General features: G+C 39.8%; 1 protein-coding gene across 3 annotated transcripts; it reads left to right on the top strand.

The window, feature by feature from the left end:
• Positions 1 to 19858: 19858 nt before the first annotated feature.
• On the top strand, positions 19859 to 95335 carry LOC124553608 (zinc finger protein 93-like). Of its 3 annotated transcripts, none has more exons than XR_006968078.1 (7): positions 19859 to 20096; positions 33316 to 33390; positions 44718 to 44789; positions 51814 to 51960; positions 64491 to 64528; positions 67341 to 67463; positions 92576 to 92704. XR_006968078.1 is itself a non-coding variant. In XM_047127465.1 (6 exons), the coding sequence occupies exons 2-6, from the start codon at positions 33361 to 33363 to the stop codon at positions 93447 to 93449; spliced, it is 1161 nt and encodes a 386-aa protein (XP_046983421.1). In that variant the 5' UTR covers positions 19859 to 20096; positions 33316 to 33360; the 3' UTR covers positions 93450 to 95335. The 3 variants fall into 3 exon arrangements, 1 of the variants encoding a protein (XP_046983421.1); XR_006968079.1 differs by having other exon boundaries at positions 67344 to 67463; XM_047127465.1 differs by lacking the exon at positions 67341 to 67463 and having other exon boundaries at positions 92576 to 95335.
• The last annotated feature ends 10443 nt before the right edge of the window (positions 95336 to 105778 follow it).

Raw genomic sequence — 105778 nt, forward strand, 5'->3', positions numbered from 1 at the left:
GAGTGTAGCCATGTATGGAAGTGAAACATGGACGATAAATAGTTTGTACAGGAAGAGAATAGAAGCTTTCAAAATGTGGTGCTACAGAAGAATGCTGAAGATTAGATGGGTAGATCACGTAACTAATGAGGAGGTATTGAACACAATACGGGAGAAGAGGAGTTTGTGGCATAAGTTGACAAGAAGAAGAGACCGATTGGTAGGGCATGTTCTGAGGCATCAAGCATTGGAGGGCAGCGTGGAGGGTAAAAATCGTAGAGGGAGACCAAGAGATGAATACACTAAGCAGATTCAAAAGGATGTAGGTTGCAGTAAGTACTGGGAGATGAAGAAGCTTGCACAGGATAGAGTAGCATGGAGAGCTGCATCAAACGAGTCTCAAAACTGAAGACCACAACAACAACCACTTTCATTAGTACATGTCCTGACACTGTAGATGGACATACGTCAACTCCGAGTAAACTATTACTACTGGCCGTAGTAGTTGGATTTAATATTTTTTCAGTAATGTTTTAAAGTTGTTTGATCATGTAAAGTTGCACTTATTTTATGTTTTTTATTATTTTGACAGCTGTAGAAATTCAAGTTTGAGTAAACAACTAACTGTCATACATAAATTTCTGTGACTGTCAAAATAATAAAAACTATTATAATATATGGGCAACATCAAATTATCGAACAACTTTAAAACGCTTCTGAAAAAATATTTCATCCATCAACCACAGACAGCAGCAACAGCTTACTCAAAGTTGACATACATTTTAGTACAATGACAGGACTACTAAGCAGCATACTGTCTACTAATACTCTCCCATTAGATTTCTTCCTGTGAGGAACACTGAGGGATAGCATCTACACAACAAAGCCATGCATGCAGCACGACTTGACTGCCCGTGAATCCATTTGCGTGGCAACCATAACATATGTGTGTGTATCTGTGCCATAGCATTGCAAGTGCTCTATTAGTACTGACGGAGGGCATTTTCAACGTCTTCAACAGTGAAACATCATCAGTAATGTCGTGACCATGTATGTGACTTAAAAACTCATTATTTTTGCTAGCATTATTAAACTTCTAACAGTTGAAACCCGTCTGTGGGACACACTGTACGGTATATCGAGCAACATTTGAGACTGGATTGAGGACTTCGTGGCAGGGAGGATGCAGCATGTTGTCTCTAGTGGACAGTCATTGGTAGAAGAAGAAATAACTTCAGGAATGCCCCAGGGAAATGTGTTCAGAACTTCATTGTTCATACACTCATTGTTATAAAAGGAGCTGCACCCAGAGGGATCCAAGTGATCAACTGCAAACTGGGTGGGTATGTTGCACACATCAGCTATGCCAACGATTACTTTTGCTCCGTCGGCCACGCACTCAGGGAGCGCAGATGGGGCCGTGATGGCATAAGCATCGGTCAATGTAAGAGGTCCCCAAACAGCTGTGCCAGCCAGTATGACATTGGGTAGCATCACTGAGAGTGTCACCTGAACACGCACTGTGATCAGGCGACACTTTTGACACTAGGTTGCCCAGCGGGACAAGTTCAAGACGGGCTGCAGGAGGCTGGTTGTCCTTATATTGTTCAGCACACATCAAAGCATTGTACATTACTACCACTGCCTAATGTCAGTGACAAGTTGTTGAAGGCACCGATAGGAAAGTCTAGTAACGCTTCTCTCTCGTTAAAAAGGCAAAAAGTGAACAGTTCTTCGTGTAGAGAATGGAGAATGTAAAAAGCGTGTGATGAAGGGTATTCTGTGTATCAAATGCAACTACTGGTTACATGAATAGTGTGCGAAAGTAAATCTAAAATTCGTCAGCGATGATTTTCCGTGGCCATGTAACGGTTGTTTACGTGACGAAACGGCCGATCTTGTAAGTGCAGTTGATACAAAAAACGAAATTATAAAGCTACTACAAAGTGACATTGAGGCATTAAGGACCGAACTTTCGACCATCAAGAAAGAAAATGATACAGTAATACAAGAAAAGAAGTCCTGTGTGTGTAAAAAACATCAAACAGAAAAGCGAGAAGATCACGAAAACACGAGTGAACTATAGGACTTTAAAAACAACAACAACATTTCAAGTGTTCCCGTTGATGCCTTGGTAAACTCAGTAAGCCAAAAACCGGATTTTAAATATAAATGGAAGGTAGTGACATACAGCAAAAGGAAAAACAAGGCGACAGATATGCAACAAAAGGAAAATGACTTTTTAATAATTGGCGATTCGCTGCTGAAGAATGTCGCTGTCCCCAATTGCAAGATCGACATACTACCTGGAATTAGAATGCAACAACTTGGTAAACATTTTAAAAATATGGTAAATGCAAGACAAACCACTACAGAATCAGGTTCTGAAACCAGACATAATTATAAAGGGATGTTTATACATGTTGGAACGAATTCGTTAAGGAGAAGCAGTGAGGAAGAAATGGCAAACGAAACAAGAAACATGATTCGTTCTGCAAGAAATATGTATGCAGGATTTCGGCTGGTACTTGGCGGAATCATAAACAGTAGGTCAGTGAGTGAAAAATACTTTGCCAAAATAGACTTGCTCTTAAAGAACAATGTGATCATCTTGGGGCAGTTTTTATAGACACAAACAAATTCCTAAGTGAAAACTTGCTAGCGAAGGATGGCTTGCATTTAAATAGACTGGGGTCTGTAACATTCAGCAGAATGTTTGCAGATGTCTGCAAAATCATTAGAAGCAAGGGAAACTAGTAATATGGCCTGCATGGGGTGAAAAATCATACACACTAGCTGGAAAAGAAAAATATAAGCACCATACAAACAAAGACGATGCTAAAGAATTTGCCTCAGAATACACGTCACAGCATGTAAACCAACAAAAGAAAAATTACATAAAAGTACTTCATTAAAATATTCAATACTTTGGTAACAAAAAATTAGAAGCAGAAGTACTCCTGAGTGAAGTAAGACCAGACATATTATGCATCAGTGAACTTGGACTAACTGAAAGTAAAATAGGTAATGTTGCAATAAAAGACTACAAACTAGCTAGTTACTTCTGCAGATCTAAATATAAGAGTGGTGGCATTTGTATGTATATTAAAACAGGTACTCTCGTAAAGAATGTAAACAGTGAAGCTGCTACATTGCCCATAGCTAGAGAAAAAGACTTTGAAATTACTGGTATAGTGACAGAGGATTTTAGAGTGTTTTGTGTGTACAGATCACCATGTGAAAATATCAGTATCTTTCTGAAAAAAATTACTAGCTTATTGAGAATGAATATGAAGAGAAACCTTATTATATGTGGAGACTTCAACATTGACATGGGAAAAGACAAAAATAAGACAGGATTTTGAAGAATTGTTAATACACCATAACATGAAAGTAGCAATAACTGCTCCAACAAGAGTGACTTCACAAAGTGAGACAGTTATTGACAACATAATTACTAGTATGTGTAACTATGACTCACATGTAGTTCACAGAAATATCTGATCATCATGGACAACTAATCAGCTTTTGCAGAAGTAATGACACAGTATCAGAACCAAAACGAACAACCAAATAAATTAGGATCATCATCAAGGAAACCTGGAATGAAACCCTACAGGCCCAGAGTGTAAATGAAAAATATGATGCATTTATTTCTTCAATTAAATACCATTTTAATGTAGCATTTCCCAAAGTAAAGAGACAAGAAAGGCTGCAGGATTAAACACAGTGGATTACCACTGAAATACTAGAACATTGACGAAAGCTGCAGGAACTGAAACAGATGGGCGAAGCTGAAAACTATAAAATGTTAAAAAATAAGTATAGAAAACTAATAAGAGAAGCAAGAGAAATTGACACCACCATAACGAACTCAAAAAAACAAGGCAAAGGCAGCTTGGAATGCAATTATTGCTGAAAGAAAGGAAAAAGATGGGTCAAACAAAGAAGAAGGTATTAGGCCAATTAAAATAGACAACACAGTGGTCACAGATGGTATGGAAATGGCAAACATACTGAATAATAACTATATCAGTGTAGAAGAAAACTTAAAATTGGAAAGAAATAGTCAAAAACAGAAGAGTATTAAGGTACCAAAAAGATCATGCAGTACTATGTTCTTAAGACCAGTCACGGAAGATGAACTACGGAAAAATATACAGAAAATGAAGTCCAAGAAATCAGCTGGTGATGATGAAATATCAAATCATGGAATAAAGCTGGTAACTGAGCAGATAATACCACTGCTGGACATAGCGAACTGTTCTTTCAGAGATGGAATTTTTCCAGAAAAACTGAAGATATCAAAGGTGGTGCCAGTGTACAGGAAAGGGGATAAGAACGACCCCAACAACTACAGACCAGTGTTACTTATGTCCAGTTTCTCGAAAATCCTAGGAATGCTTATGTATACCAGATTAGTTAATTATTAGGACAAACATAACATTCTCATACCCCCACAACATGGTTTCAGAAAGGGGAAATCTACAGAATCAGCAATTGCCAGTCTAACAGAATACATTTTACAGTCATTACATGAAAAAAAGGTTGTCTCTGCAATGTTTCTGGATCTTTCAAAAGCATTTGACACCATTGACCATGAAATGCTGATACAAAAATTAGGCAACTATGTCATTCGAGGGCAACCAGGTGAATGGATAAAATCATACTTGTGCAACCACAAGCAGTATGTCTCATTAGGAAACTCATACCAGTCAGAAACCAAACACATCAAATATGGAGTGCCGCAGGGTTCGGTAATGGGGCCATTGTTATTCAATGTGTTTGTTAATGACGTAGGTGTTGAGGAGGAAGAAAAGAAAATATTGTATGCTGATGACATGACAATACTAAATAGTGACCAAAATATGGAACAGCTTGAGAGAAGAGCATACGTATCTGCAAATGTCACAGCTCAGTGGCTTTTGGAAAATGAACTGGTTATAAATCTAAAATAGACTATGGATGCAGTGTTTAAAAACAAGGAGAAGGCTGTAGACATGGATTTAGAGGTTGATGGAACAAGGCTGGAAGAAGTAGAATCTGCTAGATTCTTAGGTATTCTTGTGAATAATGAACTGAAATGGAAAAAACATATTAATAATGTCTGTAAGAAACTGAGCTCTGTCATACTCTTAATGATGCAGCTATCACAGTATTCAGACAAGAACCTTGTGTACAGGAGTGACTGTGTGGGGAAACTCAAACAAACAAGAGACAAAACGAGTGTTCACATTACAAAAAAAAGCAATTAGGACCATTTTAAGAAGAAAGACCTCTGAAGCGTGCAGAAACTGTTTCAAGAAGTTAGGTATCCTAACTTTTTTGTCATTGTATATATACAAAACAATAATGTACATCACAAAAGGTAGTGAGGACTGGGTTACAAATGCTAGCATACATGCCCACAATACAAGAAGGGAGAATGAAGTACGGAGCATACCCCACCGACTGGCAATGCTAGAAAAAGGACCCCAATACTCTGGTATCAGACTACTAAGAAGTCTGCCTAAAAATCTGCTAGATAGTGTACTTGAAAATGACTTTCCAAAGAAACTTAAAGACTATCTCACTGAAAAAGAGTTTTACAGTGTTGCAGAATACTTATGCCATTAAATTTATATACATTATTATTCATTATCAATTCTGTAAAAATGTAAGCTAAAGGGGTAGAAAAATAAGTGATAATGAATGTTACTACTTTGACATGGCCTATATTATACGTGCACAATGTAATCTTACAGGATCAAATAAAATTCAATTCAATTCAAAGGCACACGCGCACATCATATAGGATCTGGATGGCGAACACGCATCACGAGGAGGGAGCACCAAAGGATTGTTCACTACATGTGAGCAGATCTGACAGCAACTATAGGGGCCATCTGGTGGGCTGTACTGCCTTCTATGTGACATCCTTCAAGTGCTAGTGCTATTGTCAAGTGGCTGCACACACAGAGCTCATTGCACGCCACCCATTTCGATGCCTGCCACTCACACCCCAAAGTGTCGTGCCCATCTTACCTCGTGACCCGGTATGTCATTGACAGCGAGTGCTTATCAAGGATGAGGGTATCGTCCCGAGTGCCCTAGAGATTTATTTATTTATTGTTCCGTGGGACCACATTAAGAAGAAGTCTCCATGGTCATGGAACGAGTCAATACATGAAATTATAACACGATTGTAGAAAATAGATAAAATGAAATATAAGGAACATTTTCAGTTGTAGATTGTAGAAACAGATAAAATGAAATATAAGAAACATATTCAGGTGACAAGTCGTTAGTTTAAATAAAGAAAATCAAGAATGCAACACTGGAATGTGCTTAATTTTTTAGCTCTTCCAGGAGCTCCTCGACAGAATAGGAGTGAGCCATGAGGAAACTCTTTAGTTTAGACTTAAAAGTGTTTGGGCTACTGCTAAGATTTTTGAGTTCTTGTGGTAGCTTATTGAAAATGGATGCAGCAGAATACTGCACTCCTTTCTGCACAAGAGTCAAGGAAGTGCATTCCACATGCAGATTTGATTTCTGCCTAGTATTAACTGAGTGAAAGCTGCTAACTCTTGGGAATAAGCTAATATTGCTAGCAACAAACGACATTAAAGAAAATATATACTGTGAGGGCAATTTCAGAATTCCCACACTATTGAATAAGGGTCGACAAGAGGTTTTCGAACTTACACCACACACAGCTCGAACAGCCCGTTTTTGAGCCAAAAATACCCTTTTTGAATCAGAAGAATTACCCCAAAAAATAATACCATATGACATAAGCGTATGAAAATATGAGAAGTAGACTACTTTTCGTGTTGAAATGTCACTTATTTCAGATACTCTTCTAATGGTAAATAAAGCGGCATTTACTTTCTGAACAAGATCCTGAACATGGGCTTTCCACAACAGCTTACTATCTATCCGAATGCCTAGGAACTTGAACTGTTCCGTCTCGCTTATAATATGCCCATTCTGTCTGATTAAATTATCAGTTCTTGTTGAATTGTGAGTTAGAAACTGTAAAAACTGAGTCTTACTGTGATTTAGCATCAAATTATTTTCCACAAGCCATGAACTTATTTCATGAACTACATTATTTGATAATGTTTCAATATTACACACAAGATCCTTCACTACCAAGGTGGTGTCATCAGCAAACAGAAATATTTTTGAATCACCTGTAATACTAGAAAGCATATCATTTATATAAATAAGAAACTGCAGTGGCCCCAGCAGCGACCCTTGGGGAACACCCCATTTAACAGTGCCCCATTGGGACTTAACATCACTACCACTCTCAATATTGCGGAGAATTACCTTCTGCTTGCTGTTCTTAAAGTAAGAGGCGAACCAATTGTAAGCTACTCCCCTTACTCCATAATGGTCCAACTTCTGCAGTAATATTTTGTGGTCAACACAGTCAAAAGCCCTCGTTAAATCAAAGGAAACACCTAACGTTCGCAACCTTTTATTTAATCCGTCCAAAACCTCACAGAGAAAAGAGACTATAGCATTTTCAGTTGTTAAGCCATTTCTAAAACCAAACTGTACATTTGACAGCAAATTATGTGAATTTAAATGCTCCAGTAACCTTGTTACATATAACCATCTTGATAACTTTAGCAAACACCGATGGCATAGAAATAGGTCTATAATTGTCAACATTATCCCTGTCTCCCTTTTTATAAAGTGGCTTCACTACCGAGTACTTTAATCGGTCAGGAAACCGACCACTCCTAAAGGAAAAGTTACAAATATGGCTAAGTACTGGGCTAACATACATGGAACAATACTTCAGTATTCTGCTAGATACCCCGTCATATCCATGAGAGTTCTTGGTCACTAGTGATTTAATTATTAACTCAATCTCCCTCTTGTCAGTATCATGGAGGAGAATTTCAGGTAACAGTCTCGGAACACTTTTTTCTACGAGCGCTATATGGTTCCCTGTTGGGACTAGGTTTCTATTTAGTTCACCTGCTGTATTCAGAAAGTGATTATTAAATACCGTACATATATGCGAATTATCAGTAACACGGACATTCCCACTACGCTTTGATTCTATATCCTCGACCTGTCTCTGCAGACCAGCCACTTCCTTTACAACTGACCATATGGTTTTAATTTTGTGATGATGTGTGATAGGACCACTGTTATTCTCTACACGTATAAATGATTTGGCAGACAGGGTGGGCAGCAGTCTGTGGTTGTTTGCTGATGATGCTGTGGTGTATGGTCAGGTGACAGACTTGAGAGACTGTAGGAGACCACAAGATGACTTAGACATAATTTCTAGTTAGTGTGATGAATGGCAGCTACCTCTAAATGTAGAAAAATGTGGGTTAATGTGGATGAGTTGAGTAGTAAAAACAAACCTGTAATGTTTGGATACAGCATTAGTACTGTCCTGCTTGACACAGGTGTGTCATTTAAATATTGAGCATAAAGTTTCAAAGTGATATGAAATGGAATGAGCATGTGAAAATTGTGGTGGGAAAGGTGAACGGCTGACTTCAGTTTATTATAAGAATTCTAGGAAAGTGAGGTTCAGGTGTAAAGGAGACTGCATATAGGATGCTAGTGTGAACTATTCTACATCTACATTTATACTCCGCAAGCCACCCAACGGTGTGTGGCGGAGGGCACTTTACGTGCCACGGTCATTACCTCCCTTTTCTGTTCCAGTCGCATATGGTTCGTGGGAAGAACGACCGTCGGAAAGCCTCCGTGCACGCTCGAATCTCCCTAATTTTACATTCGTGATCTCCTCGGGAGGTATAAGTAGGGGGAAGCAACATATTCAATACCTCACCCAGAAACACACCCTCTCGAAACCCGGCGAGCAAGCTACACCGCGATGCAGAGCGCCTCTCTTGCAGAGTCTGCCACTCGAGTTTGCTAAACATCTCCGTAACGCTATCACGGTTACCAAATAACCCTGTGATGTAACGCGCCGCTCTTCTTTGGATCTTCTCTATCTCCTCTGTCAACCCGATCTGGTACGGATCCCACACTGATGAGCAATAGTCAAGTATAGGTCGAACGAGTGTTTTGTAAGCCACCTCCTTTGTTGATGGACTACATTTTCTAAGGACTCCCCAATGAATCTCAACCTGGCACCCGCCTTAGCAACAATTAATTTTATATGATCATTCCACTTCAAATCGTTCCGCACGCATACTCCCAGATATTTTACAGAAGTAACTGCTACCAGTGTTTGTTCCACTATCATATAATCATACAATAAAGGATCCTTCTTTCTATGTATTCGCAATACATTACATTTGTCTATGTTAAGGGTCAGTTGCCACTCCCTGCACCAAGTGCCTATCCGCTGTAGATCTTCCTGCATTTCGCTACAATTTTCTAATGCTGCAACTTCTCTGTATACTACAGCATCATTCGCGAAAAGCCGCATGGGACTTCCGACACTATCTACTAGGTCATTTATATATATTGTGAAAAGCAATGTTCCCATAACACTCCCCTGTGGCACGCCAGAGGTTACTTTAACGTCTGTAGACGTCTCCCCATTGATAACAACATGCTGTGTTCTGTTTGCTAAAAACTCTTCAATCCAGCCACACAGCTGGTCTGATATTCCGCAGGCTCTTACTTTGTTTATCAGGCGACATTGCGGAACTGTATTGAGCGCCTCGAGTACTACTCGAGTGTTTGGGATCCTAACAAGATCAGATCAAAGGAACACATTGAAGCAGTTAACAGGCCGGCTCCTAGATTTGCTACCAGTAGGTTTGAACAACATGCAAGTGCTATAGATATGCTTTGAGAACTCAAATGGAAACCCCTGGAGGGAAGGCAACATTCTTTTCAAGGAACTCCACTGAAAAAGTTTAGAGAACCAACATTGGAAGCTGACTGTAGAACGATTTTGTTGTCTCCAACATACATAGAACATAAGGACCATGAAGAGAAGATGCGAGAAAGTAGGACTCATTTATTCCTCATTGTAGTTGCAAGTGGAACAGGAAAGGAAATGTTTAGTAGTGCCGTGAGGTACCACCACACAATATATGGTGGATTGTGGAGTATTGATGTAGATGCAAACATAGATGTGATGGCAATGATGAAGATGGAGCCCTGCAGACTGGCAGTAGGGCATCTGTAGTGATGAGCCCCACTTCTATCTTGGAGGCGGCAACCACTTGGTCCGTGTCTAGAAGTGAAGTGAAGAGCACCAGAGAGGGCAGTTTGTAGTCTCCTGTCACACATCTCACCGGCTCGGTGTTGGAAGAATTATCCTACGGTGTCCATTCACTGTTAATGTTCCTGACAGGATTCGTGATAGCCATACGATACACGGATGAGGATCTGCAAGAAGTAGTTCTGCTGTTCATAATTGCCCATCCCCTACTTGAGCAGGGCAGCCCTATCCCCATACCGCTGCCACCTCACGAGCATGCCTTCTACATATACATACGTACTGTGCCAACCACTGTTAGGTGCCTGGCAGAGGGTACCTAGTACCACTACAAGTCACTTCCTTTCCTGCTCCACTCACAAATAGAGTGAAAACAATGTCTGTCTGTATGCCTCTGTACAGGTCCTCATTTCTTTTATCTTATCTTTGTGGTTTGTACGCAAAATGTACCTTGGTGGCAGTAGAATTGTTCCACATTCAGTTTCAGATGCCTGTTGTCTAAGTTTTCTCAGTAGTTTTACTCAAAAAGGGAGTTGACTTCCCTCCAGGGATTCCCATTTGAGTTCCCAAAGCATCTCATTAACACCTACATGTTGTTCTGACCTACCAGTAACAAATCTAACAGCCTGCCTCCGTAATGCCTCAATGCCTTCCTTCAATCCACTCTGGTTTTGGTCCCAAACACTCAAACAGTACTCAAGAATAGGTCGCACTCGTGTCCTGTAAGCCATCTCCTATACAGATGAATCACAATTTCCTGGAATTCTCCCAATGAACCGAAGTCGACCATTCCGCTTCCCTAACAGAGTCCTCACATGCTCGTTTCATTTCATATTGCTCTGCAGTGTTATGCCCAGATATTTATATGTTGTGGCTATGTCAAGCAGGACATTCCTAATGCTTTATACAAACATTATTGGTCTGTTTTTTCTTCTTGTCTGTATTGATTTGCATTTTTCTACAATTAGAGCTGGCTGTCGTTCAGCATACTAACTAGAAATTTCATCCAAGTCATCTTGTATCATTTTACAGTCACTCATCTTTGATGCCTTCCTGTACACTACACCACCATCAGTAAACAACTGCAGATTGCTGCCCATCAGATCATTTATGTGTATATAAAATAACAGCAATCCTATCACACTTCTCTGGGACACTCCTAAGTATATCCTTGTCTCTGATAAACACTCACTGTCATTGACAACATTCTGGGTTCTATTACTTAAGAATTCTTCAAGACACATATCTGGGAACCTATTTCATATGCTTGTACCTTTATTAACAGTCTGCAGTGGGGTATCAGAAATCTAGAAATATGGAATCTGCCTGTGCTCTTCATTCACAGAATATTGTGAGAAATGGGTAAGCTGAGTTTCGCTCGAGTGATGCTTTCTACATCTGTGCTGATTCGTGGTGCGGAAGTTTTTCTATCTCGGGGAAATTTATCATATTTGAACTGAGATTATGTTCAAAATTATGCAGTGAACTGATGTTATGTTAAGGCCTTGCATTTGTGTTACTCTGCAATGGCTAGCCGCACTGCCCAGTCTCTCTCTGGTCAAGAATATGTGGGATGCCATGGAGCATGACATCAGAACTTCACCACCACTTACTGTTCTGTAGGATCTACACTCTCAGGTTCAAGTGACTTGGGATGGCACCTGAGACCTATACAACTCCATGCCACGCATCTTGATATTTGTATTTGCAACCATAGGTCCTGACGCCATACTAGCATGTATGTTTTGTGGCTCTGTAGTACAATACCTATTGGCTCTCCTAAGTTGAAAGTGTAGTGATTTTCTATATGATGTGTGGTACCATCTACCTATCTGTAAACAATGATCGCAATCTGCCTTGTCCTTCTGGGTTCAGCTCTTTTTATGACAATGAGTGTATTACATATACAATATTAGTATCAAAATTTTTACAGTGTAGCAAAATAAATGTCTATGCATGCTACCCACTGCTGTATAAACTTTATTGACATGTGTTCCAATTAAGTTTATGCAGCAGCTTAAGTTGTATATAAACATATCCTTTGTTAAACAATATTTATAATAATCTCAGACCTTTCTGCAGATCATGTAGTTATCTATACTGAAGTCCTCTGTAAAAGATCTCCACAAATATGGTATCCATTGAGATCTTGATAAGATTTCAAAGTGATGGAAAGATTGGCAACATGTTTCAAATGTTCATAAATATAAATCTGTGCACTTAAAATATGTGTGGTAAAGAAGTATACTATGACTACAGTGGCAATGGTTCACAATCTGAATCAATCGACTAGTATAAACACCTTGGCATAGCCATTTGTATATATAGGAAATTAAGCAACCTCATAGGTTTTGTCATAGGTAAGGCAGGTGAGAGACTTTGGTTCATTGGCAGGATACTGGCAAAATGGAATCAGTCTCTAAAGGAGACCGTTTACAAATCACCTGATGCGATCTATGCTACCAGGTTGTTCAAGTGCATCTGACCCGCTCCAAATAAGACCAGTGTATGCAAATTATGGTGGCATGAAGGGTCACAGGTTTGTTCAACTGACTGAAATGTGTCAAGAAAATGTTGAATAACATGACTTACTATTACTTCACTTTATTACTAGATCTGCGTCATTTGCCAGTCATGACTAAACAGACTGTCAAACTACAAACATACATAGCAGTATAAGGTATTACAGTTTTTCACATTATGGATTTGTGGTTCATTCATATCATGACATACATTTGAAATCCATTTAGTTGTTGTTGTTGTGGTCTTCAGTCCTGAGACTGGTTTGATGCAGCTCTCCATGCTACTATATCCTGTGCAAGCTTCTTCATCTCCCAGTACCTACTGCAACCTACATCCTTCTGAATCTGCTTAGTGTATTCATCTCTTGGTCTCCCTCTACGATTTTTACCCTCCACGCTGCCCTCCAATGCTAAATTTGTGATCCCTTGATGCCTCAAAACATGTCCTCCCAACCGGTCCCTTCTTCTAGTCAAGTTGTGCCACAAACTTCTCTTCTCCCCAATCCTATTCAATACCTCCTCATTAGTTACGTGATCTACCCACCTTATCTTCAGCATTCTTCTATAGCACCACATTTCGAATGCTTCTATTCTCTTCTTGTCCAAACTGGTTATCGTCCATGTTTCACTTCCATACATGGCTGCACTCCATACAAATACTTTCAGAAACGACTTCCTGACACTTAAATCTATACTCAATGTTAACAAATATCTCTTCTTCAGAAACGATTTCCTTGCCATTGCCAGTCTACATTTTATATCCTCTCTGCTTTGACCATCATCAGTTATTTTACTCCCTAAATAGCAAAACTCCTTTACTACTTTAAGTGTCTCATTTCCTAATCTAATCCCCTCAGCATCACCCGATTTAATTTGACTACATTCCATTATCCTCGTTTTGCTTTTGTTGATGTTCATCTTATATCCTCCTTTCAAGACACTGTCCATTCCGTTCAACTGCTCTTCCAAGTCCTTTCCTGTCTCTGACAGAATTACAATGTCATCGGCAAACCTCAAAGTTTTTACTTCTTCTCCATGAATTTTAATACCTACTCCGAATTTTTCTTTTGTTCCCTTTACTGCTTGCTCAATATACAGATTGAATAACATTGGGGAGAGGCTACAACCCTGTCTCACTCCTTTCCCAACCACTGCTTCCCTTTCATGCCCCTCGACTCTTATAACTGCCATCTGGTTTCTGTACAAATTGTAAATAGCCTTTCGCTCCCTGTATTTTACCCCTGCCACCTTCAGAATTTGAAAGAGAGTATTCCAGTTAACATTGTCAAAAGCTTTCTCTAAGTCTACAAATGCTAGAAATGTGGGTTTGCCTTTTCTTAATCTTTCTTCTAAGATACGTCGTAAGGTAAGTATTGCCTCACATGTTCCAACATTTCTACGGAATCCAAACTGATCTTCCCCGAGGTTCGCTTCTACCAGTTTTTCCATTCGTCTGTAAAGAATTCGCGTTAGTATTTTGCAGCTGTGACTTATTAAACTGATAGTTTGGTAATTTTCACATCTGTCAGCACCTGCTTTCTTTGGGATTGGAATTATTGTATTCTTCTTGAAGTCTGAGGGTATTTCACCTGTCTCATACATCTTGCTCACCAGATGGTAGAGTTTTGTCAGGACTGGCTCTTCCGAGGCCATCAGTAGCTCTAATGGAATGTTGTCTACTCCCGGGGCCTTGTTTCGACTCAGGTCTTTCAGTGCTCTGTCAAACTCTTCACGCAGTATTTTATCTCCCATTTCGTCTTCATCTACATCATCTTCCATTTCCATAATATTGTCCTCAAGTACATCGCCCTTGTATAAACCCTCTATATACACCTTCCACCTTTCTGCCGTCCCTTCTTTGCTTAGAACTGGGTTGCCATCTGAGCTCTTGATATTCATAGAAGTGGTTCTCTTCTCTCCAAAGGTCTCTTTAATTTTCCTGTACGCAGTATCTATCTTACCCCTAGTGAGACAAGACTCTACATCCTTACATTTGTCCTCTAGCCACCCCTGCTTAGCCATTTTACACTTCCTGTCGATCTCATTTTTGAGACGTTTGTATTCCTTTTTGCCTGCTTCATTTACTGCATTTTTATATTTTCCCCTTTCATCAATTAAATTCAATATTTCTTCTGTTACCCAAGGATTTCTATTAGCCCTCGTCTTTTTACCTACTTGATCGTCTGCTGTCTTCACTACTTCATCCCTCAGAGGTACCCATTCTTCTTCTACTGTATTTCTTTCCCCCATTCCTGTCAATTGTTCCCTTACGCTCTCCCTGAAACACTCTACAACCTCTGGTTCTTTCAGTTTATTCAGGTCCCATCTCCTTAAATTCCCACCTTTTTGCAGTTTCTTCAGTTTCAATCTGCAGTTCATAACCAATAGATTGTGGTCAGAATCCACATCTGCCCCTGGAAATGTCTTACAATTTAAAACCTGGTTCCTAAATCTCTGTCTTACCATTATATAATCTATCTGATACCTTTTAGTATCTCCAGGATTCTTCCAGGTATACAACCTTCTTTTATGATTCTTGAACCAAGTGTTAGCTATGATTAATTTATGCTCTGTGCAAAATTCTACAAGGCGGCTTCCTCTTTCATTTGTTCCCCCCAATCCATATTCACCTACTATGTTTCCTTCTCTCCCTTTTCCTACTGACGAATTCCAGTCACCCATGACTATTAAATTTTCGTCTTCCTTCACTACCTGAATAATTTCTTTTATCTTGTCATACATTTCATGAATTTCTTCATCATCTGCAGAGCTAGTTGGCATATAAACTCGTACTACTGTAGTAGGCATGGGCTTTGTGTCTATCTTGGCCACAATAATGCATTCACTATGCTGTTTGTAGTAGCTAACCCGCACTCCTATTTTTTTATTCATTATTAAACCTACTCCTGCATTACCCCTATTTGATTTTGTATTTATAACCCTGTAATCACCTGACCAAAAGTCTTTTTCCTCCTGCCACCGAACTTCACTAATTCCCACTATATCTAAATTTAACCTATCCATTTCCCTTTTTAAATTTTCTAACCTACCTGCCCGATTAAGGGATCTGACATTCCATGCTCCGATCTGTAGAACGCCAGTTTTCTTTCTTCTGATAACGACGTCCTCTTGAGTAGTCCCCGCCCGGAGATCCAAATGGGGGACTATTTTACCTCCGGAATATTTTACCCAAGAGGACGCCATCATCATTTAATCATACAGTAAAGCTGCATGTCCTCGGGAAAATTTATGGCTGTAGTTTCCCCTTGCTTTCAGCCGTTCGCAGTACCAGCACAGCAAGGCCGTTTTGGTTAATGTTACAAGGCCAGATCAGTCAATCATCCAGACTGTTGCCCCTGCAACTACTGAAAAGGCTGCTGCCCCTCTTCAGGAACCACATGTTTGTCTGGCCTCTCAACAGATACCCCTCCGTTGTGGTTGCACCTACGGTACGGCCATCTGTATCGCTGAGGCACGCAAGCCTCCCCACCAACGGCAAGGTCCATGGTTCATGGGGGGGTATCCATGTAGTATGCATACAGAATACATGTCAAAAATTTATAATGCATTTGCAATGATTTTTACAGTAGTAAATAATAGTACTAAAATAAATAAAAACATTAAAACGACATTTCTTTAGATATGTAAAATGTTGCATCTGGCTGAAATTCCTGGATTGTCGTATAAAGATAAAGAAAACGTTCACAGTAAGGACATATATATTGTCCAACCAGTTAGGTCATTGTAGAAAAATCCTTCGGTATGGTATAAAGGGTGCTGTTTCGAGTCCTGTGCAATTTTTCATTTGTATGGTCCTGGTGGCAGACATCGTACTTCTCAAGGCATTATGTTGAACAGGTTTAGGGCAACTGTTTCCAGACACTTGAAGAAAGATGCAAATTATCCCATGAAAGCCTATTTAAAAAGTTTCGTGAACCAATTAAGAGAAAAATCTAGAGATAGTCTTCACCTCCTACATATTTCTCTCACAAGGGCAGTGAACACAAGGTTAGATTAATCACAATACACACAAAGGCATTTAATTTGTTATTCTTCTGCACTCCATACATGACTGAAACAAGAAGAAATCCTCAGATGTGCTACCCTGTGTCCTCTTGCCATACACTTCACAGTGATTTGTAGAGTACTAGTATGTACTAAATTACTACAACTCCTTCGTATAACTCTTGTTGGGACTGCGATGAAAAAATTGGAGTAATTACTGAGCGCAGAGAGGCAACAAACCAGGAACTGAATATGTTTGGGTTGAGTAGAAACTTTACTATTTCACAGTATTGCTTCCTGTATGTTGCATTTGGACTACTGACTAATATAAATGCAACAGTCTGGGCAATTAAAGCTGCAAAACATTGGACAGGAAAATCTTGATTTTTCATTCTGCCAAATTATTGCTTGGTTCTCAATTCAATTACGGTAATGCTATATTTTAGAGTGAAGTGAGAACCTATACCTCATCCTGGACTGTGGCTAACTCTTGCCCAGTTATTATTGGACTAATAACAATATGTATATTGTAGGGCCGATGTTGTTAAACGATATGCTTGCTAATTAACTGCGGTACGTTGAATAATAAAGAGAAATGGATAATAAAGAAAAATAGATAAATTTAGTTTTAGTAAATTCACCTTCAATTACTACTTCGGAATACAACTAACGACCAGAGCGAAGTTGCCAATGGACACGGTGACTGTAAATGGGCACTGATGACAGTGACTGTAAATGGGCAATACATTTACGGTCGCTTCCACCAGCTGCCGCGCCGAATGTCTACTTAATTTGAGCGATTAGTACAATCCCTAAGAATCACTCACATAGGATTTGAAAGGGCAAGATTACATTAATTACAGAGGCATCTAATCGCTCATTATTCCAAACGCCCTGTACGCTAATGTTTGTGTTGTTGTGGTCTTCAGTCCTGAGACTGGTTTGATGCAGCTCTCCATGCTACTCTATCCTGTGCAAGCTTCTTCATCTCCCAGTACCTACTGCAACCTACATCCTTCTGAATCTGCTTAGTGTATTCATCTCTTGGTCTCCCTCTACGATTTTTACCCTCCAGGCTGCCCTCCAATGCTAAATTTGTGATCCCTTGATGCCTCAAAACATGTCCTCCCAACCGGTCCCTTCTTCTAGTCAAGTTGTGCCACAAACTTCTCTTCTCCCCAATCCTATTCAATACCTCCTCATTAGTTATGTGATCTACCCACCTTATATTCAGCATTCTTCTGTAGCACCACATTTCGAAAGCTTCTATTCTCTTCTTGTCCAAACTAGTTATTGTCCATGTTTCACTTCCATACATGGCTACACTCCATACAAATACTTTCAGAAACGACTTCCTGACACTTAAATCTATACTCGATGTTAACAAATTTCTCTTCTTGAGAAACGCTTTCCTTGCCATTGCCAATCTACATTTTATATCCTCTCTACTTCGACCATCATCGGTTATTTTACTCCCTAAATAGCAAAACTCCTTTACTACTTTAAGTGTCTCATTTCCTAATCTAATTCCCTCAGCATCACCCGACTTAATTTGACTACATCCCATTATCCTCGTTTTGCTTTTGTTGATGTTCATCTTATATCCTCCTTTCAAGACACTGTCCATTCCGTTCAACTGCTCTTCCAAGTCCTTTGCTGTCTCTGACAGAATTACAATGTCATCGGTGAACCTCAAAGTTTTTACTTCTTCTCCATGAATTTTAATACCTACTCCGAATTTTTCTTTTGTTTCCTTTACTGCTTGCTCAATATACAGATTGAATAACATCAGAGAGAGGCTACAACCCTGTCTCACTCCTTTCCCAACCACTGCTTCCCTTTCATGCCCCTCGACTCTTATAACTGCCATCTGGTTTCTGTACAAATTGTAAATTGCCTTTCGCTCCCTGTATTTTGTCCCTGCCACCTTCAGAATTTGAAAGAGAGTATTCCAGTTAACATTGTCAAAAGCTTTCTCTAAGTCTGCAAATGCTAGAAACGTAGGTTTGCCTTTTCTTAATCTTTCTTCTAAGATAAGTCGTAAGGTCAGTATTGCCTCACGTGTTCCAACATTTCTACGGAATCCAAACTGATCTTCCCCGAGGTCGGCTTCTACCAGTTTTTCCATTCGTCTGTAAAGAATTCGCGTTAGTATTTTGCAGCTGTGACTTATTAAACTGATAGTTCGGTAATTTTCACATCTGTCAACACCTGCTTTCTTTGGGATTGGAATTATTGTATTCTTCTTGAAGTCTGAGGGTATTTCACCTGTCTCATACATCTTGCTCACCAGATGGTAGAGTTTTGTCAGGACTGGTTCTCCCGAGGCCATCAGTAGTTCTAATGGAATGTTGTCTACTCCCGGGGCCTTGTTTCGACTCAGGTCTTTCAGTGCTCTGTCAAACTCTTCACGCAGTATTTTATCTCCCATTTCGTCTTCATCTACATCATCTTCCATTTCCATAATGTTGTCCTCAAGTACATCGCCCTTGTATAAACCCTCTATATACTCCTTCCACCTTTCTGCCGTCCCTTCTTTGCTTAGAACTGGGTTGCCATCTGAGCTCTTGATATTCATAGAAGTGGTTCTCTTCTCTCCAAAGGTCTCTTTAATTTTCCTGTAGGCAGTATCTATCTTACCCCTAGTGAGACAAGACTCTACATCCATACATTTGCCCTCTAGCCATCCCTGCTTAGCCATTTTGCACTTCCTGTCGATATCATTTTTGAGACGTTTGTATTCCTTTTTGCCTGCTTCATTTACTGCATTTTTATATTTTCCCCTTTCATCAATTAAATTCAATATTTCTTCTGTTACCCTCGTCTTTTTACCTACTTGATCGTCTGCTGTCTTCACTACTTCATCCCTCAGAGCTACCCATTCTTCTTCTACTGTATTTCTTTCCCCCATTCCTGTCAATTGTATGTTTATATATAAAAATTCGGGTACGGGGCGTGGGAAGAATGTTTAGATGCCTCTGTGCGCGGTGTAATTAATGTACTGGGATGGGAAGAAAGCCTAATAACTGGTACAATGGAAACTACCTTCTGCTATCCACTTTATAGTGGTTTGCAGAGTATGCATGTGCATGTAGTAGTATTAATTTCTGCTGGAGTCTGCTTGAGAATCACAAATTGTTACACTAGTCGATACTCGATATCGACATCGACTCATTATTGGTCCATTGTTTGCCCGGCCATGTTGACGGGATTTGGCGGTGTTGTGTTTGGAAATTCGAAATCAATGTTGATAAATTGTCCGATGAAGTTGTTGCGGATTTGATTCAATACACCCAAAGTGTAAAAATATATAGCTGCACAATTTTAAGCTGTGCACTCATTGGTGTAGGAAGAATCGGACATTTGCTGACGAAGACTTTTGTTTCAGTTTACCTTCGAAAACATCGCACAGCTATTGATTTTAGAATGAAGTGAGTCTTACAAGTTGCTAATATTATTATTTATAGACATTTTTATATGATTTGATATTGTTCACAATAAGAGAAACAGCTGTAACGCGATCTCTTCGAATTAAGCACGAATTATGAAACGCTTTTGTGTCGATTTGATCACAGCTGTTCATTTTCCATTTTTAATCAGAAATGCGTAATTCCTACTTGTGTAATTCCTACAAGTGCGAGTGTTCATGTTGTAATCGCCGTTGTGTTGTTTGTACTACATGTGAGAGTACTAAAACGCTGCGATTGGTATAAAAATTAAAATTTGGTTGTTATTTGCGTTATGCGTCTCTGGCTGTTTAGCGCCGCATTTCGTTCACGACTTTCCCGCATTACGATAGAAGAGGTAACTTAAGCTATCTTTGACTGCAATTTTCATGGAAAATCTCTCCAATGCCCGGCACACTATTTCATGAAGGAGCTATATTCTCTCGTACTATTTCAAATACGCGTATGTGTATGGAAATAGATTTTGTTCTCTGCTGTTTCAACACGTACACTTGGTTGTACTGAAGGCGTAATGTAGTGTCGTACAACCGTTTTATATTCAGATACTGCTAAGTCTACAAACTGAAATTATCTGTTGACAAAATGTCGAAGAGACATTACTTTCCCAATACCATTTATCTATAGTTCCATTTCAAGGTGTAAATTGTGTGTCATTATTTTGGGGAAATATTTTTAATTTTCCATCATAATTTGGAATAAGTGTACAACCTCCTAAGTGTTTAACCTTTTCTCCTTTCTGTTCGTCAGTAATGGTTTTGGGAGTCGTGGAAGTCATAAGAAAAGGTGTTGAAGGTACTGTCCGTCACATTGGCCAGTCTTCATGTCTCATTTAGTTCAACATGAAATGAGATGCAAGCACGTTTTGAGTTACTGAAAATTTGACTCTGTACCACCTAAGATTTAATGTGTTGAATGAGAAATCTGTTATTGCCAGTACATAAGAAAGTGGAAAAGTGTTAGCTAATGCTTTGTAGATACAGTGTACAAAACAGTTGTGTGTTTTGTTTATTTCTCTGCAAATAACTTATTATTACTTTCAATAATCATAGGAAAAGCAATAATAATCAAGAATTTTGCTGAAGATTAGATTAGATTAGATTCAGTTTTCGTTACATGGACCCAAAAATGAGACGATTCTAGTGGGTGTGGAACATGTCAGAAAGTTTAACATAAAAAACACAGAACATTTGAATATAATATTTTTAAAAAACATGGTTGTGGCAACTAACTGGTTAGAACATAGTTTGTATATTACCGAAGCCAGTGAAAGTATCACGACAACCGTTTTTATATACATAGTGTGGTCTAGTTATATTATATTCCCATTGGTAACTTTCTTTTACCCACTGTTATTTTCAAGTTTTTAAAATGTAGAATGTTGTTTATTCATCTTGTAATGTAAGTTACAAATCAAAGATTTTTGTACTGGAGACACGTCAAATTACTTCAGAAAAATAAAGATATAATAATCAACACATATAAGCAGACATTTCTGAATTTTTAGATATGAACAACTTAACAAGAACACATATAACACTTATGATCATTTTACAGCTTGCAATACAATTTCTACAATATATTTACAATTTATTATGCAATTCATAATCTGTATTGTTTCTTTTCTGTTCAAATTTCCAAACTGTCCTGCATGAATTCTTCAATTGAATAATAACATTTCTACACTAGTCTATTAAATAACAGTCTTTTTAATTGGTCAAACTCCATATTTGACAGATTTGTGTTATTTATTTAATTGTAAATTTTTAATTTTGTATGTAATGGTGTTTGAGCATAAAGTTTTAAATTATCAGAGGGAAATTCGAAACTGTGTCTCCAACGAGTACTGTAGTTGTGGTTGAAATGAAAATTGTCAAGTGAGTTTTGATTTTTACACATGAAAATAAAAATTTAATAACGGTACACAGAAGGAACTGTTAGTATTTTTAATTTTTTAAATAATGTTCGACACGATGTTCTTTTTTGGACTAAACTCATATGTTTCTTATGATTCTCTTTTGAAGTGTAAGTAATCTCAGGCTGTTTGTATAGAGTTTTCCCAGAAAATTATTCCGTATTGAATTATAGTTTCAAAGTAGTTGTGGTAGATTATCTGCCTGGTGTCCATAAGGGTGGAACCTAATAAGACATTAATCGCATAAGCCAGGCTGTTTAGTTTGTTTGCTATGAAGTCTACATGTGCCTTCCAATTTAAATTTGTGTCTCAAGATTTAGACCTAGAAATTTTGCATGACTTGCTTCAGTCATTTCCTGATAACCATGCACTATTTTTATGTGAAATGCTGATGATGTTTTAGCACTGAACTGCTCTAATTGTGTCTTTGTGGCATTGAGTTTTAATCCATTTTGCTGAAAACATAATTGTAGGTTTCCCATTATATTTTCCACAGTATCATGAATTTATTCTAAATTGTCATTTTCAATTAAAACAGAGTGAACATCAATGCTTAAAGGTAAATAATTTGTGTACAGCAGAAAAAGATAAGGCCCTAAAATTGAGCCATGCTGGATCCCTGTACAAATCTTTTTCCAGTGTGAGAATATTTTTTTCCATTTGAATTTAGAATAACTCTCTGTTTTCTTTCAGACAAATAAGATTTGAACCACTGGGGTGCCCTGTCCATGATTTCTTACCTCTCTAACTTGTGTAGAAATGGTAAGTGATTGACCGAGTCAAAAGCTTTGGTCAAATCACAAAAAATACCTGTGACCTTTTTACCCTTGTCTAAAGCAGAGCTTATCTTTTCAGTAAATTCCCTGATAGCATTTATTGTATTTTTCCCCATTTGAAATCAAAATTGATTTTTAACTAGGTCTATATGTCAATTTCTATACGAAAGTTTTCAAGATGTTTTGCAACAATCCTTTGTATCAACTTAGCTAAAACTGGCAGCTGGGAAATAGAGCGGTAATTTCCCATGTCATCTGGTGAGCCATTCTTGGACAATGGTATTATTTCAGCATATTTTCATCCAGGAAATATCCTTCCTCAAATGACTGATTTATAATTTTAGCCAATGGATAAGAGATGATGTTATAAACAGCCTTGACTACAGTGGTTGGAATTTCATTCCATCCAGCTGATTTCTTATTTTTAGAAGACTCTATAGCATCTTCTACACCTTTTGGGATAATTCTTTTGGATGTTTTAAGGCATGCATTTTGTTTTATAGGTAAAAAGTTGACATCTACCTTGTCCAGGTGGGCTGTGATATCTACTTCTGATTTTGCCATATTTATGAAAAAATCTTTGAAACAGTTGACATTTGAAAAGAATGTATAATTATATCATTTTAATTTGAACAATTTGTTCCCACTTGTTGTTTACTCTCAACTCAGACTTGACGACACACCAAATTACCTTTGATTTATTTTCATTTTTACCAATATACATGTTGTTAGCCAATTTTTATGCTGCTTGTACAACTATTTTGAATGTGTTCGTATATCTCTTTACATACCCCACAAAGTCAGCATTCTTGTTATGTTTTAACTCATTCTGAAGCTGTCTTTTCCTGGCACTAGATACTTTTATTCCCAGTGTAATCCAATTTATTTTATTGGCCACTTTTGGGTGCAGTTCTTAGTTCGTTGGAAACTATATTTACATTCTCTTTGCTAAAGTTCCATTTAAAACGTTTTCACATATTTTGGTTTCCCTATTTTTGGAAGCTCTATGAGCAGTGCTGAATGATCTGATATGCCTAAATCTAAATAGACGTTACTTTCGTCCTCAAACTGATGAAAGGTTTTAATAACGAGAACACCCCTACCCAAAACGTCTATATTCCCATATGGCTGCTGATATTTTGATAGTTGAAGTAGGCAAGATTTTATGACATTATGCTGAAGATTAGATGGGTAGATCACATAACTAATGAGGAGGTATTGAATAGAATTGGGGAGAAGAGGAGCTTGTGGCACAACTTGACTAGAAGAAGGGATCGGTTGGTAGGACATGTTTTGAGACATCGAGGGATCGCCAATTTAGTATTTGAGGGCAGCGTGGAGGGTAAAAATCATAGAGGGAGACATATTTAGAAGGATGTAGGCTGCAGTAGGTGCTGGGGGATGAAGAAGCTTGCACAGGATAGAGTAGCATGGAGAGCTGCGTCAAACCAGCCTCAGGACTGAAGACCACAACAACAACAACAATGCTAATTGGTAATTTCACTGGCTAAAGCAGTTTTTTGTATTGTATTCTTCAAAACTTCCGATACCAGTAATGATGTTGAAAGGACCAACATTTTGTGGTCGTTACAGCCAATAGTCACTCACTTTGTTGTTTTGATAAAAATTTCAAATCTGTAAATTTCAGGAGACATATAGCCAATACTTAAGAAAGTAGCAGAAATACAGTAAGTGCACCTACAGTATTTGTGGAGAGGGACTGAAGAGGAATTTTTCATATGTTTCTGCTGTCACACAGAATTAACATGCTGGCAAAATGGAAAACCCTGTTAATAAGTGAAGAAAGAAGTAATAACAATGTAAATTGTTCAATAATGTCAAACACAGTTTTGGTTAATGAATGTGTAAGTGCTGCATAATATAATAGTCATGAATGACACAACTTCGTTGCAGTTAGTGTATTACAAAAATAAATCAACAGTATCAAACCTGAAAGACAATATTCTATACATACCTTACCCAAAGGCCTACACACTCTCCCATATTTCTCTTTAAAATGTACAAGTGTGATGTTGCCTACGTAACACATTGAGAAGTTCCAACACATACAATCACAAAACATGAATAACAAATTCACTATTATTCCACTTTTGTTCTTTGAAAAAAATAACAAATAAGAATTCAATTTCCCAGTTTTCTACAGTCACGGCAAAGACAGTGTTGTTTAGTTTTTTAACCAGTTACTTTAATTTTAAAATGGAGTTAGTAGTGCATACTACATACTATCCTGCTTCATGTATTCAGTTATTTTTGTTTGCTTTTTGCATTTAAGGTGTATGTACACATTCTGCGCTTGATGGTGTGTTCATTCTAATGCCTCGTTATTGCCGTTTGTATTACATTGTTGTTTGAAAATAAGTTTTTTTGTGAAGTTTTCAGTGCACTGAATTTTCATCTTGTTGGCTTTAGATGTCAGCTACAGTTTCTTCTTTAGTTGCCGAGGCGTGCACAGTAAGATTGTTGTCTACCTGGAGGTGTCCTCTGTATCAAAAGTTGACAAAGGTGGACAAAATTCTTTCACTAATTCCACCACGGGAATGTCATCCTCACCTTCATCATCAGGTGTTCCTGAAAATGGGTCACCCTTGGTGTGGGATGGTGAAGAGAGTTCTCAGAATCCATGTTTAAAACATTGGCCATTGTCTTTTGAGTGACTTTTTCCTGCACTCTGCTACCTTAAAATTGCATCAAGCACTTTGAAAACTGTTTCTTTCGAAAACATGTTTTTATCATTTGAATTTTTTTTACTGCATTTTTAGAGATTTTATAACTCGCTGGGCCCTAGCCTGTGGAACTAAAATGACACATGGAGGTAAAAACACAAGCTTTATACATGGCAGCTTATTGACAGCTGCATGGAAAAGGCAGTTATTGACCAGGAGAATAGTTTTCATTTCTTTGATTTGAGCCGAGAGTCCAAGTTTGCAACACCTTTTGAAAACCGTCAGATGTCATCGAAGATTTTGCATTGTTTTCATGAAGTATGGGTGGGGGTGACTGTTTATGAAACACCTAGCTTTTCTTAATTGTCAGTCACGAAAGACTTTTCTTTACATGTTCCTGTCATATTGGCGGCATCCTTCACTGTGATTCTCACCTTGGACATTTTCCCATCCAAACACTGTTCACTTTTAAATTTCAGTGTCTTACCTGGGTTCATGTCGTAAGGCAAGCCAGTTTAATCTGCATTTAATATGTCATCTTGCTTGTAACCTTCCACAAAACACGCCACATCTTAGATAGCCACTCATTTGTTATACCATCAAGTAGTGTATCAGCTTCGCCACATATTTTAACAGTGAAACTATCTTGTTGGGCTCGGACACATTATATCCAGGATGATGAATAATTGAAGTTTGGATTCCCCAACCGATGCGCAGATTCATTGGCTTTCACTTGAAGAGTAGGTCCATTGATCGGCACATTATTTGATCTTTGCTGCTTAAATTATGTAAACTAACCTTCTTCAATATTTTTGTGCTCCTATGCTCTCGCTCTCTTGGTTTTTAAAGAATTGTGTTGGCGAAGGGGAGGGAGGGGTTCTGTATTTTCTCTCTGTCCTTCCAAATTGTAGAAAGACAGGCAGTTCCTTTGTGATGCTAATGTTTGTGTCCCCATTTCCTAATTACCAGATTATATGTGACTTTTTTGAAATATTAAATATTTTCCTCTCTTTGGTGACATGTTTCAAATGATGCATTGGCTGTTCAACGCAGATACTGATTTGAACCCAACAATCAATGGAAAACAAGAGTTTTGTAATAAGCATTACATGAACCATGGACCTTGTCGTTGGTGGGGAGGCTTGCGTGCCTCAGCGACACAGATAGCTGTACCGTAGGTGCAACCACAACGAAAGGGTATCTGTTGAGAGGCCAGACAAACATGTGGTTCCTGAAGAGAGGCAGCAGCCTTTCCAGTAGTTGCAGGGACAACAGTCTGGATGATTGACTGATCTGGCCTTGTAACACTAACCAAAACAGCCTTCCTGTGCTGGTACTGCGAACGGCTGAAAGCAAGGGGAAACTAGAGCTGTAATTTTTCCCGAGGGCGTGCAGCTTTACTGTATGATTAAATAATGATGGCGTCCTCTTGGGTAAAATATTCCGGAGGTAAAATAGTCCCCCATTCGGACCTCCTGGCGGGGACTACACAAGAGGACGTAATTATCAGGAGAAAGAAAAATGGCGTTCTATGGATCAGAGCGTGGAATGTCAGATCCCATAATAGGGCAGGTAGGCTAGAAAATTTAAAAAGGGAAATGGATAGGTTAACGTTAGATATAGTGGGAATTAGTGAAGTTCGGCGGCAGGAGGAACAAGACTTTTGGTGAGGTGAATACAGGGTTATAAATACAAAATCAAATAGGGGTAATGCAGGAGTCGGTTTAATAAGGAACAGCAAAAAGGTGGGAATTTAAGGAGATGGGACCTGGATAAACTGAAAGAACCAGAGGTTGTACAGAGTTTCAGGGAGAGCATAAGGGAACAATTGACAGGATTGGGGGAGAGAAATCCAGTAGATGAAGAATGGGTAGCTTTGAGAGATGAAGTAGTGAAAGCAGCAGAGGTTCAAGTAGGTAAAAAGACCAGGGTTAGTAGAAATCCTTGGGTAACAGAAGAAATACTGAATTTAATTGATGAAAGGAGAAAATATAAAAATGCAGTAAATGAAGCAGGCAAAAAGGAATACAAACGTAACAAAAACGAGATCAACAGGAAGTGCAAAATTGCTAAGCAGGGATGGCTAGAGGACAAATGTAAGGATGTAGAGGGTTATGTCACTAGGGGTAAGATAGATACTGCCTACAGGAAAATTAAACAGACCTTTGGAGAAAAGAGAACCACTTGTATGAATATCGAGAGCTCAGATGGAAACCAAGTTCTAAGCAAAGGAGGGAAAGCAGAAAGATGGAGGGAGTATATAGAGTGCCTATACAAGGGCAATGTACTTGAGGACAATGTTATGGAAATGGAGGAGGATGTAGATGAAGATGAAATGGGAGATACGATACTGCGGGAAGAGTTTGACAGAGCACTGAAAGACCTGAGTCGAAACAAGGCCATTTGAATATGTCTGCTTGTGTCTTTATATGTGTGGATGGATATGTGTGTGTGTGCGAGTGTATACCCATTCTTTTTTCCCCCTAAGGTAAGTCTTTCCACTCCCGGGATTGGAATGACTCCTTACCCTCTCCCTTAAAACCCACATCCTTTCGTCTTTCCCTCTCCTTCCCTCTTTCCTGACGAAGCAACCGTTGGTTGCGAAAGCTAGAATTTTGTGTGTATGTTTGTGTGTCTATCGACCTGCCAGATTAGATTAGATTAGATTAATACTAGTTCCATGGATCATGAATACGATATTTGGTAATGATGTGGAACGAGTCGAATTTTCCAATGCATGACATAATTAGGTTAATTTAACAACATACTTAAGTTAATATAACAACTTTATTTTTTGTGTTTTTTGTTTTTCTTTATTTTTTATTTTTATTTTTTTATTTTATTTTCTATTTTTTAATATTTTTGTTTTTTTTTCTTTTTTTTTTTCTTAATTTATATCTAAAAATTCCTCTATGGAGTAGAAGGAGTTGTCATTCAGAAATTCTTTTAATTTCTCCTTAAATACTTGTTGGTTATCTGTCAGACTTTTGATACTATTTGGTAAGTGACCAAAGACTTTAGTGCCAGTATAATTCACCCCTTTCTGTGCCAAAGTTAGATTTAATCTTGAATAGTGAAGGTCGTCCTTTCTCCTAGTATTGTAGTTATGCACACTGCTATTACTTTTGAATTGGGTTTGGTTGTTAATAACAAATTTCATAAGAGAGTATATATACTGAGAAGCTACTGTGAATATCCCTAGATCCTTAAATAAATGTCTACAGGAAGATCTTGGGTGGACTCCAGCTATTATTCTGATTACGCGCTTTTGTGCAATAAATACTTTATTCCTCAGTGATGAATTACCCCAAAATATTATGCCATATGAAAGCAATGAGTGAAAATAGGCGTAGTAAGCTAATTTACTAAGATGTTTATCACCAAAATTTGCAATGACCCTTATTGCATAAGTAGCTGAACTCAAACGTTTCAGCAGATCATCAATGTGTTTCTTCCAATTTAATCTCTCATCAATGGACATACCTAAAAATTTGGAATATTCTACCTTAGCTATATGCTTCTGATTAAGGTCTATATTTATTAATGGTGTCATACCATTCACTGTACGGAACTGTATGTACTGTGTCTTATCAAAATTCAGAGAGAGTCCGTTTACAAGGAACCACTTAGTAATTTTCTGAAAGACAGTATTGACAATTTCATCAGTTAATTCTTGTTTCTCAGGTGTGATTACTATACTTGTATCATCAGCGAAGAGAACTAACTTTGCCTCTTCATGAATATAGAATGGCAAGTCATTAATATATAATAAGAACAACAAAGGACCCAAGACTGACCCTTGTGGAACCCCATTCTTGATAGTCCCCCAGTTTGAGGAATGTGCTGATCTTTGCATGTTACGAGAACTACTTATTTCAACTTTCTGCACTCTTCCAGTTAGGTACGAATTAAACCATTTGTGCACTGTCCCACTCATGCCACAATACTTGAGCTTGTCTAGCAGAATTTCATGATTTACACAATCAAAAGCCTTTGAGAGATCACAAAAAATCCCAATGGGTGGTGTTCGGTTATTCAGATCATTCAAAATTTGACTGGTGAAAGCATATATGGCATTTTCTGTTGAAAAACCTTTCTGGAAACCAAACTGACATTTTGTTAGTACTTCATTTTTACAGATTTCGTTTGGTAAGTCACAAAGATGATGTGACTTACCAAACGAAAGCGCTGGCAGGTCAATAGACACACAAACAAACACACAAAATTCAAGCTTTCGCAGAGGGTAAGGACATTCTAATCCCAGAAGTGAAAAGACTTACTTTATTGGGAAAAAGGGACAGGTATATACTCACACACACACATCAATCTGCACATATAAAGACACAGGCATTGGAATGACTCCTTACCCTCTCCCTTAAAACCCACATCCTTTCGTCTTTCCCTCTCCTTCCCTCTTTACTGACGAAGCAACCGTTGGTTGCGAAAGCTTGAATTTTGTGTGTATGTTTGTGTTTGTTTGTGTGTCTATAAACATGCCAGCACTTTTGTTTGGTATATACATATATATCTCCCCCAGTTGGAGAAATGCGCAGTTTTATGTTTCCGAGTATTTAAAGCAAGTTGCCGAATGTTTGCACCACTGTGAAATTTTATCAAGACTTGACAGTATTTGTTCTGCCCACCCCACCCCTTTCCCCCTCCTTTCTTTCTCCCAGTACAGTGCTTCATTATAGATAGCTCCCTCATCTGTGAAAGCTCTGAGGGTACTATTGTGTGCCAGGTCTTTAGCAATAGTTCCAGCACTACTTCTACATCTGTCATGTTCACCGTATCAAGAAACCCTCAGTCCCTTCACAAATTTCACTCAATGCCCTGTACTTTCACACTGTCAATAATAGGTTTAAGTGTGGTATTGATTTTTCCAAAGTTAAGAAATACTTGCATCCACTTGGTTGCCTTGATCCACAGCTTTTAGGATGCTGTGCCTTAAAAGTGTAATTTTGTTTCTTAAAACATGTTTTTGGAATCCATAGTGGCCTGCTTTGGCCCTAAAGATACCAAAATATTTTCACATCACAGGAACTTCAAGTGTAGCATTAGTCCTTCAGTTTATAAAGCAGCAGCAGTATAGCAGGTGCTTGATGTCGTAAGCACCATGTGAAGACCATCTCTGAAAATAAAATTTGGATTGGTGTCATACCATCTGGAAAAATTAAAAAGCCATCAGTCAGCATTATGTGTGATTGGATTTTCTCTTCATGATGCGCAGTAACATCAAATGTTTCAATAAGTGCTGCATGTCCAATGTCCTGGATGGTGGAAGGGGACACTGAACATATTTAAGAAATCAAACAAGGATTAATTTTAAAAGAATTAAATGATTTTATAGTTGTTCAAAATATTCCACTTTAACACATTTTTGCATTCAGTGAAACCAGTCCTTAAAGCAACAATGCCACACTTCCTGAGACACTTCAGAAATGGGGTTTTTATAACAGTGTGTATACGCCCTGGAACAAACAGGAAATCTGGGAAAAACCCGGGAATTTCCTCATCCAGTAGAAATACAGGAAAAACCCAGAAATTTTTTGTTGTAGTTTTTGGTTAATTTTGATAATTTTGACAGGTAAGAAATGATAGTCTAGCAAAGAACTTTACTTGATTCTGGTACTTCAGAATAATACTGCAGCAATAAAACATAAATGAGAGAATAGCACCAGAAGAAAAATACAATTGCAAAGAAAATGCACCATTCACAGCATCAAAACACAGTGCACTCACAAGCACTTGCCGACAACAAAATGTGTCAAATACTATGCAGTACTTTGTAACAACAAACTGCTTTCGATGAGCACGATATCACAACAATTTACATTTCTAACATGTCACAGGTAAATTTTGCAAATGGTGGTTTGCAAAGCATTAGTTTCTAAGTAAATTTCATTTTACACACAATGAATTATGTTACAAGTAAGGATGTGCGATGAATTTCTTAAATCACAGAGCATTAGATTCACATTCAAAACACTTTGAGGACCAGACACTTCGAAAAATTTTGAGCCTAGAAGACGAGCCATTTATGTTATTATTTGAAAGTTTACTGGCACATTTGTGTTTGGCATATCTTATAGCATAACAAACACTAAAAAAAGACCAGGTTCCAAGGTTAGCTTTTCATATTTATTTTAATTCTTCATAGATTACAAATTATGCAATAACAGTGGCAAAAAGTATAATTATCATTCAAAAAACAGTACAAAGTGAATTCTTGAGCAGTTTCACCTGTTAATTGGCTTTTCTATGGAAAAGTCGAAGTGTTTGGTAGAATGTAAATTCAGCCATTTAACCCATGAAATTTTCGGTGCACAGTAGTGAAATTTATAATCGTGCTTGTCAGAAATATTCTGGTGCTGCAGTTTAAGCTGTGCTCCTAGTGTCATGCCTAACCACACTCTTGTGGAGGGGAACAGCAAAAAATTGCCATGCATTAAAGATGGTTCGTCTCTCTATCTATATTGTCCCTCCGTTCACAAAAAAGTACTTTCACCAGAGGTATACTGTACTTACACCTGGAAGAAAGTGTATTTATAACCGGGATATCCGGAACTTTCTTTTTCCCCCATGTACGCATATACAGCAAGTGATTCCATGCATTTTGTCTTTAATTTTTGGAAACAACAATAAATCGCAACGTGCTAACGGAGGCTGTATGGTGGAGGTTCCATGGTGTTGATCTATAGAGCATTCACATACTGTGTTATTAGTTTTTCTGTGTGTCGCGTTTTCATGATGTAAAATTATTTTTTCTTTTGGGTGTTTTTCGCTGACTTTTTCAAAAATTGGTGGTAAAGAGGCATATGTGTAACAACACCAGCAACAGTGTGTCTATCTTCTATAGGAGTAATATGGTCTCCTTTTGGAAAAGGTTTAGGTTCTGCTCAAAAGACCGATAGAAAAGATTGACTTTTGTTTTCGGAATCATGACATTACACCCAAGATTGATCACCAGTACCAATATTCCAAACCAAATTTCAGATGTTGCTTTGGAATTTTTCCTGAGTGTTTCCGCACCCATCAATGTATTGTTGATTTTGATTGAGAGTCAGTTTGTGTTGCACCCATAGACCCCAAATCTTTCTCATAATTGATGTAAAATGTTTTGGATTTGACTCGTATCAACTCACAATGTTACCTGAAAAAATACAGATGATGTCCATTATTGTTATTCAAGCATTGCTCAAACAGCAGCAATATTTTCACCAGTAACAGCATTCTTTGGATGTCCTTCAGAAAAATTCATCACTATGAAAAAGAAACCAGTCTTTTGAATGTGCTACAACGATTACAAATTGTTGCCTTAGATGGGACTGTTTTGCCAGATACATTTCTAAGCCGAGCTTTACATTGGGTAGGTGTTAATGACAATTTAAAATCATAAAGAAAATCATAACCTGTAAATTTTCTCTAATCTAATACATTCGTCGGTACACAAAAAAAAAAAAATAATCTTAAAATGATGATGATTAACAAAATGTTGGAGCTAATTGAACGAACTACGCAGCAATCAACTTGCAAAACATTAGAAAGTAGCTGTCAAAAATAAATGTGTTTCAATTGTTTATAGAAGTATGGCATTCTAAAAATTTTTCAGTCTGTCCCTCATAGCGAGGCCAGTGTACTTTGGGAGGAGAATGATGAAAATAAAATGAATGCTGGTAGTGAGTGAAGTTAACAGTGATGTCGTAAAGGCAGACATTTCTGTGTAATTGATCTGTATTATGACAACAAAAAAAAAAGTAGTTAAGGGTGACCATTGCAATTATAATCTGAGACATCATTTCCTGTTCTAGGGGGCAAGATGCTGAGAAGTAACGTGAGGGCAAACTGCATTCAACATGGACGCTGTCGATGTCGCGGGAGTCTTGGTAAGTCAGTAATCTGTCTCCTGGCTTCTCAAAAGATATGTTCTGTTTCACATCAGCATACAACTTTTCCTTTCTATCTCATCATATTGAATACTGGTGTATAAGAGCACCAGTACACCTCTGATCCCCGATTCTGCAAAGAATTGAACTCCAATGTGCAGAATAGCTTCAGATTTCTGATAACTTTACAGATGAGATAATGCGTTAAGTATTTGGCATTTAGAAAATATTTGACCTTATGTTTAAGGTTGTTGGAAGTTGCTAAGTGCTCTCCTCCGTGGTTAAGAGTATTAAAATCCTAATGGTAAACAGTTGAAAAGAAGATTTGCAACAGAGTGCCAGAGTTTTAAGCACTCCTAAAAAAATCAGTGAAGTTCAAATAATACTAGGTACAGAGAGCTGATTGAAACCTGAAATTGGTAGCAGTGAGATTTTGGGGGGAAATTTGAGTGTATATTGAAGGAATTGGCAAATGGAGCACGGAGGTGGCGTATTTGTCCCAGTAGACAACAAACTGAAAGCCACCGAGATAGAAGTTGAAGCTGTATGTGAGATTGTTTGGGCAAGACTCAGTATTGTGGGTGGGCATAAAATGATAATTGGGTCCTACTATCGCCCACCAGACTCGTCGTCTGACGTAACCGAAAACATATGAGAAAACCGCAGTTCACTCTTACATAAATTCCACAGTTATACAGAAATCATCGGTGGACACTTTATTCGTCCAACTGTTAATTGGGAAAATTACAGTTTTTTTAGTGGTGGGTGTGATAAGACATCCTGTGAAACATTACATAATGTCCTCTCTGAAAACCACATACAACAGATAAGTAGGATCGTCACTGATGATGGAAATATATTGGATCTAATGGCAGTAAATAGACATGACTTCTTTGAGGAAGTCCTCTTTGAAACTGGTATCAGTGACCATGACACAGTTGTGACAACAACGATTACAAAAGTACAAAGGACAACAAAGCAAGCAGCTATATATTTTCAGTAAACTAGATAAAAAATCAGTTGTGTCATATCTCAGTGGGGAACTTGAAACTTTCAGTACAGGGCAGAAGTATGTAGAGAAACTATGCCTCAAGTCGAAAGAATACTTGACCGTGCACTGGATAGTCAGTGCAAGGACAGGAGCATGAAAAGAAACTATGGCTCAAGTTGAAAGAACAGTTGACCATGTACTGGATAGATATGACCTGTAGAACAGTTCATAATGGGTGGGAAGTTCTATGTTACACAGTCACTGTAAAGAAACTTCTAAAGGAACAGAGATTTCTGCACAATAGATGTAAAACAAAGCATAGGGCTGTATATAGAGAGCTGCTGAGTGAAACTCATTTATCTGTGAAGAGAGCCTTCAACGACTACCGTAGCAGAATATTGTCAGATGATATTTCACAAAAATCAAGGAAATTCTGGTTGAAGCAAAAGCTGAAAAGCTTAACTCTGTTTTCAAATGTTTCTTTACATAGGAAAACCCAGAAGATTTGTTCCAATTTAATCTCTGCACAACTGAAATGATAAATGAAGTGTGTCAGTGGCATTGAGAAAAAGCTGAAATAGTTAGAACTGAACAAAGCTCCAGGGCCAGATGGAATCCCTGTTAGATTCTATACTGAATTTGTGCCTGAATTAGCCCTTTTTAACTATAATGTACCGTAAATCCCTAAAAAAATCTGTGCACAGTTCTTGGAAAAAAGCACAGGTCACACCTGAAGAATGGTAGTAGAAGTGATCCACAAAACTACCATCCGATATCCTTAACATCGATTTTTTGTAGAGTCTTGGAACTTATTCTGAGCTCAAGCGTAATGAGCTATCTTGAACAGAATGACCTCCTCAATGCCAGCCAGCACATATTCCAAAAGTGTTGATCGTGTGAAACCCAACTCGCTTTTCTCACATGACATACTGAATGCCTCGGATTGAGGCAGTCGGGCAGATCTAGCATTTCTTGATTTCCAAAAAGCATTTGATTCAGTACCACACCCATGCTTGGTGTCAAAAGTACCATCATATGGGGTATCAAGTGACATTTGTGACTGGTTTGAGGTCGTTTTGGTAGGGAGGACACAGCATGTTATCTTGGATGGAGAGTCCTCATCAGATGTGGAAGTAACTTCAGGTGTGTCCCAGGGAATTGTGTTGGGACCCTTGCTGTTCATGTTGTATATTAATGACCTTGCAGACAATATTAATAGTAACCTCAGACTCCTTTAAGATTAATCAGTTATCTGTACGGAAGTACTATCTGAAGGAAGCTGCATAAATATTCAATCAGACCTTGATAAGATTTCAGAGTGATGCAAAGATAGGCAATTTGCTTTAAATGTTCAGAAATGTGAAATTGTGCATTTCAGAAAACGAAAAAACAATGTATCCAACGACTATAATATCTATGAGTCGCTGTTATAATCGGCTAACTCTTACACATACCTAGGTGTAACACTTAGTAGGAGGCTGAGTTTTAGGTAAAGCAGGCAGTAGACTTTGTTTGATTGGTAGAATACTAGGGAAGTACAATCAATCTAAAAAGGAGATTGGTTAAAAATCACTCGTGTGACTGTTTCTAGTATATTGTTCAAGTGTGTGGGACTTGTACCAGATAGGACTAACAGGAGACATTGATGGGCAGCACGAATGGTCACAGGTTTGTTTGATATGTGGGAGAGTGTCACAGAGATACTGAAGGAAAACTACCCAGAGAAAGTCTACTAACAAAGTTTCAAGAACTGGCTTTAAATGTTGACTCTAGGAATATGCTATAATTCCCTGCATATCACTCACACGGGGTCGTGTGGATAAGATTAAAATAATTACGGCATGCACAGAGGCAGGCAGTCAGTCATTCTTCCTGTGCTCCATACACGAATGGAACGAGAAGAAACCCTAGTAACGTGTACCTAGGGACATACCCTCTGCCGTGCACCTCACTGTGGTTTGCAGTGTGTAGATGTAAATATAGCTGTAGATATCAAACCCTGTGTGACTACAGTCTGGATAATTTGCGATCTGGATGTCACATTAAACACCTTCCATCCAAAAGTTTCCAAACTTAGGTTATTTGGCTAGCAATTTCAGTGTTTTACAACGCCATCATCAGACCCTGAGTGCAGACACCAGTGGTACCAGTATGAAATAGATAACCGAGATAGGGGTGTGGTGCAAGTCGTAATATGTAATAACATAACAATACCAACCAGAGTAGGAAGTTACATATAGTTACAAGTAAATTAAGGAGTGAAGTAAGAGAATGTGCACACCACATTAACGTAAACTAGTGAGCAAAGTATATATGTCATATAATCGTAAAAAAGGAACCTGCTAAACGGAGGTAAATATTTCCTTTTGTTTGCGCATACGGTACTCTCCTAGTGATTTATAGGGAAGTATTTCAGGCCACAATTTTGGTTACGACAGTTTTGATAGATATCCCCTGGACTGATAGTGGCATGCACCTGTGATGCCTTCCTTTGACTAGGACCTCTGTCTTTGGAAATCACTGGTTTTCACCTTTTGCTTGTTCGGTTTGAATGCTGTCGGCAGGTGACGGTTGAAGTGATCGCTGTAGCAAGTACGTACAAACGTTATTTTCTATCTTGTATTGTTATTTCAATTATGGTTCCTTTCATTTGTTACTTCCTGTGTCTCATTTCTTTTGAACAGAAATCTACTAATACCAGTATTGCTGGCCCCCGTTTTGATCACAACCGAAGTAGGATCTTCCTACACCTTGGCCAGGGTAAGCTTTCATTCATATATTGTTTTTCACATGTGTTTGTCTCATGTTTTGGTGCGTAACAACCACATCAGATTTTGAGCACGTATCACCTGGTTTATTGACAATATATGCACCTTTATAGTAGCTAGATTATATATTTCCTTTACATTCTTCCTTCCTTCTTCATTAGAAGTAGAATTAGTACAGTTCTATTGACAATATGTACTTTCATAGTATTTTATTTTCGGTTCTACTTTTTTTTTTTTTCGGTGGAAGAGTGACGAGTACGATTACGAGTAAGGATGGTAGACCTCAGGTAACCACATTCGTGTTCCATCTCGTGTAATTAGGGTCGCAGCAATGATTACACGTGACACACTTGCAACAATTGTGGGTTCTGACTGTATATAATCATTTGAGGCTGTCTCTCACTGTGTGGTCTTTTTGTGGTTTTTATACTACATAGTATTTGCCTCTTGTCATATGTTGTCATTTAGATACTTACTTTTTTGGGTGTTCCCAGTCATACAGTATCACAGCACTAATTCGGTTGAAGTGTACCGAAAGTAGGTAATGTTAACGAATGTGCTCCATTCATTAACCTTTTGTATTTTAACACGTATCGATCGTGCCGCTGTCACGGGTTATCGCACAGTAATACCCCCGACCCTTTAAGCACTAACTTTGACGAGCAGTGACACGTCCTCGACCATTACTAAAAATACGATATTGCAGTGCCGGTGTTATTCTGACGACTGTGCGGTGAACACAGCCATTACTAAACGCGTCGGATGAATTCGCAGTTGCGAATAATAACTACTATCAGCTGTAGAGTTGAATGACGACAATGAAAGTTTGTGCCAAACTGGGACTCAAACCCCCCGGGTTTACCCACTTGTGATAAGTGGGAAATCAGGGTTTGAGTACCGGTCTGCCACAAACTTTCATTGTCATCATTCCATTCTACAGCTGATGGTAGTTATTATTCACAACTGCAAATTCATCTGATGTGGTTACTAAAGTGGTTTTGGTTTTATTGGCCTTGTAAATTGTAGATTTGTACGGCTTTACCGTCTGTAGTGCGTCTGTGGGTACAGTACTGCACATGTAACAGAGGGACCTGTGTTCCCACATAATATTCAAATCGTTAGGCATGCTACTCGTTAAGGACTTTCGACAAATTGTATCAGTTTCGTGACATTATTTGACGTGATGTAATGGAACCACTCTTACTGACTCCATTACCTCCACTAGTTGATTCTGTGATTTTTCTCCTACAATTCTGACCCCAAATATGTTGACTCTGATGTTGTGTGCTCCCCTTTTTTTATAGAAGTTAGACATCACCTGGGTTTCCACAGGTTTTATTCAATTGGCAGTTGTTGTTTAGACAATTTTATGATGCCTTATATGCTGATGGCACGGCTCTCTCATTTTTTGGTTTAACGTTTTCACAGTGGAACGGTTTATTATTAATGATTTCCAACACAGAAATTCTGGTAACACATGATGTTCTAATCTGATATGGATGTACTTCCTCTCTCTGTTTTTCCCCCTTTGTTTAGTCCGTGTGAGAGTGTTAAGCATTCTTTCACATAAGAGGTTTTATACAATAACCACGGTCGACGGCTTGCGCAAAACGTTCTTTCTTTTTCCTTTTAGGATTAAACTACTTGAAAAGAGGGGCTTGACTTCCCATGTATGGCTGTAGACTACCGTATTTACTCGAATCTAAGCCGCACTTTTTTTCCGGTTTTTGTAATCCAAAAAACCGCCTGCGGCTTAGAATCGAGTGCAAAGTAAGCGGAAGTTCTGGAAAATGTTGGTAGGTGCCGCCACAACTAACTTCTGCCGTCGAATATACGTAGCGCTACACAGGCATGCTTCACAGGCACAAAGATAAATACTGGCGCCAAAACCTCTGCCTCAGTAAATAAATTAAAAGAAAGGTGGAAGACGAGCTTTTTCCTCCGCCTCGAGTTTCGACCACTGCATTTTCATACATTATCGAATGAAGTAAATACAAATTCCGTATTGTTCATCTTCGAATGTAGCAGCATTTCAATGTACTACGAAAATCCGACTGGAAAGACTGTTTGGGATGTTTGTCAATATGGCCAACTCTACGTTCTGAATTTTTTCCTACCTGTGAGAAGAGATGGTTGCTAATAGGAACTTTTATGAACTGTGAATCACATGCAGTATTCTCTTCACCATAAGAATAATACGAATATAAACATTTTGCCATGTATTCTTTTGTGTTTGCTGCTATTTCATTTAGATCCTGTCTGCCTAATAAACTGCGAAACTAGTGTGAGACAACAGCAAACGCGGTAGAATATACATATCATGTCATGTTTATATTCGTATTATTCTTATGCCTAATAGTGATACAGTCAGAAATGAAGCACTGCAAATGAGTAAATTTTTAAATCTAAGATGACTCCTATTTCTGTACACAAAGATTTTCAAGCGGAGAAAAAATTTAGCTAAACTCTCGTTCAGAACATCTTCTATCATACGCAGTCTATTATTTGGCTCTTGTTGATTATTATCAAAGAAAGCAGCAGTGTAAGTAACAACAAATAGCAGTCTCTTGCCATTGGTTCACTAATAAGACAATTTCTCTCTTTTTTTTATTGTAAGCGGCGGTAGCGCGCACAAAAGCAAGCCATGCCGCGAGCGGCGACAGTTCGTAAACACACGGTATCATAATGCGACAAACAATGCATGACACAGTACAATAATGCATTTTCAGCTTAGAGTGACGTAAACACCTATAACAAAGAAAACAGCACTTGTCAGATCAAAGAAAAATAAGCACTCTATTCAAACCAGACGAAGCACATGAAAAAGGAAAGGTACCCGTATAAATACAGACCCGTATAAATACTGACGCATAGCAATGGCTACCTGGTAAAGCTTAACTGCTGAGCTTACGACTCGAACCAAACTACTGTAGCTGTATCGTCATTCATTCGACCTAAATTCTGTTTCATATTACAATGGACTAAATTTGTTTCGATTTGGAGGTGCGGCCTAAAACTTTTCTCTCCCCTTCAATTTTGAGTCTCAAATTTCAGGTGCGGCTTAGATTCGGGAAAATTTTTTTCCTTGATTTCGAGTCTCATTTTTCAGGTGCGGCTTAGATTCGAGTACGGCTTAGATTCGAGTAAATACGGTACCGTAATGTATGACAGACTGGAAGTATTGAATGTCTGATCATTTTGTTATTTTCAATTAAAATGGGGTTCCACTTTACATTTGTGTTTGCCTGCGTATTAAAATACATAACATAGTTTCCTGGTTATGACTCAGTGCTGAGTGCAACACTTCCATGTATATTGTACTTATGAGACACCACTCAGTGAGGAACACACAATTGTGTTTGTGACCTTTGTACTTCTCGCTAACAATTTTGTACAATAAACATGTAATGGCACACAGTATTGGTTTTTACTGATCTTCAACATGCACAGAAATTTTTCATAACACATATTCATTACTTATTTCGTAATGTCACTTTTCTAGGCTGCACTACAACTGTGCAGTTGCTGTTCTTCAAATGATACAGGTGTCGTTAGCTTTTTGTAGCTTCCTAGTTTTTTCACAAGTCCTGTGTGATGTAGGTTAACATTGCCTCAATGTACTTCCTTGCTTACTGTCATTCTTCGACATGTAACCACAATGGTTGCAACACTACATTGGTTGGCATGATGATGTTAGTGTTGTGAGTGAGTTCTTTCCTCCTTCAAGTTACATGACGAGTGTTAGTTTTCGAGCGAATAGTAATTTTATTAGTTGAAATTGGTGTTTATTCAGGTCGCTCACCTGAACCTCAGTTGCCTTGATAATACCCGAGACAGTGTTCCGGTATATTCCTCGATATCAATTAACTGTCTAATCGTAAAGGTTCTAACTGACATATTACACATTGTATAGTATACGCCAACAAAGTGCTTTGGTGGTTTTTCTGTCGTAGGTCATACTATCTGTTCTCTTCCTGTGCTTAAGGGCTACCTGGTAGAGAGGTAAGCGCCTTTGGTTGTTCTGATTGTAATGAGTGTCTTTCTAATACACTACATATGCATCACAGTAGCTTTCTTTTAGGCTTATTCCATAGCTTATGGTTTAGTATATCACCTAGCCACACACCTGCTTGCTGGCAGACGTACCACTTTCATGATAATGTTGATTTTGTCTTTGCCATATTTCAATACGTACGACTTATTAGGAATTTGTTACGTCTTTGCCATATTCCAATACGTACGACTTATTAGGAATTTGTTACGGTACATTACTTTAGAGTCACAATTTGATTCACTAGAAATGTTTTATAATTGCATCTTATGTGTCTGTGATTGATAAATTGCACTGATGTATTTTATATTCTCCTTTTATTAGTTATTAGTAGTATATGGAAAATGATGATACATATAGTTTTGGGGTTGACCTCCAGTGAGTGGTATAAGTCTTACTAGTATATGAGAGCATGTAATCAAATGTTTAATGTTCACACTTTACTTATCAATATATGACTACATTATTTTACTCCAGTTTTTTCAGGGGCATTGCGGTAGCATTGTACTATGTTATCTATGCATAATATGAAATATTGACCTTCGTTTATTAGGTTCCTTTTTTACAATTATATGATGTATATACTTTGCTCACTAGTTTAAGTTAATACAGTGTGCACTGTTCTGTTTCTTTAGTCCTTAATTTACCTGTAACTATGTGTAACTTCCTGTACTGGTTGGTATTGTTATGTTGTTATGAGGGCTGTTCAATAAAGAATGATCATAATTTTTTTGTGGTCATAATTTTTCGCACTAAAATTTAATCGTTTGATATTCTATTAGCTTAATGTGCAACAAACACGCCATAGTAGTTTCGTTGTTGGGACTGCTGGTTCCTGCCTGTGAGAAGCAGGCAATGTCAGATGTTCAGTATCGCCTCCACTGCAACGGAGGTAACACGTGAGGACCAATATGCGGCTTTGAAATTCTGCTTTCGTCTCAACAAATCTTCAGCTGAGGCCTATATAATGTTACAGGAGGCCTATGGAGGTCTGTTCTTCCCTACAGCACAGCTAAAAGGTGGTTTAAAATGTTTAAAGAGGGGAGACAATCAATTTCAAAGGAAGGTGGACACGGTGCTCCAGTTACTGCTCTTACAGAAGAAAACGACACAGCTGCTGTCATTGTGAGAGAGGATCGATGAATAAGATCACTTTCTGAAATACTGAACATTTCATTGGGTGCCATCCACATGTTGGTGACAGAAAAATTACACATGACACGTGTTTGTGTGTGATGGGTTCCAAGACTGTTGATTCCCGAACAAAAGGACATTTGCGTGCAGGTCTGCGTGCAGTTAAAGTTTGATGTACCCCCATAAAAGCAAAAGTGGTTGCTTCTGCTGGGAAAGTTGTGGTCATCTCATTCTTTGATGTTCATGGAATGGTTTATCAGCATGTTCTACCTGCAGACACATCAGTAAGTGGACAATACTACAGGGATGTCCTGAAAACATTGGAAGTGTATATCAGGCGCAAAAGATGACATTTCCATGAAGCAGGCTGGATGCTGCACCACAATAATGCGCGGCCGCATATTGCCAATGTTGTTGCTGAATATTTTGCAAAAATCAACGTGAAGTCCATCCCTCACACTCCCTGTAGTCCGGATTTAGCCCCATGTGACTTTTTTCTATTCTCTAACATGAAGAAATGCCCTCGTGGGGTGGCATTATCAATCATCAGAAACAGTGGTGAAGGTTGTGGTGGTGATTTTGAAGGACCTCTCAAAAAATGGTTTCCAGCATGTATTTGAAGACTGGCAGAAACACTGGGACACATGCATCGCTTTCGTGGAAGACCACTTCGCGAAAGACCATCAAAATTATGAGGACGAGTAAAGGTTGTTGTCAAAAAAAAAATTATGATCATTCTTTACTGAAAAGCCCTCGTACATATTACCACCGTATATAAGACTTGCACTATGCCCCTTTTTTATTTATTTCATATTGCTACCATTGTTGTCTGTACACAGGGCCTGAAGATGGCTTAGTAAAACGCTGAACTGATAGCCAAATAAAATAAGTTTGGAAACTAGACGGCTGAAAGGTGTTTAGTTTCACATCCTGTATCAAACATTTGAGCCACGCAACCAACTCTAAAAAATGGACATACAGAGAATCTGCGATCTGTCTTAAGCAAAAGCAGGTTTTCGACGTTATTTCTGCCAAACTGTTTGTCATTAAGTGATATAATTTTGCAGGTACATCTGGTGGTATACATGGGTACTGTCTGCAGTTTTGTTGCAAATAGAGTTAGTAGTAAAGAACCAATAAATTAAAACATCATTCCTGGTGCTGAGGTTTTACTGCATGAATAGCAAAAATGTAATAATCGATGAACTTTTTTTCCATTCATCATTTTGTGAAAGGTGTCAATGAGAATAAGTTTTATAAAGGTTTGGAATTGTGTGTTAAGTTTGTTGGAAGTTGCTGTGTCCACATTTTCAAATACTGCATGAATGTGGTTGGGTGATTTGCATTTATGTATACAATGGCTCTAACTGTAATACTTGTCTTACCTTATTAAACCTTCAACATAAGATTATATCTATTTATAAGTCGATTGACGGAATTTTAAATTTTGTAAATAGCTGTAGGAACCATTGAAAAAGCATATTTTGTTACCACTGGAAGCCATTAAGGTCCCCATACACAAGCAAATTCTTTATCAGATTTTACTATTTTTGCCAAATATTTGATATTGTACAGTGCTGTTTGATGTGTTTGTAAGAAATTTTGACTATCGGAAAATTGGACAAGATGGCGCACATTCCTTGTGTTGGTGTTTTGCTGCACGTGTTTAATGAAAAATAGTTGCATTACAACTTATCCCACTGTATCATGAGTTCTCACAACTACGGAAACTACGGTCGAGAATACAACCGAAACAGCACTGGCAGTTACCAAAATGACAGAGCTATTGCATTTCTTCCAGCCATAAATTACATGGAAAGAGATGAAAAAGAAAATCATTCTTCTATGCACAACACACAAGTGGTAGCGGAGTAAAATAAAATTGAATTTCTCTGGTTCTCCCACAGATGATGTAGGCCATATGTTACTGCATTTAAGTATTTTAATGAACTGTCATTATAGGACCACGTGGAAGAGAATAAATTTTTGCACACCTGGTGGGCTACAGTATTGGTGACCCATGGCCGATACACATATTGAAGATTCGTGCTACTTGTTAACGAACAGCCACATGAAAGTATCCTGCAAAGACCACATGCACATCCTTTCAACCCAAGGAAAACTATCCATACATTAACAATGTTGTAACATTGGCATGACTGCACTTGTGCATATTTTGTATTCTTTCTGGATTTATATTTGTTAGGATTATAGGCTTGTTTCATTGTACTCTATTTGTCCCTTTCATTGATATCTATAATAGACAAATACTTGTGTGTGTGTGTGTGTGTGTGTGTGTGTGTGTGTGTGTGTGTGAGAGAGAGAGAGAGAGAGAGAGAGTTTTTTCATTGTGCTGAGGGTATATATAATGATTCTGTTGCAGGAATTTGACTGCATAGTCTTAAGAGACGAGCTGTTGGATTCCAGAGAAGCCATTCAGCGAGTTATAGCAGAGGTGAGGCATCCACTATGTTTTTGTAAATTGATTTCCCAATACTGCTTCTGGTTGATGATGTACATAGTCCAATAATTATTCTAGATACATCCTTTAACTGCTAAGTTTCCTCTTCCACAATTGACAGTGCTCTCAGCCAAATGTTGTACCATCTTTGTGTCAGTTCTGTCAACACATTTCACATGTGAGGTCGGTGCCCCCTTAAAAGGAATGAGTATGCATAGACACAGGGTAGTGAATATGGAAGTGGTATAACACTTAAAAATAGCCAATATAATTGTCCACCTGGATAGCTATTTATATTTTATTTTTTTAAATTATACACTTTAACATGTTTCGGCCACAGTCATCCTCAGAATCACATTTAAAATCATTCTTGTTTACACTATACCTGCATCAGATTAACAAAATGATTGACAGTGAAATATGGAAGGGACAGCAAAGCACAGTTGAGCACGGAATACAGGTTTGTCGTATCGTTAACGATTGCACTTCTCGACATAAAATAATACCTTTCTTCCTATTATTTGCATCTCTTGTCACCAGCAAGAGGATGTAAGTGTCTGTTTGATAATCATTATGAGCTATGTATAATTAGCATATTGGATATGAAAAGGGTGCTCAAATGGATCACAATTCTTCACTAACAACATTAAAATAATAGGAACTGTAGTGTTCATGTAGTACATCATACTAGTGCAGAAGGGATTTCTTAGTAATGAGATGAGATTACTTATGGAAGTGAGGACCACACAATCTCTTCAGATGATTAACAATGTCACGTGAAAATGGAGAACGTGATGCAACGATATCACTTCTCACCATTGCAATTTTGCATCCACTAATTTTTTTGTATCTGAAATGGGAGGGCTCTGTCAACTGAGAACGAAGAAATCTTACTGCCACTGAATAATTCTACCTTGCAAAGAGTGGCATACTGTTTTTTTTTTTTTTTTGTTTTTTTTTTTATAGTTGGATGTTCTTTCCTCCATTCATGTGGCGATGGACAGCATTTTGTTGGAATGGGTCCCATCTGTTACTCATTGTTTTGCCCTCCTATTTTTACTGGCTGTTCGTAATTTAGATGAACCATCTACTCCCTGTTTTGCACAGTATTTTTCATTACATACTTTTGCAACAGTGTTTGTATGAGTCTTCAAAATATTTACTGTTCTTTCTACTGTCATATAAGCAGTAAATTTGCACCACAGTCTCCTCCATTATCAAAATATTCCCTCACTGTCCACACCCGCACCTCTGACCATGCAAAATGTGAGGCAAGCAGTTTGCTGGACAGACCATTTAGCAACCACACTTATCTGCACATTTCCGTTTCAAGCTTTAGACATTCTGTAGCACAAAATAAACTCACCACACAGGGAAAGAAAGCACACAATGTAATAGATCACAACTGTTAGGTCATTCGTTATTGGCCAGAAGTGTCATCTCCAACTTGCTAGAAACTGCAGTAGCAGAACAATTTTCCAACGGTGAATGGAACTGAAGGCGTGACTGAGCACATTCTCTGAGTGGTTATTTCTGTGGTAGCAGTCTTGTAAACAGCTTTGCTATTGTGATTTAGGTACAGGACCACAGACTAGTCAACAAGTGTATGTGAGAATGGGCAAGATGCAGTGTATTGAGATTTTAAATGTGACTCTGAGCATTCCTGCGGCTGAAATATGTTAAGGCATATACTTAAAAAAAAAAAAGTAGTTGAGACATGCAATTACTGACTAATCACAATGATTGCAGATTCTTACAGTAATTTTATGTTGGTGGGGAGGCTTGCGTGCCTCAGCGATACAGATAGCCGTACCGTAGGTACAACCACAACGGAGGGGTATCTGTTGAGAGGCCAGACAAACGTGTGGTTCCTGAAGAGGGGCAGCAGCCTTTTCAGTAGTTGCAAGGGCAACAGTCTGGATGATTGACTGATCTGGCCTTGTAACAATAACCAAAACGGCCTTGCTGTGCTGGTACTGCGAACGGCTGAAAGCAAGGGGAAACTACGGCCGTAATTTTTCCCGAGGGCATGCAGCTTTACTGTATGATTAAATGATGATGGCGTCCTCTTGGGTAAAATATTCCGGAGGTAAAATAGTCCCCCATTCGGATCTCCGGGCGGGGACTACTAAAGAGGATGTCGTTATCAGGAGAAAGAAAACTGGCGTTCTACGGATCGGAGCGTGGAATGTCCGGTCCCTTAATCGGGCAGGTAGGTTAGAAAATTTGAAAAGGAAAATGGATAGGTTAAAGTTAGATATAGTGGGAATTAGTGAAGTTCGGTGGCAGGAGGAACAAGACTTCTGGTCAGGTGACTACAGGGTTATAAACACAAAGTCAAATAGGGGTAATGCAGGAGTAGGTTTAATAATGAATAGGAAAATAGGAACGCGGGTAAGCTACAACAAACAGCTTAGTGAACGCATTATTGTGGCCAAGATAGATACGAAGCCCACACCTACTACAGTAGTACAAGTTTATATGCCAACTAGCTCTGCAGATGACGAAGAAATTGAAGAAATGTATGATGAAATAAAAGAAATTATTCAGATAGTGAAGGGAGACGAAAATTTAATAGTCATGGGTGACTGGAATTCGAGTGTAGGAAAAGGGAGAGAAGGAAACGTAGTAGGTGAATACGGACTGGGGCTAAGAAATGAAAGAGGAAGCCGCCTGGTAGAATTTTGCACAGAGCACAACTTAATCATAGCTAACACTTGGTTTAAGAATCATGATAGAAGGTTGTATACATGGAAGAACCCTGGAGATACTAAAAGGTATCAGATATATTATATAATGGTAAGACAGAGATTTAGGAACCAGGTTTTAAATTGTAAGACATTTCCAGGGGCAGATGTGGACTCTGACCACAATCTATTGGTTATGACCTGTAGATTAAAACTGAAGAAACTGCAAAAAGGTGGGAATTTAAGGAGATGGGACCTGGATAAACTGAAAGAACCAGAGGTTGTTCAGAGTTTCAGGGAGAGCATAAGGGAACAATTGACAGGAATGGGGGAAAGAAATGCAGTAGAAGAAGAATGGGTAGCTTTGAGGGATGAAGTAGTGAAGGCAGCAGAGGATCAAGTAGGTAAAAAGACGAGGGCTAGTAGAAATCCTTGGGTAACAGAAGAAATATTGAATTTAATTGATGAAAGGAGAAAATATAAAAATGCAGTAAATGAAGCAGGCAAAAAGAGATACAAACGTCTCAAAAATGAGACCGACAGGAAGTGCAAAATGGCTAAGCAGGGATGGATAGAGGACAAATGTAAGGATGTAGAGGCTTATCTCACTAGGGGTAAGATAGATACTGCCTACAGGAAAATTAAAGAGACCTTTGGAGATAAGAGAACCACTTGTATGAACATCAAGAGCTCAGATGGAAACCCAGTTCTAAGCAAAGAAGGGAAGGCAGAAAGGTGGAAGGAGTATATAGAGGGTCTATACAAGGGCGATGTACTTGAGGACAATATTATGGAAATGGAAGAGGATGTAGATGAAGATGAAATGGGAGATAAAATACTGCGTGAAGAGTTTGACAGAGCACTGAAAGACCTGAGTCGAAACAAGGCCCCCGGAGTAGACAACATTCCATTGGTACTACTGACGGCCTTGGGAGAGCCAGTCCTGACATAACTCAACCATCTGGTGAGCAAGATGTATGAAACAGGCGAAATACCCTCAGACTTCAAGAAGAATATAGTAATTCCAATCCCAAAGAAAGCAAGTGTTGACAGATGTGAGAATTACCGAACAATCAGTTTAATAAGCCACAGCTGCAAAATACTAACACGAATTCTTTACAGACGAATGGAAAAACTAGTAGAAGCCGACCTCGGGGAAGATCAGTTTGGATTCCGTAGAAACACTGGAACACGTGAGGCAATACTGACCTTACGACTTATCTTAGAAGAAAGATTAAGGAAAGGCAAACCTACGTTTCTAGCATTTGTAGACTTAGAGAAAGCTTTTGACAATGTTGACTGGAATACTCTCTTTCAAATTCTAAAGGTGGCAGGGGTAAAATACAGGGAGCGAAAGGCTATTTACAATTTGTACAGAAACCAGATGGCAGTTATAAGAGTCGAGGGACATGAAAGGGAAACAGTGGTTGGGAAGGGAGTGAGACAGGGTTGTAGCCTCTCCCCGATGTTATTCAATCTGTATATTGAGCAAGCAGTAAAGGAAACAAAAGAAAATTTCAGAGTAGGTATTAAAATCCATGGAGAAGAAATAAAAACTTTGAGGTTCGCCGATGATATTGTAATTCTGTCAGAGACAGCAAAGGACTTGGAAGAGCAGTTGAACGGAATGGATGGTGTCTTGAAGGGAGGATATAAGATGAACATCAACAAAAGCAAAACGAGGATAATGGAATGTAGTCGAATTAAGTCGGGTGATGTTGAGGGTATTAGATTAGGAATTGAGACACTTAAAGTAGTAAAGGAGTTTTGCTATTTGGGGAGCAAAATAACTGATGATGGTCAAAGTAGAGAGGATATAAAATGTAGACTGGCAATGGCAAGGAAAGCGTTTCTGAAGAAGAGAAATTTGTTAACATCGAGTATAGATTTAAGTGTCAGGATGTCATTTCTGAAAGTATTTGTATGGAGTGTAGCCATGTATGGAAGTGAAACATGGACGGTAAATACTTTGGACAAGAAGAGAATAGAAGCTTTCGAAATGTGGTGCTACAGAAGAATGCTGAAGATTAGATGGGTAGATCACATAACTAATGAGGTGGTACTGAATAGGATTGGGGAGAAGAGGAGTTTGTGGCACAACTTGACCAGAAGAAGGGATCGGTTGGTAGGACATGTTCTGAGGCATCAAGGGATCACCAATTTAGTATTGGAGGGCAGTGTGGAGGGTAAAAATCGTAGGGGGAGACCAAGAGATGAATACACTAAACAGATTCAGAAGGATGTAGGTTGCAGTAGGTACTGGGAGATGAAGAAGCTTGCACATGATAGAGTAGCATGGAGAGCTGCATCAAACCAGTCTCAGGACTGAAGACCACAACAACAACAACAACAACAACAACATGTCATTTATAGACTGTCTTAAGATAATTGGCCTTCACAAATTTTTGAGTACAGAGTTTTCCTCTAGAATGGAATTGGTCTTTGAGCAATTTCTATTATTACTGCTGTTGCATGGTAAATAAATACATTTAATAACAATCCAGGTGGAAAATATTGTCATTTCTAAAATTTGATATATTGTTACATTACGGTAGAGGTCATAATCTGCACAGTTCAGCACATCTCAATGGAAATGAGAGTCCCTTCACAGATTGCTGGTTCTGTTTGTGTACAAATTACATTTATAATATGTTAATTGAACTGTGTTGACATGAGAATAAAAGTGCTGTGAACATAATAAAACAAAATGAATCATAAATTATTAATCTTTTGACTGCTGTGGATGCATTAACTCATCATTCTCCGCCACTCTAGGGATGGCAAGCACATTATGCAGTAAGAAAAATATGTAAGCTGAGCAGAGACGAATGGGAAACAGTTCCAGCGACTCTGACAAAGGGCACATTGTTGTGGCCCAGTATCTGGGAACGAGCATCACGGAAATGGCAAAGTTGATTGGCTGTTCACCGACTGCTGTCACCAATATCTGTGGAAACCACGTGTAGATGGCAGGGTGGTGTCAGACATTGACACCTCGTTACTCAGTGTGGAAATTGGAGTCTTGCCCACTCTGTGAAGCAGAATAGTCTGTGATCTGTGGCAGCTCCAGTGACAAGAGTGCAGTGCTGGTGCAAGAAAGAGTTTTCGGTAGCACTCAGTTCGTATTGGACTCGGCAGCAGGTGACCTTTTTGTGCGAGGTGTGATCAAAAAGTAAAGGGAATCTTTTAATCTCAGGGACAATAGACATCCGAATTTCTAAATTTTCTTTTTGTCTTGTTGGTACATATGTTCCTGATGTATGTCTGCATCTTCAGCTGTTCAGAATATTTAGTTTACTATTCACAGTTGAAAAGGTTATGTGTGTTTCTGAATGTGACGAATTTTTACTTTTGAAGAAGATGGGTAGAAGAATTTGCATTAAATTTTGCCTGGAAAATGGAACAAAGTGCAGTATCACATTTGAAATGTTGACTGTGGCTTTTGGTGGATCTATTATGAGTAAAACAAGAGTTCACAAGTGATATAAACATTTCAAAGATGGCTGAGAAGGTGATCAAGATGACAGTGGCCTGGCATGTCAGTTACTGATGACAGTGTGGAAGAAGTTAAGAAAATGGTTCTGTAAAATCGCTGAATCATGATCAGAGAGGTTGCTGGTGATAAACGTGTTCCAGTAAAGTTTGTTCCAGAATTGTTGAATTTCGACCAAAAACAGAATTGCCTAGTCATCGCTCAGGAGTTGCTGAATGAAGCTGACAACACTCAACAACAGCTCTCTACTTGGAACAGACCCCCATGTTTCGTGCCGCCACCTTTCAGAACTTCATGAAACTGTAGGGCCTGAAGCAGGAATATTCGACGATGTCTCACAACAAATTCAGCATTTTTTCAGCCAAAACTGTCCGAGGAAACAAATGTGTTGCATTGGTTATTGAATGCCCCTTGTACATTTTCACTGTCGATGCTGTGTTATGTGGCAGAATGACTTCGTAGCACATACGACAGTCACCACTATAAATTTGCCTCCCCCAATGCAGCAAGTCAGGAACACACATGGCTGCATGAAAACAAATGTGTTTTAATTTTGTAGCCAAATGTTTATGTTAAATGTTACATGAAAATCAGCTTCTAAAACAAGAAACCAAGAGCTTTCAGTTACAAGCAGTTGAGCAAATGTCAGTCAATTGCCTGCTGTTGATGTTTGACTATTAAAGAGTGGTGAATTGAGCAGAATCATATTGCACAGGAATCATAAGGTTTTTGTTTGTGGTGCTGAAGGAGGTTATATGTATGAAATATTGCTCACATGTTTTATATGTGTGCATTATATTTAGTGCAGGTTTCAATTTGTGTTGTTTATCTGTTGCAGAAGTGGGCGTTCGCAAAAGAGGAAGTGGGGAAGTCTCGGTCTCGATGCAGTGAGGAGGCGTCTGATGTAGGTGTCCAAGTTGAAGGGGAAGTTGTGTATCTCAATGTGGAGGAAGAGGAGGATCAAGATGTTGATGTGGAGGGAGATGTAAGCTATATTCTTTTTATTTCTTTTATTATTTTTCCGTGCACTGATACTAAAGTGGACAGAAAGTGCAAAGTGGCAGGGGAAGAGGGCTGGAAAGTGTAGAAGCATTCGTGACTATAGGAAATACAGATGCTTTATATAGCAAAATTAAATAAAAAAAAAAGCGAAAAAAAAAGAACTTTTGTAAGGTTTATAATTGAAGAAGCGCCCAGTGACAAGTGTCAGACCTTATAAGCCTTAAAATTTAAGCAGTAACCAGCCATAAGTTTTGATTAAAAAAATTACTTAAATCACACCATGTAAGTTTTATAACGGTTTGATTTAAATAAACTTTTTTAAACCATACTTATGACTAGTTTCTGTATAAATTATCAACTATATAATTGTACTACAACCACAATTCCTAATAAATCGACTTTCAACAAGATAGGATTAAAGAAACAGACGGAGGAAAGAGAAAGAACTGTGCGTATGAAGAGTTCAGATAGCAAGCCAGTACTAAGCAAATATCAGGTTGAATCCTGGAAGGAATATACAAGATGTCCTAGGAGAAATGATCAATATTGCAGGATAATACAGGAACAATCATTCAGAACACGAAAGTGTAGGAAGCATGGGCTCCAAAATACATACCTTATAACCTTTTGAGTACAAATGCTTTCTGCCTGAAACCACCATTTACTTAACAGTTGGCGCAGATATTGTAATATGTGGTTGTAAGAGATGGTTATGTGATGTTTTTATAATGGCCATATTGAGGACACTGACAGTGCAATTTATTGTAACATAAATTTGAGTTTTTAGTATTTACATTACGAATGGTGTGGAAATGAAACCAATCGAGCAATATGAACTTTTGATATAAATTTATAAAATTTTAATCCCATTTTTCTTGTTATTTAGGACTAGAATTTGTTTTGGGCATTACGAGGTCACAGAAGTTTTGAGATGTCAGATTGTGTCTAGGGAAAATGGGAAATTGCTTTCAGATATAACATGTGAAATGATGTGTGGTTGAAAACTGTATGTACCAGCGGTTCAAAAGTGAAACCACAATTTTAAAACAGTTGACTGTTTTCTTTTTGCCAATTTCTTCTTTTATTCGTTGTTTACTATGACGATAAAGGTTAATCGTGTGAAAAGTTTTCAAATTATGTTCCAAAGTGAAACCATGTCCTTAAAATAATTGATTGTTTAGTTTTTGCCAATTTCTTCTTGTATTCATTGCTTACTTTGATGATAGAGGTCAGTTTTACGAAAAATTCTAAAATTAATTTTTTTTAAATCGTTGAGACTCAAAGGGTTAATATCTATGATAACTTCTTCATTTTTGATACTTTGAAATAAATATCTTCTACTGTAAGCTGTTTGCTGTTCATTTTTTGAGAGGTGATAGTGTGGACCAGAACAAGATAAAAGCGAACGAGCCAACCTTTGTGGCTGAGCGGTTCTAGGCGCTTCAGTCTGGAACTGCGCGACTGCTACGGTCGCAGGTTCGAATTTTGCCTCGGGCATGGATGTGTGTGATGTCCTTAGTTTGGTTAGGTTTAATTAGTTCTAAGTCCCATAGTGCTCATTTTGAACCCAAAAGCAAATGATCGTTAGTCATATCCCTCATAATTGACTATTTCTCCTGGGACACTCTGATAGGAGGGCTATGTAACAGAAGGAAGCTTGAAATTAATAATACGGGAAAGAGCAGTGAAAGTGAATGAAGAGGACATGTGGGGTGCAATACTGTGAGAAAAAATTGACACAGTACTGACAGACATTACTTTGAAACAAGCCACTATTAGTAGATGACATTCCATCAGGATTATTGAGATTCTTTAGAGAATAAACCTAGACAAAACTGTTCCATTTGGTATGAATGATTTAGACAGACAAAATAGCTCCAGAGTTTAAGAAGAACATGAAATCTCCATACCAAAGATGGCAGGTGTGGACTGCTGTGAGTATAGCCAAACTGTCAGTCATAAGGTATGACTGCAAAGTACTAAAATGAATTATCTACAGAAGAATGAAACTGCTGGTAAAAACTAAATTGGGGGAAGACCAGGTTTGGGTCCCAAAGAAATGTGGGGACACTTGAGGCAAAAGTGACTACAAATTATCTTAAAAGACAAGCCCACATTTATAGCAATTTTGATTTTGAAAAGGTGTTTGATGTTTTAAAGTTACCAGTGAGAAAGCAAAGCAAGCAAAATGTTAATCTATGACTTCTGCAGAAACCAGAATAAGAGGCGAAGGGCTCAGAAGGGAAGCAGGAGTTAAGAAGGTAGTGAGACAAGATCCGAGCCTATCCCATTTGATATTCAGTGTGTGCATTGAATGAGCAGCAAAAGAAATCAATGAGACATTCCAGAGAAAAAGTTCAGGGACAAGAAATAAAAACATTTTAAGGTTTTCCAATGACAGTGTAATTCTGTCAGACAGGGCAAAGGACTCGGGAGATCAGTTGAACAGACCGTTTTAAGATGGATATCAGCAAAAGTAAAACGAGATCAACGGAAAGTACTCAGATTACGTCTGGTGGTGGTGACAGATTAGGAAATAAGAGACTATAAGTAGTGGACGAGTTTTGTTATTTGGGTAGCAACGCAACTTATTATGATGGCAGAAGAAAAGAGGCTGTAAAATGTAGACTGGCAACAGCAACAAAAGCTTTTGTAGAAAACGGAAGTATCTTACTATTTATCATTTGGGAAGTCTTTTTTGAAAGTATTCAAAAACCATTAGATCTTGAGAAACGTGTGCACGATGGGTAGATTATGGGCTCTCAGACTCTTTACGAATGAGGTAGTTTGAGCTTCCAAATTTCTGGCAAAAGTACAGGAAGCTATGTAGAGAAAAACTGAAGGTTTCAGTTGTGTAAATGATTAACCAATAAATGCATTAAAAAATAATTACCATTTCTATTCGAACCACCCTCGTGAAAGCTTTTGAAATGATGTGTTATGCTAGAGAATACTGCTGACAGATAGATGCGAAGTTCGAATATCTAGTGAAGAGGTATTGAATTGGATTAGGGAGAAAATAATTTGTGTGATACCACTGTATTAAAAGAAGAGATCAGGTGATAGTACACATCCTGAGGCTTCAAGAAATTGCCAGTTTGTTAATTTAGGGAAGTGTGAGGGGGGGTAAAAATTGTAGAGGAAGACCCAAGGCTTGACTACAGTAAGGAAGGGTTGTTATGTAGAGGTAAAGAGGATAGACAAGCATAGATCATGAAGATGTCATCAATAAATCTGTACCAAACTTTGGGTTGGCAGGCCTGGGTAACCAAGAAGGCTTCCTCTAAGCGACCCATGAATAGGTTGGCGTACGAAGGGGCCATCCTGGTACCCATGGCTGTTCCCTTTAATTGTTGGTATGTCTGGTCTTCAAAAGTGAAGAAGTTGTGGGTCAGGTAATGAGGAAAGAGGTTTTAGGTAGGGTGGCAGGTGATCGGCGTGAAAGGAAGTGCTCCATCGCAGCGAGGCCCTGGACGTGCGGGATATTTGTGTATAAGGAAGTGGCATCAATGGTTACAAGGATGGTTTCTGGGGGTAACGGACTGGGTAAGGATTCCAGGCGTTCGAGAAAGTGGTTGGTGTCTTTGATGAAGGATGGGAGACTGCATGTAATGGATTGAAGGTGTTGATCTTCGTAGGCAGAGATACGTTCTGTGGGGGCTTGGTAACCAGCTACAATGGGGCGGCCGGGATGATTGGGTTTGTGAATTTTAGGAAGAAGGTAGAAGGTAGGGGTGCGGGGTGTCGGTGGGGTCAGGAGGTTGATGGAGTCAGGTGAAAGGTTTTGTAGGGGGCCTAAGGTTCTGAGGATTCCTTGAAGCTCTGCCTGGACATCAGGAATGGGATTACCTTGGCAAACTTTGTATGTGGTGTTGTCTGAAAGCTGACGCAGTCCCTCAGCCACATACTCCCGACGATCAAGTACCACAGTCGTGGAACCCTTGTCTGCCGGAAGAATGACGATGGACCGGTCAGCCTTCAGATCACGGATAGCCTGAGCTTCAGCAGTGGTGATGTTGGGAGTAGGATTAAGGTTTTTTAAGAAGGATTGAGAGGCAAGGCTGGAAGTCAGAAATTCCTGGAAGGTTTGGAGAGGGTGATTTTGAGGAAGAGGAGGTGGATCCCGCTGTGACGGAGGACGGAACTGTTCCAGGCAGGGTTCAATTTGGATAGTGTCTTGGGGAGTTGGATCATTAGGGGTAGGATTAGGATCATTTTTCTTCGTGGCAAAGTGATACTTCCAGCAGAGAGTACGAGTGTAGGACAATAAATCTTTGACGAGGGCTGTTTGGTTGAATCTGGGAGTGGGGCTGAAGGTGAGGCCTTTGGATAGGACAGAGGTTTCTGATTGGGAGAGAGGTTTGGAGGAAAGGTTAACTACTGAATTAGGGTGTTGTGGTACCAGATTGTGTTGATTGGGATTTTGAGGTTTTGGAGGGAGTGGAGCTGGAAGTGGGAGATTGAGTAGATGGAGAGACTGGGTTTGTGTGCAATGAGAGGTGGTTGAGGTTTGCTGGAAAGGTTGTGAAGGGTGAGTGAGTTGCCTTTCCGGAGGTGGGAAACCAGGAGATTGGATAGTTTTTTGAGGTTAAGGGTGGCATGCTGCTCTAATTTGCGGTTGGCCTGTAGGAGGATGCTCTGAACAGCCGGTGTGGATGTGAGAGAGGAAAGATTGAGGACTTTTATTAAGGATAGGAGTTGACGGGTGTGTTCATTGGCTGAGTTGATGTGTAGGTGAAGGATTAGGTGGGTGAGGGCAATGGATTGTTCAGTTTGGAACTGGTATAGGGACTGATGGAAGGAAGGGTTGCAGCCAGAGATGGGAACTTTAAGTGTGAGGCTTGTGTCTGTATATGTGTGGATGGATATGTGTGTGTGTGTGTGCGCGTGTGTATACCCGTCCTTTTTTCCCCCTAAGGTAAGTCTTTCCGCTCCCGGGATTGGAATGACTCCTTACCCTCTCCCTTAAAACCCACATCCTTTTGTCTTTCCCTCTCCTTCCCTCTTTCCTGATGAGGCAACAGTTTGTTGCGAAAGCTTGAATTTTGTGTGTATGTTTGTGTTCGTTTGTGTGTCTGTCGACCTGCCAGCACTTTCATTTGGTAAGTCACATAATCTTTGTTTTTAGATATATTTTTCCTACGTGGAATGTTTCCCGCTATTATAACCATATCATTAATTTGAACCCAACAATTACGTTTGTTATTGTCGCTGTTGCATTTCGAAATCTTTCCTGTCGTCTTATTTTCTCTTTATTTTCTCTTTCTGTTTTTTCCAGTAGTCTCACTTTGTATTCACCTTCCGCTTTTCACCGTAATCTACTATACAATTTTATCCCGCCTATATATACTCAATAATACGTAACCCACTTCCAAACCATAACCAAAAAAATTTTATTTTCTGCTTTCAACACTACCGCTGCTATAAAATCCACCGTTTCTAGTTCAATAACAGCTGCTTTCACGTATTAAACAACCATTTCGGCTAGTTCTAATAACTTTCACTTTATTTCCACTTCCTTTTTTCGCACATCACTGATCATTTTAGCCGCTCCCCACAGGTTTTAACGTCATTATTTCTTTGTCAGACAATTTTTAGCCCCATTTTCGTAATCTTTCACCACTCCTTTTAATACGTTTTTTCGAAATTTTCCCGAATTTCTCCGTCCTTTAACGTGTTTTAGCGGCAACACAACCACCTAACCTTTATGCACATCGCTGTCTACCAACCCAAGTTCACCACAGGATCAACTTAACAAACACTTTTTTGCCTTTTCTCATACCAGATCTCCAGTTGCTTTCTAGTTCACCTTTATCTCTCCCCATATATTTTTATCTTTCATTTTCATTTCAACCTCATGTTAAACTTTCCACCTTCAATACCATGTCACCCTCACAACATCCCCACAACGACCCCATTAAGTTTTATTTACATTCCCTCCGCAAACATGCCTTCACCCTAGCCAGATTACGCTCACATATTTTATTTTCCCAGGCTTGTCTGACATTTGGCATAACCCCCAAAGGCCTCACACTTAAAGTTCCCATCTCTGGCTGCAACCCTTCTTTCCATCAGTCCCTATACCAGTTCCAAACTGAACAATCCGTCGCCCTCACCCACCTAATCCTTCACCTACACATCAACTAGGCTTGTGTCTGTATATGTGTGGATGCATATGTGTGTGTGTTTGCAAGTGTATACCCGTCCTTTTTTCCCCCTAAGGTAAGTCTTTCCACTCCCGGGATTGGAATGACTCCTTACCCTCTCCCTTAAAACCCACATCCTTTCGTCTTTCCCTCTCCTTCCCTCTTTCCTGATGAGGCAACAGTTTGTTGCGAAAGCTTGAATTTTGTGTGTATGTTTATGTGTATCTATCGACCTGCCAGCGCTTTTGTTCGGTAAGTCACCTCATCTTTGTTTTTTTTTATATATATATATATATATAGAGAGAGAGAGAGAGAGGGGGGGGGGAGGGAAACATTCCACGTGGGAAAAATATATCTAAAAACAAAGATGATGTGACTTACCAAACGAAAGTGCTGGCAGGTCGATAGACACACAAACATACACACAAAATTCAAGCTTTCGCAACCAACGGTTGCTTCATCAGGAAAGAGGGAAGGAGAGGGAAAGACGAAAGGATGTGGGTTTTAAGGGAGAGGGTAAGGAGTCATTCCAATCCCGGGGGCGGAAAGACTTATCTTAGGGGGAAAAAAGGACAATTATACACCAGCGCGCACACACACACACACACATGCATCCACATTTGTGTGTGTGTGCTTTATATATATATATTTTATACTAGTACTGCAGGTTGTGCTCCACAGACATAAATTCAAAGTGTTGGACTTCAAAGAAAGAGCAAATTCAGTAAATTTCCACATTTATTTGTCTGGCATCATAAACTTACTTATTGTCAGTTACAAATTTGAAAGCGACCACAGGGATGAAGTTTTTTATTAAAAAAAAAAAATGATGATAATAAACTGGCATACGAGATGTGATCAAAAAGTAATGGGAATTTTTTAATTTCACTGGCTTCAGACATCCGATTTTCAAATTTCCTTTATCTTGTTGGTACACATGCTCCTGAGGTATGTTCGCATTTTCACCTGTTTTGAATATGACATTTGTTGTTGACAGTCGAATGCATGTTTCCTAGTGCTCGGTGAAAGTTTACTTTTGAAAAAGACGGAGCAAAGAATTTGCATTAAATTTTGCATGAAAAATGGAATGTAGTGCAGTACCACATTCAAAATATTGACTGTGGCTTTTGGCAGATCAACTATGAGCATGACAAGAGTTTACGAGTGGTATAAAGATTTCAGAGGGGGTCGAGAAGATGATGATGACAAACACCCGGGATGCCTTAGCACATCAGTTACTGACTGCACTGTGGAGGAAGTAAAGAAAATGCTTGTGGAAAATTGCAGAATCACCATCAGAGAGGTGAAGTCGGCATATATCCTGTGACTCCTGCCAAGCAGTTTTTTCAGATGTTTGCACATGAAACTTGTAGCAGCAAAGTTTGTTCTAAAACTGTTAAATTTCAACTACAAATGACATTCCATAGACATTACTCAGGAATTGTTGAATGAAGTCGACAATGATCCAGAACTTCTAAAGAAGGTTACAACAAGTGACGAAACACTGTTATATTGGTGTGATGTCAAAACTGAGGCCCAATTGTCCCAGTGAAAACTACCTGCGGAGCCAAGACTGGGGGGAAGTTAAATGTTATTCTCACTGTTGTCTTTGATTACATGGGATAGCACGTCATGAGTGCTTGCCTTATGGTCGTACGGTCAATAAGGAATATTACCTGAAGTTATTCACCGCTTGCACAAAGCAATGTGAAGAAAATGGCCAGAATTGTGGCAAAACCACTGCTGGAAATTGGGAAATTGCATCATGATAATGCACCTGCTCACACCTCAATGCTCGTTCATGATTTTTTACAAAAAAAAAAAAAAAAAATAATAATAATAATAAAAGAAAAGAAAAGAAAAAAAGAAAAAGTTTTATGTTGTCTCTTCAGCAACCATATTCACCGGACGTGGTTCCTTGTGACCACTTTGTAGTCCTGAGGCTGAAGAGAAGTATAAAAGGACAGTGTTTTGCCACCACTGATGAGATAAAAACAGAATTGTTGAAGGAGCTGGATGCCATAACAAAAAGTGAGTTCCCGAAGTGCTTCCAAGATTGGGAAAAGAACAGGCACAAGTGTGTTGTATTAGAGAGGGATTGCTTTGAAGAGAATGAAGTTGATATTGATGGATAAATAAAGATTCTTTAAGAAAAACAAAAATTCCCCTTACTTTTTAATCACATGCAGAGTTACAACAATCGTCTTCTTTTTCCATTCCATTGAAGGGCATAAATTTCTCTTGAGGGGATAATCTTTATCCTAGCAGACCACGGCTGCTTTTAGATGTGTGGCTGGGCACCTCTTTTCCACAATAAAACCACATACAAATATTATTTAACAACTTTATTATTGTTATTGTTATGAACATAGTGGCTTACCGTATTTACTCGAATCTAAGCCGCACTTTTTTTCCGGTTTTCGTAACAAAAAAAATCGCCTGCGGCTTAAAATCTAGTGCAAAGTAAGCGGAAGTTGTGGAAAATGTTGGTAGGTGCCGCCACTACTAACTTCTGCCGTCAAATATATGTAGCACTACACAGGCATGCTTTGCAGGCACAAAGATAAATACTGGCGCCAGAACCTCTGCGTCAGTAAATAAATTAAAAAAAAAAGGGGGGGGGGGGGGTGGAAGACGAGCTTTTTTCTCCGCCCAGTTTCGACCACTGCATTTTCGTACTTTAGCCAATGAAGTAAATACAAATTCCGTATTGTTCATCTTCGAATGTATCGGCATTTCAATGTACTACAAAAATCCGACTGGCAAGACTGTTAGGGATGTTTGTCAATATGGCCAATTCTACGTTCTGAATTTTTTCCTACCTGTGATAAAAGATGGTCGCTAATAGGAACTTTTGAATTGTGAACCACATGCAGTGCACCATAAGAATAATACGAGTATAAACATTTTGCCATGTATTGTTTCATGTTTGTTGCTATCTCATTTAAATTCTGTTTGCCTAATAAACTACAAAACTAGAGTGAGACAACAGCAAACGCGGAAGAATATACATATCTTGTCATGATTATATTCGTATTATTCTTATGCCTAATAGTGATACAGTCAGAAATGAAGCACGGCAATTGACTAGATTTTTAAACCTAAGATGACTCTAATTTCTGTGCAGAATGTAATGTACTAAAGAGGTGTCTAGGTGTCTGCAGAGATTTTCAAACGGAGAAAATTTTTCGCTAAACTCTCGTTCAGAACATCTTCTATCATACGCAGTCTATTATTTGTTTCTTGTTGATCATTATCAAAGAAAGCAGCAGTGTAGGTGACAACAAATAGCAGTCTCTTGCCATTGTTTCGCTAATGAGACGATATCTCTCTCTCTCTCTCTCTCTCTCTCTCTCTCTCTCTCTCTCTCTTTTTTAATTGTAAGCGGCGGTAGAGTGCACAATAGCAAGCCATGCTGCGAGCGGCGACAGGCCGTAAACACTCATTATCAGAGTGCGACAAACAATGCATGACACAGTACAGTAATGCATTTTCAGCTTAGAGTGACGTAAACACCTATAACAAAGAGAACGGCACTTATCAGATCAAAGAAAAATAAGCAATCAATTCAAACCAGGCGTAGCACGTGAAAAAGGAAGGGTACCCGTATAAATACAGACGGGCGCATAGCAGTGGTTATCTGGTAAACCTTAACTGCTAAGCTTACGACTCGAACCAAAGTACTGTAGCTGTATCGTCATTCATTCAACCTAAATTGTGTCTCATATTACAATGGACCAACTTTGTTTCGATTTGGAGGTGCGGCCTAAAACTTCTCTCCCCTTGAATTTTGAGTCTCAAATTTCAGGTGCGGCTTAGATTCGGGATCCCCCCCTCCTCCCCCCTCCGTCGATTTCGAGTCTCATTTTTCAGGTGTGGCTTAGATTTGAGTGCGGCTTAGATTCGAGTAAATACGGTACTCTCTTGCGCAACAAGTTGGGATGTTCCAATCACCTGCATGAGACGAGGTCTATAAAATGGTGCATGTGATGATTTACTTGAATGTACATTAAGTAACATTACAGCAGAGCACAAACGGGCCCCTTCCCCAGCCATGCAGCCTATTCCTTTTCGTCACTGCCCGCATCACCCCATTACTCTCCGTCGCCCTCCCTTCACAGCTCGTGTCTGTATAAATGGGTGATAGGATTACTTATTATTAGCAAGCTCCACAAGCTCTTTGCTGCTGACATCACAGACAGATAGTTCTGTCTCAGCATTTAATTTTCCAATTCATCACGTGTGAGATTTTCATATCTCCTCTGATCTTATCGAAGTAGTATAGCCTTGGTCTTCCAAGTGGTCCTCTTCCTTGAGGATATTCTGTACGCACTTCGTAGATTTTTCCCTTCGTCTGTAGCTCACAGCGCATGTCCAGTCCGTTGAAATTTCCTAGCTTATTTTTGGACAGAATGTTTGGTTCTCCATACAGTCCTTTGTTTGTTTACATTCTCCAATCCTCAGTGTTTACATTTTGCTTCTTCTGATTTTGTTAATGTTCGTGTCTCACCAGCTTATGCCGGGACAGGTATGAAAAGAGTTTTGTGTAAGGGAATCTTTGATTTTCTTGAAATAAGTTTGCTTTTTATTCTGTGATGCTTTTGTCTATAGTTAGCAAGGTTCCCAGATAAGTGAACTTATCTGCTTCAGTTTTAACGGTATGGTTAGTTTGCTGTGAGACAATGGAGTATTTGATTTTACTGCGCCAATAAGTTGTTATACAATTTTGCAGTAAGTGAATTAATCTCTTGTTGATTTTTTCCACTGTCATCTATGTATGCCAGTATGTTAAATTTATGATCTAATGACAGGATTAGCTTCTATTGATAGTGTCATGTAGCAGATCTTGGCCCTTGTTTTTTTTTTTATGGAATTCCTTGAATTTGTCAACCTTCATTTAATTTTTTTTTCTTTCCCCCAGACCTCTTTCTGATTAATCCCAACTTCCTCCATGTCCTTTCTTATTCTTAGTCCCATTTCGTGTGCTCATTCTAAAGAGGGGCACATAAAACTTCAGTCTTTTCTTGTGTAAAATGTTTATGAGCTTGTCCATCTGTTTATGTAGATAATCATATTTCCTCCTCTTCCACAATCATTATTTCGTTTTTGTTGTCTGAAGAGCTTCTGTAATATTTTTCTTCCCTTTTTCTCTAGTTCTTCTATTTCTCCTTTCTCATACAGTATAAAGTGTTTCTGGCGTAAGTCGTGGTGTAGTGCCTAATCTTTGCATTGTAGGAGATTTGTTCTTCTATTACCTGTCTTCTGTAATAACCTGCACACTAATCCTGTTTGTTTTCTTGTTTATCAAGCAGTTTTTTTCCCCCCTCCCCCAAACCTTGTATTCACATGAGTTCCTCCACCATGTTTGTGTTGCACATATTCTGTGTTTTTTGTAGAAGGTCACAAGTCCTGTGTTTTTACAATAGTGTATAGTTTTTTAAATTGTTAGAGCATCTTTTTTATGGTTAGCAATTTTTATTCATTTATTTATTAGTTTATTTAACGTGGTAGGATAAGGACAATCAGGTCCTTCTTACAGCTAACCAGGCATTTCACATATTTTTCTTTACATTTAATCTAGTAAGCATGTTATAAGCTATTTCTAATATAAACACTATGAAATGTTGAGTTATTACTACAGCACTAAAAGAGAAAAATAAACACAGTTCACATTTATTCATGAGAAGTGCAACAGTAAAGACAAGTTACAAGAAGGCAGATTTTAAGTATGAGCACTAGCAACAGTGGACACAACAGTAGAGGGGGAAGACACAATTGATGAAGAGAGGGGAAAAGAGCATGACGTGACTGAGAAATCAAAAGAGAAACACAAGTAAAGGGGAGAATATGGGAGCAAATGCTTCAATTTGACAGAGCACAACTGGTCCTACATCTTAATTTCTGAGGAAATGTAAGTCGGTGACTTATAGAAATGCTTCAGTTTCTTCGTAAAAGCAGCAGGGCATTGAATTGTGTGCAGAATGCAGGGTTTCTTGTTTCAGTGGCAGATGGTACATGGATGGACACAGTTAGGGTAGCGAGCAAGAGTTAGACATCGTGTTTTGAATATAATGACATGACAGGTATTTCACCTCTGATGCCTTCATATTATATAATTGTTCTAGTAATAGTTTTATTTTAATTATTTTGTGTATTGTTATAGACATCAACCACTTATTTACAAAAGGAAATTGGCAATTCTGACTGAAAATAACACGAAGCTCTAAGAAATTGTATTAATATTTGGTAATTTGTTATATTTAATCGCTTTGTTTTTACAAATAGACAACTACAATGATTTTTGATGTCACTTTTAAGTAACAGTATTGTCGCAGGAGGTGCCTAATGTCAGTTTCAACTGTTGCAGGAAACATCATCAGTTACTCAACCACCTGGGAATATCGAGTAAGTTTTTGACACCTTCTGGTTGGACATAAAATAAAAATTAAATTTACCAGTAAATAGTTTCGGAGCAAAGGAGACCGCTCACTGAATAGCAGAAGCAGAGAGTTGTCAACAGGCACACGGGAAAGAATGAAAAGTTGCTAGTTTTGAGATGAATCCTTGCCCTATATGCTGAAGACAACCATCTGCAAAGGAAGTCCCCCCCCCCCCCCCCCCCTCCCTCTCCCTCATTGCCCAGTACCACCCGGAGACGGGCGCAACTGAACGGTGTCTGTGTTTATCATTGTGCCTGGAAATTAGGGACATCCTACATGTAATCCTTCCCACTCCTCCTAAAGTGATATTCCACTGCCCAACCAATCTACACGACATCTCGATCTCTCTCTGTGCCACTTCCACTACTAACCACTTGCCACATGGGTCATTTCCCTGTGGACGGCCCACACGTAAGACCTGCCCGATTCACCCACCTGACACATTCTATTCTAGCTCTGTCCAAGGGTTATCCTATCCTACCAGAGACAGGCCGCTTGTGAAAGCAGCCACGTCATATACCGACTATAACTATGCTGCCGTTTCTACACAGCACTCTGCATGGGTACAATCGCTAGCTAATTGTCCTCCAAAATGAATGGTCACAGTCAAAAACTTATCAGCCTGTGGCAGAACATGCTACTGAGCACAGAGTGCTCGAGTTCGATGGCTGCTTTGCAGACTGTGTCATCTGGATCCTCTCTCCAGTACCACCTTTCCTGAATTACACAATGCGTCCTTTGCTCCCGTAATTCTCCTGGCCTCGATCACCGCTAACTCGTCGTCCGTCCGATCGCCTACCCTCCGTTCCCTTCACGTACTCACCATTGGGTGCTACGTGAACTCGGCGGCTCCGGTGCCTGTGTCTGGCATTCCTATTCTGCCCAGTGGTTGCCTCCAGCTGCTGGCTACTCCTCCCTGCCTCCTTCTCTCTCTTTTAGCCATCCCACCTAACACAACTCGTCTGAATCCCTCTGCTGAACTGCAGTGTCGGCAATACGTGTTCAGCTGGCTCGACGTACCTGCACAGGTATACAGTGTGGACAACTCGATGCTTGTACTATTCGGTGTGTAGCGTCCTTTACTCCTAAATTATTTACATTCTACCTGAACTTTCCTTACCAAATTTACCATCTATTTTGATATATATCCATTTTTCTGCATGGTTTTCATTTTAACAACATGATGGTAATATAAGTATTTTTTCCACAGATCATGTTCAGAAACAAGAGTAATTTTATTTTATTAGTGATTAATGCCATTTACTGAAACACGTCTTATATTAAACAATGGAAATTCCAGGTTGGAATAAAGACAATATTGTGAAAAGAATGACAGGCGCAGCAAAAAGACTGCTAAACATGTAAGCATTATGTTGAGAAGCATTCTTCTGAAATAGACAATACACACACACACACACACACACACACACACACACACACACACACACACACATTCATGTAAATACAGCTCACACACATGACCATTGTCTCTGGCTGCCGGAGCCAGACTGCGAGCAACTGTGCAAGCGACCTGGGTGGTGGGAGTAAGGAGAAGACTGGGGTGTGGTGGGGGAGGGAGAGCAGGGTAGGGGTGGGGAACAGTAAAGTCCTGCTTGTGGGAGCATGCAGGACGTGGAGGGGAGAGGGTAGGGCAGCTAGGTGCAGTCGGAGGGTGGGGAAGTGGAAAAGCAGAATTGTGGGTGTGTTGGTGGAGTAGAGTGGAGTGTAATGTGAGCAACAGTGTCAGTGATGTGAGCGACAAGTTCTTCATGTATATCCACCTTTGTAGCATGCATATACCCCTTTAACCATCCCCGGAAACAAAAGTCTAATAGGTTTATGTTGGGCGATATGGCAGGCCAGTTAATGAGTCCGTCACAGCCAATGCACCAATGAACAGATGTGTTGTTCAGATACTGGGATATGTGTCTGGTACATGGAATTGGTGATCTGTCATGTTGCAGGTACATTTACCATCGTTGCTCTAATGTCATCTCCCAAAAGTGCAGGTAGTTCTTGTCTCGGGAAATGTGCGTATGCTGCAGCTGTCGTGCGATTTGGCAGGAACACGGGTCCTGTCGCCAAGTCATCAGTCGCAACATACCAGATATTGGAATCTTGTTTCCCTAATGCCATCTGGGTTCTCCGTCACCCGTGTATGAAAATTGCTGGTGTTTGTGAAACCAATGAGTGTAAATGTAGCTTCATCTGTAAATAAAAGTGTGTTGCACGACATCTCTGTGTACAGCCAATCGTTCACAAAATTGTTGTCTGGTTAGTGAGCTACACGGATGCAGACGTTGCACGGGCTGCACACGGAATTGGCACAAGCTCTCGGGATATAATGTACGCCACACTTGCATTTGTGAAATAATGAGTTGATGGCTAATGTGCCATGTAGTGGTGGTGGGACTCCATTGTACCATTGCAATAGTAGTTTACTTTTCCTCAGGTGACTGGACGGCCTCACATTCTGATGTTACGTGTACATTGTGTAGTGTTCCGGTTTCATGTAATGTGTGAAAAATCCTGGGAAGTACCCCGGCACAGGTAGTTTGTCGATCAGGGAAACATTTCTGGTGTTCTGTCACGGTCGCAAGAGCACTGCCGTTCCGGTATATGTACACAAACAACACTGCTTATTTTGCACAGGTGAACGTATATGACACGTCAGTATTCACAGATACAGTGGACTTGTTCAATTAAACACGAAAACCACACAGCCTCGAGGCTGCTCACGGATATGACCCACAATTGTACACTGGGTACGCTTGCAGCAGTTGCCTCGTGTGACATCAGAGTGCTGCCATCTGTTGGAGAACCACGACACCTTTTCTGGGATGGATCAGTCGGCTGTCCTGCCATTATTTTGTCCACCACAGCACCTACACAGCATTTGGGTAAGTAATATTCACCTGAGTCTTCATTTCCTTTCACGGATGTGTGTGATCTTCAACCCACTCCAGTTCCGTAACAATTGAAAATTGGACACTTTTTCGTAATAATTTTTCGCTTTATTTTCACATGTAGATTCACTACACAAATTATGACATTCCTCCTGAATCACCCTGTATGTAACACATTAACTCATTTGTACACTAATCAGTCATTGAAGTTGTTTTATAGATGGGAGTTTGATTCTTCAAAGAATTGGGGGTTACTGATGAAATGAGTAACAGATAGAACGGGTACTTACTTCCCTCCGATGTGGGGGGGGGGGGGGGGGCAGTTCCAGTACTGCTGATTGAGAGATGTAAGCCACTAATCCTAGGTCCTAGGTTTTGAAGCTGATAGTTCTCTGTGCAATTAAGAGGAGGGATAGTAAAAAAAGGAAGGACAGGTCACTCAGGCTCCGGAATGATGTGAGGGGGATCCATCTGTTATGAGGTCAACAGTAGACATAAGAAAGATAGGAGTCGGCAGAAAAGGCCCCCGTAGACTATCAAATAATTTGTCAAACTTCACGTGTTTGTAAAATTATTTGTTAATGTGCTGCGGTGTTTGACGTGTTTAACAAGTGTACATTGTGTTTGAAAGGATTTTGATTGACGGCTGAAGTGAAAATAAGTTTCACTCAAACTTAAGTTTGTCAAGCAAAACCCAGTCTCTTGCCAGATTTCGAGATGACAAACCATACAAATGTTGGATGTTTTTCAGTGCATTTTGAGTGAAAACAAATTTTTGTTGACATTTATCTCTCTCTAGTTTTAGTTTGCAGAATTGTAGAAACTAAAATTAAAGCTTTACATGGTCAAAATGTAAAGCTGACAGGCCATTATCAAAATAATGGAGGTGTTGTGTCTTTTCCATCCAAATATTACACAGGAAGACGTTAAGGGGGAGGGGGGGGGGGGGAGAAGAAAGTAACTCTGTACCCAACATACAAGGGGGAACGCAACAAAATAATGCTTTATTTATTGCTTCTGATGTTTCAGTAACAATGTCACTCATTGTTCAAAATCTGCTCCGGTTGCCAATATTTGAAAGTTGTAGATATTTGTTGAGAAGTTGGAAGAAATTTTTGCATAACTTTTCAATGTCACAGTCCCTCAACAATCATTCTTTCCTTCTCATCCCATCCGGTAAGTCTCTCCTGACCCGAGGTTCTGGACGACTTTTCTGAAATCTGCCCCTTTTCCTAAACCTCACCAGTCATTTTCCTTCACTCCTCTTCCTCCCCTCTCAATCTTTCTGCCAGGAGCAGCCACTGGTTCTGAAAGCTTGCAAAATTAACTACTTTATAAATGTATTCTTGTGCTGCCACCTGGTGAGGAGATTTTTTTGTATCTATCCGATTACAATATGTTTTGATACATGAAGTAATTCTAAGACGTTATTACAAGTTTGATTGTTCATTCAGAGAAAGTTGATATAATTATCAGGTTCTGGGTGTAATGTATCCTTTAGCAAATTTTCAAGGATATATTAATCCCACATTTTCAGTGTTTCCTTGGACCAGCATCTATTCTTTTTCTTCCCTGTACACAGTGCTTAAGTCAGTGCAGTGAATGCTTTGTATACATCGGCAGCCATTCCCACTAGTGTCAGAATACTTTGTGGCACGATGTGCACAGTGTGGAGGCAGCTTCAATAGTGAGGTTAACTGTGACAAACTCTCTTGGTACTTCTGCACGCTTGTTCGACAAACCTTTGGAGAGCAAACAGTGAATCTGACAAATGCGCTTGGGCCTAGAGACTAACAAGGAGAGGTTCCCAGTGGAATCAACTTTTTGAAATTGTCTATACAGTGTTGTAGCTTAAGGTCCTGTACATCACACTCTGCTGCTATTCAAGTGGCGGGCCACCATTTGCCAGTACTCAGCGTTTTTTTCCCCATAATTCTCTGCAGCTAAAAAAAAAAAAAAAAATCCGAGTATGATAATTAAGGTGCTGGCTTCACATGCAAAAGGTAAAAGAAGGTACAAATCTCATCAGGTCCTTTGAAATTTTTAATTTTTAAATCTTATTGAAATGACTTTGGTAATTAGTTTTATTAAATTAATTGGATTAAATGCAGTTTTTTTAAAAATATCTATTCCTTTCTCGCATCATTTTAATCACCGTGTTTGGTTTTTCAATTGTTCTCATTTTATCTTCCAGTCATTCTTTTTCCACTTTGAATTTTTGTGCTTGTGAAGGTAATTCCTTTTTATTTATCTGTCATGCAGAATTCAACGAAACAAAATCTAGGATGGAATGTAACAATATTATGAAAAGGATAGTTGCTATTCGCCATATAGCGGAGTTGCTGAGTCACAGAAGGCACAACAAAAAGACTGTCAGTAAATCAGCTTTTGGCCAAAAAGGCCTTTGTCGGAGATACTAGGACACACACACACACACACACACACACACACACACACACACACACACACATGACCACAGTCTCTGGCTGCTGAGGCCACACTTTGGGCAGCTGCACATGATGGGAGACGCAATCGGGTGGTGGGGGTGAGGAAGAGGCTGGTGTGGGGAGGGGGAGCTATGAGAGGGTAGGGGTGGGAGATAGTAAAGTGTTGCTTGTGGGAACATACAGGGATGAGGTGGACAGAGGGTAGGGCAGCTTGGTGCAGTCAGGAGGTTAGACAGAAGGCGGGGGTGGGGGGTGTTAGTGGAAAATGAGAGAGGTAAAAAGACTGTGGGTGGATTGGTGTACTACAGGAATGTGTAGTGTTGGAATGGGAACAGGGAAGGGGCAAGAGGGCAAGAACAATGAAGAATAAAGGTTGAGGCCAGGAGAGTTACTGCAATGTAGAGTATCTTGCAGGGCTAGTTCCCACCTGCACTATTCAGAAAAGCTGGTGTCTGTGGGAAGCATCCAGACGGCACAGCTTGTGAAGCAGTCATTGAAATGAAGACTGCTGTGTCCGGCAGCTTCTCGGCCACAGGTTTTCAGTGACCATTCGTGTGAACAGAGAGCTCATTAGTTGTCACGACCACATGAAATGTAGCACAGTGGTCGCAGTTTAGCTTGTAGATCACGTGACTGGTTTCACAGGTAGCACTGCTTTTGATGGGATAGGTGATGCTTGTGACCGAACTGGACTGAAGTAGGTGGTGGTGGAAGGATGTACGGGATGGGACAGGTTTTGCATCTAGGTCTATTACTGGGATGTGAGCCACGAGGCGAGGGGCTGCAGCAGGAGTTGTGTCGAGATGGGTGAGGATATTCTGTAGGTTCGGTGGGTGGCGGAATCCCACTGTCGGAGGATGGGAAGGATAGTGGGTAGGACATTCCTCGTATCGTGTCACAACGAGAGGTAGTCGAAACCCTGGCGGAGAATGTGATTCGGTTGCTCCGATCCCGTCTAGTACTGAGTCACGGGGGGAACACTCGTCTGTGACCGGACGGTGGGACTTTGGGAGGTGGTGGGTGACCGGAGGGATAAGGCGCGGGAGATCCATTTACGTACGTGGTCGGGAGGGTAATTACAGTCTAGGCCTCGGTGAAACCCTCGTTGTATTTCGAGAGGAACTGCGTGTCACAACGGGTGTGACAGCCACGAGTGGCTAGACTGTACGGAAGGGACTTCCCGGTATGGAACGGGTGGCAGATGTCAAAGTGGACGTATTGCTGGTGGTTGGTAGGTTTTACGTGGATGGAGGTACTGATCTGGCCGTCTGTGAAGCGGAGGTCAACATAGAGGAAGGTGGCTCATTGGATTGAGTAGGACCAAGTGAAGCAAATGGGGAAGAAGGTGTTGAGTTTCTAGAGGAATATGGATAGGGTGTCCTCACCCTCGATTCAGATCGTGAAGATGTCACGAATGATGACAGTTTCTGTCCCTTTACCAAATGGTGCCCTGCTCATCACTACTATGCCACCTCCCTTTACACTAACATCCATAACACCTGTGGCCTTACCGCTATCGAACATTACCTTTCCCTATGCCTGACGAATTCCAAACCCACAACCTCCTTCTTAATCGCCACGATCAACTATATTCTCACCCACAATTGCTTTTACTTTGAAGGCTTTTGCTCTCCAGAAACTCGACACCTCATTCACTTCACCTGGTCCTACTCAACCTGACAAGCCACCTTTTCGATGTTGACATCCGTCTCAAAGACGGCTACATCGGTACCTCTGTCCGTATCGAACCTACCGACCACCGGCAATACCTCCATTTCGACATCTCCACAATTCTGTACCGAGGAGTCCCCTCCGTGCAGTCTAGCCATTCGCAGGCCATTGCATCCTTTGTGACAAGTGGTCCCTCTCGAGATACACTGAGAGTCTCACTGGGGCCGAGGCCTTCACAGACTCAAATTATCCTCCCGACCTTTTACGAAAACAGATCTCCCGTGCCTTAACTCTCTAGTCACCCACCACCTCCCCAAGTCCACTGTCTGGCCACAGAGGAACATCCCACTTGTGGCTAAATACCAGCCAGGAATCACATTCTCCGCCAGGGTTTGGACTACTACTTGTCGTGCCCTGAAATGAGGAATGTCGTACCCACTATCCTTCCCACCCCTCCCACAGTGGCAACCTCTCCCCTTCCCGCCCTTCGTCTAACCTCCTGACTGCACCTAGCCGTGTTACCCTCTCCCCACCTCGTCCCCGTATGTTCCCACAAGCAGCACGTGACTGCATTGTGTCTGTTTTTTACTTAAAAAGCAGACTATGCACTAATAACAATGTTGCCTGTGATTTTAGGCTTTTCCAGCTGAAGATGATCATGAAATGTTCTCAGGTAATCAGACTGGTGCCGTCTGTAAATGGTACGATATTTCAACGAGCTGAGTTACTATATTCAGTCGGTCCCAATGAGTGATCTGTCTTCTGCCGGATGCCGACCTGTTTGCTGCTTCCTTCGCACTGTAGAGTTTTTGCCTGCTGTACCTGTGGTCAGTTCCACTGGTGAAGCAGAGGGGAAGTGCGCTGTTGGGACACGAGTTGTGGTCCTCAGTTTCTTTGCCACCACCACGGAGGTCAGGACACTGCCGAAGGGGAGACACGTCACTGTGGTGTGAACTAATGTGTCCAGGTGGCATAGTACGAACGGATCTTCCCACAGGCTGTCATTGTGCTTTGAGCACACCGAGGCTTGTCCGGAGCCTTACTTAGCCTTAGTTTCTGCTGTCTTTATTTATCATCTCATCGTGTAGCTCGGCCTCTACAGATACTTTTATACGATTCTAGACTTCTAGTTTCAACAAGTCGGTGCTATAATAATTAGTGGTATGTCTGCTGGAGTGATAGTGCTCCACCTTAGTGACATAGACAACTGTTGCTTATCTGTGTGACACTTGTACTCCACACACCTATCCCATATTATCTGGCTAGTCTGACCTGTGCACACATTTTTCTACACTGGTACAGGATTCCCAGTTTTTGGAGTTCTAGGCTATTCTTAAAAGACATGAAAAGGCTTTTGTCTCTGGCTGTGAGCAAAAAACTCATTCGATGTTACATTCTTGCGAACCATGGATGAAGGGTATCAGACGGATGCCATATTCCTCGACTTCCGGAAGGCGTTTGACTCGGCCCTCCACTGCAGACTGGAGTGCTAGTTCTGCAAGGTTCGCAGGAGAGCTTCTGTAAAGTTTGGAAGGTAGGAGACGAGGTACTGGCAGAAGTAAAGCTGTGAGGACGGGGCGTGAGTCGTGCTCGGGTAGCTCAGTCGGTAGAGCACTTGCCTGCGAAAGGCAAAGGTCCCGAGTTCGAGTCTCGGTTCGGCACACAGTTTTAATCTGCCAGGAAGTTTCATATCAGCGCACACTCCGCTGCACAGTGAAAATCTCATTCTCATTTATGTCATTATTAAAAATTTTACTGGCACATTTGTCTGATGTATCTTAAAGTGTAACACGCTCAAAAAAGATCATCAGTATATGCAAAAGCTTAGCTTCTCTTGCAGCTTATTGACCTTAGCGACCAATATGATATGTTAAAGCTTTTCTTTTATTGCAGCAACACTATGTATATTAATTTAAACTATTAACTTTCCCTGTTTATGTGTTCGTGCTACTTAATAGTGATGTTGCTGTTGGCTGGCTACATCACGTGTCCTATGCTCTGACTATCCGCTGTCATCGGCTGGTGAGATCACGTGACACGAGCTATGAACGGCTTACAAAAGCGCATCGAAATCTCGATTTCAATGATTCGGAAAGTAACACGTGGAGTCTGATGGAATTCCAATGTATACTTTCGTAATATGAAAATACGCAGCGTACATGTTGCTGCACATCAAAAATATTTACAAAATGTGTCTTTTTCCCTGAGTTTCATTTTCTGTGCTGGGAAATTGTACGCCCGTGTATAAATCCATAACCATTCAAACGATTGATAAGGGAAAATATACTGTCACCCGGGAGAAAGTGTATTTTTAACCGGGAATTCCAGGAGAAATCCGGGAATTTTTTTTTCCTTGTCCACGTATACACCCTGACAGTGAACCATGCTCTTTACATTGAAGTCTTGAAACTTTTGTGACAAGCAATTCAATGTCGCCACCCTGAGTTGTGGCATGCTCGGGACTGGTTCTTACTGCATGACGGTACAAGACCCCAGACTTTATCTGTTACCAGACATTCTCTTATTGCCAACCCATGTCCACCATATTCCCCCGACCTCTCATCTTGCGGTTTTTTTCTTGTTTCTGTGAGTGAAAAGGTGACTGAAAGAAGAGCTTCATCAAGATATCACAGACATCCGGCGGACTGTGACAGATGAGCATAGGCTGCGTTCACAGTGGCAGTAACAACGGTAGTCAGACAATGTTGCCAGAGAGGTCATCCGAAAACATCGGCCAACAGCATGGTTTAGTGTGTTCAGTCTCCTATGTCAGTTTTTGGCAGGGTTGAGGAGGTTAGGTTAGAACAGAACCTAACCCATTTATGAAGTAACTTAGATTTTAACCTCTTAGGGTGGGTTTGTAGCGCGATGCCCCTGTGCTTGGATATGAGTGGTTCATAGCAGCTTCTGCTGTTAAAAATACGCCAGATGCATGTGAATAAGCTTTCCTGTCTTGTAAACTATGTGGTGAGTACCATACACCCTCTACTCAGTTATTGGAATGAGCAGACAAGTTTTATGAATGTAGGAGATGATGGAAGAAACATTCTGTTACATACTCAAGATAATTCATGGTGACCTTGAAAAGCAAGTTATAATCACTCTATTTCTCTGTATTTATTTAAAGTTGTACAGACGTATGTCAGTTAAGCTTCAGACTGTCATTTAGCACACGAGTGAAAGACGAGCATAAATTGTAGCATAAGATACTCTGAAAATGTAAAGCACTTAAAAGTGGTAATACACACTACATTTGCAAACCACTTCACATTAACAGAATCATTACCCTACTGGCATAAAATGGCAAGTAAGTGGTAATAATAATTTGTAGACAACCCATAACAAAAAAGATCCTCTACAGTAGCTATAAGCATATAAGATATGCCACCATTGTCACTTGAACTAATTATTTTTTGAAGTTGCAATCTGTGGCTAATATTTCCAATAAAGATTTTTACCCATTTGAGGTTTCCAACAAACCTGTGATTTCAGTCCATAGATTCTGAACTATGTTCCAGTTATGATATTTTCATCCTCAGGATGCCACAAACTCACTCTTTCTTGGACTAAACTTGTCAGTTTTTCACACTCCATATTTCATGTATGAGAATGTTAGTCGATTTGACCAAAGAAAACAGACTGATTTGAAATTCGCCAATTGTTGTCTGAAGTCTGTGCAGTAGGGAGATAAGATTGGCTATAGTGCAACCGCACACATTGTGGCATGTTGATGAGGAAAGATCAGCTGTTTTGGCCAATGTCCGTTGTTGGCGGAATCCACCGATATCGATGTCACAGTGACTGCAGCGTTATGAGCATCACTGTTGACAATTTCCCTGCTTGTGTCCAAGTCCTCCAGAAACATTGGCAACTGTGTATATATCGCCAAGGAGACCACTTGAGTAACAAAGGGAATATACTTATTTTCCTTTCACATACTGTACTTATGCGATGAGGCTTTTTCCCAAATTTGTCATTCGAAAAATACAGGGTCATCATATATTCACAGATTAGCTGTTGCTGCCGAGGTTAACATTTTTACATCCTGTAACAGAGTGTATAGGGGTCGTCTTAAATTTTCGAACAGGTTCGTAATTTCCCGATACACTGTAGCACTCAATACAGTATCAACATTGCTTGAACAATAACGTGACATTTGACTCGTACAGTGCTAGTGTGAGGGATAGTCGAGAATCTATGAACTAGCGACTACAACAGTCTATTACTCCGCTTAAAATTTGGCGGTTTAGTGAAACACAGGAGGAACTTGTGCTAAATTGTATCATCTTACAAACTGTACAAGAACAAGTTTCCAATGAAAGTTATCATATACGTGTGGATACTGTTACTGTGTACAAACATTAATGCTGCTTCTTTAACTAAGGTAACATTCAAGAGTGGAAATGTTACCCTCCAAAAATCATTACTTGATTTTTCTAATTTTGATTAGTCAGAATATTTTAAAAATAGATTGAAAAAAGACCTCTAGAAAAAAAAGGGGCGGGGGAGTCTTGTAATCAAGGTCATCCTATACTCTGACCAAATACAGTGCATCAGAATTGTAGTAACACTGTTCACGTTACGTCGCACTTCACTTAGCGTAGACCGGGACTGTGTCCTAGGCATGCCCGATGATAACTGGCTGGGCCCGGCCCGTGCTGCCGGAGTTGTTGTTGTTGTTCTTGTTGTTACGCCGGCAGAGGTCGCGTCCGAATTCTCGCGTGCCCTCTGGTGGACGGGACTCTACTTGCGGCAACTACCGCCCGTGACGCGCCGTGCCAATGTGCGCCTCCCGCGATCTTTCTGGTGGCTACTACAAGAATCATTGTTTTGAAAATCCTGTTTCATTTGCCAAAAGAACTCCAGGCTGTTTTTATTCCTCTGTTTATTTCTTTTTGCTGTTGCCTCAAGTGTCTTCAGCTGCCTTGTTTGTGAAACATTATTTTAGTCTTAACCACCTCCTAATTCTTTAAAGTATCAGACTCCTTTTTAAGAAAATCTAACTTTTCACACATCTCAGTTTTTATGATGTCATGTGTTGAGAAGTATTTTTCATACGAGGTCTGCTCGAAAACTTCTGGAACATTCATAATTTCGGGCCAACGGTGTGTTGGAGTGAAATGTGGTTGGCATCCCTGTACTCGCCTGTGTTTAGTGTGTAACTGCCAGAAGTTTCATTGTTGTATGTCCTTTGGTAATTGTTCAGTGCTGTGTCGAGTAGAACATTGTGTCGCACAGTTTGCGAATTTCGAGATGGTAGAACTAGAGGAGCGATGCGTCTGCATTAAATTTTGTGTGGAACTCAAGAAAACCTTTACAGAGACACACCAAATGATGCAGGAGACCTGTGGTGATGAGTGCTTAAGCCATGCTCGGTGTTACAAATGGTTCACGCGGTTTAAAAATAACTTGACAGAAGTTAAAGTTGACACTCGTTCAGGACACCCGTCGACATCTACTGATGACACTCGTGTCAGAAACGTCAACGAAATTGTGCGTTCCAATCAAAGACTGACTCTCTGAAAGACTGCAGAAGAATGTAACATTCCAGGTGGATCATGCAATGAAATCCTAGCACAGCATCTCAGAATGCATCATGTTGTCGCCAAGTCTGTCCCACGAGTCACGAGTCGAGACCAAAAAGATCTTCGCCTTCCAATCTGTGAAGAACTTTTGGATTGCACAAATGAGGACAAGATGTGCCTTAAGAGAATCATAACTGGTGATGACACTTGGGTGATGTTGGGACCAAGGTTCAATTGTCACCATGGGTCAGGAAAGGTTCTCCAAGATCATAAAAAACTCATCAGGTCAGGTCAAACATCAAAGCCACACTGATAGTTTTCCTCGACTTTGAAGGATCAGTTCATCACAAAATCGTACCTTACGGACAAACTGGTAATCGATGATACTATTGGGACGTGTTGTGACGCCTGCATGAAAACGTGAGGAGGAAATAGCCTGAAATGTCGCGAGACAATTCGTGGCTCTTGCATCACGGTAACGCACCTGCACATTCATCCCTGTTGGTGCATATCTGTTGGACAAAAAACAAAATTGCTGTGCTGTCTCGTCCTCTGTGCTCTCCAGAATGACCGCTGTGAACTTTGGAAGGACAAAGGTTTGCAATGATAGATGAAATAAAAGAAAATTCAAAGGCAGTGCCTCACACGATCCATCGTGAGGCGTAACGAAACTACTTCTGGAAGTGCAAATGGCATTGGGAGCAGTGTATCAATTGTGGAGAAGAGTATTTCGAATGAGATTAAGCATAATAAGTAAAAGGTAAGTGTAGAAATTTTTTGAACAGACCGTGTACAATGTTACAATTTTGCAGACACTTTCATTGGTATATGTGGATACTGTCAGCAAAGTTTGTTCAAATTGAATTAATAGTAAAGAAGTAACTAGTTAAATTATCATACCTGATGCTGAAATTGTACTGCATGAACAACAAAAATTGTTTTTCCTTCCATTATTTTGTATGGGGTGTCAGTGAGAAAGCGATTTGAAATTATGTGGAATATTTGTTGGAGGTCGTCAGGTGCTCTCATTCTCGTATACTGGATGAAATAGTGTGGGTAATATGAATGCTGTGAGTTCCACTGCATCCAAATACAGACATTGCCTAACTTCAAACTTATTGTGGTAAACCTTTAACACAAGGTTATACCTAGTAATGACTAGTTCTTAACAATTAAATTTTTTCAGTAATTATATGAAACACTGAAGGTAAAATTTTTTTGGCCATTGGAAGCTGTTAGATAGTCAACCAGCAAGTGGGACCATATGTGGTTTTAGCCATTTTGTAATAACAACTGTGATCATGGAATGCCCTGGGTGGAATACAAATAATGGAAGGGTTAGTGGATACCATTCAGCATATCACTGAGGCCTCGAGCAGTTGACAGGCACTTCAACAAGATTGTGCGTAAATGTTGCCAAGTTTTCAGACAGTAATAATCAACTGTCATCAGAAGCAAGTCATGCGAAATTCTTTTGCCTAAACCTTGATAAAAGTTTGAACTGGAAGACACATATGGACTTTTTGACAGATAAATTAAATAACTTAGCCTTTTCAATGCATATTTCATGGATACAAGAAAAACTATATATCATAGTTATTTTGAGTTGGATGTTTGGTATTTCTGTGGAAATTCTACAAACAACACAAGGATATTAATTCTTCAGGAGGTAATCATTAGAAACAATGCTTCCCGTAACAACAAAAAGAATACCACAACTTTAGGAATTTAAAACTCTGCAACGACAAAAAAAGGCAGAGCTAAGCACTATCTGTCGGCCAATTAAGGGAGCTATAAAGTTTCATTTAGTTGTACATTTGTTCGCTTGAGGCGCTGTTGACTAGGCGTCAGCGTCAGTTGATGCTAAGATGGCGACCGCTCAACAGAAAGCTTTTTGTGTTATTGAGTACGGCAGAAGCGAATCGACGACAGTTGTTCAGCGTGCATTTCGAACGAAGTATGGTGTTAAACCTCCTGATAGGTGGTGTATTAAGCGTTGGTATAAACAGTTTACAGAGAATGGGTGTTTGTGCAAGGGGAAAAGTTCTGGACGGCCAAGAACGAGTGATGAAAATGTAGCACGCATCCAGCAAGCATTTGTTCGCAGCCCAGGAAAATCGACTCGTAGAGCTAGCAGAGAGCTGCAAATTCCACAATCAACTGTATGGAGAGTCCTACGAAAAAGGTTAGTTATGAAACCTTATCGTCTGAAATTGGTTCAAGCACTGTCTGCAGCTGATAAGATTAAAAGAATCGATTTCTGTGATTTTATCCTTGCTCAAATGGAAACAGATGAATCTTTCGTTTCAAAGATTGTGTTTAGTGATGAAGCAACTTTCCACACTAACGGGAAAGTCAACCGTCACAATATCTGTATATGGGGCACTGAGAATCTGCGGGAAACAACTCAGTATGAACGTGACTCGCCTAAGGTGAATGTTTTATGTGCCATTTCAGCCAATAAAGTTTTTGGTCCCTTTTTCTTCGAAGGTGCTACTGTAACTGGACTGCAGTATCCGGAGATGTTAGAGAATTGGCTGTTCCCTCAGCTCGAACAAGAAGCACAACAATTCGTATTTCAGCAGGATGGAGCGCCACCACATTGGCACTTATCTGTCCGTAACTACCTGAACGTCAACTACCCGAGGCGATGGATCGGCCGCCAGGCAGCCCGTGACGGAGCACTTCATCACTGGCCTCCAAGAAGCCCTGATCTTACCCCCAGCGATTTTTTCTTATGGGGGTATGTTAAGGATATGGTGTTTCGGCCACCTCTCCCAGCCACCATTGATGATTTGAAACGAGAAATAACAGCAGCTATCCAAACTGTTACGTCTGATATGCTACATAGAGTGTGGAACGAGTTGGAGTATCGGGTTGATATTGCTCGTGTGTCTGGAGGGGGCCATATTGAACATCTCTGAACTTGTTTTTGAGTGAAAAAAAAACCTTTTTAAATACTCTGTGTAATGATGTATAACAGAAGGTTATATTATGTTTCTTTCATTAAATACACATTTTTAAAGTTGTGGTATTCTTTTTTAATCACCCTGTATTGTTGTTGACCTTACTTCATTGTTTTACAGTGTTATGTTGAAAACAAAAATATTCCTATCAAATACATTATACAAGAGAAGTTCAATAAGTAATGCAACAATTTTTTTTTTCGTGAAGTCAGTTGGTTCTATTCAGGATTCCGGTATTCCACGTTTTGTACCCAACTGTTTTGGGTACAAAACCCTATTTTTCAACATAATATCTGTTCAATGTGACAGTATTATGCCACCTTACTGGGAGAGCCTGCATGGCGTTGCAGCCAACAGCTTGCTGCATCAGTAACCTGCCCACCTTCCACGTACTGTTGCCCACAGTGAGCTTCCCACATTGGACCAAACTGATGGAAGTTGGAAGGTGTGAGATCCTGGCTGGAGGATGATGAGAAAGAACAGTCGAGTGAAGTTTTGAGAGCTCCTCTGGGATGCGGAATCTTATGTCAGGCCTTGTGTTGTTGAGATGTCCAGTTGTGTAGCGAGGTGTTTGATTGTGATCCGTCAGTCACTTTGAATGGAAGTGTCCGCATGTGGAGGAGTCACAGCTGTTTACGGCCGGCCAGCATGTGGGAGATTGGACGGGATAGTGCAGTGTTGTTGTGATGAAGACGGACACCTCGCCCAATGACTGATTGTGCTTTTGCTTACTGCCAGGTCTCTGTAGACGTGTTACAAGTGCCTAAGAATATCTGCGATTCTCTGGTTTTTCCGCCAAAAGAAACTTGATTACATCTATTTTCTTGGAACCCACCTCTATTGCAGGTGCCATTTTGAAGGCTACGCATATTGCCACAACCTGTCAGGGCTGAAGTGGGAATGTTCCACAATGTCCCACAACAAATTTCAAATTTTTTTTTCATCTGAAATTGAGTGAGGAAAAAAAGTGTTGCTTTACTTATAATGCCTCTCATATTAATTGACATCACAGATCACATTAATTCACATTAATAAAACAGAAATAATTTATATTAAATCCATTAAGTCTAAGCAGTTAAAGAAAAAATAGCTTTGCAACAACATACCATTGAAAAAGTTTCTCAGAAGAAAGCGTCGTTAAAGCTTCAAAGTTCTCTTCTGAGACTGAATGCCATTGATCCCTCTACCTTTTGCCTATAATGTGAAAACAGTTTCCCAGTCTAAAATTGAACACGGACAACCGACTGCCTTTGCAGCACCAGATACTTTGCAATGTCCACATTCTCTGCTAGCATGAAAAGCTGTTTTTCCAACAAATTATGAAGGTATACGTATACTTTCAGACTATCTTACATTGCTGAGACCTGCCATTCTATGTACACAAAATAGACTCACTGGCATTCCAACATGAGTAGAGTTCAGTTCTATTCTGTCACTGAAACAATAACCTAAACAAAATACATGGATCTGTGGTCATGGGAGTTGTTTGCTAATTTGAAGGTGCAGCCCAGTGCATTTCAGTGTTTTCTTCAACTCCACCTGAAGTATTTGTCCCGTAATATGTCTCAAAAGCTTACTGGCTTAATCGCCGTTTTCCCACAACAGCGAGGCATTCTCCAATTTTAACTTGAAATACAAGTAATATTTTATCTGGCGACATCAAATTTCCTGACCTTTTTCCGCAACAAATCGTACCTAAAATGATTTGGTTTGGAGAAATTTTTAATGTGTTGCATCAGTTAACTGCATATTTATGTAGAACCCAATTACGAATATGAAAATCACAAAATACGGTACTTTAGCTCCATAAACACATAAATCAGCATTGTGCATGTTCTGTTTGCTATTTTCAGCCACTCACAGCACAGTACACGTGACACGATGCTATTATGTTTTAGGCGATAAGTAGAAAACTGAAAATATGTATTCCATAACATTTCTACTATTCTGTGAATGAAGTTTGTGGTGACAGCATGATCTGTTGTGAAGGCCGCGGCCTTGTTTGTTGAAAGGTATCAGATGTCATGATTTACATGTTTTCAAAACTAAAGTGCTGTATTTAGTGTTTTTCATCTTTATGCTTGCATGCTATGAAAATATCTAGTTTAATTGATGTATCACATTAAAGACCTCTTATATCTCGCTTATTTTATGGGATAGGTTGTGCAAAAGTGTCGCAAAATGTAACTTTGGTGACATTACATATACAAATATAGTTCTTTACATAGGAAATCAGCTGTTACTTCAAGACCATACACAATTCTCATTTTGTGACATGTCATGAAAACTAGTGATCTCGTATTGTGTCGCAAAAAATTGCAGAATGCACATTATTTTTCACTTTATCTTTAAAGCGAAATTTTCCAATCTCCAATTATAACAAACTAAAAGTTAGAAACATATTAATATGGACTTTGGCAATCTGAAAAGATTATTGCATTATATTTTAGTAGAGAAATGTTACTAACCCATTGAAGAATTCTCGGAAGACAGTCTGACACTTTGAACAAAAGAAATCTGTAAACTATTAGCCTAGTATTGAAATCTTGTATGTACTAAACAAAAGAAATTTTAAATTGTTAATGTATAATAAATATTGAAGTGTTGTATATACTGGCATTTTAATTAAATGCATGTGAATAACAAACTATTTAAAACCTATAACGTATAACTTTCTAAAATAGTGTTGAAAGATCTTTGGGAAATCATGTTATTTTTAAAATTTGACATGTTTCCTAAACAGCAGATGTAATGATTTGTGCATTGTATGTAATGAGATTAATAACTCACATTTTATGTTTCTTCCCTCGGAGCTAACTGAAACAAAACACATACATGGCTACATTGTCCAAGCTGACAGTGACTCAGTCTTATAATCTATTTTCAGGCCTGCTTTCAAACCAGCTGTATCATGTTTGTCCACTAGGTGTAAGAATTTACCTGCATTAGAGACAACCAAAATGATTTCGTGAGAAAAACAAAGGCAATTCAGACTCCTTCCTTTAACATTCATTCATCCATCTATTTTCCCAGTATATGGATACGAAAACTTCCTTTAGTACAATTGCTTAAAAGTGTTGTAGTATGTTCACTGATATGTCAGTGCATATTGCATGAAAGAAGTGATACTAGTAATAAGACAAAAATGTCAAGCTTCTGTACTGAGCATAATTAATCATGATGGGATAAAATGACATCTTTTGAGGGGAAAATCATATTTTAGCTGGCATCCTGTCATTTTCCAGCCAATCATTTGCATCTATCTATAATACGTCCGCATATCTTCCCCTATAACCATTCATTAGCTTTCCATTAAGCCCTTAACATACTGACTTTATACAAATTAAGTTCCAAAAACTAGTATTGATTTTATTAATCAAAAACATCCTTTAATGAAATGACGTTACATATGTATACATAAATATAGCTCTTAAAGCTTTTTAATGAAATGACATTACACATATATATGTAAAGATAGCTCTTAAAGCTCAAAATAATGAGTTACAAATTTTGAAGATCACCACAAATAACATTATGAGTAAACTTGTGCACTGGACTTTGACTGAAGTATTCTGTAACTTAGTCATTTCTTACTTTCTGTGTAGATATGAATTCGAATTATGAATTTCAAAATGGCTTTAAATGTTGGTAACTGTGTGATTTATCTCTTAACATCAGTGACCACTCATCAGTCAATTATCTCATGTTCTGTGTTGCTTTTTGTCATCAGTGAAGTAACCCAACATTCTTCTTCACTTTCTGAGCTGCTAAATCCAATTTCAAACTTAGGGTTACTATAGCCATTTATTTTCGGAAGCACTGCATAACAAGAATACAGAATAGAGGCTGTGACAATGTGTTTTGTTGTTGAGTATCTAAAGCGGTGCACAGTAAAGGTGATATCTAGTAGCAATCTCGTAAGTCAAAACATTACAGACAGACTACAAATGCAAGACTGGATGCCCTCAAAACACCGAACAGTTAACTATCAGTGCAGAAATGGATATAAGTTGTTTGCTTTTCAAAGTTTTGTTCTTAATTTATCAGAGTATATTCAGGATTTTAAGTTTGTACCAGGAAACTTAAAATGGTTACGCATTTTGCGTGCACCAATTTTGTTTCCGTTACAGTCGTAATGGTACCTTCCACTGCAGTCTGTTCCCTGATTCATTTCTTTCCGTCCCTCCAAATAATGCCCAGCACACATCTACTGTTTGCTAACAGAAGACAACCCTCAGTTATGGAATGATTTATGCATTTCAAATCTGTAACACTCTGCTGTATAGTAAAACTGGTAATGTGTGCTGATTGTAAGCATTCACTTTCATACGCATCGATTGCTTCATTTTGAAAAACTCTGTTTAATTTGCCAAAAGTACTCGAGACCATTTTCACTCATTGACTTATTTCTTTTACTGGCCATCCAGTCGCATAAGTTTTGTAAATTTGGGATATCAATAAGTAAATACTTCAGTCACAAATATTGAAATTTGAGTCAAAGTAGTGTGCAAGGTCTCTGGTCCAGATTGTATGCCGGTCAGTTCCTTTCAGAGTATGCCGATACAATAGCTCATACGCTCATACTTAGCAATCATATACAACTGCTCACTCATCGAAAGATCCGTACTTAAAGACTGGAAAGTTGTGGAAGTCACACCTATAATGAAGAAAGAAAATAGGAATAATCTGCTCTGAATTACAGATCCATATCGCTAATGTTGATTTGTAGTGGGATTTTTTAACATATGCCTGTGTTTGAACATTATGAGTTACCTCAAAGAGAACGATTTATTGACAAACGGCTAACAGATTCAGAAAATATCATTCTTGCGAAATTCAACTAGCTCTCTGTTCTCACAAAGCAATGAGTGCTATCAACAGGGGTGTCGGATTGATTCCATATTTCTAGATTTCCAGAAGGCTTTTAACACCCTTCCTCACAAGCAACTTCTGCTTAAAAATATCATGCCTTTGGAGCATATTCTCAGTTGTGCTACTGGATTCACAATTTCCTGTCAGAAAGTTGGCAGTTCATAGTAATCGATAGAAAGTCATCGAGTAAAACAGTAGTACTATCTGGCCTTCCCCAAGGAAGTGTTACGTGCCCTCTGCTGTTCCTGATCCACATAAACAATTTAGGAGGCAATTTGAGTAGTCCTCCTAGATTGTTTGCAGATGATGCTGTCATTTACCATCTTATAAAGTCATCAGATGATTTAAACAAATTGTAAAATGATTTAGACAAGATATCTGTATAGCGCAAAAGTTTGTAGACAGCTTTAAATAATGAAAATGAAAATCGTAAAGTCATCAATTGGAGTACCAAAAGGAATCCATTAAATTTCTGTTACACAATAAGTCACACAAATCTAAATGCTGTAAATTCAACCAAATATTTAGGGATTACAGGTACAAATAGCTCAAATTGGAACGATCACATTGATAATTTTGTGGGTATAGCGAACCAAAGACTATATAATGGAAGGAAACATTCCACGTGGGAAAAATTATATATAAAAACAAAGATGAGGTGACTTACCGAACAAAAGTGCTGGCAGGTCGATAGATACACAAACAAACACAAACATACACACAAAATTCAAGCTTTCGCAACAAACTGTTGCCTCATCAGGAAAGAGGGAAGGAGAGGGGAAGACGAAAGGAAGTGGGTTTTAAGGGAGAGGGTAAGGAGTCATTCCAATCCCAGGAGCGGAAAGACTTACCTTAGGGGGGAAAAAGGACAGGTATACACTAGCACACACGCACATATCCATCCACACGTACAGACACAAGCAGACATATTTAAAGACAAAGAGTTTGGGCAGAGATGTCAGTCGAGGCAGAAGTGTAGAGGCAAAGAAGTTGTTGAAAGACAGGTGAGGTATGAGTGGCGGCAACTTGAAATTAGCGGAGATTGAGGCCTGGCGGATGACGAGAAGAGAGGATATACTGAAGGGCAAGTTCCCATCTCCGGAGTTCGGATAGGTTGGTGTTGGTGGGAAGTATCCAGATAACCCGGACGGTGTAACACTGTGCCAAGATGTGCTGGCTGTGCACCAAGGCATGTTTAGCCACAGGGTGATCCTCATTACCAACAAACACTGTCTGCCTGTGTCCATTCATGCGAATGGACAGTTTGTTGCTGGTCATTCCCACATAGAATGCATCACAGTGTACACGATCAGAGGCAGAGCCACGTGTGAAAGCACCCACGTGATTTACCAACTGACCTGCCTACACTGTGATGCATTCTATGTGGGAATGACCAGCAACAAACTGTCCATTCGCATGAATGGACACAGGCAGACAGTGTTTGTTGGTAATGAGGATCACCCTGTGGCTAAACATGCCTTGGTGCACAGCCAGCACATCTTGGCACAGTGTTACACCGTCCGGGTTATCTGGATACTTCTCACCAACACCAACCTATCCGAACTCCGGAGATGGGAACTTGCCCTTCAGTATATCCTCTCTTCTCGTCATCCGCCAGGCCTCAATCTCCGCTAATTTCAAGTTGCCGCCACTCATACCTCACCTGTCTTTCAACAACTTCTTTGCCTCTACACTTCTGCCTCGACTGACATCTCTGCCCAAACTCTTTGTCTTTAAATATGTCTGCTTGTGTCTGTATGTGTGGATGGATATGTGCGTGTGTGCGAGTGTATACCTGTCCTTTTTCCCCCTAAGGTAAGTCTTTCCGCTCCCGGGATTGGAATGACTCCTTACCCTCTCCCTTAAAACCCACTTCCTTTCGTCTTCCCCTCTCCTTCCCTCTTTCCTGATGAGGCAACAGTTTGTTGCGAAAGCTTGAATTTTGTGTGTATGTTTGTGTTTGTTTGTGTATCTATTGATCTGCCAGCGCTTTTGTTCGGTAAGTCACCTCATCTTTGTTTTTATATAGAACCAAAGACTATGATTTATTGGCAGGACACTAAGAAAACGTAACGGGTCTACAAAAGAGATCGCGTACAGCCCTCTTCTGGAATACTGCTGTGTAGTGTATGACTCGCATCATATAGGATTGTCGGAGGACATCGAAAAAGTTCAAAGAATGGCAGCTCATTGAGTATTATCGCGAAATAGGGGAGATAATGCCACAGGTATGATACGCGAGTTAGGGTGGCATTCAATCACCAACATTGTCCCCAGAGTGTGAAAATATTTTGTTGCCTCTGACCTGCATAGGGAGGAATGATCATGATGATAAAAAAAGATCAGAGCTCGCACAGAAAAATTTAAGTGTCAGTTTTTCCCATGTGCTGTTCAAGAGTAGAATGACAGAGAAATAACTTGAAGGTGGTTTGATGAACCCTCTGCCAGGCACTTAATTGTTAATTGCAGAGTAACCTTGTAGAAATAGATGCAAACAACACACTATAAAAGTGGCAAGGAAAGTTCTGGCAGAATATAAGTAATTTGGGAGTAAACGAGACCACTCACCGAGTAGCAGAAGCATTGAGTTGAGTTGTCGAAAGGAACACAAGGAAATGGCCAAGTGTGAATTGCACTTGTGCATTTAGGGTTCTGTTCAAACTTAATTATGTGTATATATATTTCATCCATCTTACTAATCAAGAATCTCACCAATTTTTGCCTGTTATCAATTTTGATACTGGCAAGATAAAGGTCGCAGGAATTCCGTGACTGTATCAAAATCTCTACAATAGTTTCTCAAACTACCCCGGACATACAGAAAGAAGCAAGCAGGGGACTTCAGTTTTTATATGTAGAGAAAGAAGATTAAATAAAATATGTTGTATTTACTTACTAAAACATTACTACAACTTACATTTTATGTCTACATGCAGTAACGTTCCTCTAGTGTGCTTTTGACAGATGATGAATGCATTGTATGTTAAAATGAGAAAAGATTTTTTCTGATATAAATTACAATTTAAGAAGTTTCAGATTTTTACATTGTTTGTACCGTGAAACCTTGCGTCTTACCAAATTTCATGATTCTAGGTCAGGTGGAAGTACCCTTTAGGGTTTCACGAGTGAGTTTTCAAGTGTCAAAATATGTGATGATGTAATGGCCTATCTTTTATTGCAGTGATTTAGAAGCTTACAATTTTCACACAGCCAAGGGACCATAGACCTTGGTATGTGATATAAATTTGAGCTTGATATGCCAAACTGTTCCAGAGAAAAACTGATCTTAATATACGAATGGACAGACAGATAGATAAAAAAAATTACAAAAAAATATTTTTTATGTAATTACAGATTAACAATTTTTGGATTTTTCCCTTTATTTGAACTATGAAACCTTGCTTCTTGCCATATTTCAGATTCTAGGTCAACACACTAGGTTTTCTTTCTTTTTTTTTTTTTCCTGAGTAAGTTTTCAAGTGTGAAAGATTGACATAAATGGCTGTATGTTTTATAGACCTTAATATGTGACATAAATTTAAACTTGATAAGTCTGTCTATTCCTGAAAGAAAGGTATCCTAACAGTCGGACGGACAGACGGCAAAGCAATCATGACTGTTGGTAGAGGGTGAATGTGCAGGGGGTTTGCAGATAGTGAATTCAGAAGGATGAAAGGTACAAAGGAAGTGATGCAAGGATACCCTCCCATCTGGTGCTTAGGGAGAAATATCCGGATGGCACGGGTTATGAAGCAACCGTTGAACTTTGGCACGTACGTCCACTAGGCGGTCGACCCTGTGCTCCGCCACGATTAGGTGTCGAACCATTTTTTCTGGTGGACAGCTGGTCAGTGGTCGTGCTGTGCAGTGATACAGCAGAGCTGGTATATAATGTGGCAGCTTTTGCAGGTGACTCTGCCTCTGATGGGATAAGAAAGTACTCTGACAGGACTGGAGTAGGATGTGCTGGGTGTGTGAATCGGGCCGGTCTTCCACAAGATGGCGAACCCTGTGGCGAGGGGTCGGTAGTGGGAGAGACGTAGGAATGCATCAGGATGTTACGTAGGTTGGGTGGGCCACGGAATGCCACACACACCTAGCCCCTTGCCACAGCGGTCATATCTCTGTCAGAGACTCGAATGCAAGACTGGCCCGATTCAGCCATCCAGCATATCCTACTCCAGGGCTTTCCAACCTTTTCAGCTGGCGGACCCCTTCATCATTCGAAAATCCATGGCAGGCCCCTAGTCAGTCAAGAGCACAGTAACTCTAAATTTCAGAGCGAAACCCGTGGGAACTGAAAGTTTTTAATGCAAGTGCCATGTTCCCAATGTTCATATCAGCGCACACTCTGCTGCAGAGTGAAAATTCTCATTTCGGAAACATCCCTCAGGCTGTGGCTAAGCCATGTCTCCGTAATATCCTTTCTTTCAGGAGTGCTACTTCTGCAAGGTTTGCAGGAGAGCTTCTGTAAAGTTTGGAAGGTAGGAGATGAGGTACTGGCAGAAGTAAGGCTGTGAGGACGGGACATGAGTTGTGCTTTGGTAGCTCAGATGGTAGAGCACTTGCCCACGAAAGGCAAAGGTCCCGAGTTCGAGTCTCGGTCCGGCACACAGTTTTAATCTGCCAGAAAGTTTCAAGAAACAATATCATTAACACATGGCTTTATGAGATTTTCTGCAATGGTATGAGCTTTGCCTGTTTTTGCCACTCAATAATTAACCAAGAAAGAAGCTTTTAATGAATTTTCATTAATTGTTTTTGAATGAGTTTTCATGCAATGCTGAGAAGCAGCTAGTTCAGCACTCTTCCTTTTGAAAAAATCTGGGTGAGTACCTTTAAAATGACGGCGCAATTTAACTGGAACCATTGAACAGTTCAGAAGGACTCGCGCACAAATTACACACTGAGCTTTACCCTCCTTTGTCTCCATAAAGCCCATTTAAAAATAGCTTTCGTTGTACTTACTCTTCTTGGTTGTTCCACTTCCACAGGATATTGCAACCAATGAAGTACTTGCAGCATTTGCACATAATAAATCCGGCTGTGAAGCTTCTTGTGATTGTTCTTCCTTTGGTCGTTCTCTTGCCTCATTCATTTCAACTGGAAACTTCCCTTGTTGTGAAGACGATGGAGAAACCGCACCCATCTTCAATGATCCTGACTTCAGCCATGGATCCATGTTAGAAGTAATAAACTGGTCAAAAATCGACTTATGAAATAGGTAGTGCACTGACAAAGCAAATTTAACATTTAATGATGCCTGGGGACGCATACGTGCCAGTGAGCACTGTGATTGGTCGACAAAGCTCTCTCCGGCATGCGTAAAAGGTATCAGCACATCTAGCGCCGTGAGTCGGCGCACAAATGACCCCCGTATTGTTGCGAAACAGTCGATCAGAGAAGCCGCATTCTCCGGCACTAAACTGTGTGTTCTCACTTAGGAACCGCAAAGGCTGCTTGGGAATACGACCTGAAGTAAAACTACACGTTTTTCACACAAAAAAATCGTGATGAAGTTCATTTTCACATTTTTATGCAATAATTTTACTCATTATTTTACACGATTTGGTGAAAGGTGGCCGCGGACCCCCTAGAAAGAGCCGGCGGACCCCTAAGGGGTCCGCAGACCACACGTTGGGAAGCCCTGTCCTACTCTATTCCTGTCACAGGCTCATCCTGTCCAGTCAGATACACAGCCACCTGTGAAAGTAGCCGTGTCAGTACTGGTTCTACTGCAAAACATGTGTGAGTTCAGTGGCTGCTACATAAGCTGTGTCATCAGGATCCTTCCCTCCAGCACCAGCTTTTCTGAATCGTGCAGATGCGAGTTATCCTCACAACACATTCTTTGCTGGCATAATCCTCCTGGCCTCAATCTCTGTTAACTCATTGCATCCATTACCAACAGTCTTCCCTGCCTTTAATATAACACCACCTCCACCTCCCCCCTCCTCCACTCCACCCCCAATACATCACCAAGTTGCCAAGATTGTTTTGGCTATGAAGCAGAAGTTTCATTGGGAAGTGCACCCTCTATACAGCTCCAAACCCCCGACCCAACTGATTTCCATATTTTTGGGCTCCTGAAGAGAGACATTCGTGGCTGTCAATTTGTTTCGCATTTTTCCGTGAAGACATTGACTGCCTTGTGTTTCAGTGGGTAAATGTATTAACAGTCGTGGGGATTACTTTTGAAATAATAAGCAGTTTACTTAACAATATAATGAAGAGAATAGAAATAATGATGAAAAATCCGCCTCGATTTTCAAGGCTGATAATATGATTATAGACAGGCATGCGGTGGCGGCGTTGACGTTACACACGTCGACGAGGTATAGTGCTTCAATGCTGTTGCAGGTAGAGCTCACAGCGGAATGGTTCCACTCACGTGCACTACCCGCTTATATAGGAAAAGGTTGACTGCTAGAACGACTACAGCACGCGTACGGGATAAGCCATTCCTGCTGGTGCCTGCAGAGTCTAAGTCCGTTATCACTGCATTACATAATCAAGGTCAACCTTTTCCTTTATAAGTGGGCAGTGCACGCCAGTGGAACCATTCTGCTGTGAGCTCTATCTGCAGCAGCATTGAAGCACTATGCCTCGTCGACGTGTGTATCATCAATGCCGCCACCGCATGCCTGTCTACAAACATATTATCAGCCTTGAAAATAAACTGGGAGGAAATGGAACGGCCCAAGCTGTCATATTGAATGGACCTATATTCTTCCGTGGCTGCAGAGTTAATTTTACTCTGGATGTCGTTACTGGAAATTCTGGTAGTGGATGGTTTACCCTAGCGATTGTTCGTTGTGAAAACGCGTTGCTTCCTGGACTCGAATCTTTCGCCGACCGAGATGTCATCACCTAAAAGACCTGGCATTGTGGTATCGATCTGAAGACCCAAAGTAGACCTAGCTATGTTTATAGTAACATGACATTTACATTGTGTACACGCTCCTGGAGAAAAGTTAGTAATGATGAAAAAATACATGTATGGATGAAAGGACTTGGTGTATTGCTGAAAATGTAACTGTTGAGGCGGATTTTTCATAATTATTTCGATACTTACGATTGCTGACACACTGCAATGCTGAAAGTTCTGAAAAGAATAGATTGCTACTTACCCTAAAGATTACATGTTGAGTTGCAGGCAGGCACAATGAAGAGACTGTTAGACAATTAACTATTGGCCAAACACCTCCTCCAAAAAAGGAAAAAATACACACACCCACACACATTCACACAAGCACCACACCTCACAAAGACGACTACTATCTCAGTCACTTTGGGCACAGCTAGTGGTCGTGTGTGCTCGAGGTCTTCTTGCTTGTGTGAATGTGTGTGTGTTTTCCTTTTCTGAAGAAGGTTTTGGCTGAAAGCTGAGTGGGTAAAAAGTCTTTTTGTTGTGCATCTGTCCAACTCGATGTATCATCTTTACAGGAAGTATCGGTCTAGTCTTTTCACAATATTGTTGATATTCCAACCGGGACTTTCCAGTCTAAACAGTTTACTTTCCATCTGTCTCATTTTTATTTGACTGTCCCTTATATATTTGTTTGTACATTACCGAAATATGTTTTCATCAAATATTCTTTTAAACATAAGAGTATTTTTTTTAGATCTCGAGGCGTCAGCAGTGCAGACCGCGACATCACATTGGCCGGAGCTCGAGGTGTGACAGAGTCCAAAGAGACAAAGAAGTTCTACAGTACTGTACGGTCGGAGGGAGCGGCCGAGTGCGGCAGAAGTTTGCTGCCGGCCACTTCTCCTCCTTCCACCTGCAGTTCGTGCACGCGCCATTTCTCGTCGGAGGCAGATTGCACGAATCACGTCTGTGTGGTCACGAGTGAAATGCGGAGATCGCCCCGGAGAGGATTTTCCGGCTCTATGTCCACGGTCGACTCTGACGTCCGGCAGGTACCTAAGGTCGCGAAGGAGAAGCGTGCCGAGTCTCCGGAGGGTGAAATTCTCTCCGACGAGTGTGACGGGGTGCCGTGTCCGGAGGACTCTGCAGCCACTCTCGCTACACGGGGGAGCGAAGTCAGCTCGGCACACGGAGATTCTCGTAGCGGCCGCATCCCGGCACCTTCCGAAACTGCGGCATCGATTCTCTCGGAGGCTGCTGCCGGCACTCACGCGTACTTGTGGAAATCTGCCTTGGGCGTGTGTGGAATCTGTGGAAAAATTTTCAATAACAACTCTAACCTAAAGAGACACGCTCTGGTACACGGCAGTGGGATTTTCCTCACGTGCGACGTCTGCGGCCAGTTTTTTCCCGACCGGTGCTCTCTCTGGAGGCACAAAGAACAGCACGGTGGAAAGAGCCAGTCCAAGATGTACAAGTGTAACGTATGTGGTAAATGTGTAAATAGTAACACTTCACTGAGGAAGCACAGGTCTCAGCACGTACAGCCTTACGTGTGCGACATATGTGGCGAATCGTTCCATCGAGCCAGCGGCCTGCAGATACACAAATACTTGCATGTCAGATAGTATCGATTTACGTCTCTGTAAGTGTACGCCGTGCTCGAGCTCGCTTGTGGTGTTTGTTGCTCTTCTCTTATGAGCTTACTGAGCCATAAATGTGGCCCAAAATAGTGATCCGTTTCCACAAAATATGTCGAATATATGAACTGTCTGAGGAGGGCTCACACTGGACACTCAATATTGGCAAAGTTTATTGTGTTTTCTGTGCATTTCAGAGTGCAGTGGCTGTCATTCCTGTAGCACACAAAGCAGTTTGCACTTGGTAAGGTGACCTTTGAAGCCCACCAACACTGAATTTCTATCCGTATGTTAGGATTGAGCTTTTATTTTTAAAGCAAATAATGCACATCCTGGTTATGTACAGACGTTTTTGTCATTTTTGAGTACAGTCTCCATTGTTTGTGCAAGTTTTCACCAATGTCTAAATCTTCTCGTGGCAGAAGTCTGTTCTGACTGCCAGATGAGTGTGTTCCGTTGCTTTGTGACTTCGCATCTGTTACTCCGGACCTAAAAAGAGAGTAGACGCAGGACAGTGTCAGAAGGTGTGCACAGCATTTGTGGTCTGTCTATGTTTGAGAACATTAACCGGAATGCAACCCTCTGTGTCATAGAAAATGCTTCCAACAGCTTTTTCAGCAAATTTTACTGTCCGTACTTTCTTTTCTGACAGCAAATCCCAGTGGAGCCCTTCCGTACTCTGACATTTAGTTCAGGCACGTAATGACAAAACCAGCTTTCATTTCCTGTCGTAATACTCCTCAAAAACTGCCTCTTACATTTTGAAATTGTTTGAGGTTTTGGGTGGCAGTTGTTTTCTAAACTACAGTCTTTGATCAAATGCAGGACTCAGAGGGTACAAATTTCTCAGTAATTCGAGCTCTGAATTGTATCCTGCACTGCACTTTGTCCTATTGTAAGAATTGTTGCGATCTCATTCACAGTGACACATCTGTCATTCTGTAACTTTTCTTTTCGGGTACTACGGAGGGCACGTACTGTGGGCTGATGTGGGATGTTTGTGTTCCCACTTTTTAATGTTTTCCTAACTCCACTGGTGCCCGTGCATATATATCCACATGCATGCTGAAGTCTGAGAGAAGAATTTAGCAGCAATTATTTCCTTCTTAACAAGAAACTAAGTAAGAGTAAGCTGTTGAAATGCATCGATACTGGACATTTCGTAAATATAGCACCTGCTCACGTGGTAGATGTTTATTGATCTCACAAATATGTAAACGTAAAGTTTGTAGTTTAGGATGCTGCAGTTGTAAGAAAGGATTGCTCAAAAGTTCAGTATGGCTCCTGTTCATTATGAGCATTGTTGTTGTGATAGTATACTAACCCGTCTGTGTGAAACGTGGCTTTGTATGAGCAGAGCAGGTTTTCATTATGCATTGTCTCTAAAACTACATTACTTTATAGGATGCAAAATCTTCCACCTGCAGACTTTACATGGATGGCACATGGCTTCTTCCTCCACTTCTTCTTCTCTTTCAGCATTATCACAAATGTAATTGTGGTAGTGTATGATTTTATGGGATGAGGAAATTTTAAGATTCCACTTGCTTGATGTTGCTGTTAATACCACGCTTCACCATTTCTTCCAATAATATTTCTCTTCATAACAGTTACAAAAATCATTAATGGAAGTGGACGTTTATTTGGAAGAAAGTGATACATGAGGAAAACTGACCTGTGAGGTATTAGCACTGAAGTGTTTACTGGTATACTTTCAGTTGCATTATTGTTTAAATTATTCTACTGTCAATTCTGTAGCTATGGGTGTTTTTCCTATAGAAACATATATTTTTAAATGATTTATGTAGTGTATATTTTTAAATGAATTATGTATGTGCCTCATCACTCTTTAAATAAATGCATAATTGGCAGTAGATATATGTTATTTTAAATTATTAAGTTGGTGTATATGTTTCTGGCATTTTTGTTTTGCTCGTCGGTATTCCTGTTCCTACGAGTTTATTTATCGACAGCCATCTTTTATTTGTAGTTCACTGTTTCTATTGTGAGTTTACATATTGTCATTTGGAGATAGCGAATAGAGCTGTGGACACTAGAAAATGGAGTGCCAAATGTAGAAATTGTAGTGTTTCTGACATATTCTTCTGTTTGAGTTTAACAGAGGACTGACAGCAGTGGATGCAGCCAGAACCATTTGTGCTGGGTACGGTAATAATGCCAGTGGGGCGTGGACATAGCATGGCAAGTAAATGTTTTTCTAGTTTTAAAAAGGATCATTTTGACTTTAGAGGCTCTCCACGTTCAGGAAGACCTTCGGGATTTGATGGAGATCATTTAAATGCATTAATACACATTGGTCCACATCAGGTTACTCGAGAACTGCCAGAAGTGATGAACTGTCATTATTTCACCATTGAACTGTGATTATTTCACCATTGTGCAACATTTGCACGCAGTGTGGAAGGTTCAAAAATCTGGTGTACGAGTACTGCTTGCTGTAAGCCCAAATCACAAAAATCGGTGGGTGGCCAATGTGCATCTCTGTTTGCTCATAATCGGTCAGCTTGTGGACACCACCACCATTCCTGTCGTGTTTCGTTACTGGTGACGAGAAATGGTGTCTGTATCCTAATGTAAGGAGAAGAAAGGAATGGTTGAGCCCAAACAAAGCAGCAACTCCATGTACAAAGACCTATGCACATCCACCAAAGATAATGTTATGCATCTAGTGGAACATTGACTGTGTGGTGTACTATGAATTACTTCCCTAAGGTAAAACCATCACTGCTGAAACTTATTGGCAACACCTGTGATGTCTTGCAGATGCAGTCCGAGAACAACGACCAGGAAGACAGCATGAAGTGATGCTACTCCAAGATAACGCTCACCTGTATTCTGCTAGATTGACAGAAAACAGTGTACAGGAGGTGGCTTGTGAAACCATTCTGCAGCCACTTTATTCATCTGGTTATGTACCCTCATTTTCCACTCTCTATCGAACAACCTTCCTTTCTGGATGAAAATGCCTTCCAAACATGGCTCAATGAGTTTTTCACCTCGAAACCACGTAATTTCTACAGTTGCGGGATTGAAAAGTTACCCGAGCATTAGCAGATTTTTGCAAATAGTGAAAAAGATTATATTATTGATGACTAAAGTCTCTGTTGTGTTTATTAAACTTATGGAAAAACACTACAAACTTATGCACCAACATAATACAGTTCCTATCAGAAGAGATTAATGCTGCAAGTTTTTTCATTACGGTTACGATCATCATGGATTCTGCTAATGACGGTCATGTACGACACAGGTTGTTCTGTCTCTCCACGAGATTCAGTGAGCAGTATATTCCAGTGCTCAGGTTGATGCTGTGTTCCTTGACTTTCATAGTGTGTTTGATACTTTTCCACCTTGTCACCCAATGAACAAAATGTAAGCGTATGGAATATCAGAACAGCTTTGAAATTGGTTTCTAACGGACAGAACACACTAGGTCCTTGTTAACAAAGCGAAGTCTTCAGATGTAAAACTAGCTTCGGGTGTACCACAAAGGATTGTTATAGGACCATTACTTTTTACAGTGTATATAAATGGCCTTACAGATAACTTCCGAGATTCCAATGGGCTTTTCACAGATGATACTGTCGTGTATAGAGAAGTCACAAGGCTAAAAAAGTGTAGCAAAATATCGGAAGACCTGCAAAGGATTGACACTCGGTCCAAGGATTGACAGTTGACCCTCAACATAAACAAATGTAACACATTGCACATAACGTAGCACTCAAGCACTCCGTCTTCAGGTCGCAAGCGGCCCATCGGGACCATCCGACCGCCGTATCATCCTCAGGTGAGGATGCGGACAGGAGGAGCGTGTGGTCAGCACACCGCTCTCCCGGTCGTTACGATGGTTTTTTTTTTGACCACACATAACGTAGGAAGAACCATTATTGTAGGATTACATGATCGCAGAAGAATTTCTAGAAGCATTCATATCCGTTAAATAGCCAGGAATATACAGGTATGTATGGAGTAATTTGAAGCATAACGACATGAAACTAATCTCAGGTAAGGCAGATATCAGACAGAGACTAATTGGAAGAATCTTTGGAAAGTGTAGTCCACCCACAAAGGCCATAGCCTACAAAACCATTGTTCCACCAATAGACAAATGTTGCTGGTGCTACAGAAGAATGCTGAAGATTAGATGGGTAGATCACATAACTAATGAGGAAGTATTGAATAGGATTGGGGAGAAGAGAAGTTTGTGGCACAACTTGACCAGAAGAAGGGATCGGTTGGTAGGACATGTTCTGAGGCATCAAGGGATCAGCAATTTAGTATTGGAGGGCAGCGTGGAGGGTAAAAATCGTAGAGGGAGACCAAGAGATGAATACACTAAGCAGATTCAGAAGGATGTAGGTTGCAGTAGGTACTGGGAGATGAAAAAGCTTGCACAGGATAGAGTAGCATGGAGAGCTGCATCAAACCAGTCTCACGACTGAAGACCACAACAACAACAACATTTCGTATTTCGAACTAAAAGATAAGAGTATATTAATCTAAGATGAGATCTTGCTCCTGATGCATTGTAATACAAGCTTGCAACATTCTACGTGATTTATTTCTAGTTTCATATAATAAACAGCAGATGTTAAAAAATATAAATACATTTACAGGTGTTTCTATGTCTAAGTTTGACTAAGGCGCAAAAAGTTCATTTTTTTGTATTATTGTTTTTGCAGTTCACGTAAGTGTAGTACCGCAAGCTGTAAATAATTACATTCTTTAGATCGACCCTATCTCCACCTAGAAAGATCTGTGGATAGCTCTTACAAGTAGTCTATTTTAGGAAGTGAATGCAATGAAACCAAGGCTGAGTGGGACAGCGTTTCAATCAACACTTTGCTGGATCATTTGACGATGAAACGATTAAGTTATCGTTTTCTGTAAGGTGGCGCCATTTCGATTTTTCTACTGTAACTGAAAGAAAACACGCGGATTCAGCATAGCCTCAAGCACAGCAGGACAGGTAAATGAATTATTGTTGATTGATCTGTTGGATTCTCGTCTAGTTCAAGCAGTGTAAAGGATGAGATGTGTGTGTCACTGTTTGCTTCTGTGTATTTTTTCCCCTTGGTGGTCTTGTCCCCAGCGGCAAAGGGATCTTAATTCATTAGCAGCTGAAGGTCGAAGATAACACAGGTGCAGCCAGAAGTTTTTCGCCATTATCCAATTAGAACCGTCTTATGTAAAAATGATTTCATTGTTATCTCAGTTATGTTTTCACATTATGGTGACTCGTCGAATTTTGAGCACTTTGTAATAGGGTGGACATTGACCCTCCCTAACAATATCGACTGGCATTTAGTAAAGGTTTTTACTTACAATAATAAAGAACGTTCCTGAAAAGCTTTTTTTTTATATTGCAGATTGAGTAATAACATGTATCACTATCAAAGAACATTTCAGGCAACAATGACAAAACGGAATACAGTTTCACATTAATATAATACAAGAAGTAAAGTTGTCTGTAATGAAGAAGTAAGTTGAATTAGCGCAGTCATTGATTTTAAGAACCTGGCACTGCACTCACTGCCTCCAATTCATTATAAAAAAGCTCTTGTATTTTAAGTTTCACAAACATTTGCCGCTGAACTGGAAGGGAGTTCATTGCACTCCTGAGACTCATCAGGAAGTGGTATGTATCATCGTTTTGGGTCATGTCTTGATGTGCCTTCATCACAGCTAATTTGCCCTTTTCGAGCTTTAAAAATTCTTCTTCAATATTTGGCCCACTACTTCTTTTTTTTTTCCTTTGTGATATTGTGCTTGCCAGTGGACGTTTCATCAACTGCCACTAATGATGATATATCAGACTGATCTCGTTCATCTTGTGGACTAGAGTGGTCGTTAGACGAAAATTCTGGAGATAGTTGAGATTGACTTGCTGGTTCCGTTTGTGATGACAACGAACTCTGCATTGCTCTTGGAATTAAAATATCCCTTAGGAAATGCATGTGTTCGAACCAAGGCCAAGTGGAATTGCGTTTCTGTGGGCTTTTTCCTGGGTCACCTGATCTAACGTTACCAAGTTTTTTGAGTTCTTCTCTGGAATAGTCTCAAACATTTCCATTTAAATTTCGCCGTTTTAACTGAAAGAACAATAAAATTATAAAGGAAAATAATTTATATTTGTGTGTACTATCTGAAATACACTCCTTGGTTTCTTCGTTCCATAATCTGGAAACTGCATCATTACTGTCACACTAACCGAATTTCTACTACAAAATTGAGGGACACAAGTTAATGTCGTGTATATGTTATTCTGCATTCATTAAAGTAAGAACATCGCAAAAAGATGTCACAGACAACAGCTTATAGTAACGTGCCACAGCATGACTTTACAACGCATTGTCATCTGGTAGGGACACATTTCCGTCCCTCAGTGACACTCGTATCTGTCTCCGTTTACAAGTAAATGCGAACTATTCAGTGGCGGCAATGCCGCGATCGCTGGCAAGCTATTGTTGTAAATGCATGTAAATACGGTAGATTAAATAAATGAAATAAAAGTAATTTCGCATGTATCATTATAATAAACGTAATTTTTCCTCACTGATTCCGAAATGTGAGGTAACATCTTAAAATGAAAGACGTGTGCAGTCACACTAGTGATGAAAGTAGAAGGGAGACGTGTGATGCGTGTCCTGCAGAAGCTGTTGTGCTGCTCCACAGGCTCGCGCCGGGAATATCAAACACTCGGGATGTCGCCGCCAGTGTGAACACCGCAATTCAAAACCATGTGTTTGATATCAAAGCGGGCGGCGGCCCGGCCAGTGTGAACGCAGCCTTTTTAAGGTGACTTGCAAAATCAGGGTGTATACGACCCGGGAGATCCGGGAATTTTTTCAACCGGGACAAAACTGTGCTTCCAGTATCCGAGTAACTTCTTACGGTTCTGAAAATCGAGGGAGGAGTGGTTCTCAACACTTCTCCAACATAATGCGTACTGTGACCGTCTTCCAGCAAAGAAGCAGCTTATGCAGCACCTTCAGGTAACATCGTGTTTTCTACAGAAAGCTGACTACGATCTTCACAGAAACAAAACATAAACATGTGTGACTGGAAAGAGAACAATACTAAGTATAACAATAAATGCCACAAGATTCACATCCAGTGCTATACTTTTCAGGTTTTGTGGAAATTAACAATTAAGGCTAGTGTAATAAACGCCTGACATTTCATTTTTTGTTCACAGAGCAAAGTCAATAACACTACACTTTTATTAAAGTGATAATTACAAGTCATTTATTATGTTTTGTGTTTTTCATGCCAGATGCGTAACTCACTTTCTCTTCAGACTGTTTGATAGTGATGAAATTTGCCTTGGATAGAGAGAGTTTTCTTGTTGTAGATATTCCAAATGATTGTGTAAGCTTTACACAACTTTTTTGTATGGGTAATAGGTCACTATTTCATTGATAGTGTTCCCGATAATTCCACCTAAGGTCTTGAAATATTTAATTTGTGTGATGATCTTTTTATTAATTTATTTATAATTAAAACGAAACTGAGGCAAATGCCACTTAATGTGCCTGTTGTCCTAAGCTGTTTTCTTGTTATCATTCATACCTTTTATATATACTGTACAGCAAACTTGCGGTTATCCATGTTAATGTGCATAAGAGACTGCATAGATAACCGAAAAACAGGGATATTCCAAAACACATTTTTAGTACAGTTTACTGTACTTAAAAACATGGTACATGTTACAATTGAAAGCTCATTGCATTACACTCTGGAATCTGACAGCTGAATTACAAAATTACCCTATGTCATTTACTTTCAGTTCACTTTCAGGAAATGGTCTTTTTCCCATTCACTTTCTACCTGACAGTGGTCGCCATCCCCTGCAGAGTCAAAAACATTAGAATAGTCAAAGAAGTTTTGTCGTGCATACTCTATCATAGGTCTGTTCACCGATCTGCTCATGCGAGCTGGCTCTCAGTCACCACTAGCCGTGTGCAAGCAGCTGGTGTGCAGCAACAAATGGTAGGGGAAAGGGTGGGAGGATTTGGAATCAGGTAGATCTGCACGGGAAATTGTTGTTGACAAGTCTGTTCTATGGCTGCTAATACCAGTTTTGCAGAGATGTGCTCCATGGAAGTTATGCACTGCCTTTCATAGCAAATTTATTTTCTAAGACTGTTGCATAATTGGTTCAAATGGCTCTGAGCACTATGGGACTTAACATCTATGGTCAGCAGTCCCCTAGAACTTAGAACTACTTAAACCTAACTAACCTAAGGACAGCACACAACACCCAGTTATCACGAGGCAGAGAAAATTCCTGACCCCGTAAGACTGTTGCATTGATTAGCTAACACGGGAAAGCTAAATATGAAACATGATTTTCTTACAATTGATGCAGCATTACAATGGTGTCATTTTCGGACAAGGTTTAAATTGACGTCAATTTGTATTAGTGACAAATATTCACACATTAAGCATTAAAATGCTGAATGTCAGTAAATGCTACTTACTTTACTTTTCACTAAACCACAAGCATCTTTCTGAGCACTGATAATTTGAAGTTAGTTAGCCTTTTCTGTCCAACATGGAAAAAAGTTGTTTGCACAAGTATTTAGTGTAGTCATAGAAATTTATAGTGAGGAAAAATTTTATATACGTCTACGAGATTTGTTTATCACGAAATTTATCGCACAACTGCTCGCACTGACATGTTGTACATACGTGTTGGTGTGTCTGACTTGAACCTCGAAGTTTCTGACCTGCTTTTCATTGGACAGGTCTGCTGCTTTTCATTGACTTAGAGTGAGCTTCTCTTTACTTCAAGCAATGTGCCGTTATTACAGAGTTACATCTAAGGCTGTGGCGAACCTTTTATGTGGTTATTCCTCAGAATATAATGCACAGTTTGTAAGTCACATCTCCTGCACTACACACTGTCCTTTTTATGTGAGTGCTCACTTCCCGGGTGCTGAGCACGAGCATCTGTGCACGCTTTGCCCCCTCTTGGACAGATCTGCTGTAAAAGATGAGTGCATTCCAGTACCTCCGTGTGCACGGTAACAGTTTTATAGATCATCTCGTCTTCGTTCTCTTATTGTATCGAACGTACTTTACTCACTATAGCCACGTTGCTTGTGGTGGAACGCATCACTTTTGGTAAAGCAACATGTTACACAATGTCTACCTAGTCGATAAATGACGATTGTCACAGTGAAAGAATTAATTATTATCTAATTACAGGGTGTATACGACACGGGACTAGTGATGGGGAGCTCGCGAATGAGTCGTTCAAATGAACGCTTCACTCCAGTGAAGTGTGAACTAACCACTCAATTTCATTGAACTGGTACTTCAAACTCTTCACAGATAACACACTCCACACTTTTTTCTAGTTCACTCACTCTCTTCCCCTCTCCCTCATCCTATTACATCGCCGCTACGTCACTCATTCTCCCCTCTACTGCCTGTCGACGAATCGCGCGGCGTTTGTGGGAAACGATTGGTTTTGCGGGGGGTTGTGGGGGTGAGGGACGAGGGGAAGGCAGCGTCAGCTGCTTCCTGCAGTGCTGACATCATTACCCGTGACTATTTGTGCAGTCCAGTTATACTTCGCGTCTACCGGTAGCCTACCGTTGGCAGCGCTTGCGGACAAATGAATATTAAAGATACAAACGAAGAGGCTGGCTGTGTGAGCACGCACAGCCAACATGAAAATAAAAGGTTTGTTAATAACACTGAAAGACGGATTTTACCTGAAATCGTACCAATGACTACAGGTGACAGTTAACGTTTTTAATCTGGAGGGTTATTATTCTCAACAAAAATAAAATCTACAGGAAAACTTCTGAATAATTACTTAACGTAGATATAGACTTTGTGACAGTGGTAAACATACACATTCTATTTTGGATTAAATTTTAAAAGGAACGTAAAATTGGACTGCATTTTGTTGGCAGCCCTAGTTTTTCAGTCCACGAATACAACAAATAAGGTTTCACTTGGCAGAATAGACTTTTTTGGGCGCTTTATGAGAAAATGTCGAGCAAGATTAAATGTAATAGACCTACCTTCTTTATATGTGATAGGCTTCTCTGTTTCTCTTTCCTCTGTCCCCTTCGACCATGCTCTATTTAAGTTGGCTCAGATGCTGTAAGAGCGTAAAACGTTGCGTGCACGCTACTGCATAGTTCGGCCATCTGTTGGTAAAATTATGAAGTATTACGAAGCTTTATTGTACGAGCGAGGCGAAGCGAGCGTTGCCGCGGCGAACTGGGCAACTTCGCCAGCCTCCCGTACTTCATCAATGAACTACTTCATTTGAACGCTTCGCGGCAAAGAGTGAAACGAATGAAGTAGTTCACGGGAATGAACGAGTTCGACCCATCTCTACCCGGGACAACCGGGAGATCCGGGAAAAACCCGGGAATTTTTTCATCCGGGAGAAAACCGGGAAAAACCCGGGAATTTTTGATTGTTTTTGATTTCAGTTAAATTTTTGCGATTTTGACTGGTAAGAACCGATACTCTAACAAGTGATATTACTGTATCCAGCTACTGTAGAATAATACTGCAGCAGTAAAACACGAACGAGAGAAAAAACGAAAATAAAACTTAAATTGCAAAGGAAATGCGCCATACACAGCAACAAAACAGAGTGCTCATACAAGCGTCTGCCAACAGCAAAATGTGTTAAAGGCTGTAGGAAGACTGTGCAATGCTTCGTAACAACAAATTGCCTCCGATGAGCGTGACGTCACGACCGTTTACATTAGATTCGTTTTAACAGTTACGAGCGGGATCATGGGCTTGCGCAGTTGATTGGTACCTTCTCCCGCTTCTGGCTACAGAAGTGTGGCTGTTGGCTGTGTAAGCAGTCGCACCAAGCAGCTAGATACAACCAGGAAAAATTTTTCTGGAGCGCCCAAGCTGCCAGATTCATGCATGCGCAGCAAACCCAGATCTAGGAAGGGGGTGGGGGGAGGAGGACAAATTCATGTTGTTGAGGGAAAATTCTTGTTTCACAAAGCGACTAGCTCCAGCGCACGTTATTATCGCTTATTCTTATGACTTTGAAACTCTTTTTTTTTTTTTTTTTTGCCAAAATATCAGGAACAGGCATTGAGGTCTGAGCAGGAGTTGTTCTCATGTTATTTCCACGAGTGATTTTGCCACAATTTTTTTTTTCTTTCATGCGAACGGTGGATAACGTCCAGGTAGTATTCCTTATTGATTGTATGATCATAAGGCGGAAATTTGCGATGCGAAGTCCCACTGTAATTGAAGTAAACAGTGAGAAGTACCTTCTTGTGGCATCGAACTCGTGGAATTTTTTTCGGTCTTGGTTCTTCAGGCAGTTTCCATTGGGACAATTGGGCCTCAGTTTTGACATCATATGTACACTATGTTCTGTCACCTGTTATAACCTACTTTAGATGTTTTGGAGCATTGCTGACTTCATTCAGCGATTCTTGAGGGATGTTTACACGATGTTGGTTTTGATCGAAATTCAACAATTGTGAAACAAGCTTTGCTGCTACACGTTTCATACCCAGAACCTAAACATTACTTAGCATATGCCAAACGATGTGACGACATCATCAGCAAGCTCTTTACTTCTTCCACATTGTCGTCAGTGCCAGGGCGTCCAGAGTGGCCGTCATTTTCAGTGTCTTCTCTAACCTCTCTGAAACATTTATACCACTGCTAAACTCTTGTCTTACACATATTAAATTCGCTAAAAGTCACAATCCACGTTTTTCCAAAGTAAAAATTCTCTGAGCACTCGAAAACACATATAATCTTTTCGACTGTCAACAGTAAACTAAATATTCAAAAAAGGTGAAAATGCAAACATACATCAGGAACGTGTGTACCTATAAGATAAAAAAAAAATTGAAAATCAGATGTATTAAGCCCGCAAATTAAAAGATTCCTGTTACTTTTTGATTGCACCTCGTAGAAACGCATGTTTAGGGGGTGGCACACAGCTTCTCTGTAGTGTATCCTTTGCGTCTAGTTTTCCTTTCAAATGCCACAAAACATCCAAAACTATTTTGCTGCTAGTACAGAGTTGACGATTTCACTGCTGAAACAATTTTCATTAAAAATTTTCATCTGATTTCATTCTTATCTACCCACAGTGGAGCCATTTTCTTTGTTCTGGTATTGTAAAGCCTAAATAGATTTTTTGTCATCAGATATATGTTCTCTCTTGTCGGACAGTAATTTGCAGGAAAGAATCTTATCCTCATTGTAACGTGGCTTCCTTTGGACGAAAAACGAAGAATATAAAAACAGTACCCCAAAACGCAAAAGTCCCAAAA

This window comes from Schistocerca americana, chromosome 11 (assembly GCF_021461395.2).
Source record: "Schistocerca americana isolate TAMUIC-IGC-003095 chromosome 11, iqSchAmer2.1, whole genome shotgun sequence".
NCBI lineage: Eukaryota > Metazoa > Arthropoda > Insecta > Orthoptera > Acrididae > Schistocerca > Schistocerca americana.

Bases quoted from the DNA above. Each gene is read 5' to 3' on its own strand.
- LOC124553608 (XM_047127465.1), top strand. From the start codon at position 33,361: ATGGACGCTGTCGATGTCGCGGGAGTCTTG. The intron at 51,961-64,490 runs GTAAGCTATATT...CAACTGTTGCAG, and splicing joins ATGTTGATGTGGAGGGAGAT to GAAACATCATCAGTTACTCA. The intron at 64,529-92,575 runs GTAAGTTTTTGA...TATTTTTTTTAG, and splicing joins CAACCACCTGGGAATATCGA to ATCTCGAGGCGTCAGCAGTG.